The 144,179-nt window shown below is 41.8% G+C and overlaps 1 protein-coding gene across 1 annotated transcript; it reads left to right on the top strand.

Moving 5' to 3' along the window:
- Window positions 1-47,727: 47,727 nt before the first annotated feature.
- Window positions 47,728-139,725, top strand: adgrb1a (adhesion G protein-coupled receptor B1a). Its single transcript, XM_070835008.1, has 32 exons — window positions 47,728-48,463; window positions 76,752-76,910; window positions 77,676-77,780; window positions 80,001-80,168; window positions 80,629-80,793; window positions 81,675-81,839; window positions 83,322-83,486; window positions 83,635-83,736; window positions 83,848-83,954; window positions 84,290-84,484; window positions 85,006-85,074; window positions 86,389-86,497; window positions 88,549-88,692; window positions 93,393-93,468; window positions 95,992-96,094; window positions 96,223-96,266; window positions 105,733-105,859; window positions 115,222-115,325; window positions 117,713-117,815; window positions 117,929-118,079; window positions 118,177-118,246; window positions 118,561-118,627; window positions 120,913-120,998; window positions 122,470-122,529; window positions 128,141-128,239; window positions 132,323-132,494; window positions 132,977-133,072; window positions 133,177-133,216; window positions 134,567-135,225; window positions 136,953-136,988; window positions 137,227-137,385; window positions 139,154-139,725. Exons 1-32 carry the CDS (start codon window positions 47,728-47,730, stop codon window positions 139,346-139,348), a joined length of 4,836 nt encoding a protein of 1,611 aa, XP_070691109.1. The 3' UTR covers window positions 139,349-139,725.
- Window positions 139,726-144,179: the final 4,454 nt, after the last annotated feature.

Here is a 144,179-nt window from a genome sequence, read left to right as displayed (position 1 = left end):
AGAGTCTTTTGGACACGTGCTGAATTAGTCATGTCTGATAGTGGTGTGCAATGCAGATGACAGGGCTCTGCAGTCTCCAGAGCCCTGCAGCACAACCTGCTTGTCCACATAACCAAACAGAAACTTGAGTGTGGTCTTTTTTGTGATAGAAAATGGCCAGAACGGAACATGAGAGCTTGAAGTGTGATTTCAGCCATATTTAAAGGAAACATACTTGTTTGCCGTAAAACGTGGTCAAGAAAGAAAATCAATATCAATTTCATCAGCGTGCTTCCAGTGCAGGGATAGCTCCAGGATGCGTTTAGCCTGTTGGAGCCTGGCACAGAAGCTGAAGGGAGGGAGAGCTGCTCGTCTTACCATCGCTCTGTCACAAACTAACATTTTGCCTTGCAACAACTCAAGAGCTGTCTTAGTTACATAATGATATCTTGTGACCAACAGAGTCACCAATCTAAAGTGTTTTTGTCTCCGGCAGAGTTAGGACAGTGTTCCAACCTGACAGCCTCATTATATGCAGCCCATTCTCTATAGGAATGACGTTCATATTGGACTGTTCTGCTGCCCACAGTTTACATACAATCCCAATGTGCAGTGTCAGGACGGGACTCAGGATGTCCTTTATGTGGTGAAGCGTAAAGTCAGGGTGTGAAACAACACATTAATCTTGGCTTTTTAACAGTAACCAAAATGTTTCCCTTAGTTTAAAATGGGGGTTAACAGCAGCTTGTGTTTTGATTCACTGTCATGGGCGAGGATTTAGCCTGTAGATTGAGCCATATTGTACATGATCACGGTCAACGATAGTGGTGATCGAGGCAAGCAGAAGGCATGGCGAACTTTAGCCTAATATTACCTTAACCCCAATATTATCATTCATTTGGAGTCATGTTTCTGAACCCCTGATTGATCTCCTTCAGCTCTGTTGTTGGTCCCCACCAACTCGTGAGTGAAATATCTGGCTCTTTAGCTGCTTATCGCTCTGCTATGGTCACCAGCTATTGTCTCTATCTGCTGTTTGGTGCCGAGCAGGTAGCGTGCAGTGGGTTTTTTCTCTGAAAACAGCTGCCTGTTGTGACTGAAAACAATACTATGAGAGCAATGCAGCTGACAACTAAACAACAGGCAGGAACTCTCTCAGTAGAGCCAGGTGAGCTGCAGATTCAGGTGGGTTTATCACTGTGAGCGATGCCTTTCACAGTCACATTGATTTCACACTGATGCATAAATATCATTTAAAGCCACTTTAGGTGTATTAGTTTACCTTAAGCATACATTAAAGTTTATTTGCTATAATCATAATCCTTTCCTAATCCTTATATGCACAAATTAACATATTATTTTTAATAAAAAAGAATAAATGAAATGTTGAACATTTTTGTCCCTTTTTATATTAACACTTGTATGTTTATGTCTGTATGTAACACTTGTGTATGTGTATGTATGTGTGTACACTTCACCTTTTTATGCTCAATTCTGATCACAATATCTTGATGTGAATCGATGAAAAATGTGACTCCACAGAGCTTTCGGCTGGTCATTGTGCCTCTATCGATCCTCCCCACTAACACACCTTTTGTTCCATGTCTTAACTTTGTTAATATTGCCCTTTATAGTGACACAAATGTGATATTGATGAAATTACATACAACCTACTGACATGCAGGGAAACTGGGAATATGGGGCCCCTGGGGTCTGAGGTGGTTATTAAGACTCTTAGGGATTAAAAAAACACAAGAGCAAACAAAATGTGAGACACTTTCATGAAATGACAGTTTTTATGAAATGTGGTACAGCATCTATCCACGGAAGCAAAAACATTACCACATCACCACAATGAAGCCATAAAATCATGTCACAACATGAAGCATGTTGGCAATTAATGCCAATGTGCCCAAAATTACAACGTCGTTCTCTCTGCAAAAATAGGACGACGGGAAACATTTACATCCTGGCTTTTGTACAACTTTAAATGATGTTGAATAGCAATACTCATTCATGCCAAGAATTAATGATTTCCTGGTAACGTAGCAATCGTTAATTCCTTCGTGTCAGTCGGAGGCATTAGGAGATGGGGTGTTTCTTTTTGAATGCTCTTTTATTAGTTCAGCTGCTAACACAGCTGCTTTCCCCTCGTGCTCATCCCTGTGCTCTCCCCGTGCTCTTGGACTCTAGCTGAACATAATTCCAACACAAAGAGCCTCAGAAAATGCACCCTCAGCCTCCTGTAAACGCAATTCATGACGAGGCTGCATAAGGCTTTGATTGTGCCAGGAATTTGATTGCTCCATGGGTGCAGCGAAAAGAGGGGCTGTTGGCAAGCACTTTAAGATACATTGTGGTATATTCTGCAGCTTGAAAAGAAAATTATCTAAAATTTGTTTGCAAACATGATCAGACATCCAAATTCTAAGGAACAGGTTTGGAAGCATCAACGCTTCAGTCATCCAGCTCAACCCCAACATGAAATATTCATGTGTGAAACAGCTTGCTCATACGTACACTGACAACACTGTTTGCTAAGTGGCCTTGAGATGGATTTCTGTGTGTATGCGCCCTCACTTGCACTTGTACATGCCTGTTTCTATTTGATTGAAGTTGAGACAATGACAGGAGGAGGAGGGAAGATGTATTTGTTTGTTTGAGGACTCTTAGATCTCTGTGGGTTTCACATAAGAAGAGCTATGTGGCAGTGTCCAGTGGCAAAGTTAAAAATGTGTGTGTACATATGTATTTATATATATATATATGTGTGTGTGTGTGTGTGTATGTGTGGAGGAAAGGCAACGTCTGCATACATATCATCTGCAGCTTGACTAAAGAGAGAATGAGGAGACAGATGCCAACTATTGCTTGTGCATGGGAGTAAGTCAGCGCTTCTTCACTGCTTTGGCTCGTTATTCTACTTTGTTTTTTAGATAGTGATATCCATAAATTAAGCTTTAGATATTCATGGTCCCCAAAAGATAGTTTGTTATGATGTTCATGGTCTGGTGTCCTCAGTAGATCAAAAATCCATGTCACAATTAGCATTACACACAAAGTACAGCTGAGAGGTGTGAGATGTTACCAAAGTTATTTGAATTCATCATCTGGAGATCACGAATGTCTGCACAAAATCACAAATGGGCGATCAACTGCACCACTGATGTGGCTAAAACTGAGGATATTTTAAAATGTTGTGAAAAATAAAACACAACTTGCAGAGCTTTGAGACTTACTACAATAAAATCTCTTCAAAATTATTCCTAAACATTGTTTTTAAAGTGTTGCCCCACCACAAACTATTTGGGAAGTGATTTGATACAAATAAATAAAGGGTGAGTTGTCTTGGAAAATACAAGACACTGCATGAATCACCCGTAGGTATGTATGAGGTGTAGTAGGAACTACCTGAGCTCTAGATAATCACTGGAGCTGTCAGCTGTCCTGTGCTAACAGGTGGAGGAGACTGACAGTTCTGATATGAGGTCTAACCAGGCAACAAAAGTAAAAATGCCTATGCAGGTGTACAGTGGGTGTGTATAGCTCAACACATGTACTCATGATGTTAATGTTAAATATCAGAGCTAATTATTAACCTAAGAAACCTAGGAGTAGTTTAGGAAAACAATGACAGTGATACTATAGACCAGGGGTGTCCAAACTGCGGCCCGTGGTCCAATTTTCATTGGCCCGCAAGAGATTCTAAAACTGTATTGGAATGCGGCCCACACATGGAACCTGCACTGGACTGTATTGTACTTCTTAGTCTCACCACTAGGTGGAGTAACTGTCCTGAACGAGGCAAAATGAGTAATAGAAGAAGAGGTGACCCAGGTGACCCGGGTGCTACAGGTGACCCAAAATGGCGGAATGAAGGAAACGTAAGAGAGCAGGTGAGTGTAGAAAGTTTCAGACGCGGTGTACGATGAGAGCACAGCTAATACCTAATGAAGATCACTTCTGCATTACGGAGGAGCTGCTTGATGTTAGCAGTCTAAAGAGCACCACGATGGGTGAGGATGTTTTTGAAGCTGTGCCAGATGCAGTTGGAATGATAGGACTTTAATGGGACGAGCTGTGTGGAGGTACGACAGGACGGGGCTCCAGCCGGGACAGGTGAGCGCAAAGGAATGGCCTCTACGGTGTCCACCGAGGGGCAAGGAAGTGGAGGTAAGGCTGCTCTACCATTCTCATGTGCACTGGCTCAGTCGTGGCTCTGTGCTGCAGTGGTTTTATTCCCTGAGATCAGAAATGGACCAGTTTTGAAGAGAGAAGGAGCTCTTCATGAGCTCAGTTACCCTCTCTGGTTGGCATTTTTAGTGGATCTCACTGATCACCTGAACAAGAGCCTTCAAGGCAAAGACCAGCTTGTACCACAACTAATAAATGAAAGCCCACTGATAGAAAGGCTGTTTTTTTTCTTGAATCATATTCAGTTATCAAGCAGAATTTACCTACATTTGATTGATTCACCTCTAGTGGATTAGAGTTAGTAATATAGCTCCCTTCTAGTGAGTGGCCCAGCCCTTTGGATGTTTTTTCTCAGTGTAAAAAGCTTGGACACCCCTGCTGTAGACAGTGACGATGAGATGTGGTTAAAAGCTTTGAATAAAGTAAGTGAAGTTTAGATTGCGTTTCTGTTCTTTTGACGAGGTGAATAATCAACTTTGAAGCATAATTCAGCTGAAAGAAATTTGAGCTGGCAAACTTCAATTATGATATTTCAAATTTGATCAAAAGAAATATTCATGACTTTATTTTCAAAAAATTGAGACACTGAAACATGAAGCATTAAACATTAACTTGTGTTAATATTTTTTACTCAGTATACAGTTTGAATCTAATCATTTCTTCATCGGTCCACTTATTTAGACTTAGACTTCTTTATTTTATCCCCCATAGGGGGAAATTTTCTTGTTACAGCAGCAACAATATAAACAGGGAGAGTGAAAGAAACAAAGCAATAGAAAAGACAAAAAATAGCAAATATAAATATAAATATAAATATAAATATATGGATTGTGATGAAATGAAATAAATATTTACACCATAGGATATTTACACTGTAGACAGGAATGGAATGACATGGATGGTAGGCAGTATATTAACATCAGCCAGTGATTTATTTCATCCAATAGGAGATCTGTTAAAAGTCTAAGATCCAACAGTTCTGAAAACTCTTTCTTGCATTAAAGAAAAATTACAACAAAAAGATTTATCAAAACATTCTCTGCTTGTAATTGCATTGGCACACAATGATAACACCAGTTTGAATGAATACATACAGAATAAGGTGACACTGAACTTCTCAAGCTCATTTCATATCTCTGGAGGACTTCTGAGGATCTGTCCGTGGTCCTGATCCTGTGGCGTCCAGCTGCTGTGAAGCTGCTGTCCACACCGCTGGGAAGGTTTCCACCAGTCGGAGCTTCCAGTCAAACCTATTCATTAAATTCACTTGTTGTTTCAGATATATATGTTTACTCTGCCTTGTACCCTGTCAAGTGTCATTCTAAGGGTCAAGAAAACACAGTTCTCAGCAGCATCTACAGTTTAATGCCTCCAACTGCAGTGGGATCCTCAAGCTCATTTTCACAAGGGCATGAAATAAGTCCACAATGAGCGTGGTGGAAAGTCTCCCACAGCAGATTCACAGCATTCAAAGAAACCTTTTTCATGGCAGCCGTTTTGACCTGGCAGCGCATGAAAAGCAGCGGAGTAATTGATAACAGTGGAGGTTGTATTCCATGTTGGTGAACTACACTGTTGGCCATAAAGTTGGAATAATTGTTCAATACCTCCAATTTAGTTAAAGCCTGAATACACAGTCTGCAAAGGTTAATTGCGGTTAAAGTTCCACTGTGATGTGTTTGGAAGAGTTTGATCAGTAAAGTTGAGAAGATATAAACTTTATTCAACAAGAATAAATCACATTGTCACAATCATTTCATGAGAAGAGGTTAATAAAACATTTTATTCCAACTTTAAGGGCAACAGTGTACGTCCCTGGTCTGATATTGTACACGCCGGCTCATCTGACAAAGGATACTGCAAAGCCTTCTTTAATGTCAGGGGGTCCATCTGTGGTTTTCTTATTAGAAGAAGTCCAATTTTTTTTTCTGTGAAAAAGGTCTGTTAGTGGTTAAATCCATTCCATGTAAAAATATGATTCAGAAAATACCGATTTCATCACTTTAACCTAATTATATATCACATTATATCAATAATATGTTTCAAAACAAATGAATGAAAACTGAAAAAACGACAGTCAAAAGTTGCTTTTGATTTGCAGTGATGATTTTTGCCTCCTCACACTGAGAGAACTTACCCTTCTGGGCCCCGCGATATAAAACCGGCGTCTGTCTCTTATGACAGTAATCGCACTTCTGTTCAAGGTGAGATACAAATCGCTGCACATTATTTATGCTCCATCAATTCAATAATGGTGTAACGGATTCAGCGTGTGGCCACAACTACATTTAACAGTTCTATAAACTTCTCTTATAAACTCTTGGGCAACAACAGGTTGGTGTCAGCGATAGAAGTCAATAAAAGCTGGTTAATGTTTCTTTACGGGTTCATTTTGTTTCAAAAAGACAGTTTTTAAAGTGTTTTCTAATGTACATCAAGGGAAAACACAAAATAAGACCAAGATCCAGCCCAAGTGTGGAAATATCTTTCTAATCTGAAATAAATACTAATCACACAACACAAAGAAATGAAAAAGAAAGAAAACTAAAAAACAATACTTCTGAAGGACAATAAAATCAGCCTCTGCTGCAGAAACAAGAAGTAAACAATGTGATGTAACAGGAAATAGTAAAAACTTTACAGAACATATCAGGCCAATCTTTCAGTGCACGACCAATGAGGACAGATTTAACAACAGTGGCGATAACTTTTCATTTAAAAGATTTAGAAACAGAGTTTTACATGTTTGAAACGACTCCGACACTTTCTGGACGTTTCTGGTTCTGCTGCATCGATTTTGATTGTGTTTTTGTTAAAATGTTCATCGTGAGTCCGACACTGTTGTCGGGATGCAAAGATGAATCGCTGGCACCGTCTTTAAAGAACTGCTTTATTGTCAGATTAATCCCCTTTTGATGCCTTATCACACTCATCAGGGTCCTCTTCTTCAGCCGGGGTGTGATCTCCTCACAGATGTTCTCACTGCTTAGTTAAGGTCTGTGTCAACCAGCTGCTTTTATTCATCAAATATACACTTTAAAGGAGCAGTGACCAATGATTGAGAAGGTTATTACTCAGTCAATCTCAGAAGGGGCCTTAGGCAAAATAGCTGGGGGGGGCTGAATGAACAAAGATATATGAAGGCCTCTGTTCTCTTTTTCCAGGATGTGCTATTATTATTCATTATTGATATTTTTAGAACTTTCTATACCCTTAACTAGTTAAGTGGGTCTAGCAATGGATGGGTGCATTTTCATTTAAAAGATAACAGAACCGAGCTGTATATTTTATCAGGCTATAATTTATTTCTTTCACCGACTTTAATTGTTCCAATAATTTGTGGTTTGCTCTGTGGTTTTTACATGGGTGACTTACTGCTGTCAACCTGCATTTCAAGTGGGGCCTGAGTTCAGATTGTGCTCAGGGCTCCTAATATGTTCGGGCCAGATCTCTCAGAAGTGATCTGACGTAGGGCGGCGCAGTAACTTTGCAGAGACGCACATATAGCTCTTAATGTTTTAGAACATACACTTTGAAAAAATGAACGTCTAAGTAATGTCTCTAATTAAGTTGTCTTCTCTTGTTGCACAACATAAGAAAAATACCTACTGTGATAATGAAAGTAATTAATTTTGATATTTATGCTTTGTCACAACCACAAGGATTGACTTCCAACTAGGAAAATCATAACCGAGCTCCCAAGTTGCCATTAAATTGAGATAATCTGATTAATTGCAGTTTAGTTCTGGACATATCCGTCTGAACCATAAAACAGCATTACACAGCATGTTAAAGCATGTTGTGAGGGGAATTTTTAAGGCCCAAAATTTTTGATTTAATACATTTTTCACAATCTTTATAGCAACTTCAGCGTCACTATTTAAATGGCTCATGTTCAGTTGTTCTTCTCACACAGAGCACAAGCTCACACGTCCTCAGTTGTAGCTCCAGCCTTGCACATGAATCTCCTCTTTGGTAATGAATGAGTTTGAGTAACTGGCTGACGCTGTCTCTCCCACATAAGCTGGTGCATCACTACATCGGTTACATTCTCCAGATGAGCTTCAGTAACCTGTGAAAAAACCCCTGTTTGTGTTGTGGCTATTTATTCTGCACATTTCCTCTTTGTGTGGTAAATGTAGGTGGTGCCACAGACCTGACATAACATCCAATTGACGCTGTTTGACTCCAGAAGAGGGGGCTGCTGGGTGAATTTTCTATGAAGAGGAACCCCCTCAGCTTTGAACACAGTGAAGACAGAGTCTGCCAGGAAATTGGGCAATTGTGCCTTCAAAATAAAAGCAGTCCCAGGGGGAAAGCCTCTTTTTTTCTTTTCCTTTTTTTTCCTCCCCAATGTTGTTTCATTATGGTTTGGTACAAATGCTTTACCTGCTCTAATGCTATAATTACATTTACATATCTCAGAGAACACAAAGAGATATTTTAATAACAAGCAGATGTGACATTTGGAACTTGTACCCATGGTTCATGGCACAGGCTGGACTGTCCTGAGTAAATGTTCTACATGTTTAAAAGGTTGTGAACACACATGATGGATCTACTGCAGAAACATACACAGCACATCATTATATTTAGGCTGTTTTACATGTCAATGATTAACTTCATCATTTCTCCTCACTGGTACAGATCTAGATTTTCAGAGATTCAAAAGGTTTTTGAAATTTAAGAAAGACAAATGAGAAAAGACAACATGTGTGTGTATATCGTATGGTGAAATGGTAAAACAGTGTAATCTAATTGGTGTGTGTGTATGAATGGGATCCATCATTTCATAGTGGTATTACTCTCCCTTCCACGTGCTGCTGTGATCAGGAGGTCCTCGAGATAACATCAGCGCTGCGGCGCTTCTCCAATTACGCTTTTTATTTTGAAAGATGTAGCTGGAAGTCATTTTGGTGTAACTCGACTCTCTTGACAGCAGCGCGAGCCCCGGGCTTCCAAATAAGGAATCCGGCTGTTGCTGCGCGCGGACACACAGGCACACAAGGACGCTCCGGAGCCGCGAGGAGGGGACGGAGCTGCACGAGACGCGCGCCAGCCCTGTTTGATTTGCCGCTCCGGTAAAACCTCCTGGAGGACTGCGAGAGCTGAACACGGGGCGCGTTTTAGATTCGGGGAATAACTTTTTGAGACAAACATCAGATTTTCTGGAATAACAAACACAACAAGTATTTCTTTTTATCTTTTTATTTTTTTATTTTTAAATTTTTAAAGGATTTCCCCTTTATAAATGCAGGAGGAGCGGAGGACGGCGCGTTTTGGAGCAGTGTGAGAAAATAACAAACGCTGAACACATTCGGGATTTTCTGAACCCATTTTACGCACTGGAGGCACTAAGGGGCGACCAGAACTCCTCTCTGAGTTCCCCTCTTCTTTCTCCCTGTCACCTTACGTCTCTTTTGCACAGTGCGCGAGGAGGTTTCCGCTCACAATAATGCGTCTCGTGGACTTATCCTAGGACTTCAGGCTTTTGGAATTGGTGAATGCCCTGTGAACGCACCGAGCTCTGACCACTGGCAGCATGCATCAAAGGAGCTGGTAACTTACTCAAGGTAAATGGTCTTATTTCTTTTTTCTAAATCAGCCACATTCACTCTTACTGAGCTCTCCGGAGACCTTCACGTCTCCTGTGCGCACATGTCACCAACACAGCGTGTTCTGGTCGCCTCTGCGCTTTGTTTTGGTGATGTGGAGCTCGCTTTTGTCACTGATCTTTGCGGGTGGGGGGTAAATTAGCTAAAAAACAACAAACAAACAAAAAGACTGATCCTGAGTTAGTACATTTTCTGGAGATTTGTCCTGGTAGTTGTGCCCCCCCCCCCTCCCTTTATGATGAGGTCTGCTTTTAGGCACGTTGAGGGGAAGCTCTGTATTTTCAAGTCTCACACACCCAAGCGGTTCGTGGTCAGGGAGTCGCACCGCTGGTGGACAGTCAGCCTGTGGGGATGGATGGAGGCTCCTTCCTCTGGGGACACACTGTCGCCTCGCTTAATAATAATAATAATAATTTAAAAAAAAAACGCAATTTAACGAGTCTTTGTTCAGTCTCGGAGGTTAAATTAAAGCCAGAAGTCATTTCAGCCATATTCTGAATAAATAAGCGAAACTCTTTGAATCGGCATCATTGAAATACAGCCTGCAGAATTTGTTTCAGTAAATACAGAGATTTTTAATTTGGCTCCTCATCCCCATTACTGAAGTTTTAATTTAAGGCACAGCGTTATGTTTCTTCGCCCCCATGGGTGGCACAATAATGTCTTTTAATAGCAGTGTGACAGTAAGCAAGACTGCTTGTAAATGCAACATCTTTGAATAGAGTTTTGCGTTTGGGCTGTCCAAGAGAAAGCTTTGCTCATCTGAGCAAACCTGGTGCAGACTTTCTCATATTTTGATGCACTAAAGTCTACATAGGCGTAGACTTTATGCTTTTCTATCAGGCTCAGGGAATGAGTTAGAGAATGAGGAGGGGAAAATAACCTTAGTATCCTTCTGAGTCTTTTGTGTTCCCCCTTTGATGCCACATAGAAGCAAACTTAAAAGTGATTCAATATTTTTTTTGTCATATTTAGTGACTGAATTGTCAAAAAACATAGACATATTATATCCACTGTAATTATTATAGTCTTCAAAGAAAATTGGCATGTTTTTTTTTTTTTTTTTACCTGAGGAAATGCACACAGAGAATGTGCTCAAGTCATGTCTTGGTGAAACATGATGATAAGGCAGAGTGAAGTCATGCCCAGTGATGCTTATAAGAGAGACCGGAGGCACAGCGGATTTCTTTGCAGTGGAGTAGGCAGATGAACGCTTTGAGCCTACTGCTGTGGCGCACTTTCAGTCAGCCTGGTATCACTCACTGATGGCCAGCAGTCTTATTCGCAACAAAATGGGTTGTCATTCACTGTCCCCTTCTGCTGCAAGGAGCCTCCCTCGCCTCTCCTTGTGCTGCAGTGAGACTCACTAATGTTCAATTTGAGGCATGCTGCAAGTGCACACACGTACTGATGAAGATGAGACAGACAGGGTAGGCTGCTGGTTTTGAAAAACTTTCAAGACAGGATTTGCTGCTGTTCAGGCTTGAATAGAAGTATTCTAATTCTGTGTGTGTGTTTCTTGTTTGGTCTACGGTAGGACAAAACATGCTTGGGGGCGCTATTAAAACATGTGAATCTATCCCTTGGGTACATCTGGTTAAATTTCTATTAGTCTATGCACTGAGCTGATCACTGTTGATTTTTCCTGTAGCAGCATCATGTTGGTATTCTTATTAGAAGACTGAGGCGAACATGCAGGGTCATGCTGATTATTTTTATGAAAAAGTACGGCATCTCAACAGGTGTTGAGGTTGCTTTTAAAGGTCTGCTAAAAAAGCAAGCCGTAGGAGGCTAATTCAGATGTTTACATGGAGAGTGCTGAAGCTTGTATTATCATTGCTGCTCTGATGCATGCATGCTTGGTACAGGAAGGTTAACACTTGTCTACCGCCAATCAAGAAAAAGCAAAGCGAATGCGTCAGGAATGACTGATACAGTGTGTCATTCATTTTAAAAGGCAGACACCAACATTTCCAGGCTGGCATCATTAGCTGGTATGAAAATCTATTATAAGGCACTAAAACCCTCTACTGGAACTGAGATCAATCAATTTGTTTGGGGGTCGCAGCTTTTTAAAGCAGCCCAACAGTGCATGTTTAATCAGGTAGATAGGCTACATTAGGCATTTAAACATCAAATTATATTAAAAGCACCTTTGAGATGTTGACACCTAATGTCCCTTGGTGCATTTTACTGCTATCTGCTGATAAATCCAACCCTTTTTATGCAGGCTACTTTACTCATCCATCGTCCACATAGAGATGTATGTAAGAGCTCAAACAGCTGACCCCTCCCATTAAAGGACTGGCACATATCACTGTGGCTTGTGTTGCCTGAAAAAAAATCGTTTGCATTACACTAAAAACATGAAACCACAAAGAATTTATGGGGCCAACGAATCCTATGACAGATATTTATGGTGGCTTGTTGCAAGAAAATTAAATTTTTTTGTCACATTGCCACAAAAATCCATGTGAAAACCTGCCACATGACTCTGAGGGGAGTTAACTACACTTGACTTGTCTGCTGTTATTATGACAGCACATGCTTTTCTGGAACAGTGCCAGGTTCAGGGTCTGAGAATCCCCCCCCCCCCCCCCCCCCATTACCCCCAGGTACGGATATTAGCAGTTGACTGTTTTATCCGCAAGAAAGAGAGCAGATAACAGAAATAGACTCAACAGTAGTGCCCTGACAGGCAGGGCTGGCTCAGAGTCACAGGGATGAGACAAGCCGGCAACACAACACAGGCCTTTTCAGAGCCATTCATGCATGTTTTGTTAACCTAGATGTCCCCCTTTGTTTCTGCATCTTACATCCTCCCGCTGCCTCGGAAAATACCCGCCCCGTCGACTCATTCTCCTTCCCTCCATCTTCTCATCCTCTGATCACTCCCCTCCAAACAAGCCCGCAGTGTCCAAGGCTATGTGCTATCAGTGAAGCTCATATCTGAATTTGTGACATCAGAGGGAGGAAGAGGAGACAGTGAGGGGGGGGGGGGACAGAGGGAGTCATTGAAAGAGGGGAGATGAATAGATGGGTGACGAGGAGACAGTCAGCGGGACGATAGAAGATGGATTAAAGGCAAGATAGAGAGAGACTGTGGACACAGGGCTGGGTGACATAGACAGACAGTGCTATTCTGCTGCCTGTGAGCTCCACAGATCGCTTTGTGTATGACACCCACCATGCTTTGGACTAAATACACAGCAATCAGTCAGCACAGACAGGCTGGTCACACATGCACGCACACACACGCACACACACTTTGAAACACAGGCACTTGAAAGGTGAAACATGCCTATATCTCATGTCCTGAAAGTTCCTAATGGCTTCTCAACAGAACTGCAGGGAGAAAATCTTTGCTTAGAGCAACTTGGAGGTTGACCAGATCCTGTTACACCATTGGCTCTCCTAATTAGGAACTAAACAAGGAGCTTGGGAAGGGTGCTTAATGAGGCTTGGCCAATGTGCGGAGTAAGACAGGAACTTAGGCTGACAACCATGTAACAGCCACACAGCTTTGCCACGAAGAGCGTCAATGGCTACGTTCACGTCTCAGCCCTAACGCTCAACTGTTTAGTTGTGATTACTTTACATGATTATTCATATCAGGGATGTAATACGTGTCTGATGCCAGTATGAGCTGATGTAGGAGCTGAAGCAGACATGCAAAGTATCAGTGAAAAAGTAGCACCTAATTGCTAGGCTAGTCCTCTACAGTAATTAGCAGTGATGAATTCAAATGTGAGGCGTTCACCAGCAAATGGCCTATCCACTAATAACGTTTTTATTTGTTTCTCTTGTTATCCTCGTGCTGAAGTGGAATGTCCTCCCAAGAAGCATTAGTCATTTGTTGAAATGCATAAGCAAAATCTATGTTGTGTTTAGTCATGCCTTTAGAGGCATGTCAAAATTGGAACTTGTGCCAATTAAGATGCAAAAATGCAGAAATGTGGCGTTTTTTTAACCACAGATAGAGATTGTTACTTAACCCTGAACAAACAGTTATTCTTTCTAAGATGACAAAGTTACTACACTACTACATCACAAAGTAGTTTTTGGGGAACTGAACACACACCACCATCTTTCCAGAAAAGTATTCATTCGTAGTCACTCTCTTCCAGCTCTAGTTTCTTATTTTGAACTGGAGCATTTGAAAATTACTTCCATACTCAACATCTACTAACGTTCAACGTGATACAACATAAAGAAATCTCTGGTATCATCTTTGCTTTAATGTCTTTTTTGAATATTATATTTCAGTATACAGTGTGTACAGCTGTTTTTATGTTCTTTATAGGGACCAAAGGTTTTAATAAAAAACAGATTTTCAAAAAAGTGAAATAAATATAGGTTTAAATCAGGTTATGGTGAAGCATAGCAGAGCGTTCTTTTTGTTTGTCATTATAAGCGGCACCTTTCACATTATGCATTGCCGTTATTATTATTATAGAACAATGATTGTAATAATGTATTAAGTTAATTTAGTGTCTAAATGTAACCAAACATTTAACCATAGTAATTGCAGATCAGAAAATGGTCACATGACTCTGCAGTTTGTAATAATTTTTTGTAAGGGCTCTGGAAGGCCTTGACAAACAGTGTAATCTTGTCAATAGCAGTATTGGAAAATATATGGGTTGTTTTTAACTGTCAAAAGAATATAAGTGTTTTGTTGCTTGTTTGGGAGGACTTGCAGGCGAGAGTTGAATTTATGCTTGGTCTCTTCATAAGAGGCATGCGTTTTACTTTCACAAGGCAGTTCACAAAAGAGTGACACATTTTGAAGAGAGGATGACCTTATGCAACAATGCTCCCAAATAACCATGAAAGATGGGCCCACATAGTATTCTGTGTAGACCGTGTGGGCACCAAGACACCAGAGAAATTAAGCAACCTCCAGGCATAATTATTGCTGATGCACGTTCGTAGAATTGTGTGACGTTGTGTCTTGCAATGCGATTGGGGAGTTTGTTGCCAGGGTGAAAAAAAAAAAAAAATCATTTTAAACAGATAAAGTTATGCATTTTACCTCTATTTATGCCTCTGCTCATTCACAAATGAAATGACAGTAGTCTTGTGAGGGCTGGAAATGTGGGAGAAACTGTGTTATCACTTAATCATTCCTGTTGCAAAGGTACAAAAGCCAGACGAGGGGTGCTACATGCTGCCTTTTGTCTGGAGACAACTGTCGAGAAAGCAGCCAAGCATAAACTGAGTCTAATGCTGGCTGCTTGACAAACATATTTAGAAGCATTAAAGCGCAAATCTGATGTAGACTGGACTCTCTAAATCAGACTTTGTGCCATATCTCATCCCAGATCACAACTGTGCAGATTCCATAATGATTTTTTAAATGTGCTATAAACAATACAAGACTATTATCTTACAAAAACGTGCAAAAATTACGTATTTTCATTGATCCTTCAGGTATTGAACCACGCCCTGAGAGGATTGATGACACATTCGTAAACACCCTGCGCTGGCCAGAATGTAGAGACCCAGTGAGTGAGCTGAACGTGAGAAGCAAAGAGCATGGTACAATTACCACAGATTTAAAGGTGGTGGGTGGTATAATTAAGTCTCTCGTTAGGAAAACATGTTGTGCAGCAGTGGTTATTGATTTATCTAAAGCATTTGACACTGCTGAACATTCTTAACTAAGACGGATTCAAAGTATTATCTTATCTGAACAAGCAGCAAATGGCTGATGATAGATCTCACTGTTGTTGGAACTGATTCAAGTCACATGGGGTCACCTGAAGTAGCCTCTGTTATCACCATGAAGACCATGAAGACCATCAATATTTATAATGTGGCGGGTGTTGTTTTCACCTTGTGAGCCTGTGTGTGTGTGTGGACAGATTGTTTTTCAACACGATAGCATCAAAACTGTGCAAGATGTGCTCATGAAACTTGTAGTAAAGATGACAATGAAGGCCATTACCCCCCCGCCCCCCACTTCATGGCCCATTTTAAGTCACATATGACTTTATTCCAGATTCAGTTAATCGTTCCCTTCTACAATATGGTTTATACATTTTTGACACACCCTGATCTCCACTCCCTTACTTTCCGCCTCCCTACTTCCTGCATACATCTGCATTGGCACTAAATGCAGCCTCTTGGTATACTCTGCTGGAGGTGTACCACATGGATATGTACTTGGTCCTCTGTAATTTATTAATGATGTTGTTAACGTCGATCGTGATACAGAGGACATCATCAAACACTGCTCAGCTGCAATTAGATATTAAGAGTTCAGTCTGAGCTGCGAAGCTCATCAAAAGAGAGTGAATGCTGCTCTCAGGCTCCTGCATAACAGGCAGACTGTTACTTCTCAAGGCAAACCAAGTGAGTTCACGTCCTTTGTTAAATAGCTGAGCTTTTTAATCACCAATTGATAATTTTAAACTGCGTATTGATTGTCTTGAAACCTGCCATTTCAGACACAAGTACAGCCTCTTTTCTCCTGAATGACTGAAATCTTCAGACACGTTTTTTTTTCGCACTGTACCCTGGGATTTGACACTGGTAGCAAATTTATGACACATTATTGTGATTTGTATGCTGTGGTTGGATGGTCATCTCTTTATATGCAGAAATCAATTCACTGCCTGACATTTATTTATAAGGCCATTCTGAGGTTGTCTCCATCTTACTTAAGGGTCTTTATGGCTCTAGTCTGGGGGCCATCAGTATGGTTTAAGGTCAAAAGAGTCTTTTCTCTGGTCGAAATGAGACTAAGGCTGAACAGGTAAAAAAAAAAAATATTCTGGTATGCTGTTGCCTGGAATGACTTGAAATCAAAAGAACAGAGCAACTCTGGAAATTGAAGTATAGCACTCTGGCTGGAAAGTAAAAAAATGGACTTGGTGCCCTTTAACTCTACCTTCGTTATTTCTTTTTGGTGATATTGTGGTGTCCTATCTGTAATTGCGTGCTTGTGCTCCTGTCTTGGGCAGGTCTCACCTCTAAATAAGGTTGGAAACTCAGCTGAATCATTCCTGGTTTTAGGTCGTTTAACTTTAAACATTTAACTGCTTCTGGAAAGAAACCTGCTCTCTGGCAAAAGGTGGAGCCTTCAGGTGAATTTCAGTATTTCTGGCAAAAAATATGTGCTGGTCATAAATACTGGAGCCCTTAAAGAAAAAATTCTTCCCATTTTTAATTATTTTTCATTTCCTTTCAACTGTAGGCATAATTTCCTTTTGTTACTGTGATAGTAAAATCAGACCAATTACAGTCTTTTAATCAAAGGCAAATCTGCCATATCACCAATGATGTGATGAATTTAATTTAACTGGATATATATTTAATGAGAAAATGCTGAATCTTGTGGCATAAAACTGATATTATTTTATTGATTAATGGCAAAAGCATCAATAAAGTAGTCAGGCTTTAGAAGCCCATATTGGTGGAACCCTTATGTAGTAGCAGTTACAGTAGATTAGCATCAGAGCTGCGTCACTGTAAGTCTTCAATTAGCAGGAATCTCTTGCCAGTTTGCTATTTTTATCTTCATGTTAACAAGTGTGTGTGAGAGAAGCAGAGGAAACACCTTCACACCTCAGTCTGCTCTTCTGGAAGCCTCGAATGACAAACAGACCAAGCAGCCAATGCATTAAACCATGTGAACCGAGTGCCTATATGTGCATACACATATAAGCCTCCAGAACATACAGTCCAAACAGCACAGTGGTAATTTCAGATGTGTGTGGTGAGCTGTGAACTTGTAGAAAAATATTAAAATGTGCATATAATTTGTACATTTCTAAAACAGTCCTGAGGTATGAACTTAAAAGGATTAATGTCAGTATCTCCTGGAGCATGAGCCCTGCTGAGGGCAAAGAAAAGTGAAAGGAGTAACTCAACATCCCCTAAATGTGTTGTTTAACTCCTCACCTTGCTACAGCAGGACACCATGACTTCAATGTTGGGTGTGGTTATAGTCGCAACACACCAACTTTCTTACTTTAAGTTATGTTGTTGATTTAACTATGTTAGTGTGTTTTTTTTAGTATACACATACATGTGTCTTCAGTTTTTACAGTTTTATCTCGAAAACTCCTGTGTAGCTGTGTGATCAAGGATGCGTTTACCTGCAGATAAGATATTTTCAGCCAATTTGTGGAAAGTTACAAAAGATTTGTTCTTCTATATTACTGAGTTTATGTTAATGTTTGCAGACTGTATATGAATGAGACAAATCAAGCGAATGTGCATTCAGAGAAGGCTTTTGGCAACCCACCAAGAAAGAGCTTAAAAAGTACTGGTTGGAGATGCCTGTGTTATATAGTGTGTCCATTTTTCCCATCTTTTCTCAAATTTGCCCATAGTCAGTCTTAAATAATGAGTCATCCCTTCCATCACATAGATTTCGTTCATAATTTCTCTCCACTGTGTTACAGTTAAAATGTCACTCCTCATCCAGTTTCTTGAAATAGTTTTCTTACAGGCCAACAAGATCACTCTGTAGAGGTAGGCATCCTCCATACGTACCTCCTCTTTTGCTGGCAGTCCAAAATACATAGTCCCTGGATCGTTTGATATTTTGTAGCAAAATATTTCCTCAGTTACTTTTGCAATGTGTGTGTTTTTTTTTTTAGTATACACATACATGTATCTTCAGTATTTACAGTTTTATCGAACTCTCATATTGAATCTAGACGTTTACTAGCTAGTGCTTTATAAACTCAACAAGACATTCAACGGCATTTTCATTGATCACACCTAAAAGAGGAGTTACTGACATATTGTGAAAGACCCAGTCACGAGTTACAGAAGAAACATCTCTGTACTGATAGTGACTGAAATAATGTCAGAATGTCGGTTTCACAGCTCTGTCAGGTTATTTCTTCAGTTTAGTCTCCTAGTAAGTGTTAGTGTTCAAATACATGTAGCTTGCATTCTTAAAAGGTCTGTTTCTTTCTTTCTTTTTGCCATATTGAGACCCTAAACAAAGTTTTGTTTGATCTTGCAAGAGGAAACAACAAAGCTGCTGCTGGCAGAGAGCTAAAGGTATTCCCCTTGATAGGAGGGGTTTCACTTTAGGTTTACACTTCTGTTTGAGCACGGGCTAAAAATCTGAAACAAAGCCCAACTTCTCTTCGCAACCATGCCAGATCCTTCGCTCTGACATGCTGTGAGTTGAAGAAATGCCACAGAAATTAGTCACATGCATGTAGGCATGTTCGTGGCATCTTCCCCCACGCACCTACTGTACATAGAAACCTTGCTTGAGAATTCGCAGATGGTTCACTCTGCTTCCTCCACAGCTTTCTCAGCGGTGTCGTGACCCTCTCTCTGGCTGAAAATATGAGTTCTTATCAACACATTATGCTGTAATTTCTGCACTTTTTTAACTTCTCGCTCTGCACTAATTAATTCATTAAATAATCATAGCTCCATGCATAGTCTAATAACAATTTTCAGAAGCATTTGGCTTTATAAATCATTCCATTGGTTGAGTCTGTGTCACCACATATGTAATGTTAACCATACGTGCATCTATCTGCACAAATGCAGATGCATGCCGCCTCTGTTTAATGCCAGTTTCTTTAGATACAGAAAGCCTTGCTGTTCTTTTCAGAATATCTTAAAAAAAAAAACCAGACACAGGTATTTCCATAATGCAGGGTGAAATTATATATTCTTTATCCTCTGTGATGAGACCAAGGGAAATCTTTGATCTGGAGTGGCTAGATAATCATCCATAACTGAGCCCTGATTTCCATCTCTATTCACCTCTCCCCTGGAAGCTCCGCAAGCAGCCATCAACAGTGGAACTAATCAGGGTTATTACTACTCTCCCCACTGAACGGCACACTTCTCCAGATGCTCTGCTGTTGTTCTTTATGTTGATGTATGCTCCTTTGGTTTTATATCTCTTTGCTCATGCATCAGTTGTTTGCTGGCATTGCGTAACACATACAGGTGGACTACTTCTGACATATTTTGACATTTGACTTCATTTTTTTCTTCTAATTTTTAAGTGGGAACCCAGACGCACCAAATGCAAAAGGTGACCTTCTTCTCTGGAGTTCAAACCAGATCTGCTTTTAGGGCTTTTGGGTCAAGGGCCAAGTCCAGTCTCATGCCTGTCAAAGTATATCTTAAGTTGAGTTCAAGTGCTTTAGGGCAAGTTACATTAAAGTCTCAAATCTGCCAAGGCAAGTTCAAGTCATGTCTTGTTATTGTCTGAGGATATCTCAAGTTGAGTCTCAAATCTCTTAGGACAGGTTCAGTACAAGTCCGTCAAGGCATGTTTAAATCAAGTCGCATGTCAGAGCAACATTCAAGTCAAGTCTCAGATACCTACAGAAAAATTCAAGTCTCTTGTATGTCATTGTGTGTCTAATGCCTAGACTGTATAGGAGAAGTGAATGAAGCCACCGTGACGCCACCCGTTGATCATTTTGAAGCCTCAAGTTGAGCATTTTCAAAAGTGCCATCTTGATTTTGGAGCCAGAAGTGACATGTTAGTTCTTTCCTATGTCTGTGATTGGTAGGCTAAGCCATGACCCACCTCTGATTGGTTAGTCACAAGATAGTCCTGCACTAGAGCATAGCCTGCTTTATCGTGTGTTTTATTCTAAATAGGACCATAACTTGCAAAATAAACATCATGATGCACTGAAGAAGACTTAAAACTTGGAAAGTATTAACTGAGGTAATAAATTAAGTGAGAAGTAGGGTTATTTCTTCACAGTCTGCGATATAATAGAGCATCTCTTTGGAACCAGTGGAGTCGCCCCCTGCTGGCCATAAGAAAGAATGCAAGTTTAAGGCACTTCTGCACTGGCTGCAGTTTTTAGACCTGGAAGCTTTGTCCACCTCTTTAATACAGTCTGTGGTTTCATGTTAAGCTGCATGCTGGTCAAGGCTTTCAGCAGCTGAGTCCAAGACAAGTCCCAAATCCTAAATTTTGTGACTTGAATCCATGTCTTGAGTCCAGGACGTGAGTCTATAGCTATAGCTGTGATTCAGACAAAACAAACAGCGTGCCGTGTGCCGGGAAGGTTATAACTAGATGTCATCTGTTCAAACAGACGACCCAGAGCTCAAGAGAATCGTGGAATGAGAAAGTTTTAACTTTGTGGTGAACAATGTTGTGTTGATCAGCAGTGTGGATCTACTGTTTTATCTAATGCAGACCATGTTCACCGTGCTTCACTTGCAGTCAGACTCTCCCCAACAGATGTTTTCAAGGACTTAGCTGTCACTGTCATAAAAACCTTGGGATTTTTCCGCACAGAGGTTTATATATCTAGAACGCATCTGGTGGCAATTTATCTTCTGTTAGATAAACATTTTTGTAAACTTTTTGTCTTGGAAAAAGAACAACATGTGGCCCAGAAGTGCTGACTTTCCAATCTGCCGTTGTCAGCTGTGTTGTACAACAGCTCTGCTGAAGTGAAGCATTTATTTGTGACCCCTCCATGTTCCACCTCATTACATCTACAATGTTGTTTTTCTCCACTTAGAGGACATTGCAGCTGGATACCGAGCTTGGCATATTTTGTCTACTCGAGCACTTGTTAATTTGCTGTTATGGTCTTTCATGTGGAGATAATGGTGGACGGAGACGGCAAAGAAAGAAAGAAGCAAGTGCAATTTGAGAAATCTTCAGTTTTTCTTTCCTCCCCCCCAAATTGCCACTCTTATTTCATCTTCTTCTTTTATTTATATATTCTAACGTCTCCTCTTATTTCTTTTCTTCTACTCCAACTTTTGCTCTTAAATCTCTCCTTGGAAATATCCCATCTTCCTTCCTCTATCATCCTCTCCTCTCCTGTCCTCTTAAATCTCTGTTCTCCTTTGTCTCACTTCTGCTCTCTTCTCCTCCATTCTGCCCCATACCAGTTTTCTTCTTAGATACGTCCTACTGCATCCACCTCTCTTTCAGCTTCTGCCCCCTCATTTTCTCCTGTGATCTCCTCAAATTTCATCTCCTGTGCCCTTTTATCCTAAGCTTCTAACTCCACTCTCCCATCCTCTCCTGCCCTTTCATCCTCTCCTCTCCTCTCCTCTCCTCTCCTCTCCTCTCCTCTCCTCTCCTCTCCTCTCCTCTCCTCTCCTCTCCTCTCTGTGATAGATGGTGTGGGTCAGTGTGCAGCCTCTGACAGTGATAGCCTCTGTCACTATTCAGTCTGTGGCTGTAAGCGTTATCTCTCTACCCCTCCCCACTTTTATCGGCAGGCTTCTCAGGTCGTTGACTCAAGCCTGCAGGAGAAGTGGGAGTTTTTTTTTTTTGCTTCTGGCTCACTCCCATCCTGAAGCAACAGGAGACTTGATACTGATGGAGAGTACAGCCAGCGGTTATGGAGTTGGACTTTCTTAAAAGCTGCTTGTTGTAACACTTTTTCCAAACACTCTTGCTGAAAAGATTTCTCAGAACAGTTGAAACAAAACCATAAACACATATAAAGCAATGCTTGCAAGGCTGAGGTCAGGATCTTTTACTGAGCCCCCACCATCCCGATACTTATTAAAACTTACTAATGTTTTATTTATTTAGTGGACACAGTCTTGTAAATACCCACAATGACTGCAATCCAACACTTGTTGACCTAAATGCTGATCCGACACACAGAGGCAACAACTGTGCTTTACAAGATACAAATACTGAAGGTACAGGTTCAAAAATATTAAATTCATAAGCTTAAATTATAAATATGACATGAATGAATGCAACATGAAGAAGGATGTGATGTGATCTGATAGGGAGAAGACGTATCACTCTGTTGGAGGTCTAATTTTGGCCTGTCATCAAGTTACTCACTGAATTAACATTAATTAGCTTCAGCTGCCGCCAGCGACTTTTGTCTTTTTAACCAATGAAAGGTCAGTGGTCAGTGCCGACTGGAAATAAGAGGCTGCTACCTTAGTAGGTTGTACTCCGCCCTTAGCTAAGAAAGAAAAAGGAGATAATGGATTTGCTAGCGTCAAAGTTTAGTGAATCCATACGTATCGCCAAGCTCAGTGTCTAAACTCAGTCTCTTGCACCTGTACACCTAAATAAATGTTTGCATTCAGACACTGTGATTTTCACTCTCATATGCAGTAAAATTCTACATTGTTTGTTGAATCCAACTGTATTAAAGAGAACTGAGCTGCAGTGGAGGAGAGAATGTTACTGTGGCAGGATGAGATGGACCAAACACAGTAGAGTTCAACAAGGAAAGGATTTCATCAGGTTTATTTTGCAATAAACGACTACAAAATACCAATTACACTCTCATCTCTCATCATCTCTCCAGTAGAAGCTTCACTGGTCATTAAAGTCACATGCTTTCTTGCTGCAGAGCTCTACATTGTCACTAAACTCCCTGTGTTTCATGAACAAGTACTGATATTACTCTAGTACCAACCTGTGCATATTTTGGGGTTCTACCTGCGTGTTGCAGTAATGTACATAAACTTCAGTGTGTGGGTAATTTCTAAGAAGTCCAGTAGTCACTGTTTGTAATCGTGCGAAAAGGTCACATTGACTTTGTCTCAGCGTCTTCCTCCAGCCAGGGTGAGGCCAGATGTTTCATGTTTGCCAGGCTGCAGGGTACATGAGGTGACTCTAGAAAATGGTCAAATTGATTAAGTTGTGACGGAAATATAAGCGAAATATTAAATTATGAACGTGTGTGTACATATATATATATACACCAACTCTTCAGAAAAATATCTGGGTTTATTAGAGGCCTTTCGGTAAAAGAGTGGGCCAAAAACCAACTAAAACAGGCTAATAAGCTTTGTAGCGCTGAAGGGAAATTCTGATTTCTGAGACTATTCCTGCTGCAAATGAAAGGAGTTCAACTGTAGTAGGTATGAGCAATAATCTTCTTCTGTTGCTTGACTAACATCAGCACCTTACGTACATTTTTGCGGCCACTGGTTTGAGTGGATTTGGGATTTCGCCACTGACCTGAATCCAAGAGCACTCTGAATTCCTCCCCCAGGGTCCAACTGTCAGTGCTGAGGTCTACAGCTCCGTTTGAGGGAGAGCGTCTGAGGGAGAACATTCGATACAAACGGCCTGAACTGTGGCCCAACCAACGATGAGGATGCTCTTGGATTTTGATCCGTGGTCAGTGGTCACAGAAACAAGTGTTGATCAAGCGATGTAACTTGGAATACTTACTCATGAAGGTTATTGCTGCACCTGCTAGATGCACATTACTGCGCTCCAACAGAACCAGACTCTGAACTTTTTGATTGCACCTCATATCTGTTGGTTTTTCTATGATATTACAAACAGGAGGTATGCCCTGCAACACTCATCACAGTTTCCTGATGTGCATTAGGGACATTACATTACTGTCTTGTCAATTCTTGTAGTGTCGTAAGCATGCCCACTGATTGGCTCCTCAGTCTGTCTCAATAGCTACATGGCATTTTGTATTTACAGGTTAATTGTGTTTGAAATGTCTGTTGAAAGAAGCCCTGTTTTATGTAAAGGTTCAGAGGGTTATGTTGACATAGTGTCAGCATGCTGCTAAGCTCAACTAAAATCAGGTCTGGTAGCCCCCCAGGCAGCTGAGTAACAGAAATTAAGATGCTCTGACTATCTGCAGAGCAGAATATCAGGCTGCCAATCGGGTGCCTGTTTGATACGGAGCCTATGTTTTGCTTTGGCTCAGGGTCAAAGAGAGAACAGTGAGAGCAGTGGACAAAAACTGACAAGAGGCAAATACCAAGCGTCTTCCCCCTCCCCCCCATTGTGTCTAAACATGTTGGAAGTGATTTTTGTTGTTGGCCTTTAATTCACTCCCTCCACCATCTGCCCTTTCTGGAACCTCTGAAAGCTTTATCTCTGCCTTTACTGGAAGAACAGATTAGATTTTTGTAGTTGATGAAGTTTGAGTTTCTGCAGCTGGCAATGTTTTCATTGTCTGTTCAGCCGCTGCTCGTGCTAACTGCCCAAGTCTTCCATTTCTGCCAAAGAAATGGGAAACACAACATGCTTCACTTGCTGTGCATCCACTGTTTTTTCTTGGTAAAGACCTTGCAAGTACTGTTGTCAGAACACCAAATGTTAAAACTTTTATGAACTAGATAAACTTTTATTTCCATCAGCAGCAAAACAGACATTAATTTAAATGAAAATCCCACAGCCCATTACTTTAATGTAGGGTTACACAGAGGAAATAAAATGTGAATGAAGATAACTGTTTTCTAAGAACACACTACAGGAGGTTTAGACGAGGCAGCAGAGGCAAAGCTTACAGTTTGACCTCATTCAGGGTTTAACATCTCTAAATAAATGACTGACTTTAACAACTGGGTAAACTTAAAATGATCCTGGTGGTATATTTTCAATGTCCTGCACACCTTCTGTACACCTTGGTGTTCTCTGTGTCAGCTGTATACAACCTGGACATTTTACACACATTTCTTTTCATTGTTTTGGATGATAATTTTGATTACGCTATTATATTTTCACTGTGCCATGTAATTGTAACTATTCTGTAGAGTCCTAACCTAACGTAGCCACATCTGTAGTCGTGTGAGACCCCCCGACAGTTCACATGACGTGGCGAAGGAGGCAAACATAAAAAAAGCATGCACTGCTGCACTCCATTTTTCTTTCAAGCCATTTTTCTTTCTGGCCTGTGAGCTCTCTCTTTTGGGTTCTCTCACTCTTTCTCTCTCTCTTTCTTTCTCTCTCAATTGAAAATTACCTCTGAGCAAAGGTTTTCTGCCAATGAGGCTTTGTTCCAGCTCTTTGAAAGTGAAAGTCACAAAGAGGAGAATGTGTCTGGGACTGAGGATAATGTTGAGGAGGAGCCTGATCATGACTCATCCTACGCTGAACAGAACGACACTCTCGGGGTCGACCCTCCTGTTGTCTCCCAACCATCAGCAGATTCTGTTCTCTCTCAGCCAGAGTGGACATGTTACCTTCCGAAAAAAAAAAAAAAAGAAAGTTATTATGGTACCCACTTGGAAAAACAGGATAGACTTAGTGCTAATGTGAATAAGTCAAGGTGGAGCACCAGCCCTTGCTGAATGCTGAATGCTGAAACTGGAAGAGCAATATTCCCAACCACATGTCTCCGAAGACATGAGCTTTGATAACAGAGAAACAAGGCAGGGCCGACAAGAGTGGCAGCAATAGTATGGGACCAAAGTATGGGACAAGTGGGTCCAGCAGTGACCCTTTCCCTACAATGTAGACCCCTATATTACTATGAAACAGGGTCCTGTCCCTCCGCACAGTGCACATCAAGCCCATGTTTTTTTGTTTAGTGGGGTCAAATCAATAGAGTCCACTCTACTTAGAAACAATATAAAGACATTAAACACCAAAAATATATTTCTTTCCAATTTTTATTGTGAAATCAGTGAAATTTTATCATGATTAGATTTTTCCATAGTCAATAAATAATAAAGCTGCTCTGGATGTATAAGGAGGAAGTGCCACAGTGGATAAACCTCCTCTCAGTATTTTTCCACTCACCTGCCAGCCACTCCCACCAATCAGCCAACTCCCACCACCTGCTCCACTCACCTGCTCCTGATCACTCGTTAAGCCGCCATTTAAGCCTTCACCGCTCCCTCACTGCCAGATTGTTCTTTGCTCCTTGAGGCAAGACTCTCCAGCACTCATTCGCGGCCTGATCGTTCTGACCAACCTGCCTTGTCTCTGTCCCAGTAAAAACACCTCAGCCTTCTGTCTCAAGTGTTATCCTTCCTGGATCCTGTCTGCTCATGGCTGCCTGGCTTTTAGCGGCTTTGATTCCCCGGACTGGTTTCCTGGTCCTCCACCTGGCTCAGACTCACCCCCCCCTGCCTGCTTCCCTCCCAGTTCGTCTGTCTCTCCCAGTACTCATCTGGTCCTCCTGCAGTTCTCACGGTACTGCCAGCTCCTGCTGAATTCTCCTCTGAGTGTGAGATCTCCTTCCTCACTCACCTATCGGGCTTCACCAGCTGGAATCCTGAGGCGTCCTCAAGCACGGAGACTCTGAACCAGGTTGTTGTTCGTACTAAGTGACTTTGAGTTTTCACTGATGTCCTGTGTGCTGCATTTGGGTCCTAAACACTCCCGTTACAGGGTAGGTTTATTTAAAAGGCTGTTTTAGGTAGTCAAAGAGACATACCTGCCACATGCACAATTTTAGTTGTAAACATTTTGTGGAGGTTTAAATTGCTGCCCCAAGCATAAAAGATGGTAGTGAAGTTGAGGATAAAAGGATTGTTAGACAAAATGTATCGTGTCTGAAGGAGAGAAGCGGGTAGCTGCCATAGCTTCAGCACACAATGATGAAACAGAGCTGTCAATGTGTGTAATCGGCCATGTACACTGTGGCCGGCCACCAGGGACACACACACACTCCAATAAGTCACTAAAGATATTAGGAGTTGTGATGTGTTTCCTGCTTTGTGAGTATGTGCACGGATATTAGCACACTGTCATCAACCACAGCACATAACAGGACCACAGCCATAGCTAGACTCTACCTCTCCACCCTGCTCTTTTGTACAAACTTTAGAAAACTAATATTTCCCAATACGAAATCTAAATGTTTAGAAATGATGAACATGCTCTGGTTTCTCCAAACTGTCGGTGGAGGAGCCGCTGAAGCCCATAAAGTCCCCCAGTTTTTAAAACCCACAAAAGACCAGGTAAAATACGACACACAAGACCTCTAGTGTTCTCAGCACTGTATACATAGTATAATTGACAAGTCTTAGTTATTGATTAATGCTATTAGCCAATTTTGACTGCACATAAAAGCTCCCTGGAAAGGTTAATAAGCAGACCTTAAGAGTTTTTTTTCTTTTTTGTTGTTTTTTTTTTAAAACAATTTTAAGGTTAAGATTGGACTTAAATGCTTCAAGAGTGAGTTCTGCAGGAGTTTACAAAATTCTTTATGGTAAATGTAGGAGAATCTTAAGAGGCAGCAGGATAGGGTTACATTAAAAAGTAAACTACATTACTTTATCACAATAAATCATGGAATGCCTTATTCCCCACACAGTGATGTATAGTAGCCCTTTAAGCCATATTGATGATTAGCTTTCTGTCTTAATTCTTATACAGTTGTAAAAACTGTGTGACTGGCCCTGGATAGAAAAATGCATATATGCTGTAGGACAGGTTCGGCTGAACAAGTCAGAAAGAGTTATGAGTATATGGCTGCAGTGAAGTGAAATGCTCATGGAATATGTGAGTTGTTTATGTATATATGGCCGATGGCTCCATATGGAGAGGGGGATATCATAAATCCATTACTCAGGGGGGTAGGGAGGTGCTGTGTGGGCTCCATGACTCCTTCCCTCAGGGAATGATTGTAGAGGAACCACAGTAATAGTGGCTGGCATTGGGTAATTGTGCCCTAAAGGCACGTCATGTTTTTTCACTTCTGCACTGAGAAAACACACCAACGCCCCACAGGCGTATGAAATGAGTGTGGCATAGACGGCAACTGCAGGGGGATATATAGAGGGAAAGAGATGACAAAGACAGAGAAGAAAGGGATACAAAGAATCTGAATGAAACTTAGCTGACAACTAGAGGAGGCGTTCATTCAGCCTCCTAGTGGTAATTATAAGTAGCACATGGGGGGTGATGCCTCTTGGCATTATGAACTGTGGATATGTCAAAGCATGTAATTTCCCCAGAGGATGGGGGGGCATGTCCCCACACACTAATCAGAATCTAAATTTTTAACCCCATGCACTGTTGTAGTTTTAAAGATCCCCTTTGTAAAGTAAAGTGACTTGATATCTCTGTCCGTGTCCTAAAATTAGCAGGTAGAAACACTGAGGAATAAGGCTGGTAGTCGAGATCCAATGTTTAGAAAAGAGTTATTGTTCTAGACTAGCAATATGTATAGTTTAATTTCCAAAAATATCAATATCTAGTTTAATTTTTGGTTTAAAAACTCTAATTTCCATTAAACAACTGGACTCTAGTTTGTTAATCAAGCAGGATTATTTTCACCTATGCATTTAACTTAGACTTTTACTTTATTGATCCCACACAGGGGGAAATTTACATGTTATAGCAGCAACAGAGGCAAGACAGGCAGTAATAGAAATAAAGAAAACAGTAGAAGTAGTTGACAGTAACATCTAAATGTATTTGGGGCAGTAGGACTGTGTGTGTGTGTGTATGTGTGTGGAATTGAATGAAAACAGAATGAAGGAGCATGTCACCCTCTGGGCACAGAGAAATAAGATGCATCAGGCTGTAGAGACGTATGTGATACGTGTTAATAGGATCAACACGCTGTTGGTGGTGTTCTGCGATGAGATGACATCCGTGTGCTTACTTTCTACATGTGTGACAAACTACAAAGAGAGAATGAAGAGGAACACACACACAGATTAAATCCATCCAAGTCATTTATTCTTCTGTGTGTGTGTGTGTGTGTGTGTATGAGCCATTCGCAATCTTGAGTCCACAGGTGCCAGCTATAAATTTCCCCCCATTGATTTGTAGTATATATGGATCTCTTCCCCGCCCTAAAGCCCCAGACTAAAATAAGCTTTGTTTGGCAGCTCATGCACTTGTAAATCTCTCTGTGACATTTTGATAGTGGGTGACACACTGGGAGGGGGCAAATATCATTAGAATGGGACAGGATTAAAATCTGTCACTCAAAGAATCTATTTCTTGACAAAAACCAGTGTAAGACGCTCGGAGGCAGTGCTGATAGGAGGCTCAGACGGAGGAGGAGAAAGGGAGGGATGAAGTTTTAGGTAAAGAGAAGAAGCGCTGAGGGGGTGGAGGGAGGGGGGCGTGGGCCTGTCAGTCAGGACCTCCCTGGTAAACAGAGTGGTAAATATTTCAGCCGTCACGGCCGAGTGTAGGCAGCTGGTCTCCTTTGCATGGCAATGAGAGGAAAGGAGGAGAGCCTGTCTCAATGGAGCCCTTCAACCCTGGGAAACCTCCTCACACACACTCTCCCACACACACACACACACACACACACACACACCAGCTGAGTGACGAGCGCAGGACAGTGCAGGTCTGTACTGCCTCGCTGGCTTCAGTCTTTCTTCCCAGGCTCAGGCTCCGCTGCAGCTCCGCATCAAACCTCAAAAATGATAGAAATATGTTCAACACAGTTTGGATTCAGCTGTTGTTTCTAAGCTTCAGCGCTTAAAGTTGTTTTACACGTCCACATTCACAAAACTAAGTAGGGTTTGGTGCTGTCGCCTGAATTTCCATATTCTATGGTGATGTCCACAGTGGAACACCGTGATGGACAATGTTAGCACCCTGGGGGGAGGGTATTACTCAGTATAAGAGATCCTCTGTTGCTGCACTAGGTGCTCCACATGATGGCACAAACAAAGTGCTTGGACAAATAAAGAGGCAGCTAACTGTGAGAAAGAGGGGGGATAGAGACTCTGGATGGCGTCCTCTCCTTTTAGCTACAGGAGATGGAGCGCTACTCTTCGGCGATGGCTCCATCCCACTATCATGAGCTGGGACAGGTAACGACAACTGTCCATGCTGACACCTCGCTTGGTAAGCATGCTGTGAACGCAGTGTCCGCCTTTTAAATTACGATGTTACGGTGGTAGAGGCTCAGTGGGTGATGATGCCATTGTGCAATGACCCAACCAAGCAGGTAAATGACTCCAGTGTTTCCAAATGTGATTCCAGCACATTTAAGCAAAAGGAAAAACTCCTCATCCAAAATGTTATTGTCGCCGTTGGCTGATGTCAAAGTAACAATATCAGCTGTAAGATGCAGGCTAATGACGGGAACAGGAAATACTCGTCCTTTCATGCATATACAGCAGAAATGTAGATGATGAATAAAGTATTATGATCCTACGCCAAAGTCGCTGCCAGTCAGTTGAACTCTTGTCACCAAGATTAGGCAGCAAATGGAACTGCAGCACTGCAGACAAGTTGCATGAAAAGGAAAAAGGAGGAGAACATGCATGAATGTCAAATCTTGTCTTGGGCTCTCCTTGTTCTTGTGCAAAATTTATGCAAAAGCGTTTTTCACATTAGAATTTTAGTTTGGACTTGGCGTGTAAAGCTTTTAAAGGCATTTGGGGACATTTTTTTTTGTCTTTTATCAGAGTGATCAGTGTGACAGGAACTGAGAGGGATAAAGTGGTGAGTGACATGCAACATAGGGGAACCATTACCTCTTAGGCCACCTAGGTGAATCATATTTAATAGGTTTCATTCATATTTAATGAATTCATATTTTATGACTTCGATGATTTTATGTATCTCACACATCTGTATTACAAATCTTACAAATTTGATCCATTCCTCTTCTATCTAATTCAGTTAGGGTGAAATAAGGGTGTCTCCACTGTTTTCTCTAATCATGGAAGTTAGAACTGAGGCTGGTGCCGTTTAATCACACAATTTTGCGTGTGTGTGCATGATGGCACATCCTGAAATCATTCGTGTTGGTTGTACACAGACTTAGAAATCAGTGCTACGTGACTGCAAAATGCCCTTTAACAGACAGAACAGTGTACCAGGATGTAAAGTCAGAGGCAGACTCTTAACCAACAACAGTGGGACGTTTTGTAACAGAGGTTGTTGCTGCTGCCACTTTTTCTGCTGTGATCTCAACATAATAACCTCCTTCAAGTTGCTGCATGTTTAGATATGTTTATTTTGTCCAAAACCAAAGGAAGATATTCATCCAGGCACAACGTATGCAGGGAATTATAAGAACAATGCTGCTTGTATCATTACTACATAAATGTGTGGGTAAGGACTGAGAATACTGCTCCAACAATCAACAGCAGCATCTTGTGGGTTAAGTATTGTCCCCTTCTGACCTGGAGTGCAGAAAACTGTAGCCAGTGTTTTCAGGCAGAGAACATTAAGACATGAACTTACTGTAGTTGGCACAGCTACAGAAAGTAAACCATACCGATGCTGTGCAAGTGTAGGAGATTGTCATGTGCAATGCATTCTGGTTGCACTGACGGCTTCTTCTCTCCAACAGACTTTTCATTCTCAAGACAAATCCTGATAATGTTTCAAATGAATTGACAACTAAGAAGAAAACGGCAAAATATTCCTTTTTTAAAAGTTAATTTTCACGTCTCTTTCTCTTAATGTTGACGGTGTAAAGGTTCACAGTTCCACTTCAATAAAAAGCAGCTTTTTTTTTCTGGCTTTGTTCATTTTTTGTTTGTTTTTCCGGTGGCGTAGGAGCCTGGTTTCAGCATCAGCAGCAGGCTTTGTCAGTGCACCACAAGTCTCACCACCACATCACTGATGATCAATGGAGCTCTTTTCTAAAGCTCCACTACACAGACTGCTTGCTTGTTTGCTTTTCTGCGTTTGGTCTTATAGTAGTAGCCTGGATTTGGAATCCTTATCGCTGTGCTTGAGTAGAACAGGTTAGTGTTGTTCCTTTCTGGCTGGAGCACACACACACACACACACACACACACACATATATACACACTTCACTGAATTCACTGTAGATCTCTGGTGCTTGACAGTGAAATCCACCTCACATAGGCTTTACAAAGGGAGCAGTGAAGTGTGTGTGTGTACGTGTGCTGGTGCCACTATACTGGGTTTATAATTGAGATTACAAGGTTTCCTTCCTCACCTGACATGTAAGATCTTTCAGGCAAGGCCTAAAATAACTAAAAAGTTAAAGTTAGTTAAGAATAAGAACCTAATGGTTAGCATGAATTCTGGTGTGAGCTAGAAAGCTTAATTTTCGGTTTATCATAAACAACCACAATTTTATATTTCTCACAGTATAGGTCTGCTTTTCTCGTATACAATTAGTTACCTGTGATTTAATCGATAATGAAATGCAGCTTCTAATCTTGTGATTTTATTTTGATTGGCTTCACACCGTTTACATGTGGATAACAGATTGTGTCATTAAAGTTAGTACAATTTTCTGGTTTAAAGTGATTATTAAAGGGATTTTCACACCATAAGATCAGTAATACTCAGCCTGGGGAAACAGTTGTATGATGTTGGGATGGGGGCAAAGTAATGTTTCAAAGTTAAACTAAATGGATCCCTTTGACTTTCACCTCAAGATACACTACTCACTAAAAGTTAGGGATATTCGACTTTCAGGTGAAATATATGGAAAATGTAAAAAGTGAATGCTACAGTGATATTATATCATGAAAGTAGGACATTTAAGTAGAAGCATGCAATGGTCATTTTATTCATCTTAAACAATTTATTTGAAGAAAATCTACCAACAGTGGTAAGTATACCACAACAAAACATTTTCAGTGTCTCAATAAATTGGGACGTGGCCAAAGGACGTCCACTCCTCTCCTTTCTGTGACTCTTCCAGTCTCTGTATCACTGTTCCAACCTCCTGATGACACTCTGTGACCCTCTAAGCTCAGTGAACACCTCCGTCTGAGGACTTCCTGTTTGAAGCCTCCAGCGTTGAGGTGCTGCTGATCAACTGTTAGGTGTCGTCTTGGTCTCATGATGTCAGAATGTGAACAGCAGGATGAGGAGGACTGTTTAAATACCAATTCTAACTGAAGCAGGAAATGTATTGGTGGATTCATGGATCAAACCTGTTGTGAATGTTGCTGTTAAGCTTCTTGTTAGAGAACAGCAGCTGGTGCAGAAAGTACTGAGACACCGAACAGTTGGACATGTGCATTCAAAGGTTTAGAGAAGGTCACATTAAGTTCACCTGGAAAGGTTAGAATGCATTTTAGGTTCATCCTGGAATTTCACCTGAAAGCCGAATATCCCTGACTTTTAGTGAGTAGTGTATGTAGTGTAAAATATAAAGATAATGTCACTACAGTTTGGGTAAATTGACTTTCTCCTCCAAAAATGTGACTTACTGGAAACATGTCTGATTGCATGGCCTAATGGACTGAGAGTCATCACATGGCCAGTCTAAACAGTGACGTCTGGGAGGAAACAGTTACTGAAAGTTTATAAAAGTTAAGAGAAATGCTCAGGAAACAAGTCTAGTAACACAGACATGTTTCTCAGTGAGTGTGTCTGTGTGCCTTTGTGTGTGTGCATGGCTGCTGAACAAGTATGGTTACAAAGCCTGGCTCTATCCCGTTTACGAGCTGATTGTGTGTGACAGGCTTCCTCCATCGTCTATCAGTGAATTACAGTGATTCATTCCCAACCCAAAATAGACGGGGGCATTTCAAAACCCCAGAAATACAACCTGTGAAATCTGATTTCAGTGCCTGAAATAGTCTGAGGAGGAATTTATTAAGTGTCTCCTCGCTCAACACACAGTTTTGTTCTCACAAGCTCTTTCATACTGCTGTAAGCATTTTGACGAGCAGTGGTGTGAAGGCACATTTTGAATCTCACACGCTCACAAAGACACGAACAGTCTGCTGATTCCACCATTAGTTTTTCTCACACTTTCACTGACTCTTTCTTTTGCTCTTCACGACACAGACTTGCCGTAAATGGAGCTTTGGAGGCCCGTACTGATGCACCGACATGTTAAATCTAAGCTATTTAAACACACAATGATCATTCAGTATTTATACAGTGTAAACTAGGTGTAGTATTGCTGAGTTACTACTAAAACATATGTAAGTCCTAACTTTATACGAACCTATAAAATGTGGATTGACAGTCGGGACACGTGAACTAGAAAAAGACTTTGCCAGTGTGTATAATCAAGGTAACAAATACTTTCAGTACACAAGCATAGAGTAACTGTCAGGGGACCCGTTTCTTAAACCCACTCTGATCAGTTGATTTTTCCACCCAGAGGAAACAGGCACGTGGAAACACCAGACCGATTTTAAATCACTAAAAAGGATTGAATTGTCTCTAAGAGGCTAAAGTGAAGATGCAGGCAACTCATGAAACGAGACGACCTGGGGCATCCAAAGATCCAAATCTGATTTTGTGTTGAAGCCTTATTTACTTTGCCGGGACACCCAGATTACCTCCTCCTGCCTCGTCTGCTCTCATCAGCGTACTTTCTAGTTGTTAGATATTTGATTTCGACAGTCATTATTGGCCTGTTCCGCAGGATAGCCTATGTATTTACAGGGCTGAGTCTAGTTTCTAATTGTTCTGTGCTGAAAAGATTTCATATTTGGATAATTCAGCACAAAGTGTTTTGAAAGGAGAGATGTAGAACATAAAACCCAAGGTCACATCTTCAGGTATTTCGTTTGACCAACAGTGTAAAACCTCAAAATATTTAATATGATTATATAAAAAGATGAAAATTCTCACACTGCAAAAAGAGACATTTTAGTGAATTATTGATAAATGGTGACTATTTATCATTAAAGACTAAAACCGACAGTATTTTATGAAAGCATTAGTTGCATACACAGCACCAACACAGAGCTGAGTGTTGTCAGGATTATAGAGCGGACTGTGCTAGTCTTTATCAGACTGTGAGGTCATGTGTGGATGATGTGTCGCCACGTCATCCTCTAAGGTCGTTTTCACAAATGGCTATTATACTGAGTCATTGCTGCCCTTTGTACGTGTGTGTGTGTGTGTGTGCTATGAACACCCACATCAACATCAGTTTGGACATATGTATCTCTTTATACTCTCGAACACTCACATTTTATTTATGATGTATATGAATGCGTGTGTGTGTGTGTGTGTCTGTATCCATGTGTGCATGTGTTTGTATTTGGAGGTGACTAATAATATGCATTTGGCACAAACAGGCTCATCATGTAATTCTGCTCCGACATACAGTTAATGATGGTGTAATGGATAGAATCATTTTCATGCTGCTCCTCCACTTGACAGCACTTAACCTGCAGCTGATCAGGAATCTGCTCGCTATTGATGTGGAGGCAGCGATAGAGGAGACACATTACCTATGACGGCATACAAGGCGGTTATGAAACTGAATGACTTTTCAGTTTAATTAGAAAATGTGTTTAATAGCATAGAAACGATTTCGGTCTCAGTTTCATTTACTAACTTACCTACTAGAAAAATCTCTATTTAAATAACAGCAGTGTATCTGAGCTTCATTTCTCTGACACATCATGTTAGGTACATTTGCAGCAATTACATGGACATGACGTTTTCCTGACTGAATCATCGGTACAAAGAATAAGTCAAGTTAAGATGATCAATTGTGGATTAATTTAGTCACTATGACGGAGTGTTTAGATACTGTTTGTGCAGACCAATCCACAGTGAGTGACATTAACCCCACTAAACTGCAGTTATGGTTGAAGAGTAGAACCACAAAATGTTCATGATGAATTTATATGCAAAACTTTATTAATTTTAGGGAAAGTGTATTTGTTGCTTAAACCTATCTCACACCTACACATAATGCAAACCCTGGTCTCTGCACCCGTCGCCCTGCCTCTCATCTTTGCTCCTTTGTTTAACCTTTTAGTCAAATCGTGACATTGTGCATGAATATTTTTATTTTTTTTATTTTTTAGGTGTGAGGTTTAAGATTCTCCCAGTGTGCAGAACTGAACTTGAGAGATGGACCTCATTCTTCTAAAAGATTCATGCTAATGAAACCATTCAGTGAGCTCCGTGACCTGTGAGAAAACGTCTGCATCCATTATGTTTCTCCACTCATTTAATCAGGATTTGCCTTTAATCTGCCACCTGTAGTTATGCATTTCCATATAGTTGTATGGTTTAATTATGCAGAAAAGTTCCCTGTTGTGTCTAAAATGTATTCAGTCGGTCATCGTAGTGGTGCTAAATGCAGATCTACCAATAATTGGAACATCTCTCATAGAGATTTATAATCACGACTAATACATCCTTTCGTGAACAGTGATGAGAAGTGGCACTAAATGTAAATTATGGGCTGTGACAAGCTTGATATAATGGACTGTGGGATGTGGCTGGTTAGAAAAACAGATCTGCACACTCTAATACAATACAAATCAATCCTAACAAATTCTTCAACTACCATTTCAGCCTTGTGGGTACATATTTTAAACATTCGAACACAGAAAAAAAAAAAAAGACAGTCCAGTTGATGCAAGCACAATGAATTCCCATCATTCAGACTTTCAAAGGTTTGTTTAAAATGTATTTTACAGTTAGATGGAACAGAGCTGACATTTGAAAGCAGCCAGTTGCATACGATGTCCTCTTTCAGTTTTAATCCCCTTCCCTTTGTGCAAACACATAGCTTTTCTGATTAACTCATTTTCATCTGAATGTGATCTGGCTTGATTTGATTTGCTTTCCAGAGCAATTGCCTTTCATATTAATGCGATTACGTCGTAGAACAAAGCGGCCATTATACAGAGACTTATGGCGCTAGTGGAAAAAAGGACCATCACATTGCCATCAGTAACATCCCTACTGAGAGATATGGGTATTAGGAGGGAAAGATAACACACACACGTGCGCACACACACACACGCACACACACACTTACATGCATACACAAGTATATGCATCATGACTCTAATCTTGGTTTTTCCTCTGGCTGTGGGTAGAGCACTACTGTGACTACAGCCATGAGTGGTACAAGTGAGAATCCAACAAAAAAGGAGGATGTGTTTGTTATTATCTGCCCATTAATGTGTTTGTAGAACCACTGGTGCTGTTTGCTCCGTATGTGGCAAGACTGTAATGTGAGGTTACACATGTCATAAATTCTCATCTTGCCCAAATCCAATTAAGGCTGTATTTAACTCTGGATCCACTTCAATACAGCCGGTGCCTGTTGTGTATGGAATAATTGCTCTCCATGTCTCCTTATTTCATTTCACACTCAAGAGCAGAGCAGCTTGCAGCTGGAGCCTCTCAGCTCCAACAGTATACACAGTCTGTACAGTAAACCTAATAATAGACATGTTCAATTACACTCATGGTGCTTTAGTGGCTCAAGTGTTACAGTGCTGTAAACAATGCCGATGTCTGTTTGCTGTCTGCACCCTGCGCTGCGGGCTTTGACTGAAACGGAGTAGCTGACAAGTATTTTCTCTCACTAGCAGCCCGGCATGAGGACAATAGTATCAGTTTGTCATTGGGTCTGTCTGTCTGTCTGTCCAACACTCACCTTTATCAGGGCAACACAAAAATAAACTAAATCTAATGAGCAAATTGACAGAAAATGTTGAGATAAAACTTTTCTCTCCAAGAGGATGAATCCATTTCATTTGTGGCCCCATGGCCCTTTCTCTAGCTTCATTAATTGCATTTTTCTCTTCATAAAACATTTGCAGAGCAATTTTCTTATTAAATATTTTTAAACCTGCCTTGTTTTCAGCCATGTTTGCCAAAGTAGCAGTTGTCTTCAATTGATGGTGCTTACCACCATCAGAGGAATAGCACTAAGGTGAAGGATGTCATTTAGCCTATTCCATTTGACATGAGCCCCCTCTACATCTTTTTTAGTGCTGTATGTGCTTACATACAACACATGTTTGCAGGAATGGTGGCCAGCCAAATATAGTTTGAGTCAGGAAGCTTAAGAAATCATGAAATAACATTATGATATTACTTCAAATTAGGTATTTTCTTTTCTGATAGCTGTGCAATGAAAAGCAATCCAGCACTGGTTTCGCCCCGATTCTGGCTCCATGTAAGTATTCTAAATAAATGGATGTAAAAACTGTGCAGAAGACGGCACTCTAAAACCAATAAAGAAATTGGGTACTTGAGTGATGGTACAACATGTTCTTATTCCCAGGGCATCAAATAGCAATGCTTTGTCACTCCCTTTGGAGCGCAAGGCACCCCTCTGTGTCAATATCAGACACTCAAAGCAAGTGCTCTGGCTAAACCGTCATTCAAAATGTTTCTAATATTGACCCGGCAAGCTTACCAGACCTTTGTCGTCATGGCAACAATACAAAACATGTAGTTAACTTTCTGAAAGTGGTTTCACAAACTCTTGTCTCCTGGGTCAAAGTTCGGTGTATGAGCCATCCAGCCGCCCCATTTATAATCACATGTGGACGTTTTGGTGTTGCACACTGCATTGTGTCTCATACAGATGGCGGCAGGGCGTCCTATATAGATGCAAAAGATTGCTTTGTGCATCGATGCCCTGAGAATGAGAGCAGGCTAGAGTGATTAGCTGAGTAGTCAATCTGTTAGTATTGCCTGTGTTATCAATAAAGCAGCCTATCATTAGAAAAGTGGAGACTTTGAAGCAATAAAACTCAGTGGGGGAAAAAAAAAGCAGTGGTGTTATGGCCATTATCTTAATATTAGCCATCTCAGGCTCCACTGGTTCAGTCCAGTAGATATGACACAGTGACAAAAAGGTATATTAAATAGGAAGATGACATGCAAGCCTAAACTGTTGGCTGTTGCCACTTTTTATATGCACTATTGCATATTATCATTGCTGTAACTCTGTATCGCCTCCAGTGACCTCCAGCATACACAGGAGTAGTTTGCATGATGAGAGTCAGCGCCTCCAACCCTTTTGCCGCGGGGCTCTGCTTGAAAATGGTGGATTGCTCCCTCGGGGTTGGGAGTGGGGTAGTGTGGGACTGAGGACTTGTTCACGAGTGACGGTAAACTCAAGCGGGTGATGGGCAGACAGATTGGTGTGGCGTCGGCAGTAGCGCGGATGCTGTAAGGGGCCACTGAAGTAAAGAGGGAGCTGAGCGGCAAAGCTATCAATTTACCGGTCGATCTACATTCCAAACGCTACCTGTGGTCATGAGCTTTGGGTAGTGGCTGAAAAAACATGGTCATGGATAGAAGCAGCCTAAATGAGTTTCCACTGCTGTATGTCTGGGCTGAGCCTTTGAGGTAGGGTGAGAGGCGCAGACACCTGGAAGGAACTCAGAGTAGAGCAGCTACTCCTTTGTTTAGGCGTTTCAGCCATCTGCCTAGGATGGCTCCCAGGCATCTCCACTTGGAGGTCTTCTGGGCATGTCTAACTGGGAGGAGACCACAGGCCAGACTCAGAACTCACTGGAGGAATTAAATATCTCATCTGGTCTGGGAATGCCTCGGGATCCCTACTCAGGATAACCTGCAAGAAAATGCATGGGTGGATTGATGGAACTACCACAAACAGCTGTAAGCCTTTAAGCTTTCCATTGCAGATTCTTTGGACTGTAAAGTAAATTTCTCACAGACAATATCGTAGGAATAGTACGAGTAGCTCTCCCATGCCGACATGTCACTTTAATCATGAAGGTGACATTACAATAAAAAGGTCTATAGGCTAAAACAAACTATCATAGAACCAGGACAAAACTGACAGAAGGGTCAGAATGAGAAAAATGTGCAATTACAATTGTCTGCTACTTCAGCATGATGGAGTGCTGCAGGGATTTATTAATGCACAGCACGATGAGGGGATGTTCAGATGTTTTGTCTTAAAACAGTGTAAATTCATATCATGCTCTGAGCTGATATATCTCCAGACATTGTCCCTTCGATTGGTGTCAAACTAGTAAGAACTTGAAAGGTTGTGAAGCTCTTGCCTATGTCTGGATGAGTATAATCAGCTGCTCCTCCATCTTCAGTTTGGCTGACCTTGCAACCAGATGTTGAGATGTCCTTCAATGAAAAAAGTGAAGCAAGTCCTGTGCAGCCTGTGCACAGGACCACATGTACTTGCAGCATTTAAAAAAGAAGAGGTTTTCCCATCTCGGTGCACCGTGGGTGCTCGAAACAAATGCATGCGGCAACGGCGTTGCTCCTGGATTCGAAAGTGCTCGTCGCGAGGATCCATTTAGAATAATTAATTTATGCCTGTAAGAGACACAAGATCTGAAGGGCCCTAACAAGGGAGAAGCATTTTGGCTAGCAAGGCAGATGGCATCCCCCCCTCATGCCCCTAATATCGCCTACTGCCACCATGTCTGTAAAGCCTACAAGTCTCTGTTTCCACAGATAAAAGACAGAGGAGAGAATTGGGACAAACTTATTCTTTGGTATAAAAGAAAATGCGTATTTTACACATTACTTTTCTACCACTGTTTATTACTTTATTCTATGTCTGTTCTCATCAATTAAACATTCCCCACTTTCATTGTAAGGCTTCCTATTGAGCTCTGTGGGAGCTATAATGAAATGTGTATCTGAATAATGGTGAACGTGTGTGTGTGTGTGTGTGTGATGTCTTCCCTTTGCTTATTAGAAAGGCTTTGACATTTACCATGGTAAACACATTCATCAGCAGAGACAGATGATTATCTGTTTAATTTTGGAGCCTTGCAAGACGTCGCAGGTTTTGTTGTTGCAGCCATCAGGGTGCAGCTGTACAGACACAGTAGCAGTTTGTTGAGAAAAAATCCTGTCGTGTTTCCTTCAGCTTGTTTGTCCATTAACCTTTTAGCACAGGTCAATCCAAAATCCATTCATATATTCTGGAAGAGGTTGAAAATGGGTGGTGCAGGGTTGATTGAAGACAGTTGGCATGCAACATAAGTTTGCGCAGGATTTACATTATAGACTTAAGCGAGTACATTTTTACTGTGAACTTTTACTGTTAAGTCTTCAGCCACATACTAAATCGGCCAAGCTTGCACATTTCCTATCGATAGACACAAGATCAGTATTTTGTTTTAACACAGTGAGTGAAAAAGTGAATCAGGCAGCTTGATAGCGGATGGGTTGAATGATTACCTGAATCTGTCGTTCTCATTTGTCAAGGTTGCCAAAACGGATAATTCAACAGAAGGTTAGAAGTGACGCAGCAGCTGCTGTTTGCATGAATTGTGTCAGTGTGTTGTGCTCAACACTCAGTTCACTAATGCAGCTAGATGTTTGCAGATGTCCATTAGTTTGACAAGAAATAGGAGGTGACCTTCAAAAATCAATGACTATGTTCTTCAATAAATTCATATAGGAAAGGACTTTTTACATAAGCAAACAAAATCACTAATCAGGAGCCAGACCTTCTTGCTGCAGTAGACTTCCATCCACTCATTGGCGGGGTCCACCCTGGACCGGTCACCTGTCAATCACTAGGCTGACACATAGAGACCTACAGGTAATTTAGAGTCACCAGTTATCCTAAGCTGCATGTCTTTGGACTGTGGGAGGAGGCCAGAGTACCACAGAAGCCTGGGGAGAACATACAGACTCCGGGTTCAGACCTGGAACCTTCTTGCTGTGAAGCATCAGTGCTAATCACCACATCACAATACACTTAAATTTACTAATTTTCTTAGCTAAATTTTAAATTTCATATAATATCTATACCTTTTTCTATGTTAATGACCAAAAATGAAAAGGAATCTCATTTTATATTTTACTGAGATTTTCTGATTTGCCTTTTCCTCAGGCACTGTGGTGTTTTCATGTGGTTAGGTAACATTTGCAGTTGTCTTGTAGACGATTTGATGTTGTTTGCCACGTGTTCATTGCGAAAAACTATTGATGTACTGGAACAGTATTTTAAGGAAATATGTAATCTGTCCATCAGGCTAACCTTTTGAAATTGATTCTCTTTTCATCTTCCACCATTCTCTCTTTCCCATTTCTCTGTCTTTGTTTGTGATTGTTCAGCCGAGCATTGTACGAACTGACTGAATAGCCCCCGTGATCGATGTCAAACACCACAAACTGCTGTAATTGACGTCCCTGCCGAATTATTTTGCATGTGAAAGAATTTGATGATGCAGAGGAGCAATTTTACACAATTTGTACTTCAGAGAAGAGGGAATCCGTCTCGCAGCCTTGTGGCTTTTTGCCTTGTAGTTTATACGGCAGAGTGTGGCAGCAGGTCTCTGTGTTACTCTGCTAATCAGTCTGTAATCCCTGTGCTGCTGATGTGAGGAGTGATGCTCCATGTGACTCTATCATTTTCTCATCAGTGCTCTCTTTGTCTCCGTCTCTATCTCTCTCTCCCTCTACATCTCTGTCGGAGGGACTGTTGCTTCTCTGTGATTGGGCCATTGTTCTGACTTGCTCACAGAGCTAGCCTGTTGGGCTTGTTTACATGGATTCATGCTTCTAGGCTGCTGGCTAATGCAACACCTTTGTTCTTTTAATTGCTTGCTGTTCAAGCCACAGGCTGAAAGGAATGAATAATTCCACAGCTACAGAATACTAAAATTTCCACCCAGTGAAGAGCTTCCTCACTCTGAATATGAATGTGCAGCTCAGCATATGGACAGCAGCTCCATGAAGGCCTACAAGAGCACTACATCACATTACTCCAGTCTCATGTTTAAAGAAAAATACCACCTTCATAATCTCAATATCGATTATTTATAATAAACTCAGTCACCTTGACAAATAGGACCATTACTGAGAGGACTGGCAGCTTCCACACTGATTCGATTATATGTAACCAGGGCAGTTTTGGTGGGAGCTAAGGATTAACAGGCTGATGACAAAACCAACCACCAAGAGCCAAACAGAGAAAGAGCCTTGTAGATCCCATGAAGATGCATGTATTGTATTAATTTGGGCCAATTAAGGGCAGTGGAGCAAGCTGAAATCCACAATATCTGACATGATATCACCCTGTAAAGTTTTTACGCTTAACACCCTAGCAAGACTCCACTGCACCAGTTTTGACCTTCTTTTTCTAATCTGTTTTTGGCAAGTTCCCCAGTTTTACAAAAGTGCAATACTAAATCACTGAAGTACTCTTTAATTATCACCCAACCCATGACATGACACGAATAAAATAACATACTGGACCACTTTTCACTGAATTACCAATTTCCTACAAACATAAACCATAAGGAAAAAATGCTGTTTGCCTTCATGTATGCCAAGCTCATTGGCATCCTTGATTCTATACATCATCTAAAGAAGTGCTCCTGTGCAATAGTGCTCAGTGTTATTCTGTGAGCTGGTAACAATCCTGCAACCCTCTGCGCCTGATAGCCTTTCAAAAACCATGATACAACATGTAACAGCAGAGATTCAGAGAGTTGAATTGATTAATTGACAGGGAACATCAAGTTTAATCTTTGGGTCAGATTTCATTCAGCAGGCTGCCGCTGTGCAGCTCTGCCTCAAATCTCTTCTTTCACTGCCATATCCTATTCTCCTCTGCTGCAGAGTAGATGAAAGTGTGTTAATAGCTGCTCTCCATCTGTTGGCTTCTCAAACACGATAGATCGATAGAGGACGGTGGGGGAGCCGGTGTATGTGTGTTTCAAGGTTGGAGGTGGGGAGGTGTAGGGCAGTGCCCGGTGTTAGCAATGAGGGGAGGCTTGACATGAACGGGAAGCTTCAATAGAGCGCTGCATGTTGGGCGATCAGACTCCCTCGCGGCAGGTTAGGAGGACGAGGAGGAGGGGGAAGGTGGGGTTTGGTTGTGTGGGGGGTCTGGAGATAAATGAGGCGGAGCTGTCAATAAAGAGCAGCTCTTTATCCTCTGTAAAAGCTCCATTCATTTCATTACTGTCAGGCCTGTCTGGTGAAAAGAGGCCTGGGTAGTTTTCCTTGGATGCTTTTTGGTACGAGGTGAAGTTAGAGAGCTGCCATGCAGAGGTAGGGCGAAATAGGACGAGGCAGAATGAGACAGGAGGCGGGCTGAGATAAAATGAGACGGGATGAATCACTGTACCCGAAGAAAGGACTTTTGGTGGTAAATGATATTAGATAACATGGTTTAGGGTTTGGAAAATTGACACTCCTGAATTGAACACGGGGGGGTTACATTTTTACTGCATTCCCTTAGAGAAGACTGCAGAGCTGGATCGACTCTGGCAGGCCAGGTTGGCCACCATCACAAGCAGACAGTTGCAGCCTCAACTATCATTTTCATAACAAAATGAGAAAAATGACAAAACTTACTAATTCAAAGTTTTCTTCAAAATCTTGAGCTTTGTGGATTCTTAAGGAAAGTTCCAATTGCATTGCTTTGACTGTTGTTTTCTAAGCCCAAATTGTACTTTTGCCAATGCCTTGTGGATATCAATGAATGTTCCTGTGACACAAAATTGGTCATCTGCCCATGCCTGTGGACGAGGCCAAGTTGGACCGAGTCCACTGCATTCTGGTTGAGTTGTTGTTGTCGTAGAACTACAAAGTTAGTGTTAATTCTCTGTGGGTTCATCACTACAAGTGACCTCTTTCATTCTTAGTCTTTCAGTTTTTTGTTTTTTGATGCAGTTTTAAATACATCTGTCATTTTAATGTTCAGTCCAGTGAATTCATTTGTATCACTCTCCCAGAACATCCATTGATTTTAGCTGTTATGTATAACTGAACATTACAGTCTGCTTCTCATAATATCCTGTTGCTGTTTTTTAGTCAGACCTGCACTAAACGTTCTGTTGACAGACTAAAATGTAAATATTCCTCATTGATACGAATTGAGCACCTTTTGTTTTTCATACAATTTCCCCAAAAGCACTCATTTCAAATCAATCATTGCACTCACACAGCTGAATTTATGCATTTTGTCAGTACAAGAGCAATCCAGGAGTGTGTGTTTGAATGATGTGTGTGTGTGCTCGTCATCTTCCCGTGTCCATGGGGGTCAGTGTGGATCTGCATGCAGCTCAAAATTACGATGAAGATTGTATGCACTGACAGTCCCGTGAACACGTCTGTGCATGCAGTCATCCAATGTAGTATAAACAGAAGCACGCCTGTGTCCGTGGGATGCATACTAAAGTTGTTGAAATGATTATGATCACTGATGGGACACAGTTTGACAGAATCTGCTCCAGTGTGGCTCAGTTTTTGTTCACAATTTGTGTTGTTGCAGGATGTAAGTGTTGCTTAGTGAAGCAAATCTAAATGTGATCCAATGTGTTGTTCTTGGTGGTTTAATTTTTGCATCTCTTAAGGTTCCAATAATCTTAGATATGATACAAAATACATACGATAAAGTGTTAAGCAGGTGAACCTTCCAATATAGAGAAACTACTACGAGCACAAAAAAAACAAAGAATATATAAAAATTTTCTCCCAAATAAACAAAAAATAATGTTTTTGTCTGTTATGAAATGAGTTGTGAGGTTATTGAGCTGTTTGAAGTGGCTTCCTGAATGAACTCATCATTAAAGAAAAAACAATCTCTTGTTGACAAGGCCAGATGCACAGTTTGATTAAAGTTTGCTTAATTAATTTTGTTTGGAAAAGAAACTAAGAGACATTCTGTGGAGACCATACAGTGCACTATAGAAGGAGTTTTATTGGTTTTGACAACTTATCGTCAACTACATCCCGTGCCCATGCCTTCCCACAGAAACACTCATACACACAATTATTCCAGACTGTCTTTCTGTCAGACCTACAGATCTTTATGATTGATCAGTGAGAGGCTTTCCTATATCCGTGTCCTTGACTACCCTGCACACTGCGGCTGTCAGGTTCTCTGAATCTGAAATCTATATCAAGGAGCTCGACAGGGATCCAGTTGTGCCTGTTATCAAAAATACCCCCACATGTCTGTTGTTCTCATTTAAATTGTAGCCAGGTGGAACTAATTTTATCCTCTTAAGACCCAAACTCTTGTTTGATATGCATTTTTTATTTCTCCTTGCTATTTGGGCTTATTGGACCCTGATAAGTATAAAACCTAAGCATCATCTTTTTACATGGTGTAGTTTTAGAGAAAAATGATGTCCACATATGTGGACAATCGGTCTTAATTTCCAGAAAACACAATAAAGTCACCTTTGTGCAAAACTCTTTATTTCCACCCTGAACATAGCAGTTTTTTTTCCTGACTGCTTTTGCATGTATTTATAACACATACAAAACATATTTTGAACATGTTTTGAAAATCACGGTGCAAAAAACAATATGAAATATCAACAATTTTGCCCACATACATGTCCATACGGCCACAGCTAAGCAGAATAAACTTCAGGACTGACTGTATTTTGACATTGGAAGAACAACAACTCCATTTTAATTCCTAAGGAGTCAAATATCGCTGCTTTTCACCCCCTCTGGCATCTGATACCAATGCACAAGGCACCCTTTAGCGTATGAGACGCCCTTTCTTTGTCCGTATGAAACATATGATTCTCTCTGGATTCATCACTATGAGCAGCTTCTTTCATTTTGAGTCTTTTTTCATATTGTTTGATGCAGCTTTAAATGAATATGGTATTAATGTTGCAGTCCGCTGTATTCTCAACTAATTTGGTATCACTTTCTATCGATATATGTATCAATCAGTAGAATATTGTTTTATATATAATTGAAGGTTACATTACACTCTGCTTCTCATAATATTCTCTTATTCTTTATTCACACCTGCATTAAACAATCAGTTAAGAGACATACTTGTAAATATTCCTCATTGCTGCAAACAAAGCACCTTTTTAAATCGATCAATCAGTACACTCGATAAATAACTTAAAACAGGAGAAAATGCAGCCCTGGATATAATCTAAAAGATGTCTAAAATGACAAATAGTGAAATATACTGCTATCACCTAGTGAATATGTATTTAAAGGGTGGAAATAGCTAATTGTTTTGCTATAATAAGAAAAAAACAAAGAACTATTGATCATGGCATTGCTGTCTGTGGCTCATCCCTGATAAAGTGGGGTAATGAATGACTGCAGGTGTTGGCTTTTTTGTAATTAATAGTCTTATAATTGGACAAATTAATGAGCTGGCAGATGAAATATGGGAGCAGACATGTGAGGAAAACAGTAGTCTCTCAGGAAGAGACCAATCTGAACTTGCATAATGAAGAAAAACTTAACTAAATCACTGGTACCCTCCCTCCGTCTGCCTCTATTCAACTTGTTGTTCTCAAGGGCCCGAGTCACAGCCATCGCTCTCAGTTTGCAAAGCAAACAGTAACAGCTGATAGAGATTTCTCATTGCGGAGATAAATAGAATCAGTGTAATCCCATTCCCTTGTCTGATCAGATATGAAGTCTAATTCATATCTTGTCTCTTCTATGTCACAGGTTCGTCTGAGTCCCGGGGTCGACTGATGCAGCCATGGGCGGATTGCTGGATCTTTGAGAGCAACCTCCCTCCTCCTTATCCTCCACCACATCCTTCTCCTCTTCCCCCTTCTCCTCCTTCTGTTGTTCTTCTACTCTACACGACCAGAAGTTGAGTCCCTAAAGCCAGAAACCAGCCATCAACCTATGACACCTTCACCTTCCCCTCATCTGCAAACCATGACAAGCCTTGCTTCTTTGTTTCCTGGCCAAGCGAGATGGCCTCTCCCAGTGCTACTCCTGTATTTTGCCCCTCTGCTGCTAATGGAGGGTTGGTGTCATGCAGCCCCCTCAGGCCCAGAATCGGACTCCTGCTCCACTTTAGTCCAGAGCCGCTTTTTCGGCTTCTTTCTGTCATCATCAGTGTTCCCCACCACACCTTGTTCTTGGACCCTGCAGAACCCTGATCCACGCCGCTACACCATCTTCATCAAGGTCACCAAACCTACCAAGGGCTGTGTGCCATCACAGCTCCGCACCTTCCAGTATGACTCCTTCTTGGAGACCACACGCACCTACCTGGGAATGGAGAGCTTTAACGAGGTGGTAAAGCTGTGCGACACCTCTGCCCCAGTGGCCTTCCTGGAGGCCGGAAAGCAGTTCCTCCAAATGAGGAAGGGACCTCCTCGGGTGGGCACGCCCATTACGGACAGCGACGGGGATTTCAAAACAGAGTACTTGGTGGTGGGAAAGCGCAACCCCAGCATGGCAGCCTGTCAGATGCTTTGTCAGTGGCTAGAGGACTGCCTGGCCTCCAGCACGTCTAACAGGCCCTGTGGCATCATGCAGACTCCATGTTTGTGCTGGGACCCACCGCCGCAACTCAGTGAGGGAGATAGCTGTTATCACAATGGAGTTTACCTGGAAAACTGTTTACCCAGTGTGAAAGAGAGTGGAAAAGATCCAGAGATGAATGGTGAGTAGGAAAGCTTTCATGTTTGTTTTACTAAAAAGATGATGAAAACTATACAACTAGCAAATGTCCACTTGCGGTCGTCATCATTGTTCATGTTCATCATTGTTCATAGATCAGCATGGTTTAAGGTTGATGATTGTGTCTGTGTCTCTGTAAAACAACAAGGAAAGACGAGCCTTGCTTTTAAGAGACTACATGAAGAAATAGATTTATTTTTGTTTTGTTCGACCTCAAAAAGTCCCCCTTCGAGTTTGGTATCCTCTCAGCAAAATGACACAGAAATGGCGTCTCCAGCAGCAATCAAGTCGGTGAAAATGTGTGTGATTTGTGAGGATAATTGTGTGACATTGGCTCAAAAGCAAGTGGGCCGCTTTGGCTGAAGTAGAAGAGAGAAAGAGGGACAGAAAGAGGCAAATGGAAGGTTTAAGGTTTCATCTGATGGAAGCAAGCTCAGTGACCTTGCAAGGTCGACACCGTATTCCGTCCTCTCTGCGGTGCAGGGAGGGACACTCGATCAGCCTCCGGGAAGCCTGTGGAAACAGAGGAGAATCAAGTGCTGATATTGAATAGCTCTGGGGATGCTCAGAACAGGGGTGGGGGGGTGGGTGAGTTGGGGAGTGATGTAAAGAGAGACAAAAGAGGGAGATAGAAGGAGCTAGGCAGAAATGTGATTGGATAAGAGCCTGTGGCTTGAAGTCTAATTGTCTGCTGCTTGATCCCAGCTCCCCCTCCCTTCCCTTGGCAGACAGGATGTGGCCTGACATCTCTATCCTGGCTTCTTCAGGACTATGGCCAGAGGGATGGAACATTTCTCAGCTCCCCTTTCTCCCCCTAACCTTTCCACCAACGGTCTCACCCGCCTTCCTCTGCTCCTCTCAGTCACTTCCCTAACAAGCCTGTGGTCTTATTCTCTTGTTCCTCCTCCTCCTCCTCCTCCTTTTGAGCCACCATTGCTGCCTCCCCATCTTTCCCTCCCCAGGCTGATAGTGGGCTGATACTGAGCCAGTCGTGGGAAGCCAACCAAGCAGAGAAGATGTTGCAGTGGGTATCTCCTGCCTCATCCTCCTCCAGTCTCCAGAGCGGCTAATATCCCCTCGCCGCCCCAGCCTCCTCTCCGCTAGTTATCGCACTTATGTAATACCGCTTATGGTGCTCAACAGCGGGGTGTGGGCTGTTTGTGCCTTAAGGTGTGAAAAATAAAAAAGAAATATACCATCCACTGTTGGCGTGTGCAGAGATAGAAAGAGAAGGACGCATTATAGCTTTTCTTCTCCCCCTATGTGCTTCAGCCCACACGGCTGAAGCCTCTCCTAGATGATAATCCCAGGTTCAGAGTAAACCAGTGGCGACGGAACCCTATGATGAGCTCAAATGGAAAAGGCCAGCAGCCTGTGAATATTTGGCTGGATGGGTGACTGGATGGAGTGAATTGGGGGATGAAGATAAAAAGTGGATGGGGAGACATAATGGATTCTGTGTGGAAATAGGTCGGGGAGCCGGCAGTTATGGCCCGCTGTGCAGTGAATATGGGAACTGAGGGGTGATAGTTGTGAGTGATGAATGTAAGAAAGACAATAGATACAGAGACGAGAGAGATAGAGGAGAATATATGAGAGTGAAGAGGCTGACAAGAGCTGAGGGGGGGTGTTGTTTGAGCTGGACAGAGTTTGATGAGGATAGATAACGGTTTCTCCGGTTAGGCAATACGCAGCTGGGCCTGTTTAGTCTGTGCAACTTCTGTAACTGAGGAGGTCATAGATTACAGGCCGACTCCCAGCCCCCTTCTCTCTTTTCGCAGAGGGACTGATGATCCCACACAGTAGCAGATGGAGGGGTGAGACTTGCCGTCAGCACTCAGACTCAGCTCATGTCCATCTTATGAGGGCTAGACAATGAGTTTGGCACCTTTTTATAGGAGGTGTGGAGCTCTGCCTTGTGCTCAGCCTCTCATCAAATGGTCCCGGGCATAAAAGTTAATGGAAATATGATTCAGAAAAGAGAGCACAGTGCAATTTTCTTTGTCCAAGCAGCTTATCACTGACAGTGCAGAGAAAAGTTAGATTCTTCTAAATGGCAACTTTATATTAAAGCCACTATGTTTAGAATTTGAAAGCTTTTCTCCCGTGCCCCCTAGGAGTAGCCTGATTATCAGGGCGAATTGTCTTTTCATTTCATTCTGCCCGACGACATGTTCATTTTAACCAATTTCTTAGCCCAGTGTCCCTGGTTATACATCCATATTGGAAGATCGATGCATCACAAGTTACCTCCAGTTCCAGTGTTCGGTGCCACTGCAGGAAGTAGTGGGTGTAGAGGTGTGGGTGGTTGATGGGCAGTATCTGACTGCCCTCCAAGAAAGGTTGGATCCAATCATAGATCTACAATTAATGCTGCTTTTTTTTATCAACACAATTAAAACAATGATTCCCTAAACCTAACTGTACCATGCTTTCCATTTGCAGATATCACAGAAAACAAGAGTTGCCATTCTTATCTGACAATTGGATTTGGTTTTCTTTTTTGAGGTTTCATTGAGGATTTCATTGAGGATTGAAGTATTCACCTCACTATACTGTACTAGACTAATTTCTCTACATCTATATGGAAGCTGTGGTAAATGAGGTCAGAAGTGATCGATGGAAAAAATTGATTTAAGAGTTATTTCTCTATGTAAATGTGTAACATCTTGTACAGCCTATAAATTGGGTTCTTTGGGTTCCTGGTCGGCTTTGTATTGATTAATCAATAATCCCTTAATCACTTTCAAAAACTTAAATGTTAAAGAAAACATTAACTGACAATGTGTAAAGATGGACTAGCAGCATTAGTGCATTGTCTCTATTAATAAATGACACGCCTATAAACCCTGTGTGTATATGGAATGATGGTTTAAATGGTTTGGATTAAAATATTGATTTTCAGATGGATGGGGTCACCATGACCCTTATTAATAATACAATATCAGATGTTGCCCACTGAGTGTGGTTGACCTCTGGTATGACAGATAAGGTACAGCTTCATTATCTGTGTTACTAAGTCAATAGGTCATCAATAGGAAGAACTTAACCTGTATTGATTCTAATATGACCTTTTGATGAGAGGGTGCATCACATGTCTGCTATGTGTTTTATCAATAACATAAAAGCAAATATCACAGAAAATGTTTCATCATGGGATATTTGCAAAGAGCTGCTTCATTCCTTGATATGGTAACTGCAGCTAATGAGCAGGAGCCCATAGCTCACTGTGTGAACACAGCGTCTGTGCCGTGTGAGAAATCTTTAACCTTTAAGTTGAGAGGACTGGTGATTTCAGGGCTATTTTTGGAATGTTCTGACATTTAAATGGTCAAAGTTAAAGGTGTTGGGACAAAATATTGGCCGGTGATAGCTTCAGTCCAGAAACATTGTCCATGAAAATCCATTTTGGTAGACCTCCAATGTGTACTTGTGCATGCGTGTGTGTGTGTGTGTGTGTGTGTGTGTGTGGATGTGGTGTGATTTGTGTCACGAAATGTGGTGTGGCACGGAGCAGGAAAGGATTCATGTGTTAGCCTTCAGCAGACAGCAGGGAGGCAGTGAGTGATTAAAGGATGGATCAGAGATGTGAGGAGATGAGAAGGCACATGACTCAATTCTAACCAAAGAGACACGACTGTGATAGCTTCCAGAAAGAAACAAAGTGAAGGTGAAGGAGGACAGATACAACAAACAAACCCACAATTCAATGGGATCATCTGGGGCATGACCTTGGCTGCACGTCATGCACTTTCACTTTCAGCGTTGGAGTCGTTTTCAGGTGTGACATATTTAATAAAGCTTGGAAAATAACCAAACAAGGACACAGTGTCACAGCCTAAAAGCACTCTGCAGAAGGCTCAGCTTGTAGCACTGTCACCTCACACCAAGAAAAGGTCCAGATTTGAGAGTAACATTGCTGGATGGGGACTCTCTGTGTGGTATTTACATGTCGGTACGGGACATACTGATCAGGTGAACTGTGAACATCAAATTATTCATAATTCTGAATGTGCATGTCAAACCTTTATCCCAACGGCACCAACAGAGCAAGGTCAAGAATCACAGCCTTCCGTTCGCCTGGTGCACAGCTTAGTTTTTTTTTTAATGTAACCTTCATTTAGTGTTTAAGTGGTCAGCAGTCGAATGCATAATGTGAAGAAGGCCAGTGAAAAAACCACCGCAGGATGTATGAGGCCTGTATTGTTAATCACAACATACTATGAAATAAATAGTTACTCTACCTTGTTATGCAGGGCTCTATAACCATTTATAGCAAACGGCTACACAGTTAGACCTGGTGGAAGAGGCTCTGCTGTTTTGAAGGAGGTCCCAAAGAACCCTGAGTACTCTGCTGGAGAGCTAATCCCCTTAATAAACAAACACGAACATTAGATCTTAGTTAAATGAACAATACCAAAAGCTTAGCACATAAGGAGGAGGTAGGGTTGGTCAAGGGAGCAGCAAATGGCACTATGAAGTGTCAGCAGAGTAGTCGGACGTGAGGTTATAAAGTCGACCTTGTACACCTGTATGAAAATGATTAAATGGAACCAGGCAGCTGGTAGCTGAACATCTAAAGACTGAGCCAACTGTGAAGCATGAATAAACACAAACACAATTTGAGTGTTTGCCAAAACCTAAATGAAATCCTTCATATACCAAGAAATGTGTCTTCATCAATAATTTCATCATAAGTGGACCCTGACTCTGGCCCAATGCATGCTGGGATAGGATCTAGGATAAGTAGTTATAGAAAATGGAGGGAACTGTCTCTGCTGTCTGTCTCTTTTCCCGATTGTGGTTCTCTGGAGACTGTGTTCTGTAGTTACAGGTACTTGAGCAAACAAAGATGATCTTGTCTACTCTGCTTTGTCAGGAACTGTCAGCCCCCCTCACAGTATACATATTTCTTTTTCTATCATGGCGTTGGACCCTGGGGAAAAATCCTTACATGAAGCACACTATATTCTTTTCCTCTTCCCCCCCCCCCCCCCCCCCCCATCGCTTTCCTTCTGATGCTTCCAGTTTTCTCCAAATTTGAGTCAGGACAGTGACAGTGTTGCAGCAGCCAACAAGCTATGACTAGTCTGCCTGTGTGTGTGTGTGTGTGTGTGTGTGCTGTGAAGGTCCCTGTCATGGGGAGTCGTGTGTCAGGTCCAGGCAAGAAGCACTGCCAACAATATCTCTGCTTTCTTTTGTTTTCACCTCTGACACAATCAGTGAGCTTTGGTGACGACTTTAGTGACTGATGCACCAGCTTGACAGAAATACATTTAATTAGAGGACCTAAAGAAGTATAGTACAGTATTTATAACGGATCACAAAATCTGTGGTGTTGGCCAGAAAATGTCAATGATGATGTGTTTGAGGTCACTGAGAAACAAACTGATACATAGGTTGTCTACCAGAGAGCTCTGACACGTTTATTTTATGCTGTAAAATGTCTTAGAAATGTGACTCTAATCCATTTATTCATCAGACTTCTGCTCGTGTCTGTGTGTCTGTGTGCAGTCTGTGTTTGACTGACATCGCAGTCGCTCTCCTGTTAGTTTTGTGGCACTTGTTAGGACGTGGCGAGTTAAACTTTAATCATTGTTGTTGGCGGATGGTGTCCGATGACCTGATATGACTGCCTGCATAGCTCTGGCCCCCCCCTCACCCTGAGCTGAGGTTTAACTAGCCAGCATAACTCAAAACACACAGGGCCTTAATAACCAAATGTAAGGGTTCCTTATCAAACGTCTTTATCTATTCAATGTGTAGATGTATTACAATCCTGGTCCGATACACTTCTGTTTGCCAGGGCTTGTTAAGAAATCCAGTGCAGCACTGATCTCCACTGCAATAGTTATTTAATTCTGCTTTATCAATTTATTTAACATATACATATGATGCATGGTCTAAAAAAGCGACAGTGTGTGCGAAGAGGAAAGAGGGAATACTCATAAACACTCCTGACTTGCACTTTCTTCTCCAGCTGCTGGCAGCTGGCTGCGGCTGAGGAAGATGAATGTGAGCGCTGTGTCTCTCCCTGCAAGCCTCTGCCTGGCTGGACCACATTGTTGCTAAACTAAGGGCTTTCCAACCAGGCTCCACAAGGAGCACTGAGGAATCCTAAAGCAAGTCTAATGCATTAGCTCCTCGTCACACTCATACTGTATGTGTGGACACGCACACCTGCGTGCACACACATATGCACTATGAAAAGCGCCATCACACACGCATGATGAAATGTCGCACCAGAAAATGGCACATACACTGGTGCAACCACGCACTGGTCCCTCGTGACGGAGTGTGGGTGGCTGACTTAGGGAGAGAATAAAGCTGATTTATTTTTTTTTCTATGAGAGCGTGTGTGTGCGTGTGAATGATCTTGTGTAAAGAACGAGGTGTGGTATTCACCGCAGGGGGCGCCATGTGAGCAGGAATAAACTAAAGAGAGATGGCAGTGCGATGCGCCGTGCTGGTGTAGAGGTCGCTCCACCTGCAGGCAGCCTCGCCGCCTCTTTGGGAAGTTTTCATTTCATTTCTTATCTGCGGTCATGACATCTTCACCTCATCAATGATCAGTGTAATTGTTGGAGGTTGTTGTCTGTGAGGACACGTATCACAGTTTATTTCCAAGTCAAATCAATGTGATTGACAATTTTCATTGATGTATTTAAATAAGTGTTAGATAAAGCTGGGACTGGCACTGCACCGTGGGTGAGCTTTTTAAAAGGATCTGAGCTGGGGTGGAGAATTTGGCACAATTACCGCTTTACCACTGTGTTTTCTGTTAAATGGACTGCTTTGTTGGAATACACTGCTGCTGTAAGGGAGGAGGGGACAGTTGAAAGCATGAAGGCCCAGCATCCAGCCTGTAGCCACACATGTGGGGTCAGACATCAGCGGAAGCTACAGATCGGTCTACAGACAAAGCTGAAGCCTCTTTACTTTCTTACCCAGTAGTTTGTTGGCATGTGTACTATTTTTCGCTGATGGAGCGCTACTCAAATGGCACAAAGATCAGGATCAGGGCTATTCAGAGCTTGGTCATAACTCGGTGTATCAGCAAAGCCTCTGTGCTCTTAAAGAAAATATCTGTTTTATGGTCAAATACCTGCAAAACTAATGGTAATCCCATTAGCTGCAGCTTTACTTTGGGTTAATGCTAATTGATAAATGCAGCCTGATGTCAGCATGGCATTTTGGGATGGCCTACAGTATACCCAAAATAACAATATATAGTGTACCTAGCTAAGACGTGTAGTAAATAATGTAAATAATAGATATAAAATCTATATAAAGGTAATGAAAATGAAGCAAGTTAAGGTTACTGTATTAGTTTAGGAGCTCCCAGCCTCAACTTAGCATTTTAAAAAGTTCAAGCAGTGACCTCGCCACTCGTGAAGTTTTTGGCCTTTGCCAGCTCTGCTTGTTCGTTGTCTAAGGACTCATTCGAACTTAAAGTAAGTGTGAAACAAGTTGAAGAATTGTCTTTCTCCTTCCTCGAGGCTGCCCGTCAATGGACAGCCTATCTCAGGTCCCTCTCCACGCTGCCTCGGGGTTTATTAAACATTCATGCTTTAATTAAGCAATTTTACCGCTCGTACTTACCAGGTGATGATAAAAGCAGTGCTCCAGGATGAGCACGGCAAGCTGACAAATGTATATGTGTGTGTGTGTGTGTGTGTGTGTGTAAAAGAGTCCCATGTGAGAGGCCATTAATTTCCCGTCGTAAAGAAAAGTGTGAGGATTAGAGAAAAGACAAGTGGAACTTTTTTTTACCTCCCTCATCAGTCATGTGTGACTGCAGGAGAATGGTCGGCGGATGATGTTAGGACGCGATAAGGATCCCAGTGTTTTTTCTGACAGGCAGCTTGTCAATGTTCTCCTGTTCACTGCCACTCTTTCTCTCTTTTCTCTATTTTACACTTCATCACACATTTATCTATTTTCTTTTTCTCTTTTTTTGGAGGGATCGGTAAGGGTCAGGGAGATTTAAACCCTTTTTCCCCCTCAGACTGGGAGACTGCAATGTATCTTGGAAGGAGAGTCTGTGTTCTTGTTGCCAGTCTCCTTGGCTGCGAGGACATTAAATGCTAGGCCGACTGTCTCATTGTCGTTCTTTAGATTTGATGACTTGGACAATGAAGATGAACTACTTGGAGCACACTGAAATATACGAGTTTAGTGCTGCCGTGCCAGAGTTGGAAGGAAAAACTGTCTATATATGTGTGTGTGTGTGTGTGAGTGTGTGTTGTTGCATCCATGTCCTTGTTAAGAGCAGGCGGTGGCTCTGCGGGACGGCTGTAAAGGCTTCTCTCCTTGGCGGTATCACCTGGAATGACACCCAGAGGTGACACACTGTCAGAACAGTCACCCACGCAAGGCATAGGACTCATACACACATACACAGATACACACCCACAAAAAGCTGAGCGGATCTTGGCCAAAGCCTGCCAGGTCCGAGAAAAGAACTCATTAGTGCAGACATGTTCCATGTGCTTTTCTAACAACACACACACACACACACACTCACACAAGCACGAAATACAGACACACTGCAACACACAGCCATTAGACCTTTTCTCTGAAGTTTACACATTAATAGATCACTGTCTGAAGCAAAAGTTCACCTTTAATCGCATTAACACAGTTAAAATGATCTATAAGGGGTGTATCTTGCAGAAGTAATTTTTTTTTTTTTTGTGGCAATTTTCTAGATAACTGGCCAATTATAGACAGTGAGACATCGCTGTGGTGTTTCTCACACAGCTGCAATGGACTTTAATTACATTGCAAACATCAGCAGTGTCAGTCCCTGTAAACTGAAGCCTCTTTTGAGGGTCACCTCTTAAGTTGTGTCTCGGAACAGACTGAAGCAAATGTTAATGTCGCATTATCCGAGAATAGTTTTACCACCAGACTTGTGTTTATTAGCCGAAGACATTTGATGTAATGACTCACTGTTAATATCTAATTGTTTTACAGTGATGGAAGTGTGGACACCGGTAAACAGCGATAACAATGTAGGAACAAATAGTTGTATGTCCCATCTACTTCCCCAACTATTCTGATAACTGTTTTTCAAGATAATTTTACAAATAATAACAATTCAGTCCTCAGGCTGTGTTCAAATAACTGGCCTTGCTGGATGAGAACTTGTAGGATAATTTTAGCCTGGTAACTGCACGTTAGCTTAAATTAGTTAAGCTACATTTGAGGAAGTGGGTCCTATCTGTTTCTCTGCCATTCGTCTGCAGGAGCCTTCTCTCCTTCATATCTTCCTGTGTTGAGTCATAAAGCTTGGAATAAATTCAAATGTGTTGCTCAAGTTAACACATTTTCCATTTACACAGATGTCCTTCTTCGTGTCCACTCACATCTTTGCACTGACTTTGTGTGTAATCACAGTGCATCTAAAATTCATTTTGAGTTCATTGAACTAGTAAAAGGGTTTGTGTCCTTAGAGGCATGAAATTTAACAGCAATTTCATCTTTTCATATTGTTAAAGTTTAAAGCGGTCGAAGGTCATGGAGTTATACCAGAAACATTCATAGTCCAGAAATCAGGCCACTAGTTGTTGAGATATCTGAGCGTGTCTGATGGACAGATGGGATTCTTCTTATTGCTCTTGGTAATTCGAAATATACACATTTTTATTTACTGTTTTTCGTTGATAGAAAAAGAATAATATCAAGTGAACATTTGTCTATACACTATATATCTGATCCTTGAGATTGTCTCACGGTGTTTTAGAAAATGTAGGAAACCAGTGGAGAAAAAGTAGAGTGGCTGCTGAGTGGTGCACACCAAAGAACATACTTGAAAACCAATTTCAACAGATGAGACACGTTGCTAATGAATTATTCATTTGTATATAGTGGGATACAACAAAATGATAGTTCAATTCTACAACTCTATTAATCTACCACTTTGGTCCGGACCAAAATGTCCCTACAAATGCAGAGTGGATTTATGTGAAAATATATTAATTTTTCTCAGATGATGAATCCAAAGTTCTTTAGTGAACCCCTAACTTTTCATCTTGCGGCACCAAATTTTCAAATATTGAATAAAATATTGCAACATCTACTGGATGAATGGTCACAGAATGATGTGCAAACATTCATGGTTCCCAGAGGATAAATTCTTTCATCTAGCACCATCATCAAGTCTAGTACATACATTTACTTGCAATACTTAATATATATATAATTAGCTGTACTTTATGTTCAGTGCTAATTGGCTAATGCTAACATGCTTACATGCTAAACTAACACAGTGAACATGGTAAACATTGTAAACATCAACATGTCCTTGAGTACATGTTGGCGCGCTCATGATATCATTTGGCTCCAAGCACCACTGTGCCTGTGTGCAGCCTCACAGAGCACGGCTGCAGACTCTTAGCCTTGTTATACATGAATACACCAGCAATACTAAGAGACAGTAGAGAGATCTACTAATGATGGTATCCCCAAGATACAACACTTGCCATACTATGCTATTTAGCCTTCAGTTGTATAGCATAAAATAGTGTATATATATAGTAAAAACATAGTTTGTGACCTGACACAAGCAGGAAGCCTGACTGTTATGTGAGCTCTTGTTCTCAACCGTAGCAGCTCTGGAAAAGAAAAGGACGTTTTCTTAATCATTCTTGGCTTAAGTATCGGCTGCATGAGCCTGACTCCTATATGAACTCTTGTTTTCTTGGTCATTTTTGAATTAAACAATGGGAACATTGTCTGGCAGGAGAGAAGGTCACGTCTTTGTCACTTTATTGTGTGATGTCCACACAACTGTGACCATCAAATTCCATAGCCAGCAAATGGAGAGAGAAAGAGAGAAATATATATATAAGACTTGCAGCAAAGGAAGGTCCCTGGCCAGACTCTAGCCTGGACTGTTGTGTTTATGTGGTGTGAGTAATCAAAAGTCCATCAAACTCACTATAATTATCATTTCTACATCTAACCAAGCCATATCTTTGTAATACCAGTCAAACTTAATTACAAATAACAGGAGTACATAATCATCATAAGGAATGTTTTGCATGTATCTCAAGTCTCTCTGTGCGATAATCAACTTCGAGGACCTGATTGTCTTTTCTTCTTCTTAGTTTAGATTGATTTATTTACTCTCATTTATTTCTCATCTAAGCATCACAACACGATTAGGGTGTGCCTTCTCGCAGTTTCTCATTTAAGAGCTTGATAGACTTCTTATCTTTTCATTGCTTTCATATCCGCCAAAGATTATATTGCTCTATCTAATCTCAAACGAAAATTACAATTAATTATTTTTGGGCATTCCACAGAACACATTCTTTTATTGCAGCTCAGACGCCCAGAGGCTCGACTGAGAGTAAATCTTTTCAGTCTGCTTCAGCTAAATCAAATTCTCTCCCCCTCCAGATTTTAGCTCCTCTCTCAGCGTAGTAGTGTGGCTGAAAGAGCTCGGATGAATTATCTTTATCTGTGGTGTTAGCACTGTTGTGCTAATGCTTGTGCTTTCAATTTGGGAAGTAAATCTGGTTTTAATGCTTTGATAGTTTGATTGGTGAAGGTTAAAAACTATCCTTGGACGCAGCTCTGTGGCTGCTGACATCAGCCAAATGCATCATCTGTGCTCAGTTCAACTCTGTAAGGGAGGTCAATAAAAAGGAGGGTGAGTTATGAGCTGGAGACAGAAAGCATCTTAAGGCAAATAACCACCACTCAAAGTAAAATTCTGGTATAGTTTGAGGAAAGCATTAATCCACACTTTTTCTTTTGCTTAGACTCGGGGTTTGGGCTACAGTTAAAGTTCCCCCAACCCTCCTAAAATATAGTGCACTGCCACACCAGCTCCATAAAGAAATCCCACTTTGGAGAGGAAGAACTTGACCTCAGCCCCATCCAACATGTCTGGGATGAACTGGAGCCCTGACCATGACTTGGTCGTTATCATCCAACCTGATGCTCTTGTGATTGAATGGGAGCAAATCCCCAACATGTGGTAGAAAGCCTGACACCAGAAACGTTGAGTCAGTGATCACAGTTTTGGAACGAAAGGGCCAGCGGTCACACATTTATGTAACGCTCAGGTGTCCACAAACTTATGACCATGTAGCGTATCTCTCACCTAACTTGACTTTTGTGGCCTTTTGTACCATATTTATTTACTATTTTAATCATGAATAATAAATCAGTACATTTATCTTTATGTATTTATAATGATCTCCGTCTCTTTCACACAGTTAGGCATTAATCTAATTAATTAAACACTAATTGGATCAGTACTTGGTATCTGCCGATATCCAATGCCCAGGTATCAGGATCGGGAATGAAAAAGTCAGATTGGTGCATCCCAATAATACACACACTTAGAAAGCTACTGCTGGTGTTTATCTCCTGTGTATAATCTGTGAAAACATGTCAACCATTCTGGAAACGTTGTGAAATTTAAATCCAACTCATCCACTGAAACCAGTTTTGGAATAAGTGTGTTCAGTGTGGGTTTGCTGATGCTCTTTTACAGCAACACCCTCTTAACAGTTCCACTCATAAATTAAAATAACACACACAAAGTGTCAGAGTCAGTCATTGATCGTAGACAATAAGCATAGCACTGGGTCGGCTAAAGCTTTCACTCCAAGGTACGTGAGTTTAAAAGTTACTCACGAGTTTTAAAGTGTTTGACAGTCAAATCATTATTTTCTCATGATCTTAACTGATATTTGCGTTCCTCGCTGTGGTAATGGTTGGGCTCCCTTGGTTCTTAGTAGATTTTACTTTGACAAATTTCATTGGAAAACAATTGAGCTTTAAAGATATAATCCAAATTTGTGAGGGTGGGGGCCAGATAAACTATCAGTGGGGCCCTTGGGCATGAAAACCCATTTCCCATTCCTCTTGCACTGGGTGTATTGCTTTGTAAATAGTAATTAATTTGCTGTAATCTGATTATAAAGAGTGCAGAAAAATAAAGCTTAACTGCTGCGTGCTGTTTAAAGTCTGCATACACTATAATGTAATCACACCTAGGTAACCATTTTTAACATTTCACATGAGATGAAATGATTAATGGTCATTTAGATGTCCTTAATGCATTTTCAATAGTTCATTATGACTTTAAGACCTTGTCCTGAGTGTCTGTGATTGTAGCTGATGAAAACTGTGCAACTCACTTGTCTTTCTCCAGGTTCTATTGACCTGCACTGTCAGATGTACAACATGTAAAGTGATGGAGAGGATTCTCTATTCTGGAGCATTTTATTTCAGTCACTGAAAAAGATAATGGTTTATTTGAAAAATAAAAATGTGAATTGAATAGCAACACTCAAAAGGCCATCCAAGATGTGCTCAATCTCCTGAGCTATTACATTGTTTTGTTTTGTTTAGTCTTTTTTCGCTCATCATGCAGAAATTCTGTCGTTGCAGGGTATTGTTTGCCTCAAACAAAATGAAAAATTGAATTCATAAGTCCCTTTTGTCAGCTTTCACTCTACTAAAAGGTAGAAATGTATTTCCATCCATTGTGGTGGGTCCCTTTTGTAGCACAAGAGCCTTAAGAACCAGAAGGCAGCATAGCAGGTCAGCTGTTTTAAATGCTCTCTAATGCCAGGCAAAGGCCTTGCTGCTCCTGCTGCTGTGAGCAGAATAACAGTTTATGACAGACTCACTGCATAAAATGAAGGATTGTTCAGCTGCACACAGAATAGACACAGTCTATTTGGGTGCATCTACATAAAAACATAATGACTCCAGACACAACTGATCCAAAACAGGTCAGTCAGCATTTACTCCTCTAATGTCCCACTCGTTTCACACAGTTTAAAGGCTTATATTCGGTACCATCACATGTTCTGCTGTGGTAGAATCTGGCAGGAGACTTGTTGCGGATGTTAAATTCCTCACAAATGAAAGGAAATGTTCCACATACAGGGGATATAAAGCTTTGCCTTGTTTTAGATTCTGAGGTGTGAAGTCTGGCCAATTTTTTTCACACACACCAGCCTCCAATTATTACTAAAAAGATTCACATGAATATAGATGGAGTGTTTACAGCTTTTTGTTTTTTCCACTTTGGGGTAGAGTAGGCTGTCTTTTGCTAATTTTATTGAGCATCGGTGAAATTTGTAAAAACAGCTTTGAGCACATGAAGATGTAAACCTTTAAAAAGCAGGTCACAAAATGTAGAGGTTCAAATAAAGGTTCCCAGGTTCCTATTACAGCCCAGCACTGTAGTTTTTAAAAAGTGTTACTCAAACAGGGCAAAATAGAAGAGTTGTTGACCACTATGTTCAGCCGCACATGAATACACTTCTGTTGTTGTAATGAGTGTTTATGGCGTCAGGACAGTGGGCATCACAACCACACATGATGGTGTAACAAAGCCATGGGCATTAACATGCTGCTGTAACAGCTGCTGTGCTCTTCCAGTTTCACTCTTTCCACCAGATGTTGGGACCTGCCTGCAGGGATTTGCTCACATTCAGCCACAAAAGCATTAGTGAGGTCCAACATTGACGCTGGGTGATAAGGCCTGGCTCGCAGTTCATCCAGTTCATGTGTTGGATGGAGTTGAGTTCAGGGCTCTGTGCCAACTCAGGTTCCTCCACACCAAAGTAGGAAAATCTTATTATATACATTTTCTTAGGTCCAAGCTAAATTTCAAGTGGTCCAGAATTGCTGTATCTGTCCCGTAGAAATAGTCTGCTATTCTCCACAGGGGGAAAACACTTGAGTGACTTAATAATTATGATGTCTTAATTTGCCTTGATACCAAAATCACCCAGAAAAAAAAGGAAAACGTAAAATGAATTGGATACCTTTCATTTACAGCTGCCTCAAGGTCTTTATGCAAGGTCTCACTTTCCAGATGAACATCTTCCATTATAACTACTAGAACTGCTATCTATCTATCTATCTATCTATCTATCTATCTATCTATCTATCTATCTATCTATCTATCTATCTATCTATCTATCTATCTATCTATCTATCTATCTATCTATCTATCTATCTATCTATCATAAATCTAAAGTTTTTTAGTATATTTTTGTTCTGGTTTTAACACTCTTATTTTTCTTCTTTGGGTCTCCTGCTGACTCCTGCTGCCAAATGTGTTTGTGTTTTTGTCTGCTGATTTTGGACTACAGGACACAGTATGTGGTTTTTCTGTTCCTTCTTTTGTAGCATTTATTTATTTTTTTTTTGTGAATGAAATTTGTCCACACATGATGTAGATCGGGAAGCCTTGTGTTGGGAGCTTTGATTATTATTAAGTCATGGACAGGTGGCGTTCATCAGAGTTGAGGTAAATATTTGACAAGTTTCTGCAGTTATGAGAATTTGTTGAAACCGACTTGTATGTAACCATGTATGTAAATTTAATGATGATGAAAAAAGAGAGGTTTTGGATTTTACAGCCTTGGAAAAGGGTCAGGATTAAACCATGAAAGATTTCTGTGTGGATGATATTTGTGCAGAATGTGAAGCTGTAAAAATGAAAGCTAACTAAACTTAAAGCTAATTTTTATCAAGAGGATAGGTCACACATGTGCCTACCAAAGTGGAGGTGGAAGCCACGAACCTCCATCTGCATAAATCTGCAGCTGTACGTACATCACCTACAGTGACCTGCGAGACTCTTCCTTCAAAGCCCACCAGGATTAACCCCCAGCAGCCCCCTGCCACCCCCTCATCCATCTCTCTCTGTTTCTCTCACTCTGTGTCTCTGAGTCACAATGCAGTCACCATCCCACACTGTGTGGGGAGACAAGGGCTTCTGATGTATGAGAGTGTTATAAAGCGTGGGAAGAGTAAACCGCATTGCTCAGAGATCTGTATGTGTGTGTGTGTGTGTGTGTGTGTGTGTGTGTGTGTGTGAGAGAGAGCGTGCTTGCTACTGTTTGTATGTGTGCCAGTGGATTCAATGCTTACAGGTTAGCGATCTCTGGACGCCTCTGAATATATTTCATATACCGTAGCATGCCGTATGGGTTTTAAATGGAGCAGTTAAATGTGCTCCCGAAGTAACTTAGAGAAACACTGAAAAGAAAAACAATGACGCATTCATCATCTGTGGAGTGAATGAAGAAGCTGCAGAAGGCTAAGGACACACCAGAGCACAGCGGGGGCGATTTTCAGTCTTAATAGCCATGAGGGGAGGTTGAGGGGGTGGGGGATCCACTCAAGTCCATGGAGGAAATAGGTACGGAGACTCTGGCAGTTCCCATAGGAACACTTTAACCTGATGCCCAGAGAATAGGGGGTACTGGGAGGAAGACAACCTGTAAACAGCATCCAGCAGAAGTGAAAGTACTTCTCAGCAGCTCCTTAACCACCGTGGAAATCAACAGAAACACAAAAAAGCAAGGCTGAATTTAGAGCCCGGCTGGCAGAGACTTCCAAAATAATTGCACTGAGTTGTTTGACAAGCAAACAGGCACGTGGAGTTGTGTGCCCGCATGCGCAATCTCAGTGTGAGCACTCAGGCTTTATCAGCACTCATCTCCGCCAAAGATGGATGTGTGTTGAGGAGGACAAAAAACAGTAAAAAGCCTTATTTCTGTGGGCTGTCAGTCAGACTGGAGAAAAAGTAAGAAAAGCATCTGATCCCTGTGGTGAAAGACCTTTTGAGCCTTTTCTTATCGTTCCCTCTGAAATGGGGCATCCATCTTCGGAATTGAAATGTCTGGTTGGCTGACCTGCACCTGAAACCAAAGAGTGGCCCACATGATATGTATTTATAGACAATGGGTTTGGGCAGAGAGTTTCAGAGATGGTGCTGCTGTGGAAGGTGAGGGGTGTAATGGCTTGTGCCCCCCCCCCAGCTGATAGGGTTAAAGACATGGCACAGCATTACGCTGAATCAACAATCTGCTGGAGTGTGTGCGGTTGATAGTCAGATTGGTTTTGTGAGTGGATTTACTCACTATGAATTGGTAGTTGTGTTCTTCTTCTCTACGTGTTAACATGGATTTGAATAATAGATAGTTTTTAATATGGCACCTCTGTACTTGTGAAGCGCCTTTCTTATCTTTTCAACCACTCAAAGTGCTTTTGCACCACATTAGCATTCACCCGAGCCAGTTGGGGTTCAGCGTCCTCAGTTCCACTTTGACATGCAGACGCGATCAAACCGCCAAGCTGACCCGCTCTACCTCTGAGCCACCACCGCCCCCGTCACTCACTGCAGGGAAATGTGCTGGCAGTCTGACACGTGGGTCTCATATTTAAGTGTCACAGTTAAGTCACATTTCTGTAAAAAATCACAGCAATCTGACTGCAACACTTTCATCATCACTCACCTTTGAATCGAAAGCTATTATACTATCACAAAGACCACAGAGCACTGTGATGCCATTTAAACCAGTTCTTACACGTGTGTTAAGACGGGATGGTTTTTTTTCTCATGTAGTGGTGAGTCTGTGAAAATGGTTTGTTGGTTTGCGGCCATGTTAAGAATAGAAATAATTGAATTAGAAAACCGTCAGGCTCCTTACAGTCCTCAGCTTTGAATCATGATCATAGATTACAGTAAGAATATTCAACAAACTGAGAGAGGCTGTAACTGGACCCTAGTCTACTGTCCATGGCCACCTGAACACAAGGGGAACCATCCCAGCCATCCAACCTTTCACAGCACCGGCCTTCCTCTGGTTGTTCTTGTACTCCACACTACAATTACATGAATATCTGACTAACTAGTATTGGACATTTTATTTGCATAGCCTTTTAAATACAGTGCAGCTCTCCACAGCGAGCATTGCTTGGGCTACTGAGGGCACATTTTGTCCTCCTGGACATGGATGTTCCCAGAACCTGAGCTTGGCTCTTAGACTTCTAGACTTTGTCAAACTTTACATGAAGCATGTAAAAGGATATCACAACCTAAGGCTTTGATTTTTTTTTTTTTTTTTATCATACAGGCAGCAGAATTGTACGTGACATGAAACTGGGGAGGTGAGTGAGATGGAGTGAGACGAGGGTCCAAAAACACCTTAATTAAAGGGATAGTTTCCTTTCCTCTGTGTTGTCTGCACTGGCTCCAGGTCAGCTGTTCAGTTGAACAACAAAACAAAACGATGACTTATTTTGTTGTCATTTATTTTATTTTATTGTTTGTTAATTGTGCCGCAACATGGAGGAAGGTTAAACATTGTCCATTGGCAAATAGCACCAACATTATAATTAGACAGCTCCAGTTGAAAATAAACCCTATAGAGTTTTAGAATCCATCACAAAAGCAGACTGTATGTGTGTGAACACTTGACTTCCTGTACGTCATGTTAACCAGCAGAGGCGACGCTGCCTCTGTGTAACAGATGCCAAATGTTGCCCAACCACGGTGTCTTTTGCTGTAATATTTCAGGCATGTCTGAGCAGAGCCTTTACGCACCCTTTAAATATTGGACGCCTACGTTTGAAAGCCCAAAAGCCATTAGGGTGATGAAGCCCACATGGTTGTGTTTTCCATGTCTGAGAAGGGTTTATATGTGTTAATATTCAGTTGTCTCTCCCTGATTTCATGTTGTCACTTGTGTTTTGATATTATCTGAGTATGTCTGACCAGAAATTGTTATTCCAAGGTGGTGGGAGGACATTGTGTAAAACCCAGAATCAAAGCTATCTCTCCTGCCTGAAGGAACTGTTAACCTGCCTAAAAAAATTCTGTTTTTCAATTGAGAGATTTAGTGTCCCACGATGCTCTAAATGCTGTTTTCACTGGCTTTTTTACTCCCTGACAAGAATAAAATAGTGATAGAAAACAGGGTGAGACCCAATGTTATGTGTGTTGTCTGGAGTATTCCCACATCCTGTTACACAGGACAAGGAGAAGACATGTAGTAAGGGCTGTGGATTGGATTTGAACCAAGGACACGACATTTTATTGACGGAAAATACTGGTTTTGGTCGGCTCAAAGTTCTGGCTAAGTTAGTTTCAAAAAGTAAAAGATGTCAAACGGTATGAACATCACAAACAAACCTGCGGGAAAAAACGTGTTCACCTTTGACCTGGAATGCCTAGCCTGCATTTCACATGCACTCACTCTTGGTTTTACCTGCAAATAAGGAGGTTAATCTGGATTAAATGTCAGTATGTTTTACTGGCTGTCTGCCTGCCTTCATTGTCACCGTTACTGTGACAATAGAAATGACAAAATGACTAAAATGAAACTAAGACCCAAATGTTTGTAAACCAGAAAAATACTTAATTTAAAGATGAGTTTGGATTATAAACTGCTCTGCTTCTAGAAACGAGTGAATGAGCGAAATGTGGATTACACCTAAACAGAAAATAGTCCCCAACAAATGTGGTGAGTAAAGTTTGGTTAAAAACTACAGCGACCAGCTGTTTTAGGATATTACTGAGGCCTATTCAGATCATCTGTTAAAGATGTATGTGTTCAGTGTAGGAACCGCTGAGCTCGGAGTTGAGAGCTACAGACGTGTCCATCAGCTGGTACTGACTGACTGTTGTATTGTTGGTTTGTTTTTTGTTGGATTTGTTAACAACAACAACACAAATATTTGAATAACAGAATATTGATAGTTTTAGCACCTTACATTGCTGTTCCAGCTCAACACCACCAGCCATTATTATTATTATTATTGTTTTTTTTTCTAATTCATTTGGCATGAATATTCAGCATCTTTAATATAAAAGTATTGGTAGTGATGTAAGAAACAAACAGTGTGGAATAGTCTCCTCTAGTGAACTGAAGGTGAACCAGAAAATCAGGTGTAGCAGGAAATTGCATCCAGAGGCAGAATGGTGACATGATATGTTAGTGACTGCTTGCTTAATGTCAACAATGACCTGGCAGGGGAGCTGCTTGGGTGCTGGGTGCTCTGTGGCGGGTTCACCCACAGGTTAAGCTTCCCGCTCTACAGGAAGATACTGATCGATGGGATGCAGTTGTTTTGAGGTGCCCTTTTTTTTATTTACCTATTTATTTATTTATTTATTTATTGAGAGTAGAAATTGCTGGAAGGACATTGGACCTGTCAGAAACCCAGTTAACATGCAATAAAAAGACAACTGAGTATGCTGTTAATATAATGTATGTTAATAGATACAATCATTTAACAGACGGGGATTATAATGTATGAATTGGTAGTGAGAGATGAATTTGAGTCTGATAGAAATATCACAAGGTGAACATTATCTGTCACTTGTGAAAATAAAAATGAATACAAATCAAACAATAAAAGGTGATTCTGTCTTTTATGAAGACACTTACAAATACGCATTTTCATCAATGTAGAATTCTAACAATCTGCTCAGTCTGGCACAAGCCTACCATTTTTTTTTTCTCTCTTCCCATTTCCTCTTTCCCTCTTATCTGTCCTTACATTTTTTCCCTCTTTCTGTTCCTGTCTCCCTTCATCTTCCTCTGCCTCCCCCCGCCCCAACCCCCCACCCTGCTCTCTTCTTTCACCGCCTGTTATCTCCACCGTGCAGTTGACTGCTTCTGTCCTCTGGGTGTCAGCACTCGCCTTATCCTTCATTCAGCCATACAGCTCTGTGCGAACCAATCACCCCATTTCTGCCTGCATTTCATGTTTTCATGATTATTTTCTTCACTCCTCTTGTCCCTGTCTTTATTACATTTTCCTCACCCTCCTCTCCTCCCTCCCCAGCTGCTTGCTTGTTGTCACAATAGCTGTCAACTTCAACATTATATTTCAACTCGCTCAGGTCGTCACACACACACACACACACATACACATACACACACACACCTCAATCAATAAATCTGCAGTAACAGTACCTATAAGAGCTCTCTGTGCATGTGTGTGTGATTTGGTGTGTGTAATTCGGCGGGGGGGTGGCAGCTATTGATGATTTCAAAGCTGCAGAAACTGGAGCTGTAACAGGAGATGCCCATCCACTCATCCCACCTCTCCATATAGAAGACGAAGGTGACTTTCAGGAAGTTCATTATAGCTACACACACACACACAAAAAAATGCACAATACACATGCATGCACCCAGTGAACTGCAAAGCCTGGCAATATAATTCTCCGTGTGTTTTGGAGAAACCTGAAGGTCACAGTAAAGCAGGGATTTTGGGAGGTGGAGGAGGAAGGATGAGTTTAAGGATTATTAAGGTGACTTGGACTCTGCAGTCGCTCCTGCTACCACGGGTATTCTGACAAAAGACCCCCTCTGAATTATTGAGAACATAATGAAATGCCCTTGCAGAGAGAGAAAGACAACACTGTTATACTCTCCACCCGTTTTTCTCCCCCTCCCTTGCGTTTGATTATCAGGCAGGAAAGGAAAAAAAAAAGTTCATAGTCTTGTCATTTTGTCTTTTTTTTTTCTCTGCAGAAGAAAGAATCTTATCTGTAAATGGACCCGCCCTCCTTCTTTCTCTCGCCTTGCCAAAGCATTCATTTGACAGAAGGAGCTTCTGTCCTTTGCTTTAAACTGCAGTTAATCTTCCTCTGTATTCATAAACCATATTTGTTCACAATAAACCTAGAATGATTCAGGAGATCAGCTGAAGGTTATTCTGCTGCATCCTGCTCACTTTTGTCCCCGAAACACCAGAATTGCGGAAACAGGTGCATTTGGATCGCATCGGAACGGCCTCTCTAAAATGTTTAAATGACAAAGCAAATGTGAGACTCAGGGGGTAGTATTATTGGTAATCACTATGAACAACATCGGTTTGCACAAGGTAATTTAATTGACTTTGGCAAATGATCAGCTCGTCATCAGGCTCTGCAGAAGCCTGATAACGACCCATTTATTTGAATCAGCTGTGTTAGAGCAGGGAAACAGCTAAACATGCAGGGCAGTGGGCCTCAAGGACCAAGACTGGGAAACACTGCCATAGAATATCACTAGACTCATCTTTTAACTAAAGCACACATTCACCCAGACAGCATGCAGTGTTAAGATACAGGTTCAGTCAGGTTCAATCTGTATCTCTCTTTCCACTCCTCCTCCTCCTCCTCCTCCTCCTCCTCCTCCTCCTCCATAACTTTCTTTCTCTTGAAAAATGTAAAAATTCTGTCTCGCTTCAGGCATAAGAGATAAAGTTTGCAAGTCACCGAATGACGGCAATTTGTTGTCATGGTAATGACATTATGCTCCTGGTGACTGGACCGTGTGCGTGAATGCACACAAGGGCGACAAAACACGTGTCATCGACACAAGTGACCTCGAAAATGTCCCTACATTTCATAATAAGTGACACATGTACCAGTCCTCATTGATTTGCACTTCGGGCAGATCTAAAGAAAAGGTGACATTGGACGAATGCCATGAGGTCATTAAAACCAGAATGATTTATCCAACTGGGAGCATGAATGTCCTTAATGTAGTTTATGGCAATCTGTTTGAACTATGAGATATCAGTTTCAAGGTTACTTTTAATGTCTTCTGTAAGGTAGAATTGTCATTGGTTTAGAATAATTGCTGCAGAAAAAGAGGCGCATCAATAAAAAGGGAAACACGTGTAGCTCGGATATTCATAACAACATGCAGAGAGAGAGAGATTACCACAGCGTGTGATAGCTCATCAACGCGTAGAGCCATTGATACGCTGCGTTATTGATACATCTCAATCACTGATAGCAACTTCACATTTGCACTGATGTTTCTAAATACCACGTCACTGGTCCAATGAGTTGCTGTTTGTGTTGTTTTGTTGATTGTTGGTGTTCCAGCAGATAATATAGTCAATCTCTGCCTGCGCTGGACTGGTTATGCGCTGATTGAGTGTGGTCACAGCAACATCAGCAAATCCAATTTCACGGCCATAAGTAAACTCTTGGTCTGCGCTCGGTCAGTCTGCTGACAACAAACAGATATTGACTGTGATCACTGGTGCCTGCTAATTTCATTTCTGAAGGGAGGGGAAATCGTTCACAGATTTGGGCCTCTTTCACTGGAATCTGTCTCTTTCAGTTCATAAAGTTTGACTCATCACACTGACATGGTGGGATTACACACGGCTGTAGAGGGATTGAGAGTGTGTGTGTGTGTGTGTGTGTGTGTGTGTGTATGCATGTCTGATAATCTGAAGTCAAGTGCCCTCCAAAGTGGCCTCCCTCATCCCAGCCCTCACCCCAAAGGAAATTGACTTGTGAGTAATTAAAAACGTGTGTCTGGATGTTGGCCAACTTCATGTTCTATTCATGCAGATTAATACATATTTGTCGTTGCCTGTGGGGGCTGAAAGGCATCTGTCTGTTCCATTAAATATTCATGAGCGTGCAGGACACAGAGAGAGAGAGCTATTCGGCAGCTCTTTACCCGCTCCTCCTCATATCGGTACACATCTTAATGGAGCGCATTAAATCAGAATGACCAAACAGGGAATTTCACAATGACAGTAGCATTCATCACACCTGTGTTTAAAGGGAAAAATCTCCCCTCAGATCCCTTTTCAGTGATAGATCTTATCAGTTTGTGTTGTTCAGTGCAGAAGTTGTGCAGCGGGTTACTTACTGGAGTACTGTTCCTCTAATAGTCTCATCTGTACTGCACTGAATCTGTGTTTCTGCAGTGATAAACAGATCTTTTATATGTGTATAGGATATTCACATTGAGGATCGTTTGCCTCATAGTTTTTGGCCATGCAGGGCATGATAGATGGTAGCGGTGCCTCTTATCTGTGCTGCACTGTGGTCACTATGGTGGGGGAATTTGTATCTGTGTCTCCTCTGCTATAGATTTCTCCCCGTGTGACTGATGAATACTGTGGAGAGTATCAAAGTTAAGAGAGGACACCCAGGAAAAGGTGCTATAGATTCCCATATTACCTCACAAACAGGCAACCAAAATGCACACAGCACACAGTGGGGGTGCTGTACTCTGAGAAAAGAGCAACGACAAAGTCTGCTGCATTAACCAGTTTCTTCTGCCACTAATATGCTGCACAGGTTACAGATATCTACAAGTTTAGCTGCCAAGAAAATACACAAAATAACCACCTGTCCAAATTATTCAAACAATGAAATGTTATTTGTTTTTTTAACCCAATCTTCCAAAAAGAAAAAAAAGACTAAATTGAGTCTAGATAAACATTGTGTAACTGTTTCAACTGATCATATTGTAAAAAAATAAATAAATAAATGGTTGTCTATATAGTTGGAGGAGATCAAGATAAAAGTGAAATTTGTATGTGATGAAAAATGGGAGAGCTGTTGGCAGGAAAATGGACCCCAATCATTCATGGGGATTCTACTGCGTTGCAAAAATAAAAAGAAATAAGAAAGCTATTGACAAAAATCTGTAAATCTCCCACGGCCCTTTAGCATTTATTTGAGAAATGTTATTGAGTATGAAACCTCGCTGACTGTCTGAATATCAAACATCTACATACTGAGGAGTGTTTTCAACTTTATGTGTTTACATTCAGGCACATCTGCGACATGTTTTCTGTCTGTTCAGAGTGCTTTATCTATTCATACCCAAATAAGGTATTCATATTCATACTGAAAAAGCATTATGTGATGATATGTTATACTACAGTTGAATTAAATAACACCTTTAGGCTACAACATAAATTGCATTAAATGTCAATGTATACACAAATGGAACAACATGAGCACTTGTGTCCAAACCAACAGCAAATAGCCTTTGATTATCAATTAATAGATATGCAGCTGCCTTCCTGAGTGCAGCTTCACTAGAATAAATGTGTAAGAAAGTAATAAAATAAATGAAAAGCCTATGGACGCCTTTCAACAAGCACTGCTAAGCCATCACCCTGGAGCCTGGTCCCAACACACTTCACAGTTACAATGAATGCAACGGACAAACATACAGCAAATACAATAGTTACAATCAAGAGTTAAAGCTCTGAAGCCTTAACTGAGGGAATGACCAGGAGAACAGCGTCAGGAGAGAGAACAGGGCATGCCAGTGTATATGATGTGATTAGCTCAGATAAGTGCGGTGGTGCAAGTCTGTCCGAGGCCTTCTAAGTGAAAAGAGGAGCCTTAAAATCAGCTCCAGCTTGAAATGGTAGCCAGTGAAGAGGCACCGAAATGGGTGTTATATAATTTATTTTTTTAGTTTTTGTCAAGATCCTTGCTGCAGCATTGTGAACAAGCTGGAGACTTCTAGTAGCACCAAAGAAAAGGGGCATTACAATAATCATGCATGGATGACTAAGATGGGAAAAAGTGCTGTCTTGGTAAAAGCCTCAATGTGAGGTTGGACTGTCAGACAAGAATCAATGAAACACTCCAAGGTTTTCGTGGTCGAGCCTTCATAAAACTACTGCAGTACAACAGCATTTAACAGCAGAAGGTTCCTACCCATCTACCCACCCCGTTTCTGAATTAAGGAGCTGGGAAAGGTCGTTTGGCTTAGCGGATGCGTACTGGGGAGGCATATAGGTAGAGACCTATTCCAGGGGCACACCAAACCATACTTTAGGACATTCAGATATTATGTTATTGTAACTTACACTTTGAACTCTATTTGATAGATTTGAATGAAACAATGACAGCGCCTGGACACCAACATGTTGGCACTTTCGGTTGATTGACGGATCCGATTGAAATTCGTCACATTATTGTTATTGGATAAGGAGGCGTTTAGTCGATCAGCTTCAAGTAATTTCAATATAAAAGAAGAATTGGATGGTCTCCCCAGTAGCTCACCAGGTAGAGGCCTTACTGCAGCAGCCCAGGTTAGGCCAGGACCCTTTTTTTTTTTTACATGTCACCCCCTCTTTCTCTCCCTGCCTTTCCTGTCTCTCTCTATTATTAGATAAAGAGAAAATCCCAGTAGAATATTAAAAAGGATAGTGGGAAATTGGTCTGTAATTGTTACGTTTTAAGAGCTGAGGGCTCAGAGCACGTAGGAAGCAACTGATCGATCATTTAAAATAGGTCACGGTGTCTGCATCCAAATGTATTAACAATATAAACACTGTAGAAAAGAGCTGAGCAGCTTCTACACACACACACACACACACACACACACACATATTGCTAGGCAACGCAGTGGTTGTTGAAGTTCTCAGAGAGAGTTCAGTGGTGTTGTACTCACCTGTCTGAGCAGCAGTCTGTGAGTCTTGAGCACTGTGGTGTCCTCCACACTCTAGTTCAGCTTCTCTGTTTGTTCCCACAGTAACCAGTCCGCTCTACACCTGTCTGTCCCACTAGAACCAGTCCGCTCTACACCTGTCTGTCCCACTAGAACCAGTCCGCTCTACACCTGTCTGTCCCACTAGAACCAGTCCGCTCTACACCTGTCTGTCCCACTAGAACCAGTCCTCTCTACACCTGTCTGTCCCACTAGAACCAGTCCGCTCTACACCTGTCTGTCCCACTAGAACCAGTCCTCTCTACACCTGTCTGTCCCACTAGAACCAGTCCTCTCTACACCTGTCTGTCCCACTAGAACCAGTCCTCTCTACACCTGTCTGTCCCACTAGAACCAGTCCGCTCTACACCTGCCTGTCCCATTAGAACCAGTCCTCTCTACACCTGTCTGTCCCACTAGAACCAGTCCGCTCTACACCTGTCTGTCCCACTAGAACCAGTCCTCTCTACACCTGTCTGCCCCACTAGAACCAGTCCTCTCTACACCTGTCTGTCCCACTAGAACCAGTCTGCTCTACACCTGCCTGTCCCACTAGAACCAGTCCTCTCTACACCTGTCTGTCCCACTAGAACCAGTCTGCTCTACACCTGCCTGTCCCACTAGAACCAGTCCGCTCTACACCTGTCTGTCCCACTAGAACCAGTCCGCTCTACACCTGCCTGTCCCATTAGAACCAGTCCTCTCTACACCTGTCTGTCCCACTAGAACCAGTCCGCTCTACACCTGTCTGTCCCACTAGAACCAGTCCTCTCTACACCTGTCTGTCCCACTAGAACCAGTCCTCTCTACACCTGTCTGTCCCATTAGAACCAGTCTGCTCTACACCTGCCTGTCCCACTAGAACCAGTCCTCTCTACACCTGTCTGTCCCACTAGAACCAGTCCTCTCTACACCTGTCTGTCCCACTAGAACCAGTCCGCTCTACACCTGTCTGTCCCACTAGAACCAGTCCTCTCTACACCTGTCTGTCCCACTAGAACCAGTCCTCTCTACACCTGCTTGTCCCACTAGAACCAGTCCTCTCTACACCTGCTTGTCCCACTAGAACCAGTCCGCTCTACACCTGTCTGTCCCACTAGAACCAGTCCTCTCTACACCTGTCTGTCCCACTAGAACCAGTCCTCTCTACACCTGCTTGTCCCACTAGAACCAGTCCGCTCTACACCTGCCTGTCCCACTAGAACCAGTCCGCTCTACACCTGCCTGTCCCACTAGAACCAGTCCGCTCTACACCTGTCTGTCCCACAGTAACTTGTCTTGTCCCACTGCAGTCGTCAAATTCAAGATGTCCACGAGCGTGTTAATGTGTTAATGTACCAGCATGCACCTGTTGGTCATGAAACATCAAAGGTGTGTTTGCAGTAAATCGGTCATTAAATAAGGAGGATGCAAGCTTTTCTAATAATGCAACGCTACAATGATGCTAACAGTGACCCATAATGGTCTTAAATGTGTCCTTAATTGTTATTGCATTGTTGTGCCTTCATTTTTATTGTTCACTAACTGCTTGCCCCAGATCGAGTCGGACTGCTGTCACAAAAAACACACAACACACTCATTCAGCGGAGGTTTTACATTTAGATGCTAGTTTTCCAGATTGTCAGCTGAGATCAGAGAGTCAAATCTCTGGAGCCCAGAGTTACATTTATCCTTCTTACAGTAACAAGAGTAAATGTCATTTGTTTCCTCCACCCCTGCCCTCCTGTCATATGATATAATACCAACATATACATAGCATTCAACTGTCATTCAACCATGACAGACTTACCCACTTACAGTACAGTTTCCTTGTTTTAAAGGAGCTTTAAGGTTGGAAAAATCATCTCTCTACATTCTGTCTGACTATCATAAATGATTTGTGCTGCTGTATTGTTCCAGCTCCTCATTGAGCCATAAAAGCTATCTTGACACAGGCTGCACTCTTTGGCAGCGCTCCAACACTGAAGCTTTTCATGCTTCTTTGTGGGATTAGAAAACGAGACTCTATCAGATGATCTCAAACTCTATCAGATAATCTTAAAAAAAAAAACACGCGGTAGTATGTTTCTGTGATAATGCCATTGTTGTGAGATGCTGAAAGATAAACTTTGGCGATGCAAGTCTCTCTTGAATGACATTTTAAACTTGGCACACTCTAAGTAAGCGCTGACAATAATACATTGCTGTATAAATGACCACTGCTGTTGTGTGTGTGTGTGTGTCTAGGTGGCTGGAGTGTGTGGGGTCAGTGGGCACAGTGCAGCAGCCAGTGCGGAGGTGGGATTCAGACCAGGACCCGGACCTGTCAGTCGCCTCCTGAGGAGTCGTACCTGTGTGAGGGCGTGGTGGAGGAGGGCCGGCCCTGCAACTCACAGCCCTGCACGGGTGAGCTCCTCATCCTCTGTGTTTTCTCGTGTTCATTTTTCTATACGACCATGTCTGTCAGTGAGTGCCTTTTTACGCTTTGTGGTTAAATGTGAGCGTGTGGCGTGTTGGCAAAGTGTATGTTTACAGCTAACTTTTTTTTTTATGTTTGCCTTCATACATCCTGTTCATCTGCTTGTGTGCCCATTCTCTATAAGTCAGTGTTTTGACTTAAGGAGTGCATGTTGGAAAGGGGACTTTGATCGATGATAGATAATGACATGGTCGACCGTTTTCAAGACCATGCATGCACAGTGTGTCAAAATCATTACACTCACAAATGGGTAGAAGGACACAGAAAATCAACATCTGACCACTCTGACGTAGAAGCTATTGAACAAGAAGTGTTTTAACCGAGTTGTTTCACTGCCTGAAGCTTTCTTTATTCTTACAGTGCTAGCAGTACATTTCTGTCTGGCAAATAGCTTGATAGTCATTACTGTAGATGTATTAATGTGTTTTTTCCCCCACTAAGTCATGCCATCAGAGGCACTTGAAGACGCAGATAAACATTATTACACAACAGCTGAAAACATAAACTGAGCACTGCACACGTTTACAGCACATCAATACCGACAGCACAACAAAAGTCCCAAGTTTGGCTGATGCTGTTCTGGGTGACCAATCACGTCACGGTTGTGTCCCAAATATAAGCCATTAATGAAGAACCTCTGGTTGCTAACCCCCGCCCCCTCCTCCCCCCCGGCCTTGCCTCACCCCCTTTAGGCAAAGGTCGCCATCCCTCTCGCAGCCAATCGCTTCGCTCGGTGGACAGCCGCAAGCGTGATGACGTAGACAAGCCCCGCAGCGGACAGCAGAGCCCTCAGACAGGTAAGACAACGGGACGCAGAGGGATCCCATGCATCAGTCACTGTGGCAGCTTGGGTGACCACCACACTTGTGCAATATATACATATTGACGACCACAAACAACAAGAGCTTTGCACTCACATATAATGTACACATCTATCAAAATCTCCCAAAGCAGTGCCTCGTCTGCAATGGACTAATTCCAACATGGACCCTGACTCAACATAGTGAAATTGTATTTTATGTGAGGTCATAACAGGACACTGTGCCCTGTTTGTAAAACACTATTAAATGGAGTCCTCCCTCTCTGTTAAGGTGATACGCCACCCAAAATCAGGAGTAGCAAGCATTAAATCCTCTGTAAGCTGAAAGAAATAGTTCAACAAATTGGGACATATGCTTATCCGCTACTTTATATTATATTCCAATCCCATGTCTGTGTGGTAAATGTGGAGCTATAATGTGTTTAGCCTAGCTTAGAATAATGACTAGAAGCAGTGAGAAACAGCTAGGCCTGGACACCTACCACCTACCAACACCTCTAAACACTAGCGATGAACAACAGAAGGACAATGTAAAAGCAGTTAACCAGAATCTTCTTCATCTCCAGGGTTGCCGTATACATATTGTGTTTGCAAACACAAGTTTTAATAGAGGTCTCACAAAGATAACAAACATGGCAACCCCAAAAGGCTATTTTGACATAATCTTTGAGATTTTCAGTTAAATTTATGTTTGTTAAGACACAAGACTGAGCCTGTGGCCCACTGATGAAGGCCCTTGCATTTGCAGTATTCTGCAGTATTATGAACTGTGTTGAGTGCACATTCACCAGATAAATCACAATCATTTGCCCAGCAGTGACTGATCCTCCAGAGAGGCAGAAGTGATGTATTGTTTTCTTCCAGTCTCTGCTAACGTTGCAAGTAAATGGCTACTATGGTCGAGCAATGAAAGAAAAGGTAGATGACAACAGACAATAAAACTTCTAAAACAAGTCTGAAGAAAAATAACTTGATAATTAGCTAATTTTAGAGGTGCTGATAGGTGCATTTTTTAACCTTGAAAAAAAAAAAACCAGGAAAGATATTTGGCCCTTTATGCAAAGCTAATTGCCTCCTGGCGTCAGCTCAGTATGAAATGTGCAGCCAAGAGAGAGGTGTTGATTTTACCATCTAATACTCAGAAAGGAAGCAAATATGTATATTCCCTGAAACGTTGAACTATTACTTCATAAGACGGCTGGGAAACATTTGTGGTTCGGTTCTTTACAGTTACAAGAGGCTTACGTCAGCTTGGATTCATGTCAGTATTTCACCGTATCTAACAAAGTGAGCAAATGGACGGAGAGGCAGGAGGTGGATCGTGTTGCAGGAGTGGCTTCTGTGGCCATTTTGATTGTCCACCACTGACGTTTGTCACTATTGGAATCCATTGCAACTAATATGAATCTAAGCTGCCTACAGCCGATGCTCTTCGGAGAGAAGTAATGTACAAACCTTTCAAGCATACAGGGGGTGCAGGTTTGATACAAAAAATGTTGTGTGAAGTATCACTTTAATTTGATAATTAATTCCCCACATCCTGTTTAGTTTTGTTCTCCCTGCTTCCCAAGCTGTGACTGCCCAATTCTCCCTCATTGGTTGACTGACCCATCGAATCAGCAGTCATGGCCATTGAAAAGATGACTGACATATCCTAAGCCAGTGGCATTCGCTTCCCCTGGAAGTCAATGCAAAGGATATGACATCAGAGCCCCACAGATGAAGAAGGACGAGCAGAGCAGAAGCTGGGGTCCATTTCAGGGGCGGCCTCCTTTTGAAGGACACAGTGTCCAAACGTTGGACAGACCATTAGATGCATCTCCTTTTAAAATTAGATGGTCCACTGAGGATGTAGGCCATCCATTTCAAGCTCCTGTAATTGGTCTTTTCCAGTGACAAGCACGAGATTGGAATACTGAGGATTATCAAGGATGACCAGTTATGTCTGCCAAAGGAGGCCTCATTTATCAGCCACATTTGGAGGAATCTTCAGAATGGGATCCACCAGTAAGGTCTTTGAAGGAGGTGGCCCCTAAAATGTGGCACAGCTAGAATCGACCCTTTATCTCACCAGAACCCTTCCTCTTTTGGCCACAGAGGCTGCATCCTGCATGGTAATTAGTTATGGCCCTCTCCTTTCCTTTTCCCCCTTTTTCTCCCTCTATCCTCCTATCCTTTATCCACCCTACCTCCTCAGTAGACTCAGCTTCAGGTGAGGAGTGGTCAGCGTGGAGTGTGTGTTCTGCCACGTGTGGGGAGGGCTGGCAGAGTCGCACTCGTTTCTGTGTATCCTCCTCCTACAGCACCCAGTGTAGTGGGCCACTGCGAGAGCAGAGACCTTGCAACAACTCTGCTGTTTGTCCAGGTAAGTCCCCCTCCCCCCCTCCCCCATCCTCCCCCCTACTGCCACCTTCCTGCGCTCGCCCAGCCCTCTCCTGGACCCTGCCTCACCCATACAAGACCCACCTGACTCCCTTCCCCAGGCACTTAGGAAATCCGTGGCCCCTGGGATGATTTGTACGCTCACCTTACAGAAAGGGCTTTGCCTGCAGTTTAGAATGGTTCCCGCTATAAAACCAGAGATTTAAGGGTGTCCTCAGACTCACCTACATGCAGACAGGCAGGGAGACTCCTCAACTTAGAAAGCAATATTACCACAGGACAACTGATTGTCATAGATGATCCCAGTGAAGCCAAACAGCAGAGTTACTATAACTGTCAATGCAGTTCAGTGTCTCAGTGAAGTTGAAGTGTGTTGTGTTGGTGTATTAAGAGGGCCTGTGTTTGTCTGTCTACAAATCATACCCTAGCTGCTCTGATTGCAGTGCACGGCGCTTGGGATGAGTGGTCACCGTGGAGTTTGTGTTCATCAACCTGTGGCAGAGGTTACAGGTCCCGAACACGAACCTGCACACCCCCTCAGTTTGGGGGGGACCCCTGTGACGGGCCAGAGAAACAGACTAAATTCTGCAACATAGCCGTCTGTCCAGGTAAGGAACACACTGCTAACGCTACTAACACTGCTCCTACACTATTAAGTTACAAACAAGGCGCACATAAGACTTACACCAATCATTCTAATGTTCTAATGCTAGCCTAAATATAAAAAAGCAATGCTGTAAGAAGTCTCTATGATTCAAATAAAGTGGTTGTTGTATTGTCTAATAGCACTTCACACCCCCACCCCTGGGCACTTTATTGGGTGGCTGTATCCAACAGTTGTTGCATTTTTCCAAACTTACAGTGTCACTGAAATCACACCCACTTTAAGCAGCCAAATTTAGGGAGGAAGAGGAGTAGGCAGGATTCAACATCTTTCTCAAGCTCTCCTTTTTCATTCAAGAATATATTTATAAAATACACGTCCATGTTGCCACTGGGATGCACGTGACATTTATCTCCTTGTGTCCTCAAAGGCTTGCCTGCTGCTGTGCAGCCAATTTATGGCTGGGGGAACAAACATGTTTGAACAGAACCGTGACTGTGTCCAGCCCTTGACACATATACTGCCTTTTTCTCATATGTAGACAACCATGTGAACAGCAGGAATGCTTTTGAGAAAATTCACAACATCTCAACCCTCTATAAAGATGGGCTCTTGTTTGGAACATCTGTAAACACTTCTGTCTTTGACATTGGACAAGTTAGTTGTTAAGCTTACCGATCCTTGGTCCACTTATATTACTCCAGCGGTACTCGGCACTGAGCACTTTGTGGCTGCAGAATGTCCACTCATAAAATGTATTTTTAAATGTGTATTAGAATTTGCGCATAACCAATAATATACCAAAAAACTAACTATTTCTCATGTGCTGTCTCGTCGGCCTACCTGTTTCACTGTTATTAATGTTGACCCTGGCCGACCTCTCAGTGGATGGAGTGTGGAATGAGTGGTCCAGCTGGAGCTCCTGCTCCGCCTCCTGCTCTAATGGGACCATGCAGAGAACCAGGGAGTGTAACGGCCCCTCGTACGGGGGCTCAGAGTGCAGAGGAGAGTGGCTGGAGACTGTCGACTGCTTCCTTGGGGAGTGCCCAGGTATACAAGAGACAAGAGACTAAATATTTACTCCGGTTCAGAAATGTATTTCTTGCTCCTTCACAACAGATGAGAACCTTAGAGAGACTGGATGTTTAATCATGCATAAATGAATGTAAACCTTTTAGAATGGATTTCATAATTCAACTTACTATAAACACACAAGTGGCACATAATGTTGTCTCAATGGATAAAGTTTCTCAGCTATGACACATGGCTTCACCTGTGACTTTGAAGGAGCATGTCAATGGTTTACTTGTAATTTTGTTATCTTATCTTATCTTATCTTATCTTAGGTAAGACCTATCCCTGCGGATATTTCTTACAAAGCATACGAGCAAGATGATACTGGAATAAAACAAGTCAAATTCCTTTTTTTCAGCCACAGAATAACATTTAGACAGATTTACATCTATGTATTACAGTGTAAAACCTAAAAAGAACTACTGAGATCTAAATATAGAAACACATGACTCCCACATGTGATTATCTCCTCAACATAAGTAAATATAGCAAACATCTGATATTTAGAGGTTTTATTTCTCACATGCTGTAAGAAACAGAAGTAGCCACACCTAGGTTCCCTAAATCTAATTACTTGTTGTACAAAACGTCTTAAAAAGCAAAGCAAACGTTTCCAACAATCAGCTAAGAACTCATCAGACTAAAACTAATCACAGATCATGCATGGCTAAATAAATGACTATTGACAAATGACAAACAGTAATGTGAAACTGTCCATGGTGCTGATTGTGTGTGTGTAAGCAGCACTTAATGGCAAATTTTACTAGTCCAACTGTAATATAGTACAAACTGATAAATGCAGGCAAACGATATTTATATGTTACTTACTTATATGTACTTATACTTATGTTATATATTATTCAGTACCTTTTGGGTACTGTCCATATGGTCCCATATATCAGAGCATAAACAGTCAAATCTAATCACTGACATGGCTGATTACATATTGTTTGAACAGACTGTATGTTTGATGCAGGCAAAGTTCCTATATTATTATACTATAATCACCTAACCTATACTATTATCAGACAGTGGTCATTTTGTGCATCAGTTTTTTAACAAACGTATTTACTACAAGTCACATAGACTTTGCATTAATAGTATTGTACTAGTGTTTGATAGTGGTTTAAATTAATGAATGTTTTTTTTTCTGCTTTCCAGTTTCCATTAACGTCAGAATGCTATGAATTATCAATGAATTGCATTAACCATGTTTCAAGTCTGTGCTGGTTAACTTTAATGCTCTAGGGAAATATATACAAACCAAGTTTAAAAATCCAAAGCAGTACAGTGTGTTTTGATAAATGATGTGCAGTAAAGTAAATGACCCATAATTTGCACTAAACGGACTAGAACATGTGAAAACACTGACCTGGTATATGTGTTTGATCGCTATGTGTGTCTTACTCATTGGGTCTAATCAAGTCAAACACTTTCATGTTGTTTGACTTTCGTCAGTGGATGGCAAGTGGCAGTCGTGGTCTTTGTGGTCGGGCTGTTCTAAAACCTGCGGAGGGGGGAGCCAGCAGAGAAACAGGATTTGTTATGGGCCCTTTTTTGGAGGGCAGCCTTGTCCCGGAGAACGAGAAGAGGTCCGGAAATGTAATGAAAAGAGATGTCCAGGTCAGTGAATAAGAACACAGGTTGCTTTGTCAGCAGTATTCCAGCAGAGACTGAAACCTGAGGTACTTAGAGATGCTTTGACCCCCATTCTAGCCAGTTTTACATGATACAGTTCTGTAAAGCTCATTAACTTTCCCTTTGTGAGCAGAACCTCATGAAATTTGTGGTGAGGACAACTTCTCCAACGTTGTATGGAAAATGACTCCAGCTGGGGATACAGCAGCAGTACGCTGCCCCCCTAATGCCATGGGTGAGCTCACACCTTACCATCCATAAGACTTAAACGTCCACTGGTATTTTTAGGTGTTGCATTAGAAACACACTTTGCTGCTATGGAACCCTTGTTTTATATGTCACACAGGGCTCATCCTGCGCCGTTGCACCCTGGACGAGGAGGGCATCGCCTACTGGGAGAGTCCCACCTATATGAAATGCATTTCCAATGACTATCGCAGTATACAAACTTTGGTGAGGATTGAGATGTTTTTCTTTTACATTCCTTGAAGCTTTAAAGCAAAATAACCACATAAATTATTTATTGTGAATTGTCAAATGTGCCTGTCGGTGCACAAAGGTGTGAAATTTCAATACTTTGATATTATTCTTCAGGCTATCGTCTCACAGCCTGCTGGCATTTTTATATTGCCAATGTCCTCACAAAGCCCTGCAACATAAACAAAGCTCAGGGCCAAAATGTTACAAATATAGGTTGTGAGAAAACCGATTCTGTCCTGCTACAACAAACAGAGATGATGTGTTGGTCACTCAGTGTGAAATCTAACAGAAGCCACTTTCTCTGTCAGACGCGGGAACACTTATCCAAAGCACAGCGTGGCCTTGTGGGAGACGGAGTTTCAGAGGTGATGACCAAGCTGAGGGTGACGTCCAGCGACGGGACCAGCTACAGCGGCGATCTGCTGGCCATCGTGGACGTGCTGAAGAACATGACCGAGATCTTCAGGAGGGCATACTACAGTCCGAGCAGCGCAGACATGAGGGTGAACTGATATGTGCTCACGTTTAGTGTGCTGCTGTAATGCTGTATCTGTAATGTAGTTTATAGAGATTGTTTAGTTAAACAAGTTACATGAATGGTTAACTCCTATATCTTACAGTTATTTCCTAAAACAGCTGGTTTTTAACAAATGTTACTCCAACAGGAGCAAAAAGGATATTTGTTAGGGACTATTTTCCTGTGCAGGTTGATGCTGTGTTTATACTACGAGTGGCAAAGCTGCGTGAGCTCTCGTTGATGTGGATATGTCGTCATAGATTTGTGTATCTATCTATTTAATTCATCCCATTGCATGCCCGTGTGCACTGCGTATGTGGGACTGAGTCAAAAAACTTTTGAATAGATTTGAATAGTTTAATAGTAAGAATGAGATATATCAGACTTCCATGTGCACACAATACTTGCTTGTAAGATACATTCATTGTTGGTTAGGCTCTTTTAATTGGATTTACTGATGAGAAGAAACAGTGACATTACGTGCAACGTTTTCTTTTTGTTTTCCAGAACTTTGTGCAATCAGTCAGCAATCTGTTGATGGAAGAGAACAGAGAGAGATGGGAGGAAGCACAACTGGTTAGTATCACCCTCTCTTTCTAAAACATGACCCACATCGTCACCACATCTGTAATTATATATGTTGTAGAACTTAGTGTACAGTGATAATAACACTTCTACAGCTGTAGAACCGATAAGTGAGACAACGTGACAAAGACACAGGTGGACAAACAGCCCACCTGTATCTTTTCAGGCTGACAGAGGTAGAAGGAGAAGACAGAGGAGAACTGCTGAAGGACAGAAATAACTGTAGCTAATGAGTAACCGAGTCAGCTCAAACACCCACTCATCCATCTGCTGCACTCATCCACTCGTGCGTCTTTGCTTCCATCCAGCCGTCCGTCCTTTTTTCATCACGCAGGCATCAGAATGGTGCCTTAAAATACAGATAACACAGTTTGTGTATGAGTAGTAAGAAGATTATTCTTCCTCTAAAGGATTATAAAAAGGAGGCAGAGTCATTATTGTTATTATTGTCTACAACTTCAGCGTACCAACAGCTCTTTACCATGGATAATATGATTTAGTATAAACACAGACTTTACATCACTATGGACCACTTTCCCATTTGTCAGTGTGGCTGTAACATTTCATATTTTTGAGTGTGTACGTCCCACCTTCTGAGCACCCAGAGGTGACCCTGCTTTTATGTTTGCTTGCGTGTCTTGTCCAGGTTAGAGTTTACATGGCATTCATACTTTATAGATGTTTTGTACAAGGTCGTCACAAATTTCACACAGATTTTATTTTATTTTATTTTTTTTTTTTACTGGATTTTTCCTGAAATAAACCAAACCAACTACCATAAAATGAATGATACACACTGGGGCCACAATTCATTGATAGGATAATAAAATGACTGCACTAATTTTCTAACTTCAGAAGGTGTATCGAATGTTGATATACACTTTAAAGCCAACTTTGTTGTATATTCCGTTGCCTTAACTGAGTGAAAACTTGAATTTGCTAACCTAACCCCAGCCCTACCTTTAAATAATTCTGTCTTGTTGGGGGAACTATAGTGTTCACATTAAAAGCTTCCACAGCACTCGGTTGGGTCATCCTTCCAAGCTGTCATTTTCAGAGTTTGTCCCCAGAGACTGAGAACCTTTCATTTCATATTCTGGCTTCATCAAAATGAAGATGAACACTATGATGAACATTGGGTGAACATTGATCAGAAATGTTGGCATTGGACCACAGTATGGCAATGTTTGCTTCATATAAAAGGCTTTTTGTGTGTCAAGTGTCTCAACGGCAGTTCAGAATATTCACCTCACATCCATTATCCCTTTTCTTTCACTCTACTTTCATGTGCCTCTGTTTTCTCAGCTGGGGCCGAACATCAAAGAGCTCTTCCGTCTGGTGGAGGACTTTGTGGATGTCATCGGCCTGAGGATGAAAGACTTTCAAGACATGTATGAAGTCACCGATAACCTAGGTCAGCCTTATCTCCATCCAGGAGATCTCCACAGCTTTTCAAAACAAATACTCTTATCACAGCTATTCTCTCTCTGAAGATTGGTCTTCATAACCACAATGGCAATAAAAAGGGAGGAAGCAGGAGGGGTGACCTGATGGTGGAATACATTTCTCAAGCTTACGTCACCCATTCTATGTCCTGTCGGCTAAGTGTCTGTTTCAGGATTTACTCGTATTATAAGATGATTTTAGCTCATCACAGATATCTACATATTGGTGTGCATGTTGAGCGATAACAGGAAATTGCAAACCTGTCAAATATGACAAAATATGTTTGAGGTTAGCGCAGTGTAAAATAAAAACATCTTGCTTCGTGTATATGTTAGTGAATTGATGGCATCCATAGCAACATCAGCAGCAAATTATGTGGCAATTTGGACTTAAAGCTCTGTAGAGTTAAGGTTTTATAACCAATATATGCTAATTAGAATCACAAAATGAATAAGAAAAAAGAAAACATACTCATATTTGGTATGTAAAACTGAAGCTAGCCTGAAGTCGGTGCAGGATCAGGGTTGGGAAAGTCTGGCCTCAGGACCTGGATCAGCTCAGATTGGGTTCTTTTTTTTTGACAGTTGAGATTTTCCCACCATAATTTGCTGTAATTTCTTAACTTATTTATTGGGGCATAGCACTGCCTCTCTGTCTGTAGGCTCCTATTTCTGTTTCTCGGTATCTACAGAAAAAGAAGCAGCCATGGAAAGTGTTATCTCTCCCCAGGGCAGCAGGTCTTTAGACATGTCTCATGGGATTATAAATGCACATTCACAACTACATACTACATCCTTCCATTGCCCAGCCACTGTAAATGCTCTGTTTTTCTCGAATTGGGGGAAAATAATGTAGCGTAGTCATCACAGAGGCCTTGCTGCTCTCTGTGATCTCCAGATAAAAACCAGGCATAGTTTGAGTTGAGTCAAGGGAGAGTATGTGGGAATTGAGGCCAGATGAGAGGTCCTGTTTATAGCGGTGCCACCTTGCTGTCTGGAGCCAAATAGCCGCCCACACCAGCATTGCACATCCCCTGGGGCGGCCGACCTTCCCCTCCCTCCCACACCTCCAACATAAAGCCGAGCATAAGAACGCTCCATCATCTGCCAACATAGAGTTTCTTCCTCCAAACCATCAAAGTAGACAAGTTGTATAGGGTGTTGGGATTCACCGGACTTGAACTCCAACTGCTAGGTGGTTACTTTCCTTCATTATTTATTTATTTTTCTGTACCGTTGATTTGTATCACCAGCTGATATGATGGGGCTTTAAGATGGTTCTTGTTTTATTGCCTGACTTTGAGACCTTAATGTCAAAATCTAGTTCTAAAACCCCACTGTATATAGAGTGGAAGGCATGGGTAGTTATTACTTAAGCAGGTTAGTTTATAACAGCAACACTGCTTTTATTTCTAATTTATTTTGTAGACGCATTACTTAGAAAAAGACCACCAGCCAAATCAGTTTAACGTATATAGGCCAAAATCAAGGGCTTTACCTATAAGCATATGGCATCTTATACTGCACCTGTGTACCCTGGATTTAAAAAGAAAATATAAAGTAATAGAGAAAAAACTTCACTGCAAAAATGGCCACCACTGTCAAATGCTGTTGATTTTTGATTGGTGTGTGATATCACCTTTTTCCAAAAGAGCTCTGGCAACTGTAAACCAGAGAGGAGAGCACAGAGGAAAACACAAATACCGAGATCTCTCATGTGAAATATACGCAAACCTGTTCTAACTCTGATAGAATTTGTGGTCATGTAATACCCATCAATCATCAGAGGGAAAAAAACAACAACACATCAGTCAGGGCTTCTCGTAGGGAGGAAATGGAGGAGAATAAAGGAGGAGGGGCTGAGGAGAGATCCCTCTCATGAGATGGACAGACAGTAGGTGCAGCATGTTGACAGAGGTAGAATTATGAATATGGAGGGTAAATACAAATAAATAATTTAATCTAAATATATTAGATGTATTAAGTGACAGTCTCAGTCGTCACCACTCTTCTGTTACAGTTCTGAGCATCCACAAGCGTCCAGTAGCGGGTCATGCAGACATCAGCTTCCCCATGAAGGGCTGGAGGGGCATGGTGGACTGGGCCCGCAGCTCTGAGGACAGAGTCACCATCCCCAAGAGCATTCTGTCTACTGGCAAGCCAGGTGAGCGCTCTAACACACACACTTAACATACACACCCAGCCCCATCCTACCGACACACTACACACAGCAGTAACACAGGATGGAAGTGTGTGTGTGTGTGTGTGTGTGCACTGTTGTCCTCCACACTCACTGTGCAAGTAACTGTAACCAGGAAACAACAACAGGTTGTTCTGTTGTAACATTTGGTTAAATAGTGAGTCTTTTGGATGATTTATATTTATATTATAAATGTATATTTTGACTGCAAAGCATGTTCCAAAAATACTGATTACAGCACGTCTGTCTGCTGCCTTCTGTTTGAGAATTCATTAATGTGTGTGTTTGAATCTGAGTGTGTCTTTACCTCCTGAATGTGAGAACAGTTCACCAGAATGAGTGTGTGTGTGTGTGTGTGCATTTGACTGGGAGGGGGCTGTCGAGACAAAAAAAAAGCAAAAATAGGGAGCAGCAGTTGATTTATAAAACAGTGTTTACTGCCATTAATCTGCAAAGCGGAGCACCAGCTCAGACAAATGCACGCAGAGATGCTTGTATTTAATGTTGAAAGTAAAACATGCATGCAGAATAACAAAATCATTTTTCATCACCCGCTGTTCAGCAGCTGTACAACAAAAAGGCATGTTGTCTTCAATGAGGCCAGAGTAAGTTTCATAAAATCATAATAGAAAGCCCATCTGCCTTAATAATTTGATGGCTCAGAATCCCAAACAGGAGCATTTACATACTTATGTGTTGCTTACAGACAAAGGGAATTATTACTATTATTACTATTATGTCGTCGTCTTGCAGCAGGGACAAAGAGAATACACAAGCCAGAATGTGTTGCTAAAAGTGTAAATGTGTCGAATATCTTCTTCTTATTCATTGTAAATTGAATATTTATATTTTTTGTTTAGTTTTATCAGACAAATCACTTTGGTCTCTGGTAACATCTCATAGTCATTAAATCCAATATACGTTTATTAATAGACTAAATGATCTATTCATTAATCAGTAAAACCTTTGTGGATTGCTGGTTGATCAATACTGAAAATAATCACTGTAATCACACTATAAATACTCAAGCTGGTGAGTGGGGAGCCATGTTTGTGCTTTTGCGTCATGAGCTGTGGACATTATTGGGAACAGCACCAGCTGAGACTCTTCGCTGCAGGCAGGTGCTAGGTACACAGTTTTCAGTAGCAACAGGGTTATTTGTCACTCGCAATGTTTTCGACCATTAAAGACAGCCCCGTACAGCTAGCATGCTAATGAGGCCGTCACTCCTAATCAGGAGTCAACAGGAGCCAATCAGGAGCAATTAGAGACAATTTCCTCCCCAGCTGGGAGATGTGTCTCCACGGTGGCAATGTCACACCAGCAGTCAGCCCTCTTTATGCATACAGTGTGGACTTGCTTACATGGATTAAAATTGCTCTCAGATGCCTTGTTTAACGTGATTGATCGGTCCCTTCTTACTTTAGATCTTTAGAAATCATCTGATACAAGCCTTCTTCGTAACATGAAAACCCAAATGGGATGCACTGTTGGGTTTTGTTTAATGCTTCTGGACAGTAAATGAAACCATATTGGGGGTTTCAGGAAGATTTGGATTAGCCTCTTGTTTGCAGCGTGCAAACATGCGACAGAACAACCATCATAATTACACTTAAACTCAGTGAAACCTTTAGTAATAGAGTGGAAAAAAATATTCTACACCCTTTGAAGGATTTTAAAATGGTTAGCTGTGGTGTTAACAAATTTTAGTTTACAGATTTCAGATTTTACAGATACATTTTGTCAAAACTAGGTTTAACAACCAAAACAAGCCCACCAGTATTACTGTTTTAAGAGACATATGTTTGCTGATTTGGCTATTACAGGGTTTCCTTAGCTTCCTTAATGACAATATTATTAGATGAACTGACTTAAAGCACCTGAACCACAAGCAGGAAGCAACAAATATGCATCCTTGTGAGGTTTTAGTTTCTTGTATGAAATGAATCCGTCACCAGCTGAAACATAGTTTAAACTTGTGTTGCTCAGTTTTCTTTTTTTTTTTGCAGTCAGTGTGCGATCATTAAAACAGCTAATGCACAAACTGCACAGATGTTAGCTGTAGCTTGCTTAAAAATTAACCAGCTAATGTGTGTGTGTGTGTGCGCGGTGCCATGTGTCCGCTCAGACTGATCTGAGAACATAAACCTCAGTTCTTTCTGTTATTTTCCTCCAGTGTCTCTCCCCACAAAGTCACACTCACAGCAGTGGAGCCCACTCACTATTAATGGGGTCCTGTGGAGATGTTTACATCCAGTGTTACTCAACCAAATACACTGTATGTGTATGCATCCTTGAAGTGTTCAATACATTACATCACTGCTGCAGAAGCTGTGTTATATCACATGCTGTTTCCCTGCAAGTGCAAAAAGTAAAATCAAATAAGCACAGCCTGCTTTTATGAGTCAAATGAATTTAGAGACATTGTGACAGTTTCCTTATTTTCTTTACTTTTAGCTTCACTTCACATTCTCTTGTTGTTGCTTAAAGCCTCTATTAAAAAGCAGTGTGAGCAAAATACAGCACGAGTTCATGCGCGTGAATAAAATAATATCTGACAGTAACAAGGCGTAAGTTAAATTTGTATGATGTTTACTCCTTTCTTGGCATGTGTCTTACTGTTAGGAGGTAATGGAGTATATTTGGTAAGCACAAGTGCACACTCGCCGTTAAAGGGTTTTCTAGTCCACTTCCTCTCTCCACTAACTGCTTGAGAAGCGCCCAATATGGCAAACTCTCCTTGTGAACTGAGATGTGGAATGGATTTCAGATTGCATGCTTGTGTCGTGAAATTTAGCTTATCTACGTATGTGAAGTCATGTTAGTGGAGAGGCACATGCTCACGCGACATATGCAAACACGTACTCATCACATACATCTTCCAAGCGAATGTATATGGACGGATAGTTGGCTATAAACTGTTTGAGTTCTTGCACACAGACACATGACTTATTGAATCACTGGTTGAAGTCCCTCCAGGCTTGCTCTTGTTGGGCACAGACAATCTGGCTGAGCATATTGGATGGGCCAGCCAAAGAGTGGATGAGCAGGACACATAATACTTCATCCTCTTCACACACACACACACACACACACACACACACACACACGTCTTGCTCGGTTCCCCCCTGATGCCCATGGGAGCTCAGCTGTTGCCTGGGAGCTACAGCCTCTGCCTGCTGCCTGGCACACCACTACGTGCTCTCGGGCTGCCATGTAGTGTGCTGGAGCAGAAGAGCTGGATGTCTTCAGATGGCCCGGCAGATGGAGTTGTGTTTTTTTTCGCCTTTGACACTGCAGCCGGAAAGAGAAGGCTTCTCCTCGCCCAGAGCCTGTCTGCGCCTTCGTGAAGTCCAGCAGTCAACTTTTGACAAATTTCTTCCGATGCTGGCACTGCTTTGTTGTCCCTGAACGGCAGCAGCGAGAGCTCACCCGCAGAGAGCTGTAGCCACATCTAGAGATGCATAGATCAATATCAGCCAATAGATGTCTCACTGTACATCCGGTAGGTCTTTTGTTATTGGCTGATCACTATTTCAAGGAATGGATTTCCGACTGGGTCGGTGATGCATGTGCTCAGGTGCTGCTAAAGTGACCCTGGCAGCCAGAGCCTTGGATGACCCGGGCGTAAAATGATGTGAATCCAAAGCTCTACTTCATTCAACTTCAAACTGACGCTTCCAGTATTCTTGTTTCGGGTTTTAGCTAACAGCTCCAGTGCCACACTGTAATGCAGATTGTGGACATGTAACCGTGGTGGGCCAATCAAGCACTGCACTCTGGTCCGAGACTTGTCAGACATGTCTTTGGTGACCCCTGACCTTTCTTCTGCTGACACGATACACCAGTGTTAAGTGAATGCCTTAAATCACACCTCATTTTTCATCCTATTTATGTCATTTTTTTCAGTAATAGTCATTCATTGTATTTGCATTCTGTGCCTTTAGCCCAGTTTTATTGGAATTACACTCCTATTTTATGATTCAGCAGATCAAGATATAAATCCAGGGACACTTTCAGTGCCAATGTTTTGTGCCAATGCAGTATTTTTATATAAAAAAAAGGCTGGACAGGCTTAAAAATGGACATGAACAGCAGAGGTTTATACAATTACTACATTGGCTGTCTGCGTACATGTTCGCCCATGTTGGTCAAACTGTATGGTCCATTCTTAAAGTATCAGCATAAGTTAGGCTCAGTCATATGTTTTGGGATGCACACAGACTGTCCTCTTTGACAAGGGCAGGTGTCAGAATGGACCCTGCAGACCGTCATGGCCATGCTGCGATGTGTGGCACATCACACTTCATGTGGAAAACTAGGCTGAAGACTGAGCTGCTACTATTTACCACCATGGAGATTATGGAGATCTGCAGTGTCAGTTGTGCGTGCCTGTTTCAATGTGTGAGAGTGTGTGTGTGTGACTGTAAAGCAGTGTAAGAGACAGCGTTTATAGCTGACTAGTCATGTAGGCCAGTTCCAGTGTAAAGAGCTCTTGGGGGCTGGAGGAACAGAGGCAGCGTGGCTGACCTGCATTCTCCTCTGTAGCAGGCCTCTGTACTAACAGAGGCTCAACCATCCAGCGTCTCCGAACACGTCTGTCTTATTTTGACTTTGACCTCCCTGCTCTGTGTGTGTGTTCCCCTCTCTCTTCCCCAAAACAGAGGCAGACGAGTCCTCGACGTTTGTAACCGGCATCGTTTTGTACAGAAACCTGGGCAGCATTCTGACTCTGCAGAGGTAAGACTGCTCGCTGCTTTACAAGGTTTGTTGATTATTAACCAGATTTCCCTCCGGTCATGAAACTCCATTAACATCAAGGAGAATTTAGAGATGTATATTAAGATTAGGATGCCAAGGAATTTGATGATTTTACAAGAATGCAACCAAATGTATTTTGATTCAGAGCACCTGAGCACCTGGGATCAAGGATACTCGTCCAGTAGTAGTACAATAGAGGGCACCAGGAAAACTTGAAGCTATGAAGCTTCCAGGATGTACTTTCAAAGACTGTATGGAGCTGTATGCTATGGTTGTATTGGAAATATTCTATACATCCTAATCTGATGCAAGGAAAATTATGAAATCACCTACTTGAATACTGATGGTTAAATACTGAATATTTAATCGGCTAAGAATATCTCCAGTTAGAGATCAAACCTGCATGAAAGTTACTCCAGTGAGAACAAGCCTGGTGATTTTGTTGATGAAAAAACGTCAAATTGAATGAAACCTTGTCAGATAGATCACAGGCCAACTGACAACAACCATTCTGCAATATTGGAATGTTTACAACATACTTTGTGTGCAGTTTTCACACTGAAATACGGTGCCTGATGTTGTGGAACAGTGAAACCGTACTCCAGATCCTGCTGCAAAACTGTGCTGGGTTTTTTTTTTTGGTTCGTCACGGCGGAGTCGAGGCGTTTTACATCAGCGCTGCAGTGAATGTTTCCAGTTCAATGAAAACAAGGATTTGATGCAAAAACAGCAGCACATGAGCAGTGGGTGGTCTCATGTATGTCTTTTATCTCTGTGAGTAAAGGGATTTCTTGGAGGAAGTTGCTGTTGCTGCTTGCATGATGATTAACATATATTTTAACACAGCAGTGTATGGGTAGCTGGGTTTAATTGTGTGTGTGTGTGCATACTGGAATACACGCACGCTTCTGCGAGTAACAGCCTGTTATCTATGACTGTGGTTGCGGTGGTAAGGAGCTCTCCATTATGATAATGTGGTAAAAGCACATAATGAACTGGTAACACGCGGAAACAGGGAAGCGAAGCAGGCCGTCGCTCTCTCCAGTCCTCCCACATGTTTGTTTTCAGTCTTTGGATTGCTGCTGCTCTCCATATTTCTGAGCTCTTCTTCACTCTTCACTTTTTTTTTCTTTTCATCCCTGTCCCCTCTCCTTTTTCTGCGTTTGATTCCCCATGGAATCAAATGCAAAAATAAAAAAAAAAGGAGATGAGTTTGAGGCAAGAGACTAGATGACACAAACATTCAGGTTGACTGATTGTGTCTTGGAATGGCGAGAGGGCGATTGTGCGTAGACGATACAGTGATGGTGTGAGGAACTGGAAGGCGGACCATGGGCCGTTGAACATGTTTGGCCGACTGGAAGCTTTTGGTGTCAGTACTTCCAGCAGCAATTCACTGTTTTCTGATTGTCTCATTCCACATGATTGATAGTACCTATGAAAAGCAGAAATTGCAATGCATACTAAACAGGCAGTGAGAATGTAAACTTTGAAGCCCAAAAACTTTATAAGATAAGCCATTGAAAAAAGGTGGACTGCTTCAGATGCTAGAAAAAAATGTAGGTTCACTTAGCAGGTAGAATAATGTGTTGTTCTTCAGCAGGTTAGTCAGTAATCTGTGACATATCTTATTGCTGATAAAGCAGGGTTGTGATGTTATACCTTTACTAAACGAAGGGCAATGTCAGTCTGTCCTTTCAAATCTTACTTGTAGGGCATCTGGTCTTTTATAGGTTCGTCTATGGATGTCATTGTTTCTCAACCTGTTTATCACAAACAGCCACTTTAGTCGTGTGGCTTTAGGAACGTCTGTGTATGTCTGTAAATTAGAAAGTAAATATCTCAGCAATTATTGGATGGACATTCAGTGTAGACATTCACGGTCCCAAGTGGATGAATCTTAATGACTTTGGTGCACTCTTGATTTAGAGGTAGTTAAAAGTAGACGTGCGGTAGTTTTGACTGTAATGAAACTGGGTGCATGTTCTCATAGTGCACTAAGGATGAGCTCTGAAGACCAGCAGCTCAGAATTATCATGTATATCTAATCCATCAACTAGATGTATTAACGTAACGTTTTGTACCGACATGTATGGTTCCTACACAGCTTTATGGCTTAACGTTAAATGTTTTGGAAATTATTGGATGGATGGCCGTAAAGTTTTGGACAGTCATGGTCCCCATGGAGATGGAGGTCCCGCATTTACGAGATTGATCAGCAATTTTGAGGTTTCAAGGTTCCCAGACAATCAACTCTAATGACTCGTGTGGTCCCCTGACTTTATACACGGCGCCATCGTTAGGGCAACATTTTGATGTTTCCAGTTTTTTACCAAATATGGCATTACATCAGCCTCAGCTGTACTTTGTGTTTTGTGCTAATTAGCGATTATTAGCTAAACCAACGGGGTGAACGTGGTAAAGGAAGAATCATCATTGTAAGCTAATACCGCTGTGGCTGAATACAGACGACACACTGATGCTTTCTTCTTCTCCTTCTAGAAACAATACAGTCCTGAACTCCAAGGTTCTGTCGGTGACCATCAAGCCCACCCCTGCTTCCCTCTCTGCTCCAGTCGTAGTCGAGTTCTCGCACCTGTACAACGTGAGCGACTTTTGTCTTAAAGCCATTTCATATATCAAGCTACTGTAGATATTTTGATCTATCAGTGGTATTACTGTTTTATGATAATCCTGTTTTTCTTTTTGTTTTTTCTGTTCCCCGTTAATTAGGGCACCACCAACCAGACCTGTATATCCTGGGATGAGAGCGACAGGTAGGATCCACTATATTGTTGATTTATCATCTCACCATGCTTGCAGGGTCAGAATATTCCAGAGGAAAGACAGAATTATTTGATTGTTATCTGCACAGTTGTGGTTGGAAGAGCCTTTAATTTTCATGTGTCTATTTTCTGGGAATTCATGTAAAATTTAAATTTTGAGAAAAACTTGACTCCATGTTCCATTCAACCATTTTATATTGTGTGATTTAATGAACGTTCCAACTATTTTAGTCCATTAGCTGAACTATTTTCATGGCAACACACACACACACACACACACAGCCAATCAAACTGCATCAGTCTAGCAAGCTGAGCTGTCTCACTTGTAATTATTTAACAGCAAATCCAAATGAAGTCTCTAGCACATAATCATGCTACTTCAAGTGGATGCTTTAGAGACACCATGTTCCCTCGGAAAGTTCCATCGCTGGCCACAGCGTTTTTTTTTGTTTTTTTTCGTCTTGACAAAGTCAGTGCACTGCTCCCCAGTGAAAGGTGCTGAGTGTGTTGGACAGCTCCCCAGCTCACGCTAACCCCACGCTATCACTGCTACGACACTGATGCAGCATGTGGAAAATTAAAAGTGTCGCTCAGAGCTTTCCTCCCCCTCCCAGCCCACGCATACGCATCAGCATGTACGATGGAGAGCAGTTCGGAGTCCACTGAGGGAGCAAGACGGAGAGAGAGAGTGGCAGGCATGACGGGATAGAAAAGGAGTAAAAAATACATATAGAACAGTTCAGTTTTACTGATTCCACATTCAAAGCTATGCTCATTTGCTCCTTGCTCTTAAGTGCGCTGTTTGTTTAAGACAAGACAATGGTGCGAGCATGTTAGAGAGTGAGCACTGGGCGAGGACCAGAGAGAGGACGAGATAGAAAGAGGCAAACATTTTGCAGCCCCATTGCATTGCAGGTTCGGACATTTGCATTTAGATGGGCGCGTACACTTGTGTTACAGAGACGAAGAGCAGAACATTCACGGCCTCAGTCAAGGGATTAGCAGAAGTTTGGCTTGGCACATATAGTATAAACCTGGTGCAAAGAGCGAAACATAGGTGCTTTGGAAAAAGAAATGTAGTAGTTGGTATGATGGCCTGATCTAAATATGACTTAACCCTTTAAGGTCCGCACCAAGAAAAGTGATGGAAAAATGTATTCTTTATATATTTTATTTCCTTGGGGCACTAATTACAAAAATCAATGTTTTTTTATGAACAGAAATATTGGCCTCTACCAAACGGTTGAGATGTCGTAAGTAAAACATGTTTTCAATAAGATATAGTGAGTCAAAATGTGCTCTACCATATGGTTGAGCAGAAGGTTAAAGGGTTAAAAGTAACGTTTGAGACGATATCTACAGGTATTCATACCTGCAGCAGTGTTTAAACTACCATAAAGTCATTATTCACCTCAAATGCAGTTAGAACCAGGCCTTTATTTGAAGGCTCACACTAAAAGAATACTGTTCTGTTCGCTAGATAATAAATGAGGTTGGTTCTACATTTGTAGACGAGGGCTCCCCTTCAAAGGAAGTGTTTTGTCATGACAGCCTGAGTTATGACATGTGGTTCTGCTGTTGATGTGAGGACAGTTCTGACTCCACGGACAGGCGCGTTCTTCTATTATCTTGTCACAGGACACACAAAGTACTGAATGAATGTGTTAGTGGGTATAAATGTCTTCTACAAGCAGCCAGAATCTGTCCGTCGGGGCATTACCAAAGTAGTTTTCAGTCTGATTTTAGTTTCATCGTTTGGCTCAGATTTAGTCGTGTCTGTGTTGAGGGCTGAGATGTCAGCATTTTTTGAGCTCTGCTTACCGCGTGAAATATTTCCATCGTTTGCTCTGACAGCTACTATTTTTCTGATCGCTGAGCTCCTGAAAAACATGTCATGTTGTTACATGTAATTTCATGTTATTTAATGGGCTGGTATTGATATTTATTGCTTTTTTTTGCCATGTTTGAAAAACATAACATGAAACGTAGTCAATGTAAATGTTCCTTTTTTTTTTTTTCTTCTGTTTTGAATCACACAAAAAATGTAAAAAATAATATGATAAATCTTGCAAAGCATTCTTGGCTTTACACTCAAGGCACTCCCACTTTGGAGACCAGAGATCAACTGAATAGTGAATGAAAAGATTATCTCTATTAAAAACAGTATGAGTATGACATGATTCTTGTACTGATGGAATTAGCATGTGAGCCATTATAGTACAAGTAAACCCTGTGTGTTAGTTTATGTATTTCTTTTACCCTGCCTGTGTTAGAAAGTCTTCATTTTTCTTGCACCTTTTTATTTTACTTATCTAATCAAAACTAAACATTTCTGTATTATCATTACTGCTGTTTTGATTTGTTAGTGCTAAATTCAGATTAACATGCGGTTCCCCAGCACTCTGCTCCTCTTCAGTTTCAGTTGTGTTTATGCCAAATGATTGAAGTATTGGTTATTATCGGTAATACATGGCTCCTGTCAAAGGCAGTTTTAATGAAAACTGTAACATGATACATTATTCAAGCTTTTGATGGTGACCTCTATCAACGAGCATATGAGACAGCGTAGTAGGACAGACAATGACGGGCACATAGCAAGGACAAAGAATCTAATTTCTGTGTGTTTGGGTGTGGGGTTGGGGGGGAAGATATTTTCTATGCAAAATTAAAATCCATCTTGGACAGCAGGTTTGATTAATGAGTTAATATTTGGGAGAGAAATTGGAATCTGAGGAGGCGTCCTTGTCATGTTGATAAGAGCTGCGAGGCCTCCACTTGCACCAGTCTTCAATCTCCTGAAATCAATAACAAGAGGACCAACAACTTCTTTCTGTCTCTTTCTCTCTCACTCATGCTGACATTACCGTGTGAGTGAGAGTGAAGGCTAAGAGGAAATCTGACAGCTCCAGTCTTCTCATAGGATTATACAAAGTGTTTAGATTGTAGTTTAGCAGATAAGCTTCGTGGACGTTCATTATAAAGAGTGTGGGCATCGGGAACGCTGCAGTTTGTACGTGTCCTGAAGCCCGAAGGCCATCAGGTGCACTCATTATAAAGATTTAAACATTCTGTTGTCAGAGTGAAGGTGGTTTGTAATGAGAGACAGCACAGCTAGAGATCACTGCATAGAAGGATAGTTTCTAAATATAGTTCTAACAAATGAGAACTAACATGTAAATGTTTGTTATGTGACGATCAGTTTGACAGCAGAACAGCACCTATTGTCATAAAAAGGTGTTTTCCTTTACCACAGTGGCTGAAATGTCTGGTAATAAACTTTTTATGTAAGAGGAATCCAGCTAATCTGGGCGCCATTGATGTAAGACGTAACTGTAAATTAACAATTAATTAGATCTATTTAGTGTGAGCTAATTACATAAAGTCATAGTGACTTGATCATTTGTTAATGGTGAAGCACAGGAGTTCATTGCACACCCTGCAAATAATTCCTGCATTAAATCATCATGAATCATGCTTTAGTTATTATAAGATGTGTTCTTTCTAAGGATCTGTTGGACATCTCTCAACATAATATCTGATTATTAATGTAATATGTACTGGAAATAGTATATACTCCCAAAAAAAGATGTGTTTTCACCTGTTATTTATGTGATCTTCATCTAGATACACATGTTCTAAGGTGTAAACACAGCAGATCAATGCAAATGGAATCGGATTATTCAGACCACATCTGGTGGTGCTATGATGTATCCCATTTCCACACCAGTGTACTGACACAGACATTGTTGTGCATTTTAGGGAACAAATAACATTTTTTGTAGGACAACATTTGTATGCAGGTCCATTAATCACTGTATGTAATGGTTGGAGATTAGCTCTAAACTTTTTTTTGACCTTCAGAGCTGCTTGCAGACAGATTCAAAGCATGTCAGTTACTTTAAAAGTAAAATTTGGGTGGTTCTAAAACAAATAGAAGCTTTATGACTTCAAACAGTCACAACAAGGTGGCTCTAAAGAGATTTTGTGTTTCGAGTCAGAGGAGGGGGGTGTTTGTGTGGAGGCTAGACATTGTTTACCACACAGGAGTCACTAACTAGCCCTGCTTCTAATCATACAAATTAACCTTGCTGTCTCAGTGAGTTTACAGAGTCAGTTGTGATGTTGAGGAACTGCCTCCATTCATCAAAGATGTTGTGGCTGACCACTGTTGACTTTTCATTAATTGCTGCGATACAATTATAGAAGAGGAGGTGAAGCTCAGTGGGCAGGGGGGGGGGGTGGGGGGGCATGTGTGTTTACAAGTACTTGTGCATAGAAAGAGGCTGCAACCATTCGGCTGTATTTATATTCAGAGCATGCAAAGCCATTCGAGCTCATGACAAAATATGCAAGACATTCAGGTCTATTACATGTGTTGACATGTGTTGATTGATTGTGTTTGTGCTCCTTAAAATAAACTTCCCTTTAAAAATGAACAATGAAAATAGATTAGATTGTAACAGTGGGTCAATATATTGATTGGTAATAACTCCGCCCAGGTCGTCTGTACCTGATCGGTCCTGAATGAGGTGCAGCCGCCTCAGGACAGGAAATGGATGAATGCTCCAGGCTCTGTTTGCAGACTTCTGGTCTTTTTTTGACTCCTTGTTTGGGGTTTTTATTTACTGCCATTGTTTTATTTAGTGCATTTGATTCAGGTGTCTTTGTTGTGTTATGTCATCATCCTGATGAATCCCTTAGCATGGGTCTTTTTCAGGGGACTATGGTGGCCCTGAGAGCTCAATGCACTGCAGCTTAACCCTTTATAGGGCACTCATTGAAATACTTAGAAATTCAAGATGTCAACCCTAGACCATTACTGGTGGTCATTACAAGACTTTTTTTCTTTTATGAGTTTTTCAAAAAATGTTTTAATGTTATGGTGAAAATGAAGGTCAGTGAAGTTACCATATATGGTTTCTTGCCGGTCTGTCATGTAGCCTGACTGTCGCTGATTGTCTTGGAGAAATCTCGTAGATCTACTGCCTCATGGTGAGGGAAGGGGCGGCATTTTGAACTCCCACTTAAGTTACCAAATCTGGTCCCTTGCCCGATAAAGGGTTACGAGAAGACATGCAAATAGAAAAAAACACAAGAAATTCAAGAAAACATGCTGCAAATACACAAATTCAGTCAACACAACACAGAAACGCGCTGCAAATACAGAAAGCGACAGCAGAAGCGTTTCCAGGGGACATTAGTGCTGAACACAGCTTGGACACGCTTGTTGTTGATGCTGAACTTACTGAAGTCGGGTCTGTGCATCAGTGTATCATCTGTCGACGTGTGCTGTGGACTGACCTCTGACTGCTCTGCTCTGCACATGTGCAGAGAGCGACCGCTGCTGCACCTCGCAGGGAGAAAAGGCACAATCTGAGGATGATGATCTAGTGGTTGTGACTGATATTAACCTTTACTATCTGGTTCACCAGCGCTGACAGTCAGCTGCAGAGTAATGTGTGATGTGGGACTTTTTTTTAACGTCAAAGCTGTCAGTCAGTCTACAACTTACAGTAAGCATAAACGAATGATACACAGACCGACTTCAGCAGCTTCATGTCCCCTGGAGACACTTCCACTGTCTGTGTTGTGCTGCATGTTTCTTACATTTGGTGAAATTGATGAAGATATTTTTCTTAATTTGCATCTATTTGTGTTTTCTGAAGTTGCAGTGTGTTGAGCTCTCGGTCACCATAAGAGACAGATGTAAATAAATAAATAAAAGAACTGCCAAAATCGAAGCAGCAGAGGCTGACATATACTGACTTTAAGTCCTTGGTATATGGGTCAACTTTCAAAAACCCCCAATCCCACAGTTCTCTTAATGCAGCTTGACACGTTCCCAGTTGGTAATGCAGGATTTCTGTTATAAACTTACAGTGTCTGAGCCCAGTTCAAAATAACCCCGATGACATCGCCAGGCTTATTTTCATCTCGATGTGAAATTGATGCAGTGAATTTACATTTTGAGCCTTTTGTCGGGGCATATGTTAAACAGCAGTAAATAAAGCTTATATAAACTTTATTTTATTTGCTATTAAAGCTCAGACATCGGCTGAACTGTCCAACACATTCAGTCTTAATCCCTGAATTTTGTTGTATGATCTTATCACCTGACCAGTGAACATCAGGCAGGAACCCTCTCCTTCAAAGCTTTCGGCATTGAAGCCCATATTTATATATTTCCTCTGTGCTGGCAGGCTGCTTTTCTCCATGTGGCCTATTCTTGGCAGAGGACAGTCTTCCATGCAGGGCTGCTGGACCAGCACCTAAATTATCCAATTAGACGGTGGGGCAAGGCTGTCTGCAGGCCACGGTGTGGCTCACATAGAAGCCTAATCACGTCAGCCATACAGAGAAACTGCACTGAGTCCTTATATATTGGATTTCTGTTAGAGGTGACGTGCTAATGTCAGCACTGAGTCACCTCGTGGGGCTAACACACACACACACACACACACACATGCAGCCAAACACCGTCTGTAGTCTATATTTCTGTCTGTGGATTTATGAGACCAGTAGATGTGTGTGTGTGTGTGTGGCTGTTGGACATTCTTGGTCTACATATTTGCTGTGCTAATCAGCTCTTTTTGTTGTCAAGGTTGTTGCTGTCTGACCAAATGAATGAATTGAATGGTTTCTATATGAAGCTCTGTATGGTTTATACATGATCTCAACCCAACTGGGCACCTATGGGAGATTTCAGAGTTAGATTGTGTTCATTATCAACACACCACACGAGGGAATATCTTTTAGAGGAATGCTGTTGATCCCTTTACACACTGAGACTCTATGACCAGGAACTACATCTTACTGAAACACTTTATATTGGCTTGTCTTTTAATTTCTCATCCCTGAGGTTTGGCGTAGTTGGTGAATTGTGGTGCATTTGGCTGATTTGTCTTGTAGAAGCCTTTCAGACGTGAGAAGTCTTCAGTTTGCTCTTCATCAGCCACATTCTCAGTGTTGTTTGGGACTGTTTTTTCACATTGTGTTTTGTTCTTGTATTTGCTGAATAGTAAAATATTTGCAGAGGCTTTAATGCTTTATAGGCATGTTCCTTCATAATAAGTTATTCCCTATTAAGTCCCCTAGAGAGGACGATGTACTTTGGCAGTAATTACAGGAAAATGTTGAAATATTTTCTGAAAGAACTGAAAAATGATTTATTTAACTTTGTGTGTTGGACATTTTGCCCTGCTGAGCACTGACTGTAAGGCTTTGACATGTTGGGCTGCTAGTTTAGCTGAAGGTAACTGAACATGTGGGGAAACCTATATAATATAGTTTGCAGTGTATCATTCCTTCTGTTTCACTGGACCTTGGAAAGGATGTGACGTAAACAAAACGTGAAAACTAACTTGGCTTTATGTGCAAGTTAAACACAAAGTTATTAGTTGTATGTAAATTGGGAATAAACATGACCATTTATACACATTCTAGGTGAATTTCACATGTCAACAAAAGGACTATCGCATGAGCTCACATGAGTTTGGTCCCTGCAAAGATAGAGCTGGAGCGTAAAGATAACTGAGCAGAGATAAAAGCCACGAGTTCATGTTGGCATACTGACTGGAATGGCAGTAGAGCGTCCTGTGCCGCTCCGTGACATAACTTGTCTGGTGGACTTGAATTAAACTGGATGTAAGATGTGGTGCAGAATAATGAGCCTGCACTCGACGGGTGCTAATTAGTTAAAGTGAACCAGTGAAAGACAGAGATGTTCCTTCAGGTCATCTTTAGACAGTCAACATGTGGCTCCCATAACCCAGCTCCCATATCACCGCTGCATCACACCTGTTAAGACTTTCCTCCATAATGCGGTAAACCACTTCTTCACAGGAAATCCCATCACAAACTTCCACATCAGGAAGAAATGATGATTACACACCCACCAGAGGATGTGACATCGTCACACTGATGACACGATAACAATGATGAATGATATGATCGATGCAGGATTCTCCCAGAAATCCTTGCACAGTACCAGGAAGCCAGTTATACTGTAGATTTAGAACAAAGTTAGAATAAAGTGGAAATCTCTGAGTCAGACCCGCACAACAACATTTACATGAATAATCAGCTTATTGTCTACGTGAGGCCTTAATTCAGTCTATAGATGTCTATGAGCTTTTCTTCAACAAAGACAAATCAGGATGATGATTGACATTGTAAGTGCCTGCTATTGTCAGTGCCTGACAAGTTAATTTGGATTCCATGGCCGGAGTACAAGTTTGAGTCAAAACCTGCGTGCTGCTCAATCAAGTCAATGTAAATTCTAGTCAATCAAGTGGATGTAAGTTTGTGCAGGGAGAATTTAAATCTGTGTAGCGTGTTGCTGCCGTTTCTTAATTTAAACTTGCTCACTTTTTCATCAGTCTGTGTCGGGACCAAACTCTGCAGCAACGGCCCGTCAGACTGATGTGATTCAGCACCAAAAGATCTAACGACAAACCCTTTACAGTACGGACCCTTCGTGTTCAACGTGTCGTTATTTTTGCTTAATTTTTGCCACAAGATGACGTTAAGGACGGTTCCATTCCATTTAAGGCATGCCAGTGAGCCAGCGTGCACAATTCTGCAGCCTGGAACTGATAACCCTAAATGGAATGCAGCCATTATTAATGCACTGCTATGACTTATGCCTGTGTGTTTTTTTTTTTTCCCCCCTCTGTGATATGATCTATCGCCAGTTGTCAGGGGTGTGATTGATTGTTGCCATGGAAACGCAGCTCTAATGGGGAGTATCATGAGCGTTTTCAGGCTTTGTCTTGTTAAATGTTCTGACAGAGAGAAAAAATAACACAACTGGTAATCAAAGGATCTGGTTACCATGTTTTTTAGCACACAATTCCCAGCATCCATCAGGGCCATATCAGAAGCCGTAGTGTAGCCCGTTTTTTTTTTTTTTTTACAAAGGTATTATTATTATTATTATTATTATTATTATTATTATAGGGGTATTACCAGTGCTAATAAATACGGATTATTGGATTTTTAAATTTTAAATTAGTTGTAATAATTAGGCCTATATTTTAATATAACCAGCCTGCTATTAGTACTTTATTTCTACTACAATTACATATTATTATTTATTAATAATAATACTATTAATATTCTCATTATTGCTGGTTAATCTAACACTGTTCCATCTCCGGGGCTGTTAGCAGTGTGCTGCTATAATGTGTCCAGGCAGAGACCTGCAGCACGCCGCCTCTCAGCCTCCTCACCGCCGCGTTCACTTCGCTCTCTGCGCCTTCGCCTCCGACCGGCGGAGACGTAAAGTGGATTAACTCTCCGGTGTAACGCGCTGGGATTTGAACCGCTCTCTCTTTGCTTTTTGCCGGGGCTGTCTCTATATTCACCGCATCGCCTCTGCGTGTGTGTGTGCGTGTGTGTGTGTGCTCTGTGTGTGTGTGTGTGTGTGTGCGTGTGTGTGTGTTTTTCTCCCGTGCAGCTCCTCTCTGCTGGGATCCTGGTCTGCCAGGGGCTGCAAAGCCGTGCTAGTCGACTCATTCAGAACCAAATGCGTGTGTGACAGACTGTCCACCTTCGCCATTTTAGCGCGGCTAAACCCCGAAATGGTAAGTCCGACAACCTCCCTTGACTTCGTGGCGTTAAAGGTATCAGAGACGGTGTGTGTTTTTTTTTTTTTGTGGGGTTTTATGTGAATGCATCAGCTGTTTTTTTTTTTTTTTTTCCTCCAAAGGGCGTCATTGTCATTACATATCAACAGATCCTCCCTCTCTCCCCCCTCTCTCTCTCCCTCTCTCTCTGTCTCGACATGCCAAAGCCATGCTGCAAAACATTATTATAGTCTTGGTAAATGTGTCCATGTTTTTTTTCTTGGGGGGTGGGGAGGGTGGTGGTGGGGGTGGGGGGTGGGGATGGGGGTCTTTATTCACGTTGCACCTCCAAGGAAACAGGCTGTTTGTGGTCCAGGAGGAAATGCACACAGGAAGGGCAGCAGTGTGCTAACCTGTGCATTAAGATGGTGGTCAGATGTTCTGATATTCACACATGACATGGTGAGTGAGATTTAAGATCATGCTATGGCTGACTGCATGCAACCCCCCCCCCCCCCCCCCCCCCCCCACCCTACATCCCCACCTTCACTTTCCTTATTCCATGTGAACACCAACAATTGTTGTTCATATTAGCATATTTTAACATAATTAGACTGTCAATGGTGTCTCCATGGTTACCAGGCCCCATGGAGAAGGTGCTGCATGGCAATCCAATAATCTGAGGAGGAAGAAAAGAAAAGCCACGTTTCAATAAGACTTGGAGCTACTGTAGGCTACACAACACAGTTCCCTTCACCAATGTGGCTGCAGCTGGACGCAGCGGGCCGGCAGTGTGTGCGATAATGAAATGCCTGTTAAAATCACAGCACCATCCCAGTGACTCAAACATGCCCCCGTTTCTTTGGGGAAAGGGCAGTGTCTTTGTGTGGAATTTTCATTCAGTGCGATTAGTTATTATTAGACTGGAAATTGCCTCGGAAGCAGTTTGTTCACTAGTTGCCCTGGTAACAGCATGGGGACCGAGGCTTTCTTAAAGACATAGGAGGCAGCCTGCTGTTCGTCCTGCTGCCTGCACGGCCTTGCAAGGGAGGCTAGGCCAGGGGATCTGGATTAAACTGCAGATGAACCAGCCCGGGCTTACCACCTTCAGGTGCACATGCTTAACCGTGTTTGCTGGAGGTAGCTGTGGTTTGGACTGCAGCAGGCCGCCGAGGACGAGACGTGAGTGAGTGAGTGAGTGAGTGAGTGAAGGGCTGCACGCTTTGATGGCTTCAGCAGCGGCAGCAGGCAGCAGACAGGCTGCAGTGATGTGTTCCATTTGTGCTAAAGTGATTAGTTAATCAATTGATTAGCCGACTGACAGAGAGTTAGTCAATGACAATGTAAAGGAGCAGTGCAACGTTTTGGGTTATACTCATCAGTGCAAAGGTGAAGTCAGGATGTGGTTAACCTAGCATAGCATAGAGACTGGAGGCAGGGGTGGGGGTGGGGGTGGGGAGAGAGCCTGCCTCTGCCCAGTGTTCAATAATATGTTAGCTGGCACTTCTAATGCACGCTAATTAACATGATGTGTCTTGTAATGTGTACACAAACAGAAATGGAAAAGTGTCAGCTTGTGTGGTGATTGTGTGCTGGAACTACTTCCTGACAGAAAGTAGTTCATGCAGCTTCTAACACAGGTGAGTGTGGTTTGCTGAGCATAGATTTATCTGTGAGCATCCCTGATGATACCACACCTGGTGGTGACCTGCCCACGAGACTGGTATCAATCTTGTCACCTGGCTGAATGAGTGGATTGTTGGAATAACACGTGTGTCTTAGAGTCAACTGAAAACTGCTGATGTTGGTTACAGCTGGTTAGTTGCTTCCTTACAGTGGATCATTGTAAGCTGAACCTGACACCTGAACTGAAGCTGACCCTAGATCAGTCAGAACTGAAAGAAGACCTTAGTACAGTGCTAATGCCCTTCTCTGTCCCAGAGCAAGTGTTCAGTCCAGTTATGTGGGCAGGGCCTCAGCTGAGGCTGAGTGATGGGCAGGGGTCACACCTGAACAGCTGCCCCGGTGTTAGCATGATGTGTGTCTATAGAATAATACAGTCAGAGCCTCAGCGTCTCAAATGATGTTTTGCTTCTGTGATGCTGTTTTTTGGGTTTCTTTTCAATTAATCTGTAAATTGTAATTATTAATGTCATCAATCATCTGTTTTTTTTCTTGTTTAATTATTTGGTCTATAAAACGTTAGAAACATTTTCCACCTCCCCAACGTGTGATGCCTTCAAAACCTAAAGATATTCAGTATCTGAGCAGCTAATTCTCAGATCTGAAAAGCTCAGGACAATGAGTGTTTGCTTGAAAAATGAAAATGATATATATGTATATATATTATCTGGTTAATTTAACCTCAGAAAGACTTCAGACATGTTTTATTTCCCCCTCAGTGAAGCATGCCCTCACTTTATTTATCTCTCCAGGGATACATTTTGATTCTGATTCTGATTTTCATCATTGGATTAATATTGGTGGTGCGTGGTAGTTACGACAACGTTAGTCTTTTTGTCGGTCTGTCTGTCCTCCTCATTTGTCCTGAACCGACTGAAATATCGCACTATGTATTGGATGAGTTGCTATGCAGACATTTATGGCCCCCAGGGGGTGAATCCCCAATATTTTAGTGTTCCTTTCACTTTCCATCTACGGCCACCGGCAGGTCAAAGTTGTCATTTATCATGAAAAATATCTTAACATGTACTTGATGGATAGACACCATATTCTTTGATTGATTTGATTGTTACCAGGGGACAGACCCTACCATCATTGGCTATCTGGTCACGTGTCCTTGGTGACATTTTGGGTTTTGAATGAAGTGTCTCGACAGCTATGGCACTGATTGCTCTGATGTTTGGTCCAGATATTTGTGATCTCCTGTGGATGAATTCTAATCACTTAAATGATCTCTTTTCCTTTAGCACCACGATTTGGTCCAAATTTCCACTCACAGTTTAGTTAGCAATCTTTAGCATGCCCACCCAGATGTGTAACGTGATAAACATTATATTTTCTGAGCATCAGATTGCTACTTTTGTCCTTGTGAGCATGATGCCACGCTGGCATTATCAGTTAGCTTAAAGCAGCTCCACAGAGCCACCGAGGCCTGTTCACATGCAGGTATATCTGTGAAATATGAATATCAGCTCATAGTCATCAGTCAGACAGTAATGGGCTGTCCTCAGCTTGCTGTCTTCCCTGCAGCTTTCCCCCACCTGTGCAGACGACGGCCTGTTCACAGCTCTGTTGCAGCCTGGAGGCTTCACGCACCCTGAGGGAAGCTTAATTGTGGCGGCTCCTTTTGCCAGAAATGGAGGAAGAGGCAACTCCTCTTCTCCTCATTCTGCAGGCCCTTTCCACACATTCTATTATTTTGTGAGACAGCCATGGCTACCATGCTAATTATTCCTACTGCAACACATAGTAGCTTGTAAATGGCCCTGCCGCTCTGTCTGCAGCTAGCCTCCTACAGCCCCAGCATGATAAACACCCCGGCCTCTTTTTTCCTCTCTGTCTTCCCCCTCGCTCTTCTCTTCCTCCATTCTTCTCTTCTCTACCCCTTAGTCATTTCATCACACCATTTTTCATGCTCTGATGCTGCATTATATTTTAGCTCTCCCTCTCCCCCTCTGCTTACTACATCATTTACTCTCTTGCTGCCACCTCTCGTGTCCATTTTGCTCAGTCCAACTTCGCTGCAGGCTTTTAGAAGGAAAAACAGAGAAAAAAATGCACTGCAGTCAAAGGCAAAAGCCCCAAAACCTGAGCCCAGTTCACTGCCATTGCTAGACCTCTGTGTGTTGAGGGGGGAAGGGGATGAATGAACATGCTTGTGCTTGTATCATTTTGGATGTTGTAAGCCTGCGTAAGCCTTTTCTTCGATTTGAATGTGGCGTTAAGAGGCTGTGGATACAATGACGAGCGTCTTTCACCAATTAGCAACACGAAAGCGAACGGGACTGACTGAGGAACAAAGAAAAAAAAGAAGAAGAAGAAGAATTCAATGGCAATAAAAAATATATGTACACATTTAAAAATACAATATTGCTTAATTTTAATGGCAAGGAGATAGAAAAGAGAGATGCGTAGCAGAGAGGTTTTGTTAATGTGGCCCGAATGCTCGATTTCAAATTTAAAATGAAATAATCTTTGAATAGTTCACACTGACCATCGAATAGTATTTTTGCTTGAAATGCACATCCCTACAGTAAATACAAAGCTGCAGCCAGCAGCAGCTTAGCTTAGCATAAAGACTAGAGCTGGGTGAAACAGCTAGCCTGACAAAGTCCACCTGCTAGCACCTCTAAAGATCACTGATTAACAGGTCTCCTTTGTTTAATCTGCACAAAAACCAAAGTGTAAAGGAACCTGTTTGAGTCTTTGGTAACTAGAGATGATATCAGGCTGCACACAGTCACTGCGCCCAGCTGCTTTCATGCAAAAGAAGTTCCAGCATGTGAAACCACATTTCAGTCTTTATGCTAAGCTAGGCTAATCACACCCTGAATCCAGCTCCGTACTTCATGTGTAGACGTGACACTGACCCACTCTGCAGTTGCTGAAAGTACAATTTGCCCTTTGGTCCTGAAATAAGTGTGAATGTGGCTCTTTTTGAATAGTTTAAGTATTGATTCTACTATTATAGATTCATTTTCTGGTTATTTCCTCTGATGAATAATGAATATGTATATAATGGTGATGTAAATCTCAGGTTTTGTTCTCTCCAACCGAAACCTGTCCAGTTTACCAGGATACAGTAAAAAGCAGCAATATTCATATATGAAGGTGTGGAAGCAGTCAGACTTTATCAATAAGCTCTTTGACCCAGTTAACATTATAGATTTGGGTATTTTCTTATCATTCATCACTTTTTTACTTAATTTACAACGAGCCCCACTTACTGGGAAGCATAACCTTCTTTGATTAGCGGTTTGATTAGTAGTTTTATCCTTCAGCCTCTTCATTTTCATATCCACTCTGTGTAATTGATATCACTGCAACTTGTTTGAGCAGTCATGTTTGTTCACTGTTAATATAGGCAGCGGCGTCATCTGATAGATTTCTGGAGGAAATGACATCCCGTGGACTTCCTCAGCGGTGGTAGCCGGAGCATCTCCGTCTCTGTTCATGTGGAATAATGCAGTCTGGTCACTTTATTTTAGATGGTAGCACTCTCGTTTGGACGCTGCGTGAGACTTCCTAGCGAGCTCTGTCATTGGCTGAGGAGGAAGTAAACGTTTGTCTGTCTCAGCAGACGCCTTTCCATTCCACTGCACTCGTAATCTTTTCCTCCCCCCTTTGCTTTTAGAGAAGGAACTCACTGCAGTGCAGATTAATCAGAGGGATTTAATTAACTTGGCCCCGGCACACACATCAAACCTGGAGAAAAGACAGGCTATAAACTCAGCCAATTATCTCCCGCTAGAAAGGTGGGGGTGAGGGATAAAACTCCTTCAAGTCCTGGTCCCCTCATGTCCACCCAACCTCCAACCCCCCACCAACTGCAAAGCTAATTTCATTTAAGTGTCCTTTTACTTTACAGTAACACACCAGCACTAGCGATGAACTGTCGTATGAAGCCACATTGGATTTTGATGATTAGTCCTGAAAGTAACTTGTGCGCCGCTGCCCTCAGGTATTTCTTACTTTCTTTTCAAGGAGAAAAAAATGACTGGGCCGTAGGGATGGCACGATCTGTCAGTGGGTCCAAAGGTGTGCTTCAGATTGAAATATCTTAACAACTATTAGATTGATTGCCGTGAAATTTGGCACTGATATTCAAGGTGCCCGCCTGACTTTGGTGATCCCTTCACTTCCCCTTTATTACAACAATGACGAGGGATTTATGGTCCAGAGTAAAATATCTTGACAAGTATTCAATTGATAGTCACAAAGGTCTATAGGTTAAACTCACATGACTTTGGTGATTCTCTGTCCTCCTCTCGCTCCACCAGTAGGCCTAAATGATCACTTATTCATTGTATTATCATCTCAACACCTGTCGGATGGATTGGCACAAACATCCACGGTGCCCAGATGATGAAACTTACAGAGTTTGGTGAGCCCCTGACTTTTCCTGTAGCACCACCATGACCTTCACATTTAGCTCTATATTGAAATATCTCAACAATTATTGGATGGATTGCTGAAATAAGTGCACACATTTATTAACTTTGCTCCACTGATGTTTTCTATAGCACCATTTTCCCATCAGCCTCAGCTGTACTTTATACTAATTAGCAAAGGTTAGCATGCTAACAGACACAACTAAGCTGGTGCCTGCTTAACAACATGCTAGCATGCTGAACTGGGGCACTGTGTCCATTGCGGAGCAGGAATGAGCCAGTATACCTCTGCAGTTTGATTCAGTATGTAAAGCATTTCACTGCACAATGTAGACATAACAACACAGAGCGAGGGTGCAACTTATAATGTACTCTCCCATTTCATTTTCTTAAACTGAGTTCCTGAGTAGAGATGCTGCAGTGTCACAGTGTCCCATGTAGCAGTTAGTGTTGACACCTGAGCCTACCATCAAATGTTTATTTAGCCTCCTTATGACAGCTTTTTCTTTTTTCTAATTGTTAAACTAAAGACGTCCAAGATCTGAAATGTTAGATATTATCTAAAACTGGTAAAGTTTGACTGAGATTATTCCAATAAAGCGACATGCATTCGGTGCTGCTAAAAGGTATCACATACACATGTGGGGTTGGACGTGTTTGATTGGTGCTGTAGAGCTACGACCACATTTTTTGACGGATTTATTTTATTTTTTTTCAAAGCCTGGTGAAAGCCATGCAGCCCAGATTCAGAATGAGAAGCCTGTATCTTCTGATTGTTGTTACTAGGGTCTAAGGATAGTCTCGGTGCTCAGTGTGTACCTCATGTGTTCCTTTACTTCCATGTTTGTAATTTTCTGTGATTGGCTGTGTATTAGTTGATTCTGGGGAAGTCTTTCGTCTTTTCTCTCTGAAGCTCTGTGAGACTTTATTGGGATTTAAAAAACTGTATGAATAAATTGACGGGGACTTTTAAATGTGCGTCTTGTAGAGAAGAAAATGAGTTAAAAAAAAACAAAGTAGAGGAAAATAATTTTGATTATTGTGACTATATTTAGAGATCAGTATTGGCAGACTGAAATATCACAAGCAGCACAGACATAAACACACCGCCTCACACAACACCCATGCACCCTGCTGCAGCTGCCATGTTACAGCGTAGCCGTGGCAACCAAGACAATGTCTACTGTAGCACGGGGATGGTGTTTATATGTCAGTTTTTAAGGAAAGGAGAGGATGTCAATGCTATATCATGTTTATGTGAAGGCACACACCACTAGTTGTGTAGTGTGTGTGTGTGTGTGTGTGTGTGTGTGTGTGTGTGTGTGTTTCTGCTGATTTGCGGTTTTGTGGTTTATTCATGAATCACCTTGAAGTCACCTTGCTCTGCAGCTGAGGCCCAAAACGCAGCCAGCCTGCCAACGTCTTTCCAGCTGTAGATACCAGATACCTGTATGTATATTTTGTGTGTGTGTGTGTGTGTGTGTGTGTGTGTGTGTGTGTGTGTGTGTATCTCTCACATACATTTAAAGCCTCTCACTGAAAGCTCTACCAGTAAAATTCTTTTAGTTGAGTTCACGGCTCCCTAAGGCAGTAGTGAGTTTCCTCTGGTGTGCGTCAGGGTGTGTAAAGTCATCTCGCTAACCTTTACAACTCCACTTATCACCATGAACACTCTCTTCTGTACGGCCACCTAGCTGGGGCTACGCGCTGAAACTCCCCGACTCCAATCATCTGTCTGTCTGTCTGTCTGTCTGCGGTCAAACGGCTGTTTTCTATACTGTCTGTCTTACTGTACATGATGTCAGGTTCATTCAAACACACAATGAGCAACAAGTCTGCAGTGCACAAACCAAGTGGCTGTTTCCCACCACAGAGAGAACACCTCACATTACAGATGCGGCGGAGCACACTTCTGACCTGACACGGTGCAACACGGTGAAACAGATATTGTTTGTCAAATTGCTCCTTAAGTCCCAGGATGCACTTTTAGCATCTTAAATATAATGCTAAAAATACTAATATGCAATAAAGATATATAGATTTTTTTTTTTACTGAAACAAGTAGTGTACCCAGTGCCAACACAAACTACTCAAATACAGTTAATTTCTTAACTGTCACCTAACATTATCGTCATCAAATGATTAAAACATGTGCACCAGTAACCCCATTTAATCCCTCATTCAGCATTTCTTCTATCGGTCTTTATGACAAGAATGAAGCGTGGTCCTGAGGTTTACTTTCCATATTTTAATATAAATCAACATTTACCACAGCACTTGCTATTAAAAAGTTAAAACCCTCCTGATTACTTCAGGAACGTACAAGAAACTACAGCAGTAGCAGCGCTGCTGCTAACATCATCATAACTTGGTGTTTTCCATAAAACTCACCAACTCTCTCCTCTAAAGTCTGAGCCACCCACATTCAGCCTGTTAGTCTAGACACATGGGGAAATGGTGTTTGTTAAGGGCCACTAAAAAAGAAATATTGAATAAACAATTTGTTTTTAATTGATCATCCTCGTCTACACATATGAAGCGACCAAATGCCAACGAGATTCAGAATGAAGTTCTCTGTGAACCACTGCAGGAAACCCTGCCCGGCATTAGCATGTGTTTGTCTTGATTCACTTAAGATATTTAGATACAGATTTCACGTTATTACCAGGTGGAAATGGGATATTGGGTCTTGTCAACCAGTTGAATAAGTGTCAGCATGGGGAAGTCAGTTTTGGACGCGGCCCTGAAGTGAACACATTTACTTGATTTGTTTTAAATTGGCCGACATCATTGCCAGGAAGACTGCTACACACGAGCAGCAGTTTACATTCCCTCAAACAGTTCTTGAGATAAATAAGTAAACCAGTGTTTTGCGGTTTGATAAACGCTTGGCTTCTTTTACAATCCTGCAGCGCCTGTGAACTTTCGGCCCACTGAAAGGCATCAGAGAGACAGAAGTGATGGTAAAGAAAATGTAGCCCACTGCGTTTGAACCGTGAGTGACCCAGTTAGGAGGTGAGGTCTCAGCAAATCGAGCCAACAGGGGATTTTTCTGCTTTTGTATTCACCAGCCGACATCTCCTGTCAAAGTGTGTACACATCACAGATCTGCAGGACGCTGCCAAAGTTTCTCTCCCACTTTGTTTCCAGAGATGATTTTTTGGTTTTTCACTACAGTATTTCCACTCCTCGTTCTTTTGATGTGAACCGAATTGATCAGCTGATGAATCATGATTGTATCGTAAGGTTTGAGACGCAGCCATGACGCTCTTTCTTATTCTGTGTACTCCTTTTTTTCTCTTTCAGAACATGGATAAGACACAGCTCCCATCTGTGACGCTGATCGTGGGCTGCGGAGTGTCTTCGTTGACATTGTTGCTCCTCATCATCATCTACGTGTCTGTCTGGAGGTGAGATAAAACGGGTTTTGTTCTGGAAACATTTAGCACTGGGCTGTGATTAATGCAAGGTGGATGAGCGCGTTATCAGCAGACCACAGGTGCAAGGATACGCTCTGAGCGGTGTGCACTTTGACACACACCTGTCAGTTAACCTGAAACACAAAAGACCACAGCGGTACCAAGACATTACTCTGCTGGAAGAAACGCTCCAATAGACAACATACTTCTTTGCTTGCGTGTACAGTCTCTTCCCTCTCTGCGACTCTTCAAATGGAGCGTGTGTGGGACATGGGAAGTCAAGTGGACAATATGTTGCTGTTGAAGTAGTTCACCTTTTGGGAAGAACCTTGAGTCATACACTCATTGTTCTCTTATCAGAACATTTTTTTTAATTAGTATGATTTTTTTTTTTGCATTTTAATGCCATGCAGCATAAGAAAGGTTAATTAAAGTTGTGACTGCTACAACAGTGGACCATGCATACTCCATTCAAAAGCACTGTCTCTTTATGAAGGGACACATAATGGCTGAATAGCAGGATTTACGCTCCTGAGTACTAAATATACCTTGAACTGGCACTTCACTGACAATTCACTGCAGTTTGACTACCAGCATGCTGATAAAGGTACAGTTTGTGTAGTCTCAAATAGCTCCGCTGTTTATTCAGTAGTTCAAACAGGTCTGGTGTTGTGCTCAATGACACTGGTGGTCTATGATGTCAAAAGCCCAATGTTTTCATTGCATGATGCACACTGAATGCATCTTCACGCTTGTCATTGCACGTTAACAGACATCAGCGGGTTAACACATCCAACATTTGTTCTGTGGTATGAAACATCCTGGCAGCTGTGTTTTGGACTGCTATTGGCTGTCTGACTGTTTCAGTTCAAACTAATTAATCTGTGACTCTATCTGCAATGTAGCCAGTGTGTGCTGGACGTATGTCTCAGGGACACTATCTTCTTAGATAGCTTGTTAGCTGCCCGGCTACATGCATGAAGACGAGCGACAGAGAAGTAGATGCGATGAGCGCCAGCTGAGCGTGGGTGACGCAGGTGCACTGGGTGCTTTAAGTTGAGCTGCAGGAACAGTAGCTCTTAAATCTGCATACGGCTTCAATGGTTGTTGTTAATCACTGTTCGACCTAACTGCAGCTTCTCTGTGCGCTGAAAATGACATCAGTGGGGCGGATAAATCTCGCTCCTAATAGGTTGGGAGCAAAATAACCCCCTTTCCAAATGGTCCTTTTCTAACATGAGCACAATAACATGTTGAATGAATTCAGTGAAATGGTATTTAGTGTGATTATCACACCTAATCACCTCTGGGGACATCTGGGAACCCAACATCTGGGAGCCGCTTCCTTTTCAGCCGCTGAACTATAAACCCACCACAGCTTTTAGAGTTGACTTAGCTCCTTTTAGCTCACAGTGAGAGAGTGACAGCATTCTCTGTTTAAACAAATCTGTTGTGAGTGAAAAAGATCCAAGAAAGCAACATAATGAGTGACATAAGTATCACATGGGCAGACATGCCTTTATTGTAGCACTTCAACATAACATGCTTATCATATATAGTGATCTTGTGTTAAAGTAGCTGGACGTTACATTTTTTTTAGTTAAAAGATATTTTCTATTCATTTTTTTTAGTTAGAAAATCTGTTTTGTGCGTTTTATATTTTAAGTACACATAATTCACTAAACTCACATATTAACACAAACAACTTGAGGCCTTTACGTTCACATAAATGTTGTCTTTTCCAACATATCACCATATCTTTTCATGTAAAGACAACCAGGTTGTATTTTTTTCTTAATTCAGCGAACTGATCATTTGTATCCATTCACACACCAAAGTGGTGGAGCTGCCAGCACCTTGCATGGCGGCTCCTGTTGACCTGCTCTTATGTCCTGAGCCACAGCCACTCATTTATTTAGCCAGTTATTTTACCTGATATCAAACAGTTCAACAACTGGGAGTTTCTCTACTAATGAGTAGAGGAATGTGTCTGGTTTAAGTAAATAAATGAATGATTAGATAAATAAATGAATGAAATAATGATGGTGACACGCAGCACTACTGGCGACATTAAAGGAGGTGACGTACTGATGTATGGGGACTTTACTCTCATCTTACTATCATCAGGGTGTGATCCATGTGAATGTTGCCTGATGCTAATGCTGTTTCAGACTAGCTAAAGTCGTGTACTGCCAGTGGCTGCAAAGACAAGCAGCTGAAAAATTGAGTCAGACACAAAATGCATGGTTTACTATAATCAAATAATAGCATCTGAGGAAGGCTTTAAACTGGATCCTGTCTGATTCTGGCTCTAAGTCTGTTCTCCTTGACTCAGCCACAGGGTTTCATGGTGTTTTTCTTAATCTGTTTTCCTGCAGGTATATTCGGTCGGAGCGCTCAGTCATCCTCATTAACTTCTGCCTCTCCATCATCTCCTCCAACGCCCTGATTCTCATCGGGCAGACACAGACACGGAATAAGGTAAAGACCACTGTACCAGTTTCTATATTTATATGTGGCATTTTCACAGTGATGCACTTTGCCTGATTCATTAAGAGTTACTTTGTTTTCCTCGTCTTTTCCTGCTGTTTCAGGTGTTATGCACCCTGATCGCTGCGTTTCTTCACTTCTTCTTCCTGTCCTCGTTCTGCTGGGTTCTGACGGAGGCGTGGCAGTCGTACATGGCGGTGACGGGCCGCCTCAGAAACCGCATCATACGCAAGCGTTTCCTGTGTCTCGGCTGGGGTGGGCCTTTTGTCTGCTGTCCGTCACATTGTCCATCTGGTCTTTTCTCATTTCTGCTGTGTAAATGTTTATTATTGTTGCCCCCCCCCCTCCTCAGGTCTCCCTGCCCTAGTAGTGGCGATCTCAGTGGGATTCACCAAGGCAAAGGGATATGGAACACCAAGCTAGTAAGCATGCTTTCCTATAGGTCCACTGTTGTTGTGTATACGTCCACCTCTTTAACTATTGATGCAGGGATATTACACTTGGTTTGGGGTTTACGTCTGCAGCATAATTAACCTCCCTCCTTCTCTGTCTCATCTATCTTTTACCATCCTTATTCTTGTCATGCATACACTACTCTACCTTTCACCTCATTCTGTCTCTCCTCTTTACAACCCTTCATGCCCACCCTTCCCTTCTCTGCCTCGTTCCCTCATCACGTTCATTTCTTCTGATTACATCTCTCTGCATCCGTTTTTTTCCCGCTCCACTCTTGTAGCTGCTGGTTGTCTCTGGAAGGAGGTCTTCTCTATGCATTTGTTGGACCTGCTGCAGCTGTTGTCTTGGTAATTCCTCTGTCCTTTTTAGTCAGTCTGTGTGGGTTTGCTTTCAAAACCTCGGCACTAAGTCACATTTAAAGCAATAAGAATAGCTTAAGAAAGCATATTTGATCTGCATGATATTAATGAGACATATCGATATTATTAAAAACACAAAATAAAATAAAACACTGCATTAAAATGAGGAAAAATGAATAGAGTGAAGCTCATCAGCAGTCCTGCACATAAATAAATACAAAAAAAGTCACATGGCCCTGGACTTCCCTGACTCCCCCTTTCTTTGTTTACTTCCTCACCTTTTTCTCTGCCTCTGTCTTTCCTTATCTACTTCTTCAACAATGCTTCCCTCCCTTCTTCTTTCCTTGTTTGCTCCCTTCTTCCCCCTCCTGCCTTTACCTCCACTCGTGTTTCTCTACTTCTGTCTTTTCTCCCCAGTCTCCACCTTTACTTGCTAACTTCCTTATGTAGTAATGTAATTATATAACAGTTTCTCTACAGGTAATAGTCCCCCCCACCCCACCCCACCCCTCACCGTTTACTTTATCTTCTCTGCTTCCTTCTTTCCTTCTCTGCCTCCTCTCTTCATGTTTACATCCTCCTTTCCACCCCTGGCTCTCCTCCTCTCCTTCCCTCATGTAGTTCCCTGCCTTAATGATTTCCTTCCCTTGGTCTTCCTTGCATTGCTTACTTCCTCCTTTTTTCCCCCTGCCTCCCTGTTCCATGTCAGTTTCCTCCTTTACCTTATGTATCTCATCTTTTCCTTCCCCACTTCTTTCTCTGCTTCACTGCCTCTGTCTTTACTTCTTTACTTTCCTGCCCCCTTCTTTCCTTACTAGCCTTTACCTTTATCTGCCTTTTCCTTTTTCTCCTTCCCTTTTCCTCCCCTACTTTTTTCCTTTCCTTCCCTCATTACCTTTTTTACTACCTCTGTTCCTCCCCTGCTTTTTCTTCTGTCCTTCTTTACCTCCCTTTTTTCTTCCCAACCTCTTGTTCTAACACCTACTTATTATTTATACTTTGTTATTAAGCGCTCATAGCGTATCATTTCTGAACGTCTGCGTAGCTAAAAATACGATCAAAAGGAGCTAAATTTAACTGTCCACTAAGTGCAGTATAGATCACTGTTTATTTTATCTCAGCGTTGACAATAAGAAACCACTAAAGCACCCTGTATTTTTAAAATGTACTACCCAGACAACTACCATTCAAATCACTTTAAAAAAAATACCAGCTTCCTGTTTGATAAAATATTAATGTTGACATAATTCTAGCTCATTTTGTGATCTAGCTACAATAAAGCCCAGCTAACTGTAACATAATCCTGGTGATTTAGTGATGTAGCCCTCCATGGTATGATGTGTAATGTGCAAGTTTTACCACTGTACAGTAGAAGATAATGGACTGTGCAGCAGTTAGATTCATAAATTGTAGATTATACACCTGATGTCTTTATTAGAATGAGTAAAGCGTCGCAACAGTTTCACTTCCAGTTTCTTACAGCTGCTGTTTAAATTAGAGCCACTCCTAGATTGACCATAAGAAATCATATAGAGACAAATTCGTGTATAAATCGTCACCTCAGTTCCCCTGATGTTCATCCTACATCTGAGCTAAATCACAGACATAAAGCCTGTCAGGTCTCACTGATCAAATCTATTATGTACACTTTTAGCGGTTCACTTTCCAGAGCTTCTTTGCCGCCTTCTCACCCACAACTGAACAGCTTGTTTTGTGTATCCTTTTCGCACAAGCTGCTTCACTAATAAAGAGCCACTGCTCCAATTGGCACCTGTACAGGAGGCCCGGCCCACTCCGAGCAGCATCGCAGTGGCTTCTGCAAGAGATGTTTATAGACTCTGAATCCTCAAAGCAGTAAAATTGTAGGAATTACTACAGTCAAGAATGTCCCCCTCCCCCACCGTTGATTTCACACAGCTCATATTTTATGCATGTTTTTTTTCAGCATACTGTCTATATTTAAAGATGTATTTATATGTTAGCAATCCATCGTTTCGACTATGTTTTACTTCTCATGCTTCATTGGGTGCCTGATTTCTTTTGTCTCTTTTAAACATTTAAAATGATACAGTCTAGTATTCACAGCCTACAGTAAGTACAGCTAGAGTGTGTGTGTGTGTGTGTGTGATGACATTTATGAGCATGCTGCCACCATCATCTTGTCCTGACGAACATCGTCATCATCATCATCATCATCAGAGTAGAGCTGCATGTTCTGAAGTAATCAAACTGTCTTTGCTCTGCTTTAATCTTGTGCCTCTTCTCTTTGGCAGGTTAACATGGTTATTGGGATTCTCGTTTTTAACAAACTGGTGTCCAAAGACGGCATTACTGATATGAAACTAAAGGAGAGGGCGGGGTATGCCTTATACCACACATCCATTTTACACAGTGACCTATAACCAGCCTCATGGCTCAGCAAGGGGGAGGGACTAGTGCAGCTATTGGAATTATCCTTGGTCATTATTTCAGACTTTGGCTAATTGGTTGAAGATGACACTTCATTTTTAATACCAGGGGATGAGGAGGACTAGAAAGAAAGAAAACTGAGAAATAAGACTGAATTCAATTAAGATAAAATGAGAAACCAAAAGCAAAGCTGTTTTCTCTCTGTCGGTAAGACTATGATCAATAATTACTGACTATGAACTAAATCAAGAATGTTAGGAAGTACAAGAGAGATGTGGGGAAGGCTGTCTGGTTATTGGTCCTGCGCTGACTGAGTAAGATGATGACTCATCTCATTGCTTTCTTTTAAGTTTCAAACGTGTCGCATTTTCCTCCAGCTGCTCTTTGTTTGCAGGTGTTGCTATTGATGTAAAGTTCTGTTAAACCATCCGTGTCTTTTTTCTCCTGTTTGGTTGTTTCCACTAAAGGGAAGCAGGGCGTTTAAAGAGCAAGACCCCCACAAGAATATACATTGGACCCAACAAAATATACAGTGTTGTCATTATCAGTAGAACCAGTGGCCGGAGCTCCAAAAATAAAACCTATTTTTGCAGTAAACCATAGTTTTCCCCGAAAATCGACCTTTTTGCTACAAAGCTACATTTTGACAAAAAAAAAAGAATTAAGAAAAAGAACTAACCCTGACAAACCAGTTTGCCTTTTGTAAGAGGAACACCCAAACATTTTGGAAGAAACACTGGACTGAATAGAGTCCTACCTAGAATGAAACAAGATGAGAAGATCAATAGTTTAATCTCTGACTTTGGTGTGGACGTCGGTCCAGAATGTGTTTAGCTTTGATTAGACCAAAGACTGAAAGCAAGAAAAAATGCTTTCTTATCAAATCAAAATGATGAAACAACTGCAGCCATTATTTCCTGTGTAAGCCCACACATCTCCAGCGATGTGATTGTCATTGTTGTGTTATTCTGCACAGTATGCACACAGGTGGCATGAGTTTACCAAATAATATGCCAAATAATGACATTTTACGAAGCGGGCATAGTGTGTTTCAATTAAGGCCCCCAAATTATCAACGTGTGGCCACCACCGTGTGGGCTCGACACCTTCAAGGATAGGTACAGTGCTCTATTAAGTTAAAAGTTGGATATAAGAAAACCTATATTGAAATTAATCTATGCCATTTGGCTGCTGAGATCAGATTTCAAAACACCGTCGGTCAAACACATGCGTACCCTGCTCCCCTTTACACCGCAGGCTGTTATGTCTCCATTGGCATTGTTGGTGCATTCAAATGTTATTTTCTTTCTCTCTCTGAAAATGTTTGCTTTCTCCAATGATCTCTCTGTTCTACTGTACTTGTTTTTGCTGTCTGAAATGTTATGTTTGCGTTTGCACAGAATCCCCTCTCTCTCACTCAGGGCTCTCCAATCAGGAACACATCAGTCTCAGAAGCCCCCTTCCATGTCATCAGTGATTGGGTAAAAAAATACCTGCCCATCCCACCCTCTTCTTAATGTATGGCTACCAGCCCTGCCCATCACCAAACCTGCTGAATCCTGTAGCAAGCACCTCTGATTGGCTTAGTATTACTTCCTGCCTATTTACCTCACTATTTCACTTGGCCTTGCAATACATGCTACTTCCTGTTAGCTGGATAGAACGTAACACATTACTGCCTCGGGGTTCTCACAATTTCTGGAATGCTTTTAGTGTGATATTTTAACAATAACACTTACTAGTCGTAGCACATTAATATTAATATTTTCTATTTACTTGGAATGATGTGGGCATGTGTGTGTGCGAGGTCATGATTGCATCTATAGGTTGTGTATTATTGCGACCGACTGAGTAACATGTAGAAACTAAAGTTGTCTGACAGTGAGGACTGGTCAGATTGCTACTTGACTTTTATCAGCCTTCCTACAGTCTAAACTGTTCCGTTTTGTTTAGTAGTTTGTCACAACCCAAGCTCAGACAGTAGTGTCTCAGTTGTAATAACATGATTGGTGGGACTGATGTGAGTGTGGTGATGGACTCGGAGCCAATACGAGTATTACTGAACTGATATGAAGTTCATACTTGCTATTGGTTTCATTAAGTCTCACCTCAAGGTCCACTTAATACTCACAACTCACGGTCCTCATTGTCGAAGCACATTCTTCCCATTCAAGAGGGCATTCTGTCTTTAGGGTGTATCGGCAGAGGGCTTAAGGTGTCCAATGGTTTGTAGTTAATTGCTGAATCCTCGGTTTGTTAGATGTCAAACAAAGGCTGGTTGTGGGTCTTGTGAAAGGTGGACTGTAGCTACCTGTTGAGTGTATCTGCACCCTAGGCTCCATAGATGCATGTGCCTGTCTTTGGGATAGTGCATTACATCAGAACTAGCACAGCCACAGCTAGGTTAGTCTCTGTTAAAGCAAAGCTTTGGGTAGATATGTTCACTTACTTCCCTCTTACTTCTCACAGCTGCCGTTTTGCTGTTGAAACAGAACATCAAGTGAAACAGTGAGCACAACAACCCTTGCCATTTTACAAAAATAGTGTGAATAGAAAAAAAACTGATGGGCGATGGGTGTCACTGAACAGGCCTAATGAGATCCGTCCACCACTTACCAGGTAGCCCAAATATACCTCTAGTCAACCATATCCTGTTCCAGGAGGATCCCACAGCATTTACAGGACACATATAATAAATTCTTCAGTGCACTCTGATCCCACCCCTGGGATCTCTTCCCTGTAACACCTCTACAAGGAGACTTCAAGGAGCCATCCTGATTAAATGCCCTACCACCTCAACTGGCACCTTTCAATGTGACAGACTATGAGCTCCAGTGTGACCTCCTGTAAGATATCTGATCTGCTAGCACATATACTAGTTGGTTCACTCCAGCCAAACTGTGGGAAATTCAAAAGCCTGTGCGGGGATATGACACATGAGTGTCTGATGGCTGAGCCTGCTGCCATATGGTCCCGTCAGTATCAACCGAAAAGACCATGGGGTCAACACCATGTGGGTTTATCCTCAGCAGAGAATCCAACACCTATCAGGGGAAGAGAAGTCAGGCAATAGACCAGTTGATATGTTATAAGACTTCTCAACCAATTTAGCACTTATTTTGTTACACAGTCTTCCTTTTTGTCAAAACCTGGGACCCACAAAGCAACATAGTTCAAGAGTGGGGTGTGTCGTGCTATTAGTAGTTTGTAGGGATCTGGTAATCTCACATTTACATTTACAGACTCTCAGTCTTAAGCCCCAACCCACACTGAGTCAAGTGAATCACTTGAGGCAGTTTATCAGATTTTACACAGCTCCCTCCGAAAAGCCACAAGCTACTCGTACTCCCCAAGACCTGTGGAGAGACACCACTGTATGGTGTTTCCCTTTAAATCATAAAGGGGCAGGCACATTCAAAAACTGCTTATCAGCTGATTGGATGAGCCATCTGTGCTTCAACGTCTAATACTTCACCCAATCAGACCAACAAACCTTAGTTAAAACTCTTGCCAAAGCCAGTCAGGAGAAGTGCTGTTCGTTGCTCTTTTTTCAGGGAAGAAATACTCAGATATAACTGTTGCTTTAGCAGCACCTGCGCTAACCTTTTAGAAGCTGCCATTGTTGCTTCTTGCACCTAAACCCTGCCTGTAGCTTAGGCTGATTGGTCCAAACCACTGTGGTTCATCCACAAGCACAAACCCTTGTGGTGATTACACAAGGGTCTTCTGTTCTGTCTCTGTTGCCCAAAAAAGGAAAGAAAGTCTAGTGTTTTTGATTCCACTTTGGTGACCACCCTCCACCCACTCACTTCTCTTGCCTGTCAACCTTTCTCAAGGTTCAAATGCAAAACATGTTTAATGAAGCTAATTAATTTGTGCAGCATCTAATTAAGAGCGCAGCAGCATCTGCACCGGGCCGCTCTGCTCACACCTCGGAGACGGGCCTCACTGCTGAGTTTCCTTTTCCTCCAAAATAATGGACTAATTCACTGAGAAAATTAAAACAGACATGAGAGGCAGGCATCATTCCAATCAGCTCAGGAGCTTGTTTCATCCTTAACGAACGTGTGAATGGTTTCCATCATCAAGCCTGTGTATTTACAGGTGGTTATAGTAGGTTAATCAAACATTAAGCTTTTAGATGAAAAGGCTTTTTTGGGTACTTCAAATCTCCATTTGATGCAAAGCTTTGGAACATCTTGTAAAGCGTACAGAAGAAGGTTTAGGTTTTGAGACTCCTTCTGATATTTCTGATATTTGTCCATATTGGATATTTATTTATTCGACTTGATGCATCCAACCCCACCCACCCAACCACCCACCGTTTACCTCTTGATCCTTATGTCCAGAGAAATGGTGTTGTATTTCAAAAAGTCTTGATTGCTTTTTAATATCACTGCCTACGGCCTACATTTAGTGGCTGTATTGCCCTTTTACTTGAAATTGAATTTCTACCATTATGTGATTTTTAATCCAGGCGTCCAGGGGCTACAAAAATCGATTTCCTCAGCTCTTCAGCTTTAATTGTTGTTTAGCAGGAGGCCATATGGTAACAGATTAGTTTGTTATTACTTGTCAATATCTCCCGTGTTCTAGTCAGCCTTTGTCTGGCAACGACACTGGAGAGTTACGCGGATTATAAATGGAATCCTGATGGTTTGGGGAGTTTTGGGAGCTTTCGGTGTTGAAGTGATTGTGTGTAGTATCTTGGTGATCATATCCGCTAGTCATCATTGCTATCTTACTGGGCGTACACCGTTGGAAAAACATATGGAAAGTTAATCCCCTTTCTATCGTTCAGTGAACTCATTAAAAGCAAAATCCACGTAAATATCAGCTTGCAGTAATCCATTGGATCCATTTTGCATTTTTATCTCCTTTTTGTATACAACTGGCCAGATGCAAATGATGTGGCACCATACATTTCTTGTACTGCAGCTATAATGGAATTTGGAAAGAGGAAATGCTTCAGCGATCTAGAAAATCAATAATAAACATCAGGTTGGCGTCAGTGCCAAATTCACACAATGTTTTTACTTGCGACTGACATTCAGTACACAAATAGGGTGAATTCAATAAACAAATTATAACGACACAAGTTGAAGGAGGGTATCTGGGAATAAAGTTACAAAGTGGGGGGAGCTACTACTGTGGAAGTTCCTTTCTTTCATCCATTATCTTCCGCTGAGTTGTTCCTTGAACAGTATTGTTCCTCTTGAATCTGAGGTTCAACAATCGAGCCTCCTTTCCAGCACCCAGGAGAAGACCTTCCCGATTAACACGACCACAAAGTCGATCATAGATCTTTGGCCTATGGTGGTCTGGTACCATGCACACTTATGCTTGAACATGGTGTTTGTTCCTAGCACAGAAGTCCAATAACAAAGCACCACTGTGGTTCAGATCAGGCAGGCTGTTCCTCCCAATAACCCCCCCTCCAGGTTTCTCCAGCATTACCTACATGAGCGCTGAAGTCTCCCAGTAGAGCTATGGAGTCCTCAGACGGAGCCCCTTCCAAGATGCCTTCCAGAGACTCGAGGCTGGATGCTGTGAACTGCTATGTGGTGCATAAACACACACAACAGTCAGAGCCCGGCAACCTGTAGTTGCATGGAGGCAGCTCTCTTGTTCACCGAGGAGAACACCACCACAGTGGTGCTCAGCCGGGGACTCGTGAGTTCAAACATAATCACTTTGTCTCCTGGATAATTCACAGATATTACCGGTTTATGTTATGGTCATTGATTTTAATTATTTCTACATAGTTTCAGAGAAATCAAGTTGTTTCCATCAGTTTGGTACGGCAAATTAATTGAAACATTATTTCACCCCTGAGTGTCTGGCACTTATGCTAAAGACAAAGAGAAGATACGAATCACCACTGAAAAGCATCACATCACTAAACATGAGCAGTTAGATGAACAGGTTCTCAACAAACCTCCAGGTTAGTAAAGGTTATTTGGAACAGGAAATAATGGATTTTGCCTTGATAGATTTTGTCTGCCTGTCTGAGCACTCATGTTTCATGTGAGCCAGGGCCACAAAATACAAATGCCAAACCAAATACGATAGTTTTCTACAGATCTTTATGTACATTGGCCTTAACCCTTGACTTGTGATTGTATTGAAGTATTTGCCAGATATTTTCAATCACAATTGCTCATCTTTTGTACAGATAATTGTACAAAGGATCCAGTGCTCCAACCAACATACCATCTCTAAGTCACATAGCGTTGTCTACACTATGCAGTAAATGAACGGGTCTTTTACTTTGTGGACTCTATAATAACTCCCTCCACTTGGCAGCTCAATGGGAGAGGGAGTGGCTGGTTGAGGGAATGCTGTCAGTTTATTAGTGATTAAATTGCTTGTCGTAATTTAACACCTGTAATACAGTGAATGTGTTGCCGTTATGTAACCCTTCCATCACAACTGAGACAGGATTGTTCCTTTGTGAATGCTTTGTAATGGCTGATGGAGCCCATTGCTTTCACATGTGTGTATGTGGATTCATGAGAGTGAAGGTTTTGAGTTGTCTGTTAGTGTAAACCTTTATGTTAGAGCGTGACATCGTTCCAATTAAAAAGTCAGCGCAGATCGAGTTGACCAGGGGTGAGGCACATCCAGCACACCATCATATTCAGCAGAGCAGAGACGTAAATCCTCTACATGCATATGAGTCGCAGAAATGAGGCATTGAGATGACGCCTTTTTTGTATTATAAGCAGATAAATGGTTGAGTGGATGAAATGCTGAGAATGCAGCGAGGAGTCTTAGTTCCCTCAGGCCATCAAACCAGTCATTTGTGAAGAGAATCAGACACCATGTGTAACACGGAATATCCACCAATGGCTATGTCTCGGCCCCACCTCCCCTGTCCCCTGAGTCACACACAGGTAAACCACAAAAGCGCACACAAAACTCCGAGCTGGAGTGTAGCCCTGAGAGAGAGATTGTGCGAGAACACTGTGACTCACTGTTTGCGTGACTGTTTGTGCGTGCTCGCGTGCGCACGCGCATCAGTGCGAGTCTGTGTGTAGGTGCATTTGTATCTGTTTGTGTATGTTACAGCGTGTTAATTTGACTTTGCAGTCAGATGACAGTGCCACTGTACAATATGACGCTCAAATGTGCCAAGTGCGGAGTTATCTCTTCGGCTGACGTTTCCACCACAGCTACCAGTAACGCCATGTTAGTCCCGCTAATTATTTTTCCTTAACTCTTCTTACTTCTGCTCTCTCCTCCACTGTATGCCTCCCTTCTTCTCCCTCACTTGATTGGTTGTTTTTCCTTTACCCTTCTGTCATTTTTCCTTCTCCCTGGTGCCCCGGCAGGGAGGAGTTCACTCAATATGAAAGGCTCCTGAAGCTTATGTGCTGCTCCTGAAAACAAACTGTGTTAACTGTATACATGTAAATGATTATGCTTATGTGATTGATATCTGAATGAGTGTGTGTGTGTGTGTGTTTGTGGGTGTGTTTGTCCTTTAAAAGATCATCACAAAGCTGATTAGAACAATTGTTGAAGGGGCCATGGCTTTATATGCTGAGAGGACAGCAATACACTTTTATTGTCTGTGTGTGTGTGTGTGTGTGTGTGTGTGTGTGTGTGTGTGTGTGTGTGTGTGGCTGTGATATATGAGATGGAGCCTAGATGGATCATTTGCATTATTATCAACCTGGGCCTCTATTTCCTACTTTTCTCTATAGTTCTATTAGAATCTGATTGTAATTGTAGGAGTTAATTGTTGAGTTGCAGTCATCTGCTTCTGTTCTTTGCAGGGAGTGCTGCTCTCTACCATCATCCACAAACACAACCTCTAAATAGTTTCTCTGTTTTTTTCAAATAGCTGTGACTGAGCAATTAATACACATCATTTCACCTCACAGTCTGTATGTGACATTGTTGACCCACTTCACACACATCAGACACCTGTATATTCTCTGGTCAGTGGTTGTTACTACTTTATGTAGTAGGATGTGTAAAAATGCACATAAATATACATTAAAAAAAAAAAAAAGAAATGAGTCACCCACATACACTGCAGCAGATGTTTTAGACCGTAGTTGGACAATATGACAACATGATACATCCACTGTATCCACATTTACTCCTCTTTCATGCCCTTGTATTTGTTTGCTATGTTGATTACAGTGTCTCTTCTTAATGATATAAATGAAATAGACCACACTTTTAAATAAGTCCAACTCTTAGTCCCGATCGTCTTTCCTTCCTGTGTGTAATCTATTTCTTACGAGGTCTCTTTCTAAATGATATGAGTAGATCTAAATATAATATGTAACAATTCTAAATATTCAAGAAATAATGTTTATCCTAGTTCCGTTATGGTCCCGTAACCACTCTTCAAGATATTGCCTTACTCCTGCTTATTATCAGTTTGCTGTGTTGCACACTTGTCTTTTCCTATTGGAAATGATGTGAATATATTGGAATATAATAGGCAACATTTTAAAATGTCCACATTATGTTTATTCCTGTTCCATCAAGCTCCCATAGCTTTTATTGTTGCCAGCCTTGTCCCATCCCATTTCACTCCTGTTAACAATCACATGTAAAGTAACATTTAAATACAGGATTGAATTAGTCTGGGCTGGCCAACATTAATGGATTACACCCACTACATGTTATCACTCCTGTTTTATGCTTGTGTTTCACTAGTTTGCAAAGCCAGGTGAAGATAGTTATTATCACTAAGAGGCTGACGGAGTCTGTAGTTCACTGAAAATACCACAAACACGAATAAAGTTAGTTTTAGTAGCATAATTATGCCACGTGGGTGTCACTGAGTGAATGACTGTGTTCTAATCACTTATAGGTTTGATTAAATGTTTCCTGCCTCCAGTGGGTTGTATTGGAGAAAAGCACTCCCTGCAGACGGAGCAGATTTTTAGGTCTACAGTCATTTTGGCCACAAATAGCGAAGTATGGAAATGAAGGTCCAGACTGAAAATAACTTGAACTGTCCTTTAGGTAGGACTCAGCCCTTTTGAAAGCAGCACTGATGTGTTGTGCCAATTTTCAGCCTCTTTAACACTGACCAATTTCATACCAAAACTATGTCCCAGGTCCTAAGTATGTCCTGTAGAGTGTTACTGTGGGCAGGGTGGAAAAGCCTCTCAGACAAGATTAACATAATGAGACAAATCATCATTTGTCTAATTTAAAATGAGGTCAAGGAAAATAATTTTCCTGTCAAGTACCAGAGGTGGAAAGTAACTAAATACTTTTAATGGGGTTTTAGAGTCGTTTTACTGCTACTTTGTTTGTGGTTTTCCTTTTATTTGACTACATTTTGGAGGGACATGTTTACGTTTTGAAGTTAATACTTTATCTGTTACACATTTTAGTAAATTAAACACAGATTGTCTTATTAAAGGCAAAATAGACGGTGAGCTTTAGAAAAAGGAGGTGCACGGATAGTGTTTAAATATGACAATTATGACAAATAGACAATTTTTTATAATTGAAAATGTCTTTAAAAGCATTGGGTGGTTTGTTTCAAAGTCTTTTTTTTAATAAACAAACATTTTTCTGTCTCAATAGTTGAAATATTATCTTGATAGGTGGTAAATTATGAAAATGTTTATTTCCCCCCATTAATGTGTATTAGTGCATGATGTGTAGTGATTGTGTCGTCGTAGCTTGAATAGTAATGTTATGTATGAAACCTTTGCCCACCTGCCTCATTTATTTCTATTTGGATGCTGATTTAACAGGCAGATAATGGTGTTTTCTGATATTTAAATGTTTCATTAACGCATCATAAGACCCATGTGTCCCTTCAGTTTATTAGTCCCTCCAGCAGTACGTTTTACTGTTACACCAACTACAGCAATGAAATTGTGTAGGTTTATGATACAACAGTAGTTTTTAAGTTTTTAAATAGTGGATATACTTTATTTGAAGCAGGGATACATCAGAGACAGGCTGTTATTTTGTTATTCATATACCTACGTCTTGTTAAAGACAACTTTAACACTGATTCTAACACTGCAACAGTGCCAACAGAGATGCTGTTCTCACTCTCAAATTCATTCAAATCCCTTTAACTTATCACTTTTTAAAAAAAATGTGTTCAGTGTTAAGCTGCTGTCAATTAAACTCAACACTTCTTGCACAGATCTTAAAGATTAAAAAGGATTGTAGCTGCCTGAGGGTTATAGTCCCTCTTTTTCTGGGCTTTTAATGTGAAATGTGTGCATGAAGCAGCAGCTAGCTTCACTGATCGGAAAAACAGCAAAGTAGCAGCAATTAGGAATAATGAGTGAGAAGAGTTTTTGTGCTCAAACAGAAGATTTACTTTTAATGACAGGACTTGTTCTGCAGAAACGTATGTTGTACTAAATGTATCATCACATCGAGGCAAACGTTTGAATGCAGTACTGTTGCTTATAATGGTGTAGCATCATTGCATGTACCATCAAATCTTACTCTAGTAAAGGTGTTTAGTACCTCTTCCACCTCTGGAATATTCTCTTAACTGAAAATAAATCACCCATTGAATAGGTTGAGAAAAATAATCAGAGTGAAAGATAATTTCATGCCACTCACACTGGGAGTATTTCTTTATTCCTGATGTGCATTTTAGAGCAAACGGAATGAGTCATAAAAAAAAAACAAGAACGTCAAAGTGGGAGCAAAAATATGGACAGCGGGATTGACATGTCTCCAAACTCTACCTCTTTCTCTCTCTCTCTCTCTCTCTCTATTCCTGTCCTCCTCTGCTCTGCCTCTTCTGTATGTCTTTGCATTCTGTTTCAGCCTCATTACACTCGTTTTTTCCCCACTGCTCACCCTCGCTCCTCCTTCTCTTTCCTGTGGCACTAGATCCTCTATGGTTTGACTGAGCCATCTTAAACATACATGCATGTAATATATGTGAATTCTAAACATATATATCTGCAGATAATGGATGTATGTTTTTGTTTGTTATAGTAACATAATTATTTGTTGTGATGTTATGTATTTATGCATGTTAGAGTTGAAGGCTGCTAACACTATGCTAACAGCGTGGGCAGTTATCAGGGTCAAGTAGGGGATGACGCATTACATTCTGTACTCTTTTATTGTTCCAAAGGAAAAGAAATCCTCTTTATTTCTTGAATTTGTTCTGTATGGGAGACTGTCTAAGATGTGAAAAATTTTAGCTAATGATAAATATGTCTTGCAGCATAATTGTTAGGAATCTTGCCCTCTGAATCTGAATATTGGTCCAGTGCCGTCCTTGACTGCGGTTCCCCTCCCGTCCTGCAGGGCATCACTGTGGAGCTCCTGTGTAGTTTTGCCCCTCCTGGCCCTCACATGGATGTCAGCCGTCCTCGCCATCACAGACCGGCGCTCTGCGCTCTTCCAGATCCTCTTTGCAGTCTTTGATTCACTGGAAGGCTTCGTCATTGTCATGGTGCACTGCATCCTGCGCAGAGAGGTTAAAATGACCCCTGACATTATATATGTGCACTTCTACCTGGTTTTCTTTATGGCTGTAAATGCTGTATGGCACTTAAATCTTCCTCTGAGATTCTTTATGTGGTGTTGTGGAATGCAGTTTAAGGTTTTCCCACAGAACAACCTGGGTATTGATCAGTTCTACAATAAATATCTGGGCAGAGGCTCGATTTTTGCCAGCAGCATATGAATGGTGATGTTGGACAGCTGATCTTTCATCCAGAGCAAACTATCTTGGCCACTGCTAGCTAAATTGGCATGAAATTTGGTCTAGATAACACTGGGTCCTCAGAGGATCCCTAACAAGTCTGATGATCCCCAGACTCCAGCACCACCATCAGCCCATCATTACCCTTTGATCAATTTAACACTCCACGGTCGATGATGACCATCATGGTCTTTTTCCACCATATATCCCACCAGCACTAAGATCATGATCTGTGCTCTCGTGGTCTGCTACAGGTTCAGGAGGCAGTCAAGTGCCGTGTGGTGGACCGCCAGGAGGACGCTAACGGGGACTCAGGAGGATCTTTCCAGAATGGCCATGCTCAGCTCATGGTATGAATATACATGTTTATTTTCTCTCTCTTCTCCCTCTTTTATTGTGAAATATTGGCAGGATGTGCACACGCAATACGATATTTGTTGTTTTGTGTCCTCAGACTGACTTTGAGAAAGACGTGGATATGGCTTGCAGATCAGGTAAGCTCCAGGTTGAGCGCGTTTGATTTTGTGTTTGTGTGTGTTTTTGATTTGACTTTGGGGGACTGCTGTTCAAACGTTACAGATGTCTCTTTGTGCCTCCTTTCTGTTGTTTGACTGCTTCGAATTCCTCAGCGTTGTCAGAACAGATGTGAAGCGTGTTCCCCCTCAGTTCTGCACTTGTGTCTCACAATCAACATCACAGCAGTCTCCCGTTGCCAAGGAGCTGTTTTGACAAGACATACAGCACATTACGGCTGCATAACGCAGTTTAGTCCACGCTGATGGGGGGGGGGGTGAACGTGTGCTGAGCAGTTACATGCAGATAAATAGGGCTGTCTGAGTCTGTCCTACACTGCCGCTGTATAATTAAGTCCCTCCCGACTGTGCCGCATCAGATACTGGCTCTCCTCTGATATCCGCTAGGAGTGAAAATCTGATTATCTCTTGAGACAGGATATCAAGAAAAGCATCTGGAGCAGAAAAGCTATTGAGACACAGACAAACCCGATCGAAGTAGGAGGAGGGAGTGACTGAAAGATATTCAGTGTTGCAGATAGAGCGTAGTCCATCCTGAACCTGGTGTAGGATATCCTACGCCCATCAGCCAACAGTTGTCATAGTGAAATGTGGTTAGGTCACAAGCCCAACGTCAGCTATGTCCTCCCAGTCAGAGACACTCATATCACATCAGAGATATTGTGACAAACATTTTTCTAGAGTTGTCATTTTGGAAGATCTGCTGTTGTTTGATTTGTCAAAACACTCAGATAATCACAGAATTTCACAGATATGGGTGTTTGAAGGGTGATAAACAGTTTTGGCAGTTTTGGTCACGTAGTGAGACATTTTTACTTTTATAAAATTGCCTTGTCGGTGCTCTCTGTGTCGGTGCTCTCTTGCAGATGTCTACGTTTTTATCATTTTAGGGCTTAACCAGTGTTAACACGGTGGTCCATACCTATAGAAGGCACTGATTCAACCATATCTGAGTTTTAGTAGAAGGTTGCTTCAGTATCTGTCCCACCCAGGGCCGGATTATTGACTGACGTAGCACCCCAAGTCACAGGTGTCCCAAAAGCCCTTAGTTTACTGTATATAGATAAACAGAATCAGCTAAAATCATTGCTGCGTCCTCTCTTATCTTGAGACCCTGTCTTGTTGAGAAGCCCTGTATCAAAACTCAATACATTTGTGTACCAACACATTTGTTTACTTGATGACAACAGTACACATGACATGAATGAATCTTGCACAGTGACACAGTGGTGGGGTGGAGGTCAAAAGGGACCCACGGGTAATGGTCCATGGTCCGGCTCTTCCTCTTAGACTGGTTCTCTGTCTTTCCAGGCACTATGAAGCGCTCATCTCTCCAGGGGGAGGAGAAGGCCTCCTCAGGGACGCTCACCCTTCAGAAGGGGTCTAACTTTAACACCATGCCGGCCAGCATGGCCAAGGTTCACCTCCAGAACGTGGCCGACTACACCAGCCACACTCTGACGCTGCGCCGGGAGAAGGGCGCCACTAAGGGAATCAGCACCGAGCTGCCAGGGGCCAAATCGATCTATATCTGTGATGGTGAACTCTTCAAGCAGCTGGATGGAGAGCTGCCTCGAGGGAACGGTGAGGGGAGCAGCTCTGACGGTGCCGGCAAAGGCCCGGGGTACGTAATTCTACCGACCAACAACACAGGCACCCTGAAGCCAGCGAAGGGTAAAGAGGACCAGACAGCCAAGTATAACATCAGCGTTGAGCAGTTGCCTCAGACCCGGCTCATCCACCTGGCTAACCCTGTCAGCGGAGAGCCAGTGGGCTTTGGGCTGAAGAGCCTGCCTGCTGACCAGATCAGTGTGTCATGCTCTGACAGAGACTCACCTGCACACAACCTGCAGAATATGCCCAGAGACTCCCAGGGGGCCAACAACATGGGCGATGGAGGAGATTCTGGAAACTCTGGTGTGATGTCCAAGAGTGAGACCGTCTCTACGCTGTCCATGAGCTCGCTGGAGGTAAGACAAGCAAAGTGATCAGCATGTTCTCGTTACAGTGATGCATTATCAGCCTCATGTTTCATACTTAAAATGCATGTAAAGATGTTTTTGGTGCCACAACCGATCATGAATTCTCAACAAAAATTGCATTTTATCATATTTTAGCAAGACACCTTTGTGTTCTCTAATCAGTTTCTGTTTTAATTTGCTCCTGGTACTTTTTGCTTTGACTGCAAATTCAAACTTTGTTTACTGATTACTTGATAAATTCAGATACATTCACAGCTATATCCCATCAGAACAACAACAAAGTGGTGCCATACTGACCGTTCTGCTAACCTCAGTTTCTCTTTTTATACTGTTCTCAATTAGTCATTAATTCTGATCACTTCTAATTAGATTTTAATGTGAAACGTCTGCAGGAAGTTGGGAGTTTCAGTGACAGCATTGGAAAAAATAGCTAAGTGATTGGAATAAATTAGTGAAATTAAGTGAAAAAAAGACAAACTCAGAGCAGCAGCATGCTGAGTATGACCTGACTGTCACCATACTGACTGATTAGTGCTGACGAAATGATTGTCACTGCATTTACCATAAGATCCATTATAGCTCTGAAAAATTCAACCTTCCCTGCGTGATAATCGGCGTCCAGACTTCATTTGTTCATACCATGGCTATTCTTTGAATACTCCGTTTGAGATAGTATCATTGTGGTGAACATCACTTTGTTCTCGTCATGTTTCCTCTTTATCATCACTCTCAATACAGGAACATTAGAGAGAAGTCCAAAGTAGCATTAGCTGCTGTGTTTCTTTTCTTGGCCATGTATCAATGTGAAGGACGCCGCTTTTAATGAGGGTTTACTGTTTTGCTAATCATCTATCATTTTTGCATGGACTACAGCTATTCATGTAGTAAAGTATAGTAAACTACGGTTACAAGTGATTATAGGGTTTTTTTTCAGAATTATCTATTCAGCATGTGTTGTGCCTCAGGCTGTGTCTGACCAACACAGCATCAGGGCAAGAAATGATTAACTAGGGAGCCACATATTAATAAAGTGAATATTAATGCCTAAAAACTAAATATAAGGAGAATTACTTAGATCACCCCGGGGCAGCACAGTGCTACATTTCTTGCATGCTTAGGTCGTGCAAAAAATGTAGCACAACCCAAGCCCCACCCCCTGATGCTAAAAATAATCCAACAAGCTCCCTTCTTTCATTCATAGCAAACACTGCATTCCACTATTTTCTGGCCCGATGTAAGGACGGCATCTTTAAAAAGGTTACTTTACACTCAGCTCCCGGTGCAGACAGCAGTGGCAGGATGAGACGACACAGTGATCAGCACACAGCGGCCTGGACATCTGCCTGCTGGTGTCTTTTCACTTCAGGGCAAAACACACTTCCATAATGCCGTGCGAGGCGGCAGCTGCCACAGCAACCGAGAGGCCTGAAGGTCAGGTTTTCCTTCACCACTCTGTGATGGAGGAGTTAAAGGTCATTCGGTCACAATCTGTTAACTGCAAACTTGTGCCAACAGGGTCAGAATGACCAGCAGCAAATCTTGTTTCCTCCCTCATGACTCACTGCTCTCCTCTGGGTCCCAGAAACACCCTTCCTTGACTGGCTGATGTGGAAATACACAATCAGAACAGTTGAGAAACACTCGAGCATTTGTCTGCTCACAAGGCACACAGTATCGAGACACATCTTTAATCTCTCTGTCTCATCTCCCCCCAGAGACGAAAATCACGCTATGCTGAGCTTGACTTTGAGGTAATTTTAGTCTCTTTGATTCCTACAGAGCTTTTTAGACTTTAGACCAAAAAGTTTATATGTCTCTTAGTTAGCTATTCAGACCTCGAGATGTTTGCATACATTTATCAGATTTATTTAAAGTTTGGGTGTGACTGTAGTGTTGAGATTCAAAACATTAAATGTGATGGGGGTAAAGTAGGACTAATAGTAGCCTGTGCTGTTTACCTTATACGTAACGTTCAATGTTCCTGTGTAGAAGATAATGCACACCCGGAAACGCCACCAGGACATGTTTCAGGACCTGAACAGGAAGATTCACAGTGCAGACAAGGATAGAGAATCTCCACCTGTTGACGCCAAAGCTGCCAAAAGATGGAGTGTGTCCTCTGCCAGCAGCGACAAGACCAACATGAGTGTAAAGAGTTTAACTTTATTCTGTTCTGCCCCCCCTCCCTCCCCCTATATCTAATGTTGTTCTCCTCTTCTCTTATCATTAGCACAAATCACCACACTTGAGTGGAGTTGCCTGTTTAATTATAAGTGTAGCCATTTTAAAGATTGCCTTTTTTTTATCAGCTTACATATCACTGCCAGCAGAAATTAGCTGTGGGTTAATTAATTGTGGGTGGGCATACAAACCACAACTACAAACTACAGACAAGTGCGCATTGTCACACTAAATGTAACTAAGGTACTCTCAAATTACACAAATGGTTTTACAAAACGAGGCCTCACAAAGATACAGCTTTGGGCCACCGGTCAGGTCGTAGTACAGGAGTGCAGCTACCGCTAAAGACTAGCCAAGTTCCAAAGCTACTGCAAATTCCCATTTGAAAGATTTGTTTTAATACTATTCTCAGTGCTTCTCAACATGAAATGCACTCCTCCACACTACAGTTTTCTGTTATGGCCATTAGTTTAATGCATTTTAACTTAAGTCTGTTACGGTGAGGAGCTGTAAAGATGAAGCCAGCCACGCGAATCAGAGAATTAAAGAATCTATATAACACAGTTGCTCATCTTACTGATGGTTAAGAGGTTCATCCAAGCATTAAAGAAGCTCCATCTGCCAGTCAACTAACAGTCTGTGTAGGAAAGAACAGGACAATATTCTCCCACTTTCTAGCTAATAATTAAATATTGAGGTTGAATACGTTATTCACACCAGGGGTTCCTTGGCAAGGCTATTAGCTAAATAATGACTCATATAGGTTCTTTTCCCCCCCACTAAACAATGGGAACTGGTTGGGCCTGGATTGGCTAGGAACTAGTCTCTAAACAAAGTCACCAACAGTAGGTACAGCAGTGAATCCATGTTGGCTTTGTAGCTGCAGTCATTCCATGGCAGCAGATGATTTCCTTTTCCTTCTGCTGCAAAAGCCCCAGATCTCCATTTGTTTCACAGCTTTGGAGCCAAGTCCAACTTCACAGCTCAAGGATGCGGCTATTTGACGCTGATAGTTTCAGAGTCCAGTGAGACTTTGGTGATAGCCCCGCGGACTGACACAGCATTAGCTAATTTCCTTATACATACATCCAATGTATAAGTGAAAGAGGCAGAGAGATCAACTTCTCCACTGTGGGTACAAGATGTGTTCTGAGGATGTGCATCAGCCACACTCATACTTGCATCCCAACCCTTATTAGTATGTCTAGCTTTTTCTTCTTTTTATTTTATTTGTTTTTTTTGCATTTACTCACTCAATCCATTGTATATCAGAAACTGTTTTAAAGGAATGGTTTGACATTTCATTAGATGTAATGTCAGAGCTGGAGCTAGGAGGTGGTTAGCTTAGCATCAACACTGGAGCGGAGGGTAGTTAGTCAATGCAACCAGTTTGTAAATGTCCTAAATAATTGTTTTTATATTTCTATTTATGTATGAATTAAACAAATTATGTATACAAAGCATGTTAATTAGTGAGTTTTAAAAGTGTTGATAGATATTTTCTAACTTTAGACAGAGCCACGGTGGCTGTTTCCCCCTGCTAATCTAAACTAATTACCATAGCTTATTTTCTGAAATGTCTAATTATTCCTTTAAGAAATGTGGGAAATCGCTGAGGCAGACAGATAAAAGGCAGCGTGAGGTAAATTAGGTCCACCAAAACAACTCTTCTTCTGAAATACATCACAGACTACCTGAGGAAACAAGCTTTTCCCTTCTGTCCTTTTCCCATCAGGACAAGCAGCAGACCCCAAGTAAGAGGGCGTGGGAGGGCATCAGGAAGACCCACTCCCCCCCATCCTGGGTGAGGAAGGACCTGGAGACGGTGGCGGCCTCCCCTCTGGAGCTGCAGACGGTGGAGTGGGAGAAGACGAGCGCCACCATTCCTCTGGTGGGCCAGGAGATCATGGACCTGCAGACGGAGGTGTGACCCAGACTCGGGCCTCACACCTTCAACTTCCCTTTTTTCCAGTGCTCTCAGACAAACAAGCAGACACGCCACACACACTGCCCAGCTCTGTACTCGGACTAAGGCTGGACGAAGCCCACCGCGAGAGGGGGAGGGAGGGCGAAGAGGAGAGAGAGGCGCCAAAATATCCGAGAATCTATCAAACCAATTGAGGAGAGAACAGAACCAGGGTGTCTCTTTCTACGTTGTTTCATTTGATGTTTGGACAGTGTTTGTCTGCAAAATACTGGTCATCTTCTTGTAAATGGTCTCGGATACCACACTGGCTCACATGGGAGACAGCTTGCCAGAGTAGCAGATTCAGCTACTATATGTGCATCATATAGTCATGTAATAAACCGCATAGCAAAGGTAACCATGCAATGTTTACCCCTGAATTAAATGAATACAATGTAATAATCATGATTATGTCTCTTTTTTCACTGTTGAGAGTATCGTTGCATCACTGTTCTGCTCTCTCTTTCTCCTGATGAACGCTGATGTTGTTGCACAGCTCGAGATGCCTCTGGACTTTTTTTTTTTTCCTTCAATCTCAAAAGGGAAAACGAACAACGGTTTGAGGAGGCAGACTTCCAAACACACACCCATGTGCCCCCCCCCGATGCTGTTTACCCTCCCCGACTCGTCCCAATTCTGTTGCCTCTACCGCTTTATCCCACATGATCCTTGTGGGCCAAGGTCGGGAGGGGGGTGGGATAAAAAAAAAAATCGAAGGCGCCTCCCTGAGCCAAAATGGCATGTTGCCTTCTCATTGACGGACTCCTCAGAGACGGCAGAAAGCGGGGCCGGCAGGCTTTGTGCTCTGTTCGCAAAGCCCACCTCAACCTCAAAGCCGCCCGCAGAGGGACAACATGGACGTCACTGACAGTGCGTCCGGGGAGCAACGTTCACCAAACACACGCTGTTTGGGTCAGTTTATCAATGTACAAGCAGGCTTGGTACAGTAAACGCAGAATAGGATGCTGTTTCAAAGATGCTAAGGAAAAAGGTACTTGTGCGTGTATGTATGTGTGTGTTGAGTACTGAAAGATGAGTAAATGACTAGAAATATAAATATATATATGGTATGATGATTAAAGGCGATATAAACACGGCAGAGGTCTTCAGACGGATGGTGGTTGCACACAGAGAAAGCACAAGGCTCATTTGGAGTCCTGATGTACAGCATTGTAATTATTCTACAGAGTTCTACAGAATGGATTTTAGCCTATAAATATCTTTCTTACTGTGCTTGGGGATAGTTGTTATCATTATTATTAATATGAACATGATTATTCTGATACTGATCCTCCCATTCCCTCCCCCTGTCCTTTCAGGGTACTGGACTATACGAGTGTTCTGTATCGCAATGTAACAGTGTGTGTTTTGATATCACCGCCAGTCACTCCCCTCAGATCTGTATTTGTCAAAACCCTGACCTCCGACCCCCCACCCACGCCCTGATCTGCACCCCACCCTGCCACACACACCCCTCCCACCTCCCCTCACTCCCCTTTTTAATTTACTGGGGTCACCTCTTTGTTAATGTACAGTTTTCAGAGCACAAAATGAATGTGTCTTATTTCTAATAAAAGCGTATAAGCATATAATGAAACTGCACGAGTCCTCTTGGTTTTTTCACACGTGTGTTGAGTATTAGTCACCACTGTTATTTTTGCAGAGGAGCCATAGAATAATCAAACTGACTCAGTACTGTCAGTTACTGTGTATAGCACCTAAAGTGAGACTGGAGTTACCAAAATCTCATTCAATACACAGAGTATTAATTTGATGCTTTTTAACGCTTTTAAATTAAATGTATGTTTTTCTGAGGATTTAGTTGTTTTCTCTTATATTCTCGCTTTAAACAAATAGTTTGCTACTTTGGGAACAACACTTATTGGCAGAACATTTTCATTTCATGTCTGTGGGCCGAGTGCAGTCAACAGGTGATCAGCTTCACTTTGCATAAACACTGGCAGCAAAGGAAAAACAGCCTGGCTCCATCCAAAATTCCAAAAATAAACCCACTATCACCTCTACTGTTGAATAATTTCACCTATTGTAATGACAAGTTTTGGGTTTAGGGAGAATTGCATGCTGGAAATATTTCTCTCCTGACACGGCAGCTTCCTGGAGTCCTGTTGTCATGGTGAGCAGGAGCTACAGGATATCACTACGCCCTGCTGGTCACCATAAAATAGTTCCAGGAGGTACTTCTATCATGTAGAACCAGCCTAGCTGTTTCCGCCTTCTTCTTCTAGTCTTTGTGCCACAGCCTGATATCTGAAATAGACAAAAGTAAAAAAAAAAACATTTCCAAAATGAAAAACTTTTATTGCTGTGTTGCATTACATTTTCATTGAACGGTTTGAATTGGAAGCTGTTACCCTGAGTTCACACTGAGATATTTGGACACAGTTCACACTAATGTTATACTGTTATCATCTTCCACTTTCATTTAAAAGTTTCAGATTCAGATTTTACCAAAAGTTTGTTCAAAGAAAACAACCCCACATTTCTGAAATGCTCAAATAAAAACACGATGATACAAACTATTTGCAATGAGTCAAAAGCTGCCCAGCAGCACTGGTCAATAAGTAGCAAGTTATAATTTTACATCAATAATGAGGTACTGTCGCGGTCCTCTCTCTTTCTCTGTCCCTCTCACATTTAGGGCCAGTTGTCATTTGTCAGTTTCCGTGACGATGACACAGCTCTGTGGAGGACGGAGGCTGGAGACCACGACTGTAATGTCACAGGTCACTTCTCTCTCTGTGAGAGTGCTGCTGAAATACTAATGAGCTGCGCACCACAGGTTAGACCTGGACTACTGCGCTGATAGAAAAGTTATTTTGATGTTGCTTCAGAGACACTTCAGCAGTGACAATAACAATGTGGCCGACAGAGAAAACAGACAGAGAAAACTTTGCCAAATGCAAGATGAGAAAGATAGTGAGTGCTGCGGTAAAGGTTTGGCTTCACTGCACGGGCACGTTTTGGTCATGTGTATGAGTAGAAATGGGCGTCTATGAGTGTCTCGATAATGGCCTAAGAATTACTTCCCATCCCTCAACTGAAAACCAATCTGGACAACAAGATGGTGGGAGACTGCTAATAAAGATTTAAGCAGTCGTAACTTGTCAGGCAAATAAATGCCAGATTTCAATAATACATCACTGACAAAGAGCTGCACTTTGCAAAAGCGACACTATACGAGCTCAAATTGAGCAAATTGGCACAAGAAAGTCCACATTATTTACATGGAATTTAACATCTTTTAGTTCTTAACAATGGAAGCTGTGGAGTGAATGAGTAACATTCAGTTCTCGACAGAGATGTGTTCTGGTGATGAGGGTGATAAATTACTCACCAGAGGTCACAATCAGCTCCTTTAATTAAACAAACAATATTACATACTAAATCATGTGACAGCGACGTTATTGTAGGGGTCTTACAGCTATCAATCAATTAAATAATCGCCTGACTGAAATGATCTTGGTCAGCAAGCAGCTGTTGACTAATTAGAATATGTAATAATTTTATACATGAGTTGATGTTCCTAAGAATCAATTATAAGTTCGACTAAAACATATGTACCGTAATAAATAATGTCTCATTGTCTTAAGAGGAGTTGTTTCATTGTGTTGCCTCAATATGAGTCCAACTATTCTAGACGTAGAAGATGTTGTTGGCTAATAGAGCACTAAACACATCAGTTTTTCAGTGTTTACATATGTGAACTGTAGTGGCCATGGTAATTATGACGGGAGCAAAGGAGGAAGTCAGGTGGTAAAGTGCAGTACGACGGGTCAAACACATGACTTTTACCCAGGAGGCAGCTGTCCATGTGCCCTGAGTTATTTTAACAGACTTTTTCTAAACAATGTAAGACACAAGTTATGTTGCACATGTAAATTTGAACTGTGTTAATTTCAAATATGCATACATACGTAAGTGACATACACAACTCAAGTTATTGCTCGCTCTTGTCTGGTCCCCATCTATCCCATAGAGGGCGCTGAAAACATCCATACAATATATGTCGACTCAGGAGTCTTATGAAACAGACTTATCCTGTCATTTCAGAATAATGATGTGTTAAAATACCAGCTGTGTACCAGTTCACACCATGTTCAGTGCAGATGTTTTAAAAGTACTTTCCTTCTATAATGTCTGAGCACAGCACAAAAAAACACAGCAAACATTAATTGTTGATCAGCAGTGTGAAGTAAACTTGTTTCCTTTAAATATGTTACATGGGCATCCCCCACACCCTTACTTAATTTCACAAATTATATCATTTGACATGGATCCCATTAAACAAGTGGATTGGAGACCACTGATGTATACAGTTAGCAGGCCTTATAGATGTGGGACACAGTAACAAACACAGCAGGGAGCTGCTCATTGAAACATTGCTTCATGGTGCTCAAAAAAAAATCCACTGAGTACCTTTACATCAATATTGTGGAGATATTTTTTAATGAGAGACACCATGATGTACAGTAATGCATCATGCGGCAGGCAGTAATATCACACATCTATGAACACAGCTATGAACACAGCTTTGAAGGATTTTAGAAAGATGCTTCCATGCAGCTGTCAACTTTATGACTAAAGATGTCATCTCAGCTTCTCATTTGACGCACTCTTTTTTTGTTCTCAGCTTCATCTCACCATCTATTCGTGTCTGAGTCTGCTGGGAGATGAAGGCAGTTTGACCTTTGGAGATTCACAGCACTTTGTTTGGAACAGCAACGCCTGTCGTGACGGCTGTGTCAAACACACCCACATATTCTCTTACCACTCA

The sequence above is a fragment of the Pempheris klunzingeri genome, chromosome 8 (assembly GCF_042242105.1).
Source record: "Pempheris klunzingeri isolate RE-2024b chromosome 8, fPemKlu1.hap1, whole genome shotgun sequence".
Lineage (NCBI taxonomy): Eukaryota > Metazoa > Chordata > Actinopteri > Acropomatiformes > Pempheridae > Pempheris > Pempheris klunzingeri.
This window is presented reverse-complemented; position numbering and strand designations above follow the sequence as displayed.

Excerpts from the sequence above, each read along its gene's own strand:
- adgrb1a (XM_070835008.1), top strand. The coding sequence starts at position 47,728 with ATGACAAGCCTTGCTTCTTTGTTTCCTGGCCAAGCGAGATGGCCTCTC. Across the intron at positions 118,080-118,176 it reads TTTCCTGTGTCTCGGCTGGG|GTCTCCCTGCCCTAGTAGTG; the intron begins GTGGGCCTTTTG and ends CCCCCTCCTCAG. Across the intron at positions 122,530-128,140 it reads TCCATGTCATCAGTGATTGG|TCAGATGACAGTGCCACTGT; the intron begins GTAAAAAAATAC and ends TTGACTTTGCAG.